Here is a 121,220-nt window from a genome sequence, read left to right as displayed (position 1 = left end):
TTAATAATAGTTATAAATTTTACTAAAGACGAATAATCAATATTAATATTAAAAATAACTTGTGAAACATAATCCATACTAATATTATAAATGCGAAAGTAACTCTGTCTGTCTGTCTGTCTGTTACTCAATCACGCCTAAACTACTGAACCAATTTGACTGAGATATTTTGATACCCGAGAAAGGACATAGGCTACCTTTTATTGCGAAATATGTACCACGGGCGAAGCCGGGGCGGACCTCTAGTGAAATATAAATTATCGAATACGATCGTGGTAAAAGACGAAAATATAAGAAGGAACATTGACAAATTAGGTGCAGATAAGGATTTTAGTAATAAACTAGCTTCCGCCCGCGACTCCGTCCGCGCGGATGTCGGTCTTCGCGTGGATGGTTATTTCTCCATTTTGAGTACCTCTGTCAATAACATCTTATAAATATCTATTGGACCCAATTCCCAAATACGGCTAGGCCTATAATAATACGCAACGTGTGTTCGCGGTTCTACGGAACAACGTCTATGGATAAAACTGAAAAATTAAGATTAATTTTTTTCTACGTATTTTTCCAGGATAAAAAGTATCCTATTTTACGCCCAGGATAATAAGGTATAATTATACCAAGTTTCATCGAAATCGAACCGCTAGTTTTCACGTGATGCCTTCACATACAGACAGACAGACAGACAGACAGACAGACAAAAATTTTTTTAATCACATATTTGGGTTTGGTATCGATCCAGTAACACCCCCTGCTATTTATTTTTTCAATATTTTCAATGTACAGAATTGACCCTTCTACAGATTTATTATATGTATAGATAAGATAGTGATCATTTAATTGCAAACGTGAAGCTGATTTTGAACAAAAATTCTCATAACTTGATAAATCGTTACTACTTGTAGATTTTTTTTAGATTTAATTCGCAATAGTTCAAAATCATCTCTTATACTTCAAGCTTCTGCATTTTTATTCTTTGCTTGTCCTTTTAAGGATGCTTTTTGCTTGGAAATAGTTCCAAGAAATGACTTGAGTTACCTTCTATCTGTCTTAATCTATTACTGACTTTCACACAGTTTCAATATTATTTATTTATTAAAAATCATGCTGAGCTCATTTAAATCTATAACATTTAGCTTCACTCTTCAGCGAATGACTTTGCGTGGTAACTGGATAAAAATTAGCTTACATATTTGCCAAAATACCATCCATCTTAGTTTATTAGTTACCCCATTATTCTTAGTAGTGTTTTTTCAGTAAGTACCAACAAAATGTATATCTTTATTATCTAAAAAAACTACCGGAATGATAACATTAACAGTATCAATTACGGTACTTTAAAATTTCACTCAATTAAAAACAAAAGTACCTTTGAATTTTATTATGGTACCATTATCAGCTACCGTTGTATTTATTATTTTATTTTAGTGAATAATTCAATAAATGTTTTGCTAAAGATTGCACGTCATATGATATTGTACTCGCGATATCAACTCATCATTTATCGATAAAAATAATATTATTACTGATAATCGATATATTTTCACATTCAGGAAAATTCAATACACAATTATTGTTGGTTTTTTATTTGATCGATTCATTCTTTCGATAAATATAATAGATCTAGAGATTCAAATCTAGAGATTGATAGCTTATATTAAGTGCGAATCTTACATAATTACTTTTTATCCAGTTTAGTTATTTGTATCCAGTTTCTACATTAAATTCCTACTCACCTGTACAGTTTGTGATTGTCTGGTAGAGACAGCTCAATAGCGATAAGGTCACGTATTGTATCTTAATCAAAAATGTATTCTTATTGCTTTCAAACATACAGTAAATAATTCTCACTTTTATTTAAGCCAATATTGTTACATCAAGTTGAAAACGCACATGTACATGCACGCTACAGACTACATGCATAAAGCCATAAAATGTAACCATAAACTAGGTACAAAGCCTATTTAACCCTCCTTTTAGACGTTGCAAACAATTTTTCATAACTTATTGTGTCACTAAAGCCATTTTAACATGCGGTTGTTTTAGAATTTACTAACAATTTATCTTAAACTAGTGGTCCGCCCCGGCTTCGCCCGTGGTATATATTTCGCAATAAAAGGTAGCCTATGTCCTTTCTCGGGTATCAAAATATCTCCTTATCAAATTTCATGCAAATTGGTTCAGTAGTTTAGGCGTGATTGAGTAACAGACAGACAGACAGAGTTACTTTCGCATTTATAATATTAGTATGGATTAACTTAATTCCACAAAAGTGTGGTACACGGATCTATTCTAGGTCCGTATAGCTTTAGAATATTTTTGTTTGTTTTAATCAGAAACTTTAATTGATAAGTTTCTAATAAAAAAATGTGAATCATGTAGTAACAGGACATAACTCATAATCATTATAATGACTCTGTACATATTCACCTCATTCTGAGATTTTAAATATTATTGCGCGTATTGTTTCTTCAAAGTTTCTGTGTGAACGAGAAAAAGATCTGATTATTATTATTGTGAATTGGTTTTTCATTCAATAGTTACCTACTACTCCGATATTTTAGTTTTTTAGCATTCCAATGCCTTAAAAAAATAACTTTTTTAATAAAATGAAAAATTCCGCTCACGAGGCGGTATCGAATATATTAATCATTAAAATAAAATAATGTAGTAGCGGTTGAGATGGTTGTTTAATTGAGAGAAAATAAAGAGTACATTAAACTCGATAGCTCTTGGGCTATAACGGGTAATCTCCCCGAAATGGCAAAAGACGCAGGTTCAAACGCGCCAACTTTTTCTTATCCCTAAGTTTCACTTCTTACGTGTGTACTCTAGTACACGCACACATTTTTTTTTTATATAATTTAAAAAATTACTAATATCACTTTTCTTTGCAGAGACAGTTCTCTTCCTGGGGGTCGTAGGTCTTGCCTACGGTCAACCTCAGGCCGAATGCCCTAAAGATGGCCACCATTATCTGATTCCTGACGAGTCTGACTGTTCTAAATACTACCCTTGCGTGAATGGCAGGAAATTTACCGATGCATTCCAGTGCCCTGAAAACACACTCTTTTCGTTTGAAATTCAGGTAAGTTTATTTTATTTTAAAGTCTATTAGTAACCACGCTCGCTGTAAAATATTCGAGACTTCAGGATAATATCATTAAATAATCGATTTTAAACAGTGATAAAATGTGCAAGACTTCCTAATTATGTTCTGGCGTAAAATCAAACAAAAGAAATAACTTTAAAGTTTAATAGGTACTTAAACAGAATTTCAAAATTGTCAAAACTTCCTAATTCAAAACCTTCACGTCTGTAAAACAATACCTATTATCAGCGTGTAACATGGTTTGGTATTTATTTAATTGATAAATGGAATAGTATTTACAACTACAATATAACTAATGTTCGTATCTGATAAAATGTATTGGGACTATTGTATTGAATACAAAGATTTATAATGACCGCGCCTGTAAGAAATAACCTAAAAGTTCACTTATCAGTCATAAAATTCTATCGGTTTAATAATAATTAAAAAACAAACAATTGATACAAAGTTTTCTTTAAATACCTACTTTGGAATATTTTGTCTGTCTTCTTCTCTATTCATGATTTATCTATAATAATATCCCTAATATTATAATATTTACTTTTACATGGCGATTATGAGAAAACATTAACAATGACGACCCATCATAGAAATTTAGGCCCTACACTATCGTTATTGCCTCTACTCGCCCGACCCTGCCCATATTGTCAAGACGTATTGGTCCACATATTATTTTACGTTTTATTACATCTTTTAATTATTGTAAAACTAATCATTAATCCTTGAAGGATAACATGATGATAAAGGTAATCTCGCAAAAAGCAATTAAATAATACACGAAATACAGTTTCAGGAAATCAGTAATTGTTATTGTAAATGACTGATAAAGTACACCTTTGAACATGGAAAGTCAATTAGTTTTAAGATTAACTATTGCCCGCGGTTTTACCCGCATTGTTCCGCTCCTGTTGGTCTTAGCTTGATGATATATTATAGCCAAGGTACTAGGTAGCCTTTCTAGATAAATCTATCTAACAGTGAAATAATATTTTTAATCGGACCTGTGGTTTCTGAGATTATCGCGTTGAAGCAAACAAACAAACTCAGCTTTATAATTTTAGTATAATCAATTACATTTTTGTAAATTAGTCTCTGCAGCTTATTTATAACACGTTATAAAAAATCAAATGATTAATATAATTACTAATCAAAAACTTAGTCATAAAATAGTTATACAAATGAATCAGTTACACCAATAAAACAATTGACTAATTCACTTAGAATTTTAATCAGAAATAAGCCGTGTAATAAAATAATTCGGACACAGATAAAAAAACTTATATTTCAATCTTTTGATATAGGGAGTTTATTAATCATAATTAAGAGTTAATTTTAAGCCATTTAACATTGATTTAAGTATTTATCTTATTATTAAAACGAAAATATTTGTATTCGTTCTGATAAATCGTGAAAACGCAAAAAGACTTCGATAAGACTAGTTTAGAGTCATTTGATAGGCTTAAAGCAAAATTTAATGAAATCAGGAATGTTATTTGAATTTGAATTTGAATTTGAAAGTTCTGGATAATATATACTTACCTATTTTGAACACTAAAACAAAATCGTCAACATTAAAGCCGTTCCAAAAAATCGCATAAGTAATATATGAAATGCAAAAAGGGCCAGGACAACATGAACGAAATAAAATGTAAAATTAAAAAGATAAAGGTCTGGTTTCACTTACCAATATTGTTCGTGATACCTAGTATATTATTATTTGTCTGTGGTGATACATTATTTGCCATTTAAACTTGAAGATATTCTGAACACAATATACCTAATATCTAGAAGTAATGAAACTGGTTATTATAAAAATAAATATGATTTACGGCCGGTTTCTGAGTATTAGATTTAAGAACGTCATAAAGCACTCTTAAGTGCTGCCTAAATATTTGTATTCTTTAGAAACAATAAAAATGTATGTATTTTGTTTTTTTTTTTTTTTTGTATACGTGTATTTTGTGTAAATTCCGCAGGCCTGCGCGCACGCCTCTCAAGTAAAATGCCAAGTCGGTCCAATCGCGATCGAAGCATTTAGTTGCTGCAACAGTAAAAGCGGTAAATGCGTGTGCAGACCACCAGTAGAAGAGAGCGAAGAGATTGAAGAAGAAATTGACGAGGGAGAAGTAGTATGGCTTCCCAATGGTTGTCCAGACCCTAGGAACAGGACGGTGGACAAACTTCTGCCCCATCCAGACTGCTCGAAGTACTACCAGTGTGTGGATGGCGATCTGGTTGAGAGGCCTTGTGCTGATGATACCTATTTCAGCTATGAACATCAGGTAATTCAATAAATTCATTTGACTATAGCAACAAATTTGTAATGGGAAAACTTTCCGCTTGGCATTGGTTGTTTAGATGAAATTGTTATTCAGCAATTAAGCCGCCAATTGTTATATGTGTGTAATAAAGAATATATTAATAAATATAGTAAAGCAAGCACAGAGTGCATTGTTCAGGCATGTCACCTGATGCGCGTCACTTTGTCAAAACATTCTTATTTGATTATTGTGATAAATACTACTTTACTTGATTATTTGGGTGTTAGAATGTTTAAAATTTTAAAATAAATACATACATAGGTCATAGAGTTAAATTAAATTACGTATTTATTATTCATTTCAAACATGTACTATTAATTAATATACCCTAAAAAGATCACAAACTTTCTTTCAACTTATTTTATTTTATTTTATTTATTTAATTTAGACATACCAACAGAGTACACATGAAAATTATCACAATTAAAACTAAACAACTATCGAATATTAATATGATGTATACACCAATTACAGGTATGCACAAGAAAACTTATAATATAATTACGTTACTGTTGTTTTAAGTGCTTAAATAAATTTAATTACAAGAATAGAAAAAATAAATCGTTCAACATAATTTCTTCTACTGAATTTTTGTGCCAAACAAGAAATTTGTAATTTTTTTTGCGAAAAACTATAATTGAATCAAAATTTATGTCTATTATACCACCCAGCGACTTACATAGGTCATTAAAAGTACTACATATGCGAGTTACTGGAGAGTTTCTACCAACATTATTACGACAATTTGGAAGGTCAAAAACTTTGAAAACAGGATAACGTGGTAAATTAACTTATAACGCAAGCTTTTAACTCGTCAGGCACTCAATCATATTCCTAATAAAAAAGAGCTTATAACCTTCTTCTGTCTTCCAGCGTTGTGAATGGGCACATATAGCAAACTGCACACCTGGTGAGATACCCCCTGGTGTACCAACACCAGCACCATCCCCAGGAGACAATGGTAACAACAATTGCAACGGTGGTCTTTGCCCTGAAGGGGAAATCGATTTACTGCCAAATGGATGCCCTAAGAACTACTCGTATGAAATGCTGTTACCCCATCCCAATTGTGAGAAATACTACCAATGCGTCCACGGTGATATTGTGGCGAGGCCATGTGCCAAAGGCACACACTTCAGTTTTGAATTACAGGTATTTACCTCGTAAAAAGTTTCTATAAAAAAACATTTTGAAATTCTGCTCATAACTGTCTATCGTCACAAAGATCACAGTTAATTAGGGAAACATAAGACACAAATATAGTTAATTAATTTAAAGTTTAATAATAATATTTCTATCATAAAAAATAACCTTAACTATTTTAACAAAAATATATGCCGCAGTTTTTATTATCCTATTTACTTGATAAAAAAGTTATAAGTAAACTGTAACCTTATATACATTCGACACGATCAAGATTACCTGATTGTAATTATCAATAAAGAAAAATAAACATGAAATCATCATTTCAGCGTTGTGACTGGCCCGAAATAGCAAAATGCGTGCCCGGAGAGATTCCAGATGAAGATTGCGACTGCGAATGTGACAGCAGCGAAGAGACTGGCAGCGGTGGTGATAGTGACGATTGTCACTGTGAAAACACACCAGCACCTGGTGACAACAACACTCCCGCTCCCGGTGACAACAACACTCCCGCTCCCGGTGACAACAACACTCCCGCTCCCGGTGACAATAACACTCCCGCTCCCGGTGACAACAACACTCCCGCTCCCGGTGACAACAACACTCCTGCTCCTGGAGATAACGGCAATTGCAACGGAGGCGCCTGCCCGCCCGGAGAAATTGAACTATTACCAAATGGTTGTCCCAAGAACTACTCATATGAAATGCTCTTACCTCATCCAGACTGTGAAAAGTTCTACCAATGCGTGCACGGTGATATCGTCGAGATGCCCTGCGCTCCAGGCACTCACTTCAGTTTTGAACTACAGGTAATTTACTCAATACTAACAATTACCCTAACCTAAGGGTGTTTTTCCACCAATAATTTGTGTGTGTAGGGAGGAATGTGTTTTTAAATAACCAATCATATCGCTTCATTTAATTTGAAGTTTGAAGCATTTATTGTTTGAAGCGATACTATTGGTTATTTACAAACATTCCTCACTACACATCCTCGCACATTATTGGTGGAAAAGCACCCTTATCAACCCCATTGATACGAAATCTATATTTTTAGCTCATAAATGAAGCCTAAACACTATTACAGCAAACATAATTTTTAATATGGTGGTAATTAAATTTTTTAAATAAATATATTTTCATTTTTTTTCATTTTCAAATACATGTAACGAACAGTATTTTCCATTTGCAAGATCGTTATTTATAAATAATTATTAGATAGCATTTTGAGCTAGCGCGCAAGAGCAACTTTTGTCTCCGCAACTATTTTGTCTCTCCACCTATGGGATAGTACCTATGAAAGTGCGCGCACGTAGCGACGCAACTAACTCCCCATACAATTGATGCACTTTCTTACTAGCCCATAGAGTTGATGGGAGTGACAAAATAGTTGCACAGACAAAAGTTGCTCTTGCGCGCTAGCTCTAAATGCTATGTAATAATTATTGCAAATTCTAAATTCTACGAGATTAGTATTGCTTTTTATTATACGTCAATTCTATCAGTAATCGATATCGAAATTATGCGTTATCATTGAATGATTTCTGTAAATGTAATAGCTATTAAAATATACATTTTTGATGAGTTTCAACAATTTCTATAATTGTAAACGTATCCTACAAGTATTATAAATGCGCAAGTTTGTATATATGTATTTCGTAAAAAGTACGGAACCGATTTTCATAAAATTTGGCACACACATAGAGGATAACTTGGATTAACAGCTATAAAGTACCTAGTTTATATCCCAAAAATCACACGGGAACGGGAACTATGCTGGTTTTCCTCAGACTACGCGAGCGACGCGGGTTGTTATAACTTGGGTAGTTATAAATTTGTTTTTAATTCCAGCGCTGCGAATGGCCAGAAATAGCAAATTGCAAACCCGGAAACGGAAACGAAGATGGTGACAAGCCTGGCGGTGGTGGTGGTGGTGATGGTGATGACAGTTGCGAGTGCGAAAACCCAGGTGGTGACTGTAATCCCGGTGAAGATGGTAGCTGTGAATGCGACAATGAACCCGAAGGCCCTGGTGACGGACCTGGTGAGGGACCCGGTGAAGGCCCTGGTGAAGGACCTGGTGACGGACCTGGTGAGGGACCTGGTGATGGCCCCGGCGACTGCGACTGTGGACCCTCTGAACCAGTAGACAACGACAAAAAATGCAAAGAAGACTGCCACGTGCCCTTCTGGAAACACGAAACGGACTGTGACAAGTTCTGGAGATGTGAAGGCGAGAAAGCAGTCATCGGTGTATGCTCTGAAGGTCTATTTTTCAATGAGGAGAAACAGTCTTGTGATTTCATGTGCAATGTAGATTGCGTGAGGACGGAAGTACAGTCGACACCACAAGTTGACGGGCTCAAGATCTTCCTTCCTTGGAACAAGGTGGACAACCTTGTGGAATTGGCGCATAGACCAAATCAACATATTATAACTAAACACATAGCACATGCTAAACACACTTATAACAAGAAGTGAAGAAACATATTTTTGGTTACGTCCAGAAATGATACCTGTGTTATTTATTGATATTAATGAAATAAACTGATTTTGTTGCACTATTTTTGTATATTAATTGCAAAGAAACATTCACTTAATTTTAAGTTATATTTTAAAGTTAAATCACTAAAATTCTGCTTTATTTTTTTGGAAAGAGATGCTTTTAACACAAACATAATTATGCCAAGGTACAATTCAAACTGATAGTTATTTAGATATAAGAAATAATAATATTATAAAGAGGAAAGGTTTGTAATTATGTATGTATGTATGGTTTTCACGCATAAACTACTGGACCGATTTTGATGAAGGCACAGACAATCTTAAGACCCTGAGAAAGAACATAGGCTACCTTTTATTGCGAAATATGTACCACGGGCGAAGTCGGGACGGACCGTAAGAAATATTTTAATTAATAAAAGTATGAGTAAGCGAACGAAGCCATATACAGAAAACTAGTTATGACAAATAAAAAACCGTTTAGGATACAAATATTTATTACAAAGTAAATTATAATTTGTAAAATATCTTAATTAATCTTATATTTATCATACAGTTAATAAAATACATTTATTACTTATGTAATAATTTAAATAATATACAAAAGTTATTTTTTCATGAAAAAGTTTATTGTTGACTGTCAGCTATTTCGCTGGCTTCCATCACCTGAAAAAAAAATAACGAATTAATAGCAGCGCCATCTATTTTCAAACTAAGTGAATCTATTGTAATATTATAAAGCTGAAAAGAGTGTTTGTTTGTTTTGTACGCGATAATCTCAGGAATCACGGGTGTGATTTGAAAAATTATTTCACTGTTAGATAATCCATATATCTAGGAAATATTATATACTTTAATATAGGCTATAATATATTATCATCACGCTAAGAGCAAGAGCAACTTTTGTCTCTGCAACTATTTTGTCTCTCCCATCAACTCTATGGGGAGTTCGCGTCGCTACGTGCGCGCACTTTCTTACTAGCCCATAGAGTTGATGGGAGAGACTAAATAGTTGCCGAGACAAAAGTTGTTCTTGCGCGCTAGCTCTTAGACTATTCAGGTATAGAACCGCAGGCACAGCTTGATAAAGGACATTTTTTTTTGTTGCAAATAACGTAAAAAAATTACGTGAAATTATATAAAATTCATGTATGCAGTTTTAACTTCTTAACTTTGGGATCAAAGTAATCATCAAAAAAAAAAAAATTTTGTAGTTACCAGTTAGTTTTGTAAATGTTGTAGTTATAATACACGCCGCTAAATTTTTAATAGTTATTTAAAGGTATTATGGTACATATTTTGAATCTTGCGAAAGAAGTTTCACTTCTGACACGTGTGCTTGGAACACACGATGTTTTTTTTATCCCATAAATGTAAACTTACCCGTTTAATCTTCTTCCCAAACATGGACCAGAACGTAACTTTAACTTCCGTGGGTTTGCCTGTCCGTGCGTCGAACACTCTGCAACTGTCGAACGGTGGACAATACAAATGTAGCGACACGGCTCCGTCTACGTGGGAGGGGTTCTCCATTCTGTGCAGGCCGAGGGCATCTGAAAAGAGATATTTCCAAATCAAACTTAAACTCAAACTCAAACTCAATATTAAAATCCAAGAAAATATATTATTCAACAAGACTTTGTTCAAAAGCGCTTTTAAATCGTCAAAATACAGAAAAAGGTCAGTTAGAAAATGAATCTCATATTAAATTAAATCAACTACAGTCTTCATAAATGGACAAAAATGAATCGAAATCGATGTAATTATTTCAGAAGTTAAAGATTTTAACGGATTTTAAATGCGATTTATTCATTTTATTATTATGCGAATGTCGAACACGATATATAACACAATAACGAACGACACACTTTGTGCGTGTGCAAAAAATCTTTATATATAAGTACAATACTCACTTTAAATCAAACACAACAAAATACTATTTCAGAAGTATCAAGATAATCTTTAAATTATTTAACACTAGCTTACCGCCCGCGGCTTCGCCCGCTCTGTTTAAAACCTAATAAATTATATATTAAAACCTTCCTCTTGAATCACTCTATCTATTAAAAAAACCGCATCAAAATCCGTTGCGTAGTTTTAAAGATTTAAGCATACAAAGGGACATAGGGACAGAGAAAGCGACTTTGTTTTATAGTATGTAGTGATACATACAAACAATACAAAGAAGACGGAAACATTAACATACCATTAATATAACAAACGTCGTTAACTTCCAATCTCGTACGCCCTGTCTCCTTCATACTCTGAACATCATAACCATCAGCGTATTCATCATTCGTCTGATCAATTTTCCCGCCATTCTGACAGCTGTCACTGTCACTGTTTCCATTCTGACAGCTGTCAAAATTCGCGCTGTCAGTTTGACAGCTGTCGTTGACGTTGCTCTGACAGTTGCCGTTTGGACACTTGACGCCCATTCTACGCATTTCTTCGGTTAGGTCTTCGCTTTCTGAACAGCAACGTCTTGTCGGTTTCCTTTTTAGTTTCTTCATCACTTCCGGTTCGATGTTTTCCGGCCAGTCATATCTAAAATTGATTAAAAAACAATTAATGTCTGGCAAGTTTCTAAATTTAAATTTGAATAGAATAAATGTGTTTGCTACGACAAAACGGAAATATTCTGAAATAATCTTAGATCATTAAGTTACTTAATTAATGATCTAAGGAAATAATACATGAGGAAGAACTTAAAATGTAAAAAATGCATTTTTGACAGTCTGTCTGTTTCCCATGCTCTGAAACGTTAAATAATGAGTAACTTTATTGTCTTAAACTATAAAAATATTATGTTCAAATGTTGGAAAATCACTACATAAAAAAAGTCGCTTTCTTTGTCCCTACTCCCTATGTCCCTTTGTATGCTTCAATCTTTAAAACGACGCAACGGATTTTGATGCAGATTTTTTTAATAAATTGAGTCAAGAGGAAGGTTTTAGTATATAATTTATTAGGTTTTAGACAAAGCGGGCGAAGCCGCGGGCGGTAAGCTAGTGATAAAATATTTACAAAAAAATTATGGATACCATAGGTATTTACGGACACGTTTACCTGTGTAGTATTATATTATACTAGCTTTCCGCCCGCGGCTTCGCCCGCGCAGTCAAAGAAAAACCCGCATAGTTCCCGTTCCCGAGGGATTTCCGGGATAAAACCTACCCTATGTGTTAATCCAAGTTATGTGTGCTAAATTTCATTGTAATCGGTTCAGTAGTATTTGCGTGAAAGAGTAACAAACACACACACACACATCCTCACAAACTTTCGCATTTATAATATTATTAGTAGGATAAATTATATTATATGTGGTTTAACAACAGAATAATATATTTAATACACAAGAGAAATTTCAAGGGGAATCCCTTGAAATGTATTATTATTGATAACAGGCTTTTCTTGACATAATCCCTCATTCAATATTTGATGGCAAATATTATATATGATACCTGGTATTTATTATCATAGTTTATATTATTTAACCGACTGCGGCAAAATTAATTTGTTATTGTTTACAAATAGATATTGTGTTTGGCAATTGTGATATGAACACGGTTTTACCGACATTACTCCGCTTCTTCTAGTTTTAGCGTGATTATATTTAGCCTATAACCTCCCTCGATAAAATATGGGCTATCTAACACCGAAAGAATTTTTCAAATCGGACCAGTAGTTCCCGAGATTAGCGCGTTCAAACAAACAAACAAACTCTTCAGCTTTTTATTATTAGTATCGATAATAGATATAGAGGGTAACTTGGATTAACAAATTATAGGAAAGGTTTTATCCAGGAAATCGCACGGGAACGGGAACAATGCGGATATTTCTTTGAAAACGCGAGCGAAGCCGCGGGCGGAAAGCTAGCATAGATATAGTTACCTGACTTCATCCAAATTCCCGCTCAATAACTTCATAAAGCAGTGCGAATCTGCGTGGTCGTGTATCGCGGACGCGTGCCCGGGGCCCCAACATAGTACCATGATGTTAAAGGCCCCGTTCCCCGCGTCTACTAGGTTACGGGTATACCTGGAAACAAACATTATAACATATATATTATATTGAAAACAAAAAGACGATGAAATTAATAATATAAAATTAGATAGGAATTTAGATTCACATTAAATCAGATACTTTTTTTTATTGATATATTCAAGAGGAAGGTAAGGTAAGGTTCTTAGTTTCTTAGTCCTATCCTACGAATATTATAAATGCGAAAGTTTGTGAGGATGTGTGTGTGTGTGTGTGTTTGTGTTACTCTTTCACGCAAATACCTACTACTGAACCGATTACAATGAAATTTAGCACACATATAGAGGGTAACTTGGATTAACACATAGGATAGGTTTCATCCCGGAAATCCCACGGGAACGAGAACTATGCAGGTTTTTCTTTCAAAACGCAGGCGAAGCCGCGGGCGAAAAGCTAGTAAGTATTTATTTTGTTAAGTTTAAGACAACGTGGGCGGAAAGCTAGTTAAACATAAAAAGACGACGAAAGTAATAGACATGAATTCGTTAAAAAAATTAAAAAAACACGCTCAACGATAGACTCAAACTCAAACATTTATTTATTCAATTAGACTACTATTTAGTAGCACTTTCGAATCGTCATTACATAAGTATTTTTAACATTTACCACCGATTCGGAAAGCAGTATCTATGGAGAAGAATCGGCAAGAAACTCCATAGTTGCTCTTTTAAAATCATGTCAATATTACATAATATGTAACTTATATCTAACTTATACATAATATATCATAATATGCCAAAGAACTGTCCTGTGGTTTTTACGCGACAACCCTCCATGGGTCTTTATCGTCCATATATTCCTGAATACTGTAGTAGTAGAATAAATTGATTTTAAAAATTGCGCAAAAAGTAGAGAATAGAGCTAGAACGTCTGAAAAATCTGTTCAATGGAACCCTGTAAAAAAGAAATTCCCGCATCATTGCCCAGAAAATTACATTTTTTTTTCATTCTATATAGGGAAGCGCTTGACCACAATCTCGCCTAATGGAAAGCTAAGATGTGGTCTAAGTTGGTACGCGCTTCCCTAGTAGGTACCGGTTAACTCTTCGCTTGAAGACCCCCTTATTGTACTCGTAAAAAACTTGTATACAGGAAGTATCTATATATTTATTTTAAGTACCTAGACTTAATTCTTTTTTAATATTAAGACGAACCGCAATCGCCGGTACAGCCTGAAAATCAGCGCTGCTTTTGTGCAGCATTTTGCTGAGGCTGTCTGTATCCGTTTGCCTAATTGTAAGATAAATTTTAAAATGTTTTAAAATGTTGGCTGTGTTTTTTTTTTGGCAATAAATTTCTTTTCTTTCTTTCTTTTCTTTCTTTCGTCGGGGAACACAGATTCAGGAAGCGCGTTCCAGTCCTTTGCGGTTCGGATGAAGAATGTGGAATCGAACCGCTTAGTCCGGGTACATGGAACGTCCACCATATGGCGATGCCTAGAATCTGTGCGCCTCGACGGCGACGATATGTGAGAAATACGTAGGCAGATTTTTTGGCGGCGAACCTCAATCCTGAAGGCCAGACTGAAAATCAGCGCTGTTGCACTCTTTCGAGTCAATCAGCATAGCTGAGTCTGGACCTTTTGCCACAAAACTATTTCTTTTTTCTTTTCTCATTGTTTTATTTATTATTATTTTATTGTGTTCTTTAGGTTATGTAGATTTAAATGTATGTATCAAACTTGTTATGGCAATAAACGTTTCATTCATTCATTCATTCATATTATCCTACTTATTTCACACGCAGAATCCAACTACGTAATATATTTACCCGAAAACATTATGATAAGACTATTAATAACTAAGACGTTCCAGTAAGGCGATATTTATTATATCTTATCTATCACGTATTATGTGCAAACATGTTTTTGCAGATTGTGTATCCTTGACTAGCTACATAGCCTGTTTTTCTCTGGACTCTATCAGATTTTAATTTATGAAGAGCTGTATTTCAATGGTTAATGGTTTAGGGGTTTTTAAGTAACCTATTTTTGACTACGTCGTTAATGGATTCAATAATTAAAAAATTAGAAGTGCGGTTTTTTAATAGATAGAGTGATTCAAGAGAAAGGTTTTAGTATATAATTTATTAGGTTTTAGACAAAGCGGGCGAAGCCGCGGGCGGTAAGCTAGTAATAATATAATATGTAGAACAGTCCTTTGATGGCATAGCAAGCCCATTGTAACCGACTAAAACCCCACTGTGTTCCGTCGAGCCGCTTTAATAATAGGGCCGTGGGTGTTGGTTCGAATTCTTCCGCAACTGCCTTCTTATGCACAGCCTAGTACAGTTTTTAAAGTCGATTTTAGTACATTTTATTAAAATTTCATACCAGTATGATTAACACTGATGATTGATTGCTTACCCCCGTGATATTATGATAAATTCATAAAATTATAAAGATTAAACAAATAGGTTTAAAAATACATCTCTCACATTTTAACACAAGGCATTACTGACCTTATTAATACGAAATTAAGGTATAATTCGGATTGATAAATAAAAAATAGTTTTAAGTAAAGAAAAAGAGGCAAATAACACTGTGCGTCATTAGGTATGTTATTTATTAAAATGTGCTCTTAGCAACGTCTCTTATCAATGTTTGTTTTATTTTTAATCTTAAAATATTTACGTTGTCAATGCCCGCCCCTCTTTAAAATTAAAACATGGAACAGAATTATTCTTCCTTGTACTTCAAGAGGCAATTAAAACAAGCTATTTTCAAAAAACAGAAAACAATAATTATCACATGATTATTTCCTTATTCTAATGTAACACAGACAGACAGACATGAAGACTATTTATTTACACGTCTAGAATTTTTTTATTAAAAATTAACCTATAGGTATTTGTAGTTACATATTAAATAGAACAATATATTTTTAAGATGAAAATTTGTAACTATTAAGCCTACGGATCAAAAGTGGATGAAATTCTGCAGAGGGATATATCTATACTAATATTATAAAGCTGAAGAGTTTGTTTGTTTGAACGCACTAATCTCGGGAACTACTGGTCCAATTTGAAAAATTTTTTCGGTGTTAGATAGCCCATTTATCCAACAAGGTTATAGGCTTTATATCATCACCCTAAGACCACTGACCAAAAGGAGCGGAGCACTGCGGGTAAAACCGCGGGGCACAGCTAGTTACTTATAAAATAACCCGCCCTCGCTCGTTCAACATTTACGTCATACAAAGACATTTAAAATAACAATTAACATCAGCAAATAACTGATATCTCTGTTGATAATAAGAACAATTCTGTATTTATCAAATGTGTCAAGCCGTTCATTGACTATTTTCTCCCTCATCATGTACCTACTAATTTAAGTTTGAGTTTGAGTTCGAAACTTATTTTGTTAATTAACTTTAAATATTGGAAATTAGAAATCTACATTAGTTAGCTACGCATAACGCAATATACAGGGTGTCCCACTATTGGTATACTAAGCGCGAAGGGACTTGTAGTTTTGCATACAATCTGATCGCTTAACAAGTGATAACTGCGTTAAAAACAACCGACTTCAAACTTGCACTTGCAAAATTTACAAATACCTACAGACAAAAATGCTCATAAAATAAAAACTACTGGGCCTATCCGACTAAAATTTTTATGGGACCAATTCGACACCATCCCGCATCGAACAAAAAAAGAATCACGTAAATCGGTTCAGAAACCTCGGAGTAATCGGTGCACATACATAAAAAAAAAATATACCGGCCGAATTGATAACCTCCTCCTTTTTTTTGAAGTCGGTTAAAAACTTACTTAAATAACACAATTACGTCAAAAAATGTTTGCTAAATTTTTCCTGAAAATCCATGTTTTCTTCCCTAGCTTCGCGCAGCCGGCATATACCGCTTCTCTAATGTGAGCATTTTGTCTATGAAAACACAATTTCGAACGATAGCTCACGTGCTGGTGGCAAAGTTGGGCGGGTTGCTTGTTATGGGTGTACAGTGTACACATAGTTTTAAGAATTCATCTATTTGAAAAAAAGTTCGTCTGGAATTTTATAAGTATTTTTTACGTACTCAGCATATGCAAAACTATAACCTCCTTTGAGTTTAGTATACCAACAGTGGGACACCCGGTAGGTATTTTCTAGTATAGATGAAAAATAAACGAAATCTTCAGCCGATTTATGCACTCTCAAAAAATATTGAAAAGAAGGAAGATTAGATCTTTTGTGTCTTTGCATTGGATAAGACAATAAATACTTTACGATTTTTTGACTTTTGACACATCTTTATCCATTAAAAAGCTACATTATTCCCTATTTAATTAGCCTATATTTATTTTTCTTCACTACATATTATAAAACAAAGTCCCCCACAACGTCTGTCTGTTCGTAATTAACTCAAAAACTACTGCACCGATTTTCATTCTGTTTTCACCAATGGATAGTATTTATTAAGTTTTAGTAAGCTAGTAATTAATAAAAATACATACCTAAAACGATCATATTTAGCGTATTTCCTCCAATCTTTAGGATCGGATTTGTAGCTTAGCATTAATTTCTGAACCTCCTGTATATTGACGTGGTTCTTTGAGAACACCCTGTGCAGCTCTTCTACCAATCTCTCGAGTCCTGTGATTTGTCTGAAATATAAATTTAGCTATTGATTGAGAGGTATTTTTTCATCCTACTAATCACTACATAGTATAAAACAAAGTCGCTTTTACTGTCCCAATATCCTTATGTATGCTTAAATCTGAAGCAGTGGTGGCTCAGTGGTGAGACCTCGGACTTCGAATCGATAAGTCCGTGGTTCGAGACCAGGCGAGCGCGCAGGAAATAAATTGATTTTTCAATTTATCTGCGCATGTTGTAACATCACCACTGCTCGAACGGTGAAGGAAAACATCGTGAGGAAACCGACATGTCGAAGAATTAAAAAAAAAAAAAAAAGTTCGACGACATGTGTCATCCGCCAACCCGCACTTGGCCAGCGTGGTGGATTATGGCCTGTACCCTCATAGGAGGCCCGTGTCCCAGCAGTGGGAACGTATATGGGCTGATGATGATGATGATGATGATGATGCTTAAATCTTTAAAACTACGCAACGGATTTTGATGCGTTTTTTTTAATAGATAGAGTGATAGAAGGTTCTTATATAATTTATTATTTAGACAAAGCAAGCGAAGCTGCGGAAAGCTAGTAGAGAATATACTTACACATCAACTTTTATCGGCCTTTCTATGCACATCTGATCCAGATCAAAATTGTGTACACATTCCGATAGCTTCGCTTTGCAATTCGCATTTTCGATGTCCATTTTTCTGCAACAAAATAAATAATCAATTATTTATATAGCTTTATAGTTAACTAGGTCTCTGCCCGCGGCTTCGCCCGCGCAGTCAAAGAAAAATCCGCATAGTATCCCCGTTCCCGTAGGATTTCCGGGATTGCGTCATTTTCCCGGGATAAAAAGTAGCCTATGTCCTTTCTCCGGTATCAAAATATCTCCATACCAAATTTCATGAAAATTGGTTCAGTAGTTAAGGCGTGATTGAGTAACAGACAGACAGACAGAGTTACTTTCGCATTTATAATATTAGTATGGATCTGGTAATAAAGCTACAACATTGCCAAGTTTTATCAAAATTCGTTCAGTGGTTTTTCCGTAAAGAGTGAAAAACATCCATACATCCAACAAACTTTGGCATTCATTTATCTTTACTTTAAATATTATAAAGCTGAAGAGTTTGTTTGTTTGTTGGTTTGAACGCGCTTATCTCAGGAATTACTGGTCCGAAAAATTCATTCGGTGTTAATAGCCCATTTATCGAGGAAGGCTATAGGCTATATATCATTACGCTAAGACCAACAGGAGCGGAGCCACGCGGGTGAAACCGCAAAACGCAGCTTTATAAGATGTTATTGTAGTAAAGTTTCTAAGAATAATCTATACATATAATAAATCTGTTACATATAATAAATCTGTAGAAGGGTCAATTCTGTACATTGAAAATATTGAAAAAATAAATAGCAGGGGGTGTTACTGGATCGATACCAAACCCAAATATGTGATTAAAAAAATTTTTGTCTGTCTGTCTGTCTGTATGTATGTATGTTCAGGCATCACGTGAAAACTAACGGTTCGATTTCGATGAAACTTGGTATAATTATACCTTATTATCCTGGGCATAAAATAGGATACTTTTTATCCCGGAAAAATACGTAGAAAAAAAATAAATCGTAATTTTTCTTAATTTTTCCGCGCGGAAGGAGTCGCGGGCGGAAGCTAGTACGTAAATAAATTTAATTGAGTGTTCTTGTGAATAACAGTATGATTAATGTATTTACAATTATGTAATAATATAAAATAAGATAGAAAAGTCCCAGTTCTATCTGGTTTTAATTTGTTTTCATAGAAACTTGTACAAACATAATACTTTGTAGATAAAGTATTTACCAAATAAGTAACGTTATCAGTAATCATAGAAATATTATATTATATATTTTTTTTAATCTACAATTAATGTTCCAAAAACGAAAGAGGTTATCGTATTTTTTTTTCTTTTTTGCATAATAAAAAAGAAACAGCTACACACACTTAAAAAATTGAGTAGGTGTATTGGAGTAAGCTTATAAATTAGTGACTATAAGATAAGACCAGTGTGAAATGTTTTTAGTGAAATTGTGTAACATTTTTTCGTTACGCGTGACATTTTTCCGTTACGCGCCATCTTTTTCTTATCCCTACCACGCGTGATCGACGTATTTCTGTAAAGTTGCATAAAGTAAATTGTTATTGAAGTGAAACTTCTATATCGGGGTTAGAAAAAAATTTAGTGTAACATTTTTTCGTTACGCGTGACATTTTTCCGATACGCGCCATCTTTTTCTTACCCCTACATGTAAAGCTGCATATAGGTAGTAAATTATTTTTTTAAAAATAAGGTCATATAGAAGTTTCACTTCTTACGTGTGTACACTAGTAGGTACATGCACACATTTTTTTAAGCTATTGCATAGCGGCTAAGCTATCGCGGTCCTAGAGCGCGGGGACCGAATCCAGAAATTGCGTACTCGACTCCGACTGGCGGAGGTGTGGCTTGAAGGCATAGCATGCAATTTAGCTTTACCGCGGCAGTCCCCGAGTGCCACACGTCTTTTTATTTTGAAAAATAAGGTCGTAAAGAAGTTTCACTTCTTACGTGTGTACACTAGTACACGCACACATTTTTTTTTTGTTTACGATACTCGATAACTCTGTGGGTTTTCAACCGATTGACGTAATATTTTTTTTGTTTCATAGGAAATTGTTTTCATATTTTGGGTCCATTGTAGAATCTGGTAGGTATAGTACCTACCTTCTAGGAATAAAAAGAAATTGGTTGTCCCTAAAGTCGGTTTACTGACGATAGTTGAACGTGACAACGTCCGATTGTGCTTCTTTGTCGCTCGTTCCGCGCTCTCGCTCGCACTTCAAGCCTTACTACATGGAACGCCTCAGATGAGTCAGAGCGAGGTAACGCCGCATGAGTCATGTTTTTTCGTGCGTGCAGCCGGCTTTATCGAATTATAAGACGTTGTCACGTCAAAAATTAGGTATTAAACTTTTTTTTAAAACTTACATTAATTTATGAATAATTGATCCATAATAATTTATGATTAAAACAATAAATTACCTTAGGGATAACAGCGTGTTTTTTTTAGTTCTTATAAAAAGAAAAGTTTGCGACCTCGATGTTGGATTAAGATAAAAGGAGAATGACCACGGGTGGTATCGGTAAAATTTTAGTTGTGCCACGTATTCGTGATATTGTTAATTCCTATTTGTATTTATAATGGTCATATGTATCAATATTAAGTCTTAATTATACCGGATAAATTGAAATAATAGTAAAAGTTATTCTTTTGAAACATGTATGACCACGTATGGAATCGGTAAAATAATAGTTGTGTCACGTGTTCGTGATATTGTTAATTCCTATTTGTATTTATAATGATCATATTTATCACTATTAAGTCGTAATTATACCGAATAAATAGAAATAAAAGTAAAAGTTTTTGTTTTGACACATATATCTATCTCTCTTGCAAGCGTCCTGCGTCGTATGTCATAGTTGAATGAATGTGTTCGACGCATTGTTCGACGTTATTTATTTTGAAATAATGTTTATTACGATTTACTTTTCACATTTATCTTGTAAATTAAAATATTACCTATGTAATCAATGTAAAACCTAACGTTCATCGTTAGTTTAAACTCGATAAAGTATTTTTTTAAGCGTTGAATAAAACTTTTGTTTTATTTTTATTGTCGTGAACTGCGGCTTATTTACATAAAAACTTTAATCGTTTCTAAAAGTACTAACATCAAGCTTCAAATTGAGCTATATTTCATCTTGACACAATAAGTTTGATTGCGATACCAAGTGCCATAGTCACTTGGGCAATCTCCTTTAAATGCAAAAGTTTAAAATTTTTGATCTGTTCGATCTTTTTTTTTAATAACAGGAGATATTATTTTATTTTAAATATAACAAAAACTATATGGCACTTTTGAATTATTTCTTTAATATAAACCTACTTTAAGCTGGCTACTCAATTACTTGCCGCAGGGGCAATATTGGATCAATCTCGGTTGTACAGCGCGCGGTTGGAGCAATTTCAGCTGTTCTCTAAATTGCCCCTGCTTGCCTACACGTCACAATTAAGGAGCCAATTAAGGGTGCAATTCCAATATTGCCCCTGCGGTAGGTACGTGAATAACCGGCTTTATTCTAACGTAACATAGGCACATTAAAGAATTTATATATTTTCAACTTAAATCTGGTTAAACCAGAGATATATAATTGAATCCGGTTTATTTTGCGTAATTTTGGTTACATCGACTCATTAAAGTAATTACTGTGTATCTAGTCAAGTAAATAATAAACTAGCTTTCCGCACGCGGCCTCGTCTGCTATAAAACTTTGAAAATTATTTACTAAAATCTCAAGAACTACGTCTATTAAAAAACAGCTTCAAAATATGTTGACTGAGTTTGTTGGTTTGTTTGAACGCGCTAATCTCAGGAACTTCTGGTCCGATTTTAAAAATTCTTTCGGTGTTAGATATGGCCTATCTAACACCGAAAGAATTTTTAAAATCGAGATTTATCGATGAAGGGTATAGGCTATATAATTTCATTACGCTAAGACCAAAAGGAGCGGAGCCACGCGGGTGAAACCGCGAAGCACAGCTAGTAAAATATAGGGAGAGACAGCGGGAAGCGACTTTGTTATTATGTAGTGATAATTATATAGAAGTATCTATTTACTAATAATCATGCGATGCGTAGGCCTAGTCTTATAATCAAATAATGCGTAATTATTTACGTCAATTATTGTCATCTGATGGATAGATGTTTACTGCTCACACATAAACAGCTGATCCGATCTGCATAGAATTTGGTACAGAGATGGTTTATTATAGACTAGATATAGCACATAGACTCTTTTTCTGGGTACTATAAGAGTCAAGCGAGTTTCTAGTAATGTATTATGGGCTCTCTTCACAATGGGCAGAGTAGAGTAGAGTACGATAGAGTATAATAGACTAGAGTATAATAGAGTAGAGTAGAAATGTAGAGGGCGTAGCTTTTCACCAGAGATGTGCGAGAATGCGTAGCGATGGATGTGTTTGTAAATAACCAATAGTATCGATTCAAACGCTAAATGAAGCGATACGATTGGTTCTTTACAAACACATCTCTTCATTATCCTCGCACTTCTCTAATGGAAAAGCACCCTAAATATGATCGGCCTTCATTGTAGATGTTTATTCATAATCGCCGTAATGCCGACAAATATTTTGTATTTACCTCGCAATACAAATAGCCTTAAAATTAGCCAATCAATTCATTAAATATAAACAATACGGCTGAATATCATTCTGACTGTTAAACGCCGTTTAACAAACAGCCTAGGCACTCAATGAAACGGCAGATTTAAAAATATGACTGCGACATTAAGATTGTTTGACGCAACGACTAAATGATAAACATCACAATTGTTTACAAAGCTTTATACAATTAAGTATATTATGTAGATAATGTTATTTTAATGATAGGTACCTACTGCTGTTTACCTTTTAATACCTATGTAATTCTATAATATAAAAAAAAAATGAATCGCAAAATGTGTTGGTAAGCGCATAATTCGAGAACAACTGAACCGATTTCGATAATTCTTTTTTATTATATTCCTTGAAGTACGAGGATGGTTCTTATGGAGAGAAAACGTAAACATGTACCACTGGCGAAGCAGGGGCGGACCGCTAGTAACTTGTAATATTATGTTGTTTTAGGAGTAAAACCATATAACTGACCATACTCACAAAGTTAAATAAAATTTATTTTCAGACTTTTTATGTTTGTAATAACTAGCTACATATCCCTTACGTATAGTATAAAGCAAAGTCGCTGTCTGTCCGTCCCTATGTATGCTTAAATCTTAAAAACTACGCAACGGATTTTGATGCAGATTTTTTTAATAGATAGAGTGATTCTCGAAAAATGTTTTAGCATCTAATTTATTAGATTTTAAACAAAGCAGGCAAAGCCGCGGGCGAAAAGCTATTCCTATCCTATCCTAATATCCTATCCTATCCTACTAATATTATAAATGCGAAAGTTTTTGAGGATGGACGTATATGTATGTATGTTTGTTCCTCTTTCACGCAAATACTACTGAACCGATTACTATAAAATTTTGCACACATATAGAGGATAACTTGGATTAACACGTAGGATAAGTTTTATCCCGGAAATCCCACGGGAACGGGAACTATGCGAGTTTTTCTTTGAAAGAGCGAGCGGAAAACTAGTAAAATATAATCTCTTGTGTCTAACCTCTTTTTATTAATTTATTCGTATATAGAATAACTTTATTTATCTAAGAGATGATAATTATTCCATTGACGCTATAGAATGTAAATAAAACGTTATATTTATTACCTATTTCTAGTTACTATAAAAGCTTATATTTCTTCATACCTTCCGTAAGATCTAGGTCGTCTACTTAGTGACTAACAGTATTATATTATGTACTAGCTTCCGCCTACGACTCCGTCCGCGCGGAAAAATTAAGAAAAATTACGATTTATTTTTTTTCTACGTATTTTTCCGGGATAAAAAGTATCCTATTTTATGCCCAGGATAATAAGGTATAATTATACCAAGTTTCATCGAAATCGAACCGTTAGTTTTCACGTGATGCCTGAACATACAGACAGACAGACAGACAGACAGACAGACAGACAGACAGACAGACAGACAGACAGACAAAAAAAATTTTAATCACATATTTGGGCTTGGTATCGATCCAGTAACACCCCCTGCTATTTATTTTTTCAATATTTTCAATGTACAGAATTGACCCTTCTACAGATTTATTATATGTATAGATAAATGAATTAAAATTAAATTAAATAAATGTTTTTTTTTTTTATAATGGCAATTTATGCGGTTTATAACAACACAGATAAGAAATAATACCTAACTGTAATAGTACGCTTAATTGAATATTTTGAAAAAGGAAACTGTACAGGAAAAAATGTTTTATTTTTAGTTTTTTTATACTAAACTAGCTTACCGCCCGCGGCTTCGCCCGCTTTGTCTAAAACCTAATAAATAATATACTAAAACCTTCCTCTTGAATCACTCTATCTATTAAAAAAACCGCATCAAAGTCCGTTGCGTAGTTTTAAAAATTTAAGCATACAAAGGGACATAGGGACATAGGGACAGAGAAAGCGACTTTGTTTTATACTATGTAGTGACTAGCAAACCGGGCGTCCGTTTTACCACCAGAGACACCTTTTCTTTGCTATAAACCTCACGGAGCCCGAGACCTTTCAAACAAATGCATAACCGTGGAAATCGGTTCGTGCCTTCTGGATTTATAGTGTCAGGAAGGAAAACCCGACTTACTTTTATATATAATACTAGTGGTGCGCCCCGGCTTTGCCCGTGGTACATTTTTACGTTTTCTCTCCATAAGAAACGTACTTCAAGAAATGTAATAAAAAAAGAATTAACGAAATCGGTTTAGTTTTACATTTTGCGATTCATTTTTAGATTAGGTACTTATAGTCTATAGATGTAGTATGTCTTGTTGATGTCTTGTTATATTTAATCACGAGCTTTTATTTACTTTTTAAGGCAGATACTATTATATATTTCAAAAGTTACAACAATTTATTTAAAAAGTTATTAAAATATATAATATTACCATTAGAAAGCTTGACGTTTCCTCTTTTTTTGGGGTAGGTCAAAACAACGTTTAATTGTATAAACATTCAATTTTATCAATAAAATCGTATTTATTAACATTAATATTATATTATACTAAGTTGAAATTATAATTATTGTTAATTTAAATAAATATGTTGATAAGAATTAATTAAATAAACAGGGTGTAATCGTTAAGTGTGCACAAGCGATTATTCCGTAACTATTGCAGATATCAAAAAACTTTAAACTGTTATCTAAAGTACTTAACCTAATGAGTAAAATGGCCATAATATTTTTTTTAAGTTAAACGAGAATTATCCAAAAATGTTACATTAAACGCTCCCATACATTTGATTTCCCATACATTTTGTATTCATAGCAGATTTTCGAAATGACGTCCTCATTGTGAAATACAATGAGGAGCTCTATTTAAAGTTTCTAAATGAACTTCCCTTCAAATTTGCGAAGTAATGGCAGAAAACCAAAAAAAGAAAGAGAAAGCTAAAATCTTTCATAAAATGTACATGGGATATTCATATCTCATACTAAATGTATGATAGATATTTTTTTTGATATTTCCTGTTTTATTTTTAAAAAATTATTACGGCCATTTTACTCATTAGGTAAAGTACTTTCGATATCAGTTTAAAGTTTTTTGTTATCTGTAATAATTACGGAAAAATCACCTGTGCACACTTAACGATTACACCCTGTATAAATTATATTATTTATTACCTAACGAGTGATTTGACCCGATGCAAAGTGGTAAATGGCTTTGATAATTGCGTCAAGGTGCAGATTCAATCCCGACTAATCTATACTAAATACTAATATTATAAAGCTGAAGAATTTGTTTGTTTGAACGCGTTAATCTCGGGAACTACTGGTCCGATTTGAAAAATTCTTTCAGTGTTAGACAGCCCATTTATAGAGGAAGGTTATAGGCTATATATCATCACGCTACGACCAACAGGGGTGGAGCCACGGGGGTGAAACCGCAGGGAGCAGCTAGTTATATTATAAATGCGAAAGTAACTCTATCTGTCTGTCTGTCTGTTACGCTTTCCCGCTTAAACCTCTCAACCGATTTTGATGAAATTTGACAAAGACAATCCTTACACCCTGAGGAAGAACATAGGCTACCTTTTATTGCGAAATATGTACCACGGGCGAAGCCGGGGCGTACCGCTAGTATCTAGGTACGTAATAACTAAATTCTTATAGTTGACTTAAATTTGTCAATTCTTGTCAATTGGCCTACATTGTAAGTGATAACTTAGTTGACTTAAGTTATTCTCAACACAGAATTCGGTTCAAAGTAGTTATTACTACAATAAGGGCCGATTTTTCAATACCGAGATAAACAGTCTAATAACTACCCCTCGAATAGATTTATTCAATTGCTTATCTAACTCATAACGGCTCGCCTATTTTTCAATCGTGATTTATTTGATGAATAACTATCTGACCAAATATTTCCATATTGGCAGCTCTGCTCTCGGAGTGGCGAAACAAACATATTAAATTAGTCAGGTTAGAGCGGGATAGAGTCAACTCTTGCAATTTGTCAACAACCGTCATTATGACTCACGTCAGGAGTGCATTTTAAGTTTATCTTGTGTTCTATGATTGTTGATTATTGTTTTGATTCGAGTAAAGAGTTTTGATTAAATTTGTGTTTAAATTTATATATTTTACGATGGAAACGACATAAAGGCAGCGTCCGGCAAATTTTCAATGGCATGATCATCAGTACTATCAAAAACATCAATTTCAATATGATTTTAATAATTTTATAGAAAGAGGCTTTATTGTAAAAATTCTACGCTCTATGTTATTACATACGAAAATTTTCCAAATTTGACGCGTCAGTTGTCAACTCAAACGTCTAATCGTCGAATAGCACGCTATCTGGCCGTTGGAGCGGCAGATAGATTTATTCTCAAGAGCGGGCGCGCACGAGCAACTTAGTTGCCCGGCAACTATTTTGTCTCTGTCGCTGTCTCCTCGCAAAGTTTTGAACGATGCGCTCACGAAAGCGACAGCAACGCAACTTTTTCTTTAAAATTTTCTGCATTTATCAACATGGATTTCGAAGAGACGGTTGTGGTCTGTGCTCTTGTCCTTAGAAACCGAAGACGGCAGCGAAAAAGGCAATATTGGGTGCACCCATTATGGAGTGAGAGACTGACATTGGGGAAATTCCATACAATGTTTTTAAAATTGAGAACATTTCCAAAAAAAATTTTTCGCTACTTCAGAATGAGTATAGAAAATTTTGATGAACTGTGCAGAATTTTACGACCTGGTATCGCTCATCAAGATACAAATATGAGATTTGCTGTCTCACCTGAGGAAAGACTGGCTTATCCGAATAAATTTTATGGGACCAATCCCACACCATTCTGCATCAAACAAAAAAAGAGTCACGTAAATCGGTTCAGAAACCTCGGAGTAATCGGTGTACATACATAAAAAAAATATACCGGCCGAATTGATAACCTCCTCCTTTTTTTTGAAGTCGGTTAAAACTACTGTGTACTAGAATAAATACGTTGACATAAATACGTATTATCGCTACGCCGGTTACGCGGCAACTGGCCGGCGGCCGCCTACAGGCAACATTTTTGTCGCCGTGCGCGCACTTGCATTGAAACCAATAGATAGGGCGACAGTTGCGTCGCGGGCTTGTCTCCGAACCCGCGGACAAAAAAGTCTCCCGGGAGTTGCGTCGCTACGTACGCGCACTTTCATACTAGCCCATGGCTGGAGAGACAAAATAGTTGCGGAGACAAAATAGTTGCGGAGACAAAGTTGCTCGTGCGCGCTAGCTCTTAGATTACAAAATAAAAGACAGATGGAGCGTTGCCGAACTAAACCGAATAATTTATCGTCATTTTCAATAAAGCTATGTGTGCTGTCATTTTGCCACTGCACTGTACGTACACGGTGCTTCTGTGTGCGTGTAATGTTGCCAGATATTGAAAAATTTCCCAAATTTTTCCCCGACTACGGAAAAAAGAGGGTTATGTTTTTCGAGTTTATGTATGTATGTATAATATTTCTTTGACACGCCCTGCAGTATAAACCGTTGGACCGATTTTGAGTTGTGAGGTTTCATTGCAATGATCTGAATTATTATGTTAGTGGCGGTAGTGACGTAGGCTATATATACATAAATGAGAAGTCAAGTTTTAATTTTTATTTAAATTCTTTTATTACATAAAGTACCTGCCTACTAAAGTTATATATGGACAAAATAATTGTATTCAATTTTTTATTAAATAAATTACATAAAAAAAGTTTCAATATTAACTATAATAATTATATTATTTTTTTATTTTTCATAATATATGAATGCGAATAGCGGTAGTTTTTAGTCGAGAATACGGGACATTTTATTTTCATCATATCCATCATGGAGTTCACATAAATTAAATCGCTAGCGAAAACGACTATGACGTTTTTAAGCTTTATAAAAGTAACAAAATAATGTATTATGCTTATTAAAATAATCTAATAATTACCATGAACCTTTAATGCACTATACAAATAATCACATTCACGATCGAAAAATCCAACAGCATTACCCTGAAGATCTTTTAACCATTTTACCGTTTTACCAATAAAAATGGCAAATTCATTTTCAAAATACTGGCAACATACGTTGAAGTTTTGTATTCCTTCATATCTGTAAAATTATTATTCGTATTAAAGAAATAAATCAGCCAAATAATCTACAGAAAACCTGTGAAGCGATGTTTTATCTTTTTTTTTTGTTTTCGGGAACAAATTTTACAGCGTTTTATTATCACAAGACGGCATTTTTTACTAAAATTGCAAACCCTTTTTGACGTATTGCATGACACTATATGCGCTATAGCCAATATAGCACTGGTGCAGCGACCAAGAAGCTTATATCTAATACACTGGAGATTTCGGTATGAACATTGACGTGTAACAAGATAATATTGCCCAGTTCATGTTTTTTATCACTTTCACACCTAACTTGGTATTGCCATTGTTAATACGAAGTTTTCCCAAGGCTACTATGTATGCTGTAATATTCTGTGCAAAAGGTTAGTTTTTGTACATGAGTTTGTTGATAAATTGCCAACAACGTCATTCAGAAGCATTGTTGGATGAGACAATTATTATTTATGCTAAATAAACTAAGTATCTGAACCAATTATTAAAAAGCGATACTCCCTGATTATGGGTAGTCACCATAATAAAATTGTAGCAACTCTCACTTTGTCAATATGGCATGTGTGTCAAAAAAATTGCGTCACTTCGAATATTTAAGTTAATATTGTTGCTTATTTAATGAATATTTTCCGAATATAAAGAATGCATTGTATTGTGCAAAATTGCAGAAGTGTTTGGACACCAAATTCTGGCATAGAATTTCACAGGCAAGTGTATATTTACGTTATTTACAATATTCCTCAATACTCCTGCATTTACCTGTTTAGAATCATTTCAATGGCAAAAATTGTCTAATTTAGCATCATTTTAGTAAGCAGTCATGTTAAATTTGTTATTTCCCTAATATTTTATCATTTTTCAACAAGTTTTCAATAAACAGATTTAACAAGTAAGGTAACCATGATGACGAGTTTTTATGGATAGCGAAGAGAATATATTGTAATAACTAATAACAATATTATGATGAAAATTTAGAACACCATTTTAAAGATTGTTACTAGTAATGAAACAACACATGACATCGGTATTGCACTCACATGTAGTTATAAGATTGTTCGTTTTTACATTGAAATTTATACTTTTTTAACTTACCTCATATTTTTTTGTTTTACGTATTTCAGCTTTCCAAAAAGTAAAATAAAAAGAAATATATGTGCCCATCAAGGTTACTGAGGATTACGACCCAGAAAAAAATACCTTTTTAAAAATAAACTTTGTAAAGTTAGCTGAAATTTGTGCAAGGCTGCTATAAACAGTTTTTCTTTGATGATTCTGGCTTGAAATTGACCCGTCGAAGCAACGCGTTTAAAAAGAAGATCTGAGTAGCTAACAATTTGGTAAACAGCATCTGATGCAAAACACAACTTTCCTCTATTTACAAAGGATGTTAATGCTATATATCGGTTCATATCCAAGCTTTGTAGCCAAAAATTATTTATAACTATCATTCTATACCAATTAAAATTGTATGTACCTACCTATAAAGTATGACCATAATATTATAATATAAATACTGTTAAAAATATATGTCGTTATTATTTATAGACCATGATTTTTAGTTTTTTCTATTTTGAAAAATCCTGAATTTACAAACCAGCGTGGTCACTCGACAGAAAGAGACAAAAAACATGACTGACGTCATTGAATGTCATAGTTTCTTGTTTCAAGTTAATGGTCATAGTGCAATCTCCAGTGTATTAGAGGATATAAGCTTCTTGGCAGCGACGTATTTGTTTTTGATTTCGTATTTTCTTTGACAAGGGCGACGGGCGGTTGTCATGCTCCATCTGTACTTTATTTTGTAATCTAAGGATTTATTCCTCAAATAACGTAGTTATTCGATAGATAAGTCCTATTCGTCTATTGAAAAATTGAATATTTTGTTAACTGAAGAATAAAGTCTATCTAGCTGTTTATCTGGGCATTGAAAAATCGGCCCTAATTCGAATATTATTGAATTTATGCGTTATCTTACTAATATTACAAATTCGAAAGCTTGTGAGGATGGATGTAGGTGTGTGTAATATGTTTGTTACTCTTTCACGCAAATACTACCGAACCGATTGCAATGAAATTTAGCATGCTTATAGAGGGCAACTTGTATTATTATATAGGATAGATTTTATCCCGGAAATCCCACGGGCACGGGAACTATGCGAGTTTTCCTTTGAAGACGCGGGCGAAGCCGCGGGCGGAGAGCTAGTAAGATATATAATGCAGATTAAATTTTTTTTTTAAACTATGTGTTGCTAAGCGTAAATCTCGAATATTATCCTACTAATATTATTAATGCGAAAGTTTGTGAGGATGTGTGTGTGTGTTTGTCACTCTCTCACGCAAATTCTACTGAACCGATTACAATGAAATTTAGCACAAATATAGAGGGTAACTTGGATTAACACATATAATAGGTTATATCTCGGAAATCCCACGGGAACGGGAACTATGCGGGTTTTTCTTTGAAAACGCGGGCGAAGCCGCGGGCGGAAATCTAGTAAATATTATATAAATTTTATTTTGGGTTTGTTACCTCAAAAGTTTCGATAGGGTGAACCGAATTTGATTATTATTTTTTAATTTAAAAGCCGGTGCCTTCCCGATACTCCTATTTAATAAAACTTAAGTTTTGTCATACATCGCAAATACAGTCGCGGGATACAACTAGTATTATTACGTATGTATTCATCTTAACGTCATGACGTATCAATAAAACAGTTTAAGTATATTATTATCAATCAATGAGTTCCATTGACATCTATTGACTCGTTCTGTAGGTACAAACGAATGAACATAATTTATTTTTTCCACTAATTGTAAGACCTGACTTTGCTTATGTTATACCTATAGGTTCGTAACGAAGACCTAAATATATATTATAATAATATGTATATAGCTTAAAATCGATGATAGATATTATTCAATTGTATTTAGAAGGTAGTGTAAAACGCGAAAGTTTGTGACTATGTTTGTTAGTCTTTAACGTGAAAACTGCTAATCGGATTTAGATGAAATTTGACATAGAGATAGATTATAGTCTGGTTTAGAATTGGGCTACGTTTTGCGGGTATCAGGAGATAAAAAATAAAAAATATTTACGATTATAGTAATTATTTTTTTTATATAAATTAGTTACCTATGTCATTCACAATATTTAATATTTCTTTATTATTATTGGAAATAAAATTTTTAACTTTAAAAATTAACCTAAATAATTATTTTAAAAAGCTGCAGCTTGCAAAAGCTTCAATTAGCTATTAAAAAAGCTTACTTCGTGCGAGTTTGTTTGCATAAAATAAATACACTGGCTTTTATTAGCTTCACAATTCTAAAAAAAAATCCTAGTTTTTAATTTACGCAGTTTCATGAATTAATGCATAAAAAACGATTTTTTTTAAGAATTTTTAAACAAACAGCAATAATTTTCTTAAAACATTTAAATTGGTAACAATTCTTTGTAACACTAAACTCAACATTTTCGAAGAAAGTAAATTAGTATCTACCTATATTATAATTAGTTATGTCAATAGTGTCGAACCTTTTAATGTTTTTTTTTTTTTTTATTGAATGTGTTTTGAAAGAAACGTATCGATAATATTATATTCGAGACATATTACAAAGGTATTTCTTTTTAAATTTGCATTTTTATTCTCTGTTTCTTTTTTTTTTTGAAAAATGTTTTTTTTTTCTCCCTATCTCTAAATCTAAAACTAGGCAACATAATATACATTTTCCTTTAGAAACATACAAACTAACAGACTGCACAATATTACAGGTTCTACATTCCTGTTACGTGCACTATTAAAGAACCAGTTGTTTTTATAACAACAAAATAAACAAAACGCGCGCAAGGCCTGACTTTCAACCTTAGCTTTAAAACTTTAAAAATCACTTTTCAACGACTAAAACTAAAGCTTTTTCATTAAATTAACTTAACAAGAACATGCATAACATAATAATAAAATTTACCTTGCTTTATCTACACTTCAAGTAACAAAACAACTCTCAACTGGTTGCACATTCACTTGAATAACACAGAACATAAATTATATGTACAACCTTTTTGCAAAACCGTTAGCGCAACCTCGTTCGCGCGCTGTCAATTGGCGAATGACAGATAATTTTCCCGCGCGTAAACTTTTATTTGACAGTTCTGGAAAGTTATCGTCTATATATAAAGTATCCCTACTATCCCGGTGCGCGGTAAAAGTGTGTTTGCAATAGATTGCTGGCTCTGTAAGCGATGTTGCGTATATGACATGCGCGGAGGGCAATGTATTGATTACTTATCTATATGGTACAAAATGTCAACCTTAGTGCAAATTATTGCTAAAATGATTCTGAATATTGTAAATATTTACATATTATTTATTATAAGAAAATATGATCACGTGTTTTATAATATGGCTATGTCGTATTCATTGTTTTTCATGTTTTATTTTCCGTTTCCTTACATGTGTATTTTAAGTAGGTTTCTAAATAAAGGCTAGTAGGAAAAATCATAGACAACTTTAAATAGGTACTACAAAAATGAATTATGCTTACATCTCACTTAATTTAAAGTATACGTACCTACAATTTTTTTTGGATTTTGACGCTAGAACCAAAACCTTAATATCCTGTTGGCTGTTAACGGCTGTACTTCTAATTTAAATACGAAATTAAACTAAAACATAGTACCTACCTAGAAATGGTTATTATAAACAAAATTTATACCTATATAAGTGTAATAAAAAAATTGGTTGTCTGTAAAGTCGGTTTACTGACGATAATAATTGAACGTGACAACGTCCGATTGTGCTTCTTTGTCGTTCGTTCCGCGCTCTCGCTCGCACTTCAAGCCTTACGGAACGCCTCAGAGCGAGGTAACGCCGCATGAGTCACGTTTTTTCGTGCGTGGCGGCTCTATCGAATTATAAGACGTTGTCACGTCAAAAAAACTGCAGCTATCACTATCCTGTTTGAAAGGTTAAAGAATGTAATACTTCATGTAATACCAACCTTACTGTGCTTATAACCTGAGAATCACAATAAATAATAATTTTGAATTAAATATAATTTATAAATAATTTTGAATTTTGAATTTTTTTAAGAACTGCTCCTATAACCTATTACAGTATTATTAGTCCTAATTACCTACATACAAATTTATAAAAAAAAACTTATAAAATTAAATTTTTAAACGTCAATTATTCCGAAAAGAATAAAAGCGAAGTGTGAGAAATTTAAACAAAGAATCACTTTACAATACATTGCTTGTTTTGAAAGTCAAATATGAAAGTTACGCTTGTTCACGGGGCAATGTAAAACAAACATTGAATTTCACTTCGTGACATTGACAAACGAAAACAAAGATGGCGTCCATTTTCTTTGGCGCTAAAATATTATATTATCATACTAACGTCATTTGTTAACAAATTTGTTTTTTGTATTGTTATGATTTCCATGTGATTGTCTGACGTAACGATTGTTTGTTTTATTGTTTCTATCATTCGGTAAAGTATTTTAAAGTTAAACAATGATGATTTATTACTAACTAGTTTTCCGCTCGCAGCTTCACCCGCGTAGTCAAAGGAAAACCTGCATAGTTCCGGGATAAAAACTATAGGTATTATAGATTACCAAATTTTATAAAACCTATGCTAAAGCTTTCGAACGGTGAAGGAAAACATCGTGAGGAAACCGACATGTCGAAGAATTAAAAAGTTCGACGACATGTGTCATCCGCCAACCCGCACTTGGCCAGCGTGGTGGATTATGGCCTGTACCCTCATAGGAGGCCCGTGTCCCGGCAGTGGGAACGTATATGGGCTGATGATGATGATGATGATGATGATGATGAAAGCTTTAGGCACCATTTAATCCAAAATGGTTAATTATTATAAGTGTATTAGGCTGTAGCTGTAAGCGTGAAGAATTGACGACAGAGTTACTTTTGCATATAAAATATTTAGTAGGTACCTACCTAGGGATTTAGGGAAGTATTATAGACTAGCTTTCCACCCGCGGCTCCGCCCGCGTTTTCAAAGAAAAACCCGCATAGATCCCGTTCCCGTGGGATTTCCGGGATAAAACCTAGCCTATGTTACTCGTGGATAATGTAGCTTTCGAATGGTGAAAGAATTTGTAAAATCGGTCCAGTAGTTTATGAGCCTATTCATTACAATCAAACAAACAAACAAAGTTTTCCTCTTTATAATATTAGTGTAGACTAGCGGTCCGCCCCGGCTTCGCCCGTGGTACATATTTCGCAATAAAAAGTAGCCTATGTCCTTTCTCGGGTATCAAAATATCTCCATACCAAATTTCATGCAAATTGGTTCAGTAGTTTAGGCGTGATTGAGTAACAGACAGACAGATAGAGTTACTGTCGCATTAATATTAATTAGTATGGATGTTGTTATTAGAAGTTAGATGTTAGAAGTAAGAATGTTAGAATATCATGACATTTTTTTTATTTGTTTTTATTGTTGGTAAATTATACGTCTGCACGCAAATAAACTGCGAAGCGTTTTCAAAAATTATTTCACTACTAGCTTTCCACCCGCGGCATCGCCCGCGCAGTCAAAGAAAAACCCGCATAGTTACCGTTCCCGTGGGATTTCCGGGATAAAACCCATCCTATTTCCCGGGATAAAAAGTAGCCTATATCCTTTCTCGGGTATCAAAACATCTAATTTCATGCAAATTGCTAATTGGTTCAGTAGTTATGGCGTGATTGAGTAACAGACAGACAGACAGAGTTACTTTCGCATTTATAATATTAAGTATGGATTATAAAATTAATAACACAAATAACATTTCTGCACAAAGACAGAGTGGCATGTGTACTCTAACATATAAATTTCCTTTATTTGTTTATGATAACCTCCAGAACTATTGCTCTGTTGACAGTGAAGTCTTTTACTTTTAAAAATAAATTCATAATAATTAAATATATTGATTTAAGTACATATTAATTTTATGGCAGGAGATTTTCAACCAAAATCGGTCTAGTAGTTTTAGCGTGAACTTAATTTTATGTTACAAAAAAATCGAATTGTTCTTGAAATCTCATATTTTTATAATGTCATCTGAATATAATATTATATAACTCAACTAGCTTACCGCCCGCGGCTTCGCCCGCGGCTTCGCCCGCTTTGGTTAAAACCTAATAAATTATATACTAAAACCTTCCTCTTGAATCACTCTATCTGCCTATTAAAAAAACCGCATCAAAATCCGTTGCGTAGTTTAGACATAGGGACAGAGAAAGCAACTTTGTTTTATACTATGTAGTGATGATGATTAGGGTGACTGACTGACTGACATAGTGAATAGTGATCCATCAACGCACAGCCCAAACCACTGAGATCGGTCTAAAAAGCATGCATGTAGGTAGCTGGTAGATGTTAGGACGCAGGTGAAACTGCGGGCAACAGCTAGTAAATGATAAAATGTTTTTTTTCCGCAGCGTTACCATAATGTTTTAAAGCAGTATTACTTCAAGCGTGAGAAAGAGATGGCACTAGACGATCTATATAGCGCTGTCATGTTTCCACTCTGGAAACAATACTGCAGTAATAATGACTGGTTACCCCAAGTCTTAGTAAATATTATGTATCATTGTGTGATTTTCTTATCAGCGCTACATTTTATATAGTTCAGGATACATCGCCCATTTTTGCAAGTGACTACTATCAAGCTAATTTTCCGTTTGTAGCTTTATTTTGATGAGACGCCCAATAATTTCGTGTACGAAAGTCTCGATTGTGGTAGCTAACAGAGATAACAAGGATAAAAATTTTTGATTTGATGGTTCTTAAATATTTATTACGCCATTTGTAGGACAATATGTCTGTTGAATTATATAAACATTAACTAAGTGAAAACAAAAAAATCAGCTTGTTAGTAATCATTTATGATGACCTCGTTATCGATACACTTTGGAAAGGGGGACTCTTTGAACCAACCATAGATTTTGCAAGACAAATATTTTTTAGAATAATTTAGGTAATTATCTTGAGATTGAACAAAAAAAAATTCAATTAGTAATAAATATTTAAGAACCATCAAATCAAAAAATTTTATCCTTGTTATCTCTGTTAGCTACCACAATCGAGACTTTCGTACACGAAATTATTGGGCGTCTCATCAAAATAAAGCTACAAACGGAAAATTAGCTTGATAGTAGTCACTTGCAAAAATGGGCGATGTATCCTGAACTATAATGAAAAAAAAATGAAAAATGTAAAAAAAGTCCATATAATAAAAATTACTAGATACGCTAACCTTCAGTTATGTTTCATCGCACTAAGCGATGCTAAAATTAATAATTATGATTAGGAATTCACGATTTTTCTCAGATTACTAAGCTTATTCATAATATATTTATTATTGATAACGCATCTAGAAATTAATCAAAAAATGCTATGTCAAAGCCCAAACTTGAATTGTAGTGGTTTTTCTGTAATGTGTAGGTACCAGAGATATAGAGTGTGGAAAAGTGTTTCATCCAGATTATGAAACTGAAGAGTTTGTATGTTTGTTTGGTTAAAATGCGCTAATCTGAGGTACTGGACCGATATCAAAAAGTATTTTACCGTTCGAAATGTTAGAACGTGATTCTTAATAGTCCATTATATTCTAGATCTCTATATCCGTGTGGACGTTTAGCACCTATAAGAACGATAATTATTAATAAACTAGTGGTCCGCCCCGGCTTCGCCTGTGGTACATATTTCGCAATAAAAGGTAGCCTATGTCCTTTCTCGGGTATCAAAATATCTCCATACCAAATTTCATGCAAATTGGTTCACTAGTTTAGGCGTGATTGAGTAACAGACAGACAGACAGAGTTACTTTCGCATATTTTATAATATTAGTTAATGGATAAAAAAAGGCGTGTGGCACTCGGGGACTGCCGCGGTAAAGCTATTGCATGCTATGCCTTCAAGTCATACCTACGCCCGTCGGAGTGGGCACCGTGAGGTTTTTTCGTTACGGAATTTCTCGATTCAGTCCCCGCGCTCAAGATAGAAGCTATGCAATAATTAAAAATAATTTTCCTTAAATACTTGCTTAATATTTTATTAAAGATGAGGAAAAAACTATCTTCGGAGCGATTTGTATATTTTGTCTACCACAATCGATGTAGAACTTCTTGAGGATGTAAATTGTAAATTATGTTAAGATTTTAATAATTGTTTTCCTGTTTTAATGAGCATTTCTTAAGAAAACTACTATTTCACATTACTACTAGATTATTTTTTTATTTTAATTAGCTGTCCCGATATGCACACAAAATTTCATGAAAATCGGTCCAGCCGTTTTGGAGGAGTATGTACATTGTGGCAGGGGAATTTTATATATTAGAAGAAGATGTAGGTACCTAAAAGATTATAAGTACATTTAAACTGAGAGGGACTCAGTCAAGACAAGTAAATACATACCTAGGTAGATATTAGTAATTATATGAATTACTAGATTTCCGCCCGCGGCTTCGCCCGCGTTTGCAAAGGAAAACCCGCATAGTTCCCGTTCCCGTGGGATTTCCGGGATAAAAACTATCCTATGTGTTAATCCAAGTTACCCTCTATATGTGTGCTAATAAAATTTCATTGTAATCGGTTCAGTAGTTTTTACGTGAAAGAGTAACAAACATCCATACATCCATACATCCATACATCCATACAAACTTTCGCATTTATAATATTAGTAGGATTATACAAGTGTTTATTTAATTGTAATGCTACCTTATCTAAACATTCTACAAGGTGTATACACTGGCCTATGTTTTCGCTATTTTACGAAAAATATTTGTTTTATCAATGTAAACATTTATGTATATCTCATACTAAGCCGTTGAACTGATTTTAACAAAACCTTCGCTTTACTGCGTCTATAGAATGTTGCTTTTTTAATCGTTCAAAAATCATTCATATCAAAAACTATCCATAATGCTTTTTATTAGTTTTAAAGTAATATAGAAATCCATGTTAAATTAAAAATTGAATACTCGTATAAGAAAGTGATACGCTTTCCAAATAATGGCAAATTTTAAAAACACAGATTCGGCCGCCAGTGTTGCTAGCTCATACGTCATTTTGGCACCGAGTACGTCAATTTTAAAAGTGGTATACTATTTTTAAACGAGAACAAATCCTATTAATCTTGAAATGGTCATATCCTTACCGTTTTTTAAATATAACATAAGCCATTTTGGTTCTGAATCAAATCACACGCAAAAGTAGTATACTATTTTTTGAACGCAGCCTCAAAATGTCGTAAAAGCCGTCAATTCTGTACAACTTACGTCGTTTTTGAAGTGAGTTGCTTTTTATTATTGTAAAATTACGAATTCAAAGCGAGTGTTTCTATATAGGTGAACATGGTTTTGTTACGTGATATGAGATTATTAGTGTTTATGTGAGATGCTCTTATATCTACCTTAAAAATATTTAGCATTCCGACCCTAAGTTCCGACCTTAGACATCTTCTATCACTACAATGGGAATTTATCATAATTATTATGGAAATAATGGTCATATTAATAGTGTCACCTAAGCATTCCACAGGACCGGGTATCTTCCTTCTGGTGCAAACAGACTGGTGGTACGTCCGTGTATTATGGAGAGAGATGTAATATTACACGGAACTGAAATACATAATATAATATTAATTTTAAAATAGATATTGATGAGGATAATTGGTAACTCAATCATAGCCCATGGGGGTAGCAATTACCACAACAATTACCATGACGTCTTAAAGCCGTTCTGTCTCCAGTATGGGAAAGTGATGGCGCTACGCGCTATCTCTGACATTTTTCCAAACTGGAATTAATATTGCTTTATAATTACACCTAGCAGTTAATAAACTAATTTATAAGAGTTAATCGGATCATTTGATTGACGGCACTTTATTTTCATATAGAGAATGCTATTTTAAAATTTTCAATCGTAAATATAAAGTAGGTACTAGCTTTCCGCCCGCGGCTTCGCCCGCGTTTTCAAAGGAAAACCCGCATAGTTCCCGTTCCCGTGGGATTTCCGGGATTGCGTCATTTTCCCAGGATAAAAAGTAGCCTAGGTATGTCCTTTCTCGGGTATCAAAATATCTCCATACCAAATTTCATGTAAATTGGTTCAGTAGTTTAGGCGTGATTGAGTAACAGACAGACAGACAGAGTTACTTGCGCATTTATAATATTAGTAACTATGGATGTATTAATTTTATAAACATATTCAAGTGAATAAATAAGATTCGAAGTAATGAATTCTACGACTGAAATAAAATGTCGGAGCCAGTAGTCGTATTTACAAACGACATAAATAGCTATAGGATAAAAAATTTAGTATCGACATTTTCATCACTAGAGATATTGTTATATTTTTAGAGATATCTACTCTTGGTTTGGTTTGTAACTACCTAGGTAAATTGACATTTTATTTTATTTCCTTACAATTTTCTTATGATTACAATAACAGCTAGGTATCATAAATTAATTTATACCTTGCTTATTTTATGACCGCCTGGTACAGTGGTTGACGCGTGAGCGTAGAACCGAGGGGTCCTGGGTTCGATTCCCGGTGGAGACGAAGAAAAAAAAATGTCTCGGTCTGGTAGGACACAGAAGGCTGATCACCTACTTGTCCCTAAAGAAAAATCGATCAGTGAAACAGATGTATGCATAATGCATCTGCCCCTTACCCCACTACGGGGACAATGGACATGGGACTTCACTTTTGTAAGTACTCACTTCACTATGTAGTACCTAGAAATGCAATACCATTACCTACTGACGAAAAAGTTTGTGAAATACCCTTTTTTATGTAGCGAAATCTTCCAAAGATACCCACGGCCCCCCGGGAAGGAGCTGTGGGTTATATCGGATTCTTACCGACTAAAACCCCACTGTGCTCCGTCAAACCGCTATGATGGGACCGCGGGTTGGAATTCTTCCGCGACTTGTGAAATACCCAGCAGGAAGGATATAAATGACATAACAAATACGTTATATTTGTTTTGTTACAAGAAAATCCCGATATTTGAGTGCACTTACGACCTTATAGGGTCAACACCTAAAATATTGATAAAAAAACAACGATCGGAAAAACCTTTTTATCAAAGAAATGTTATTCAAGTTTGTATTATATTGCCTTATTACTAATATTATAATTCTAATAATTATTATGTGTATCTCAATTCTAATAATTATTATTATGTTTAAAAAATAATACGTAACTATAATAGAGGCATACAATCGTAGAATCGAAGGCTTTTAGGTATATCAATTAAAAAAATGAGAAAGTTTGAATACCTACGTATAGGTATTTTTTGTGTAAGTTCTACGATATTCAATATATTATATTATATTCAAAAACTGCGAATCAATTTTTATAATATTTTTTTTATTACGTTAGTGGTCCCAATGTGATTAAGTCAAATCTGATGATGAAATTAAAGAAAATCAAGGAAAAACATGGTGAAAACAAAACAAATTAACATTTTATTAGTATCTTACAAGTCAATTTTGCCCCATTAGCCAGTTTCCGTTTGAGTTAGAGAAGTATAAACATAAAATTATTATATACTAGCTGCTCCGCGCGGTTTCACCCCAGTGGCTCCACCCCTGTTGGTCGTAGCGTGATGATATTATATAGCCTAACCTTCCTCGATAAATGGGCTACCTATCTAACACCGAAAGAATTTTTCAAATCGGACCAGTAGTTCCCGAGATTAGCGCGTTCAAACAAACAAACAAACTCTTCAGTTTTTTTTTATTATAGATTTTCTTCTTCTGCTTCTTTTTTCAAGTGGCAACTCCCCATATAATATTTGACAATTGACAGTTCTTGACACATGACAACTTTGAAGTTTTGAACTAACCTCAAATTCAAAATTTAAAAAGTCAAAACAAAAGTGACGTGCAAACGTAAACTTAAACAAATGCCTTGAGTGCCTAATTAACAGCAAAATATAGTAATTTTATTTATATTTAACTTAATTCCCAATATATTCAAGTTTATTTAAGTGGTAATAATAATAAATCCTTACCATTACATACTAAAATGTCAGACGTAGAAGTCGAAGTGCCTTCTACATTTAAAAAAAGGAATTTAAAGAATAGAGGCGGCAGGAAGAGGAAACCGTCTAGTTCTGAAGGTAATTAAACAATTAACATACCTACCTAACTTATAGAACCTTAATCACTGTAAACTCCATACTCCAATACAAAAGGCGGGAAAACGGAAGAACCTATTTCTTATTTACATATAATTAATAACAAACTTGGTTATTATCCGTGTTTGTCGCGTTTTATTCTGATATATTTATAACTATAAGGATATTAAATGCCCTACACTGTAGTATTTATTGGTATATTATGGAATGTGTGAAAAATTACTTAAAATTAAATATATTTGCACATTTTAGGTACATACAAATACAATCTCAATTGGTTTATGTTTAGAATATAACAAAAGAGAAACCTTCAAATCTTAAATCTCTTCTTACTTACATTCAATTATGTTATGGTTTCAAAACTCAAAACAACTGTTTTGTGATTTTGATGGGGTTTTTTCTAATAGATAGATTGATTCCAGAATCAGCTAGCAAGAGCAAAAAGCTAGTAAATATATAATATAATAACTTTCTGCCCGCGGCTTCACCCGCATTTTCAAAGAAAAACCCGCATAGTTCCCGTTCCCGTGGGATTCTCAGGATAAAACCTATCCTATGTGTTAATCCAAGTGTATGTGTGCTAAATTTCATTGTAATTGATTCAGTACTATTTTCATGAATGAGTAACAAACATAAACACACACATATCCTCACAAACTTTCGCATTTATAATATAAGTAGGATACTCAACAAATCTTATATATTTACAGAAAAAAACAGTTCAGACTCAGATGAGCCAGCAGTAGTGATACCATCAAAACGGCCACAGAAACTAAATCCGAACATACAGTCCACAGGCGGTGAGAGGAAACGAGTGGTGATTGAAAAGAGTGATGAGAGCAGTGATGATGATACAGTAAGTATATTTTGAATTTGATACTTTTGGTTTTATGGCATTCTAATCACTACATAGTATAAAGTCACTTTCTCTGTCCCTATCTCGCTTTGTATGCTTAAATCTTTCAAACTACATAACTCATTTTGATGCGGTTTTTTTAGTAGATAGAGTTATTCCAGAGGAAGGTTTTAGCATATAATTTATTATGTTGATTATTATTACTGTAATGTGTAATGTATTACTATCATTAATACTACTCATTTTTCTGAACAAATATTTCTGGACGATTTTCACACACGGCACAATCTGACCCCATACTAAGCTTTCGCTTGTGTCATGGAAACCAGATGGCTGATAAACATACATATAAAATTTTACGTAACACTAATATAGATAATTAACACCCAGACACAGAGCAAACATCTATGTTCATAACAAATATTTGCCCCGGGTGGAAATCGAACCCACAACCTCTGGCTTGGAAGGCAGGGCCACTACCAACCTCTCTCTAATCATCTAAAAAATCTCATCCCAAACATAATGCTCCAAAATCCTTAAAAAAGTTTTTTTATCTACATTTTTTATATAATTTTACTCATTTTTCCACAGCCAAAAACAACAACACTATCGGTACAACAACAGAGAGAGAATGCGACAGCAACATACGAACTCGATACAGAGAGGGATAAAGATGCACAGGCTATATTCGAGAAAGCACAGAAAATCAATGAGGAACTAGAAGGACAGGCTGATGATAAGGTAAATATTTATTTCATATATCATACTAATCCATACTAATATTATAAATGCGAAAGTCACTCTGTCTGTCTGTTTGTCATCACGCCTAAACTACTTTACCAATTTGCATGAAATTTGGTATGGAGATATTTTGATACCCGAGAAAGGACATAGGCTACTTTTTATTGCGAAATATGTACCACGGGCGAAGCCGGGGTAGACCGCTAGTATTATATAAATGTGAAAGTTTGTACCTATGTTTGTTTGTTTGTTAATCCTTTACGCAAACACTGCTGAACCGATTTTAATGAAATTTGTCACACACATAGAGGGTAAGTTGGGTTTTTCTGTGATTACGCGGGCGAAGCTGCGGGCGAAAACCTATTAAATTATATGTATATCTATACCAAAAAAAGAATTGGAGTGTCTGTTTGTAATATGAAAGCAACAGATTTTTACTAAATGCCAATACCATTTTTTGTACCATTTTTAAGATTTTAAAAACATTATTATGCAAAATTTTGCTTGTTATCTATACTTAATATTATAAAACTGAGTTTGTGTGTTTGTTTGTTTGAACGCGCTAATCTCGGGAACTACTGGTCTGATTTGAAAAATTATTTTGGTGTTAGATAGCATATTTATCAAGGAAGGCTATAGGGTATATATCATCACGCTAAGACCAACAGGAGCGGAGTCACGCGGGTGAAACCGCAGAGTACAGTTAGTATTTAATATGAAATGCAGGGATTTCTTTTATTAAAAAACAAGAATGAAATTGTAGGATAATTTTTACTATTTATTGTTCTATTTTATTATTATTTCATTAACATTTTGGTAATGTTACGGTTTATTATCCCTACTTCCCTACTAATATAATATTATATATGCGAAAGTAACTCTGTCTGTCTGTCTGTCTGTTACGCTTTCCCGCTTAAACCTCTCAACCGATTTTGATGAAATTTGGCACAGACAATCTTTAGACCCTGAGCAAGAACATAGGCTACCTTTTGTCAAAACACCACGCGGGAGAAGCCGCGGGCGGAAGCTATAGTATCCTTATATATGCATACAAGTGATAACTGCATTAAAAACAACCGACTTCAAACTTGCACTTGCAACATTTACAAATACAGACAAAAATGCTCATAAAATAAAAACTACTGGGCCTATCCGAATAAAATTTTTATGGGACCAATTCGACACCATCCCGCATCGAACAAAAAAAGAATCACGTAAATCGGTTCAGAAACCTCGGAGTAATCGGTGTACATACATAAAAAAAATATACCGGCCAAATTAATAACCTTTTTTTTGAAGTCGGTTAATAAACTTAGCAATAGTACTTTGTTATTAAAAATTATCTGTATTACCACAAAAAACTTTAGACAGGGTTTAACTTTAAGCGCGGGTTCTCTTTAATCTGGTTTTGTCGTTCACATAGAAAACTATTAAAGTGACAGATACCTGGTTTAAAGTTAGACTGTGTTTAAATTGTTTTGTGGTAATACCATATTTATTTAATTTATATAAATTTTAAAAATAAACACATTTTAAAATCTAATCGTTTTCCTTACAGCTATACCGCGGTATAAATAATTACGCCCAGTACTACAAAAAGAGGGACACAGCCGCGGGAAACGCTAGTTCAGGGTTCGTTAGAAAGGGCCCTATACGAGCACCTGCTAATTTAAGGGCTACAGTACGGTAAGTTTAATTATTTTATATTTTTCTTAAATATATTTACTACCTGCGGTCCGCCCCGGCTTCGCCCGTGGTACATGTTTACGTTTTCTCTACATAAGATACATCGTACTTCAAGAAATATAATAAAAAAAGTATTATCGAAATCGGTTCAGCCGTTCTCGAGTTATGCGCTTACCAACACATTTTGCGATTCATTTTTATATATAAGATTAATAATACAAATAAAATTGCATTTAAAACGTTTTTATAACTTTCGTTTTCCCTAAGAATTCGGTAAATCTAATACTTATTACATAAATATTATAAAGCTGAAGAGTTTGTTTGTTTGTTTGAACGCGCTAATCTCAGGAACTACTGGTCCGATATGAAAAATTATTTCGGTGTTAGATAGCCCGTTTATCGAGGAAGGCTATATATTTATTTATTATAGATGCACCAACAGTAGCTCAATTTGTAACAATAAATAAGTATTCGTACATAAAATCCTATTCTAAATTGGCTACTAATTATAGGTACATACAGCATTACATGAACATTGGATTGATTTTAGTATTAATCTAAATTATACACAGAAAAAAAAATGTCAGAATTAAATAGAGTAATGTAAAAACAATATTGTCAAAAAAAAACTTAGAGGAATTCAATAACAGTGTCACTTACAGATAATTCCAATAATTTTATTCTTAAAAGACCAAAACGAGTCGTGAAAAATGTCAACATTATTATTTGTAATAATCTTATTGCATTAGTCTGTTCATGGGGCTATATATCATCATGCTAAGACCAATTGGAGCGGAGCAATGTGGGTAAAACGCGGAACACAGCTAGTGTATAATAATATTTAGTATGCATTAATATTATTAACTAGTGGTCCGCCCCGGCTTCGCCCGTGGTACATATTTCGCAATAAAAGGTAGCCTATGTCCTTTCTCGGGTATCAAAATATCTCCATACCAAATTTCATGCAAATTGGTTCAGTAGTTTAGGCGTGATTGAGTAGCAGACAGACAGACAGACAGAGTTACTTTCGCATTTATAATATTAGTATGGATTAATGACAAATTTTATTATATTTTCAGATGGGACTATCAACCGGATATTTGCAAAGACTACAAAGAAACAGGATTCTGCGGTTTTGGAGGTAAGGTATTAGTAAAAACAGACAAAAAAAAATGAAATAAATGTAAAAATAATATTTTAAAGATCATAAAGACAGAATAGTGATGACTGATGAGCGACTTAGTACATAATAAGTGTTGTGCCAATCAATAATTTATAAGTTTTTTTTTGTCTTCATATTTTTTACTAGCTGTACCACGCGGTTTTATTCGCATTGCTCCGCTCCTGTTGGTCTTAGCGTGATGATATATAGCCTATAGCCTTCCTCGATAAATGGGCTATCTAACACCGAAAGAATTTTTCAAATCGGACCAGTCGTTCCTGAGATTAGCGCGTTCAAACAAATAAACTCTTCATCTTTATAATATTAGTATAGATTAAATTGTTTCTTTTTTCCACAGATTCATGCAAATTCCTCCACGACCGTTCGGACTACAAGCACGGTTGGCAGCTTGAGAGGGAAGAGGTACAGACAGACAAACACGGGGACTCCGACTATGAGATACACAGTGATGATGAGCTGCCCTTCAAGTGCTTTATATGTAGGAACAGTTTTAGGGACCCCGTTGTTACTAGGTGAGGGTTTTTTAAAATCTATACTAATACTAGCTTACCGCCCGCGGCTTCGCCCGCTTTCTCTAAAACGATTTGAGATTTAAACTATCCTATCTCTCAAGTTGGATCACTATCCTATCTCTCAAGTTGGATCGAACTGCACATGGTGTGCGAATTTTATTATAATCGGTTAAGTGGTTTAGGCGTCCATTGAGAACAAACATTGTGACACGAGATTTATATGTATAAAGATTATAAAGCTGATGAGTTTGTTTGTTTGTTTGAACGCGCTAACCTCGGGAACTACTGGTCCGATTTGAAAAATTTATCCGGTGTTTATAGCCCATATATCGAGGAAGGCTATAGGCTATATATCATCACGCTAAGACCAACAGGAGCGAAGCAATGCAGGTGAAACCGCGGAGCGCAGCTAGTGCGATATATTAGTTTTTCCTTAAACCTAATAAATCAAATAATTCACTTCGCCATAAATAAAAATCTCATCGTAATCGGCGATAGGTGAAAAATTGAAAAAAATGTCATAACTCCGAAAATACGAAAAATCGCATAAAATGAAATGAAATGAAATGAATGTATTTATTGCTACAATAATTTGGATACAAAGAAACTTAAAATCTACTTAATATAATAACAAAATTGAAAAAAAAATAAAAAAAAACAAGAAAATAATAAAAACGTGTTTTTGTGGCAAAAGGCCCAGACTCAGCTATGCTGTTTGACTCGAGAGTACTACAGCGCTGATTTTCAGTCTGGCCTTGAGTTGAGGTTCGCCGCCAACAATCTGCCTACGTAATTATCTACTATATATTTATATCTATACATATAATAAATCTGTAGAAGGGTCAATTCTGTACATTGAAAATATTGAAAAAATAACTAGCAGGGGGTGTTACTGGATCGATACCAAACCCAAATATGTGATTAAAAAAATTTTTGTCTGTCTGTCTGTCTGTCTGTCTGTCTGTCTGTATGTGAAGACATCACGTGAAAACTACCGGTTCGATTTCGATGAAACTTGGTATAATTATACCTTATTATCCTGGGCGTAAAATAGGATACTTTTTATCCTGGAAAAATACGTAGAAAAAAAATTAATCTCAATTTTTCAGTTATCCATAGACGTTGTTCTGTAGTAGGTACCGCGAACACACGTTGCGTATTATTATAGGCCTAGCCGTATTTGGGTCCATAGATATTTATAAGATGTCATTGTCCGAGTTACTCAAAATGGAGAAATAAACCATCCACGCAAAGACCGACATCCGCGCGGACGGAGTCGCGGGCGGAAGCTAGTATATATTATATCTATACTAGACTAAGTAACTCTTAAAAAATAACAACCACAATAATTGAAACAACGGAAAAACATAACATAACATACATGGGGGTGATTCGGAAAGCCCTCTAGGTCCTCTACCTCCCAGCTTCATTATATCATAACTTTTTGGGACACCCTGTATATAGATTACTAGCGGTCCGCCCCGGCTTCGCCCGTGGTACATATTTTGCAATAAAAAGTAGCCTATGTTCGTTCTCAGGGTCTAAAGATTGTCTATGCCAAATTTCATCAAAATCGGTCCAGTAGTTTATGAACCTATTCATTACAATCAAACAAACAAACAAAGTTTTCCTCTTTATAATATTAGTGTATATAGGGTCTTTCATTGAGCACGGATAGATGTTTCCGGCCTGTGGTAGCCTCCTCCTGTGAGCGACATCTATCAAATATATATTTTGACTAGCTTTCCACCCGCGGCTTCGCCCGCGCAGTCAAAGAAAAACCCACACAATTCCCGTTCCCGTGGGATTTCCGGGATAAAACCTATCCTATGTCCCGCGGTAAAAAGTAGTATGTTCTTTCTCGGGTAACAAAATATCTCTATACATGCAAATTGGTTCAGTAGTTAAGGCGTGATTGTGTAACAGACAGACAGACAGAGTTACTTTCGCATTTATCTTATAATATAAAAATGAATCCCAAAATATGTTGGTAAGCGCATAACTTGAGAACGGCTTAACCGATTTCGTATATCTTTTTTATAATATTCCTTGAAGTTCGGGGATGGTTCTTATGTAAAGAAAACGTGAAAAACCACGGGCGAAGCCGGGGCGGACCGCTAGTAATATTATATTAAGTATATTAAATACTAGTGGTCCGCCCCGACTTCGCCCGCGGTACATATTTCGCAATAAAAAGTAGCATATGTCCTTTCTCGGGTATCAAAATATCTCCATACCAAATTTCATGCAAATTGCTTCAGTAGTTTAGGCGTGATTGAGTAACAGAAAGACAGACAGAGTTACTTTCGCATTTATAATATTAGTATGGCTTTAGTAGTTTAGGCGTGATTGAGTAACAGGCAGACAGACAGACAGAGGTTACTTTCGCATTTATAATATTAGTATGGATAAAGAGAAATGAAAATTCCCGGTCACAATTTTCCGATCCGAAAACTCCCAATAGATGACGCTACGGTGTCCTTAAAACGCGCTATGATTATTTTTTCCCTTACACGTATAAGACTCTGTGGAAAAGCCATTTTCTAACGATAGCTTTAAATTTGTGATCAACAAAATTACATCTATTAATATCACAGTTAAACGTTTTTATCACTTTTTGGATAGTCACACTGTAACGTAAAACGTAACAGTGGGCTGTGTTTAACTAGCTTTGCACCCCGGCTTCGTCCGCTTTGTTGAACTTAATAAATCTATATAAGTTTAGATTTATTAGGTTTAAGGAATAACTAATCTACACTAATATTATAAAGAGGAAAACTTTGTTTGTTTGTTTGATTGTAATGAATAGGCTCATAAACTACTGGACCGATTTTAAAAATTCTCTCACCATTCGAAAGCTTCATTATACACGAGTAATATAGGCTAGGTTTTATCCACGAAATCCCACGGGAACGGGAATTATGCGGATTTTTCTTTGAAAACGCGGGCGAAGCCGCGGGCGGAAAGCTAGTACTTAATATATGGCACTAGCTGCGCTCCGCGGTTTCACCCGTATTACTCCGCTCCTGTTGATCTTAGCGTGATGATATATAGCCTATAGCCTTCCTCGATAAATTGGCTATTTAACACCGAAAGAATTTTTCAAATCGTACCAGTAGTTCTTGAGATTGGCGCGTTCAAACAAACAAACTCTTCAGCTTTATAATATTACTAGTTTACCGCCCGCGGCTTCGCCCGCTTTGTCTAAAACCTAATAAATTATATATTAAAACCTTCCTCTTGAATCACTCTATCTATTAAAAACAACCGCATCAAAATCTGTTGCGTAGTTTTAAAGATTTAAGCATACATAGGGACAGAGAAAGCGACTTTGTTTTATACTATGTAGTGAATAGATACTACTAATACACTATGCCATGCCAAAAATAGATGGGAACAATCAAAGGGGACCACGGAAAGGGTTGCAACCCTCTATTTTATACCCTTCTCGCATAATTAGTGAAACCCGTACATCTTAATTTGAGACTCGGTTGGACTCTAACTATACTATCTAATATTATAAAGCTGAAGAGTTTGTTTGTTTGAACGCGCTAATCTCGGGAACTACTGGTCCGTTTTGAAAAATCTTTCGGTGTTAGATAGCCCATTTATCGAGGAAGGCTATAGGCTATATATCATCACGATAAGACCAGCAGGAGCGGAGCACTGCGGGTAAAAGCGCGGAGCACAACTAGTATTAAATATATGTAGGTATTTTCCTCCAAGGCTCATACAAACTTTCCATCGTGTTTATAGTTAAACTAGCGCTCCGCCCCGGCTTCGCCCGTGGTACATATTTCGCAATAAAAGGTAGCCTATGTTCTTTCTCAGGGTCTAAAGATTATCTGTGCCAAATTTCATCAAAATCTGTCTAGTAGTTTATGCGTGAAAACCATACGTACATACATACAAACCTTTCCTCTTTATAATATTACTAGATTTCCGCCCGCGGCTTCGCCCGCGTTTGCAAAGGAAAACCCGCATGGTTCCCGTTCCCGTGGGATTTCCGGGATAAAAACTATCCTATGTGTTAATCCAAGTTACCCTCTATATGTGTGCTAAATTTCATTGTAATCGGTTCAGTAGTTTTTACGTGAAAGAGTAACAAACATCCATACATCCATACAAACTTTCGCATTTATAATATTAGTAGGATTATAGAAAAACGGCTATTATAATATGATATTACTAGCTTCCGCCCGCGACTCCGTCCGCGCGGATGTCGGTCTTCGCGTGGATGGTTTATTTATCCATTTTGAGTACCTCTGACAATAATATCTTATAAATATCTATTGGACCCAAATACGGCTAGGCCTATAATAATACGCAACGTGTGTTCGCGGTTCTACGGAACAACGTCTATGGATAAAACTGAAAAATTAAGATTATTTTTTTTCTACGTATTTTTCCAGGATAAAAAGTATCCTATTTTACGCCCAGGATAATAAGGTATAATACCAAGTCTCATCGAAATCGAACCGCTAGTTTTCACGTGATGCCTTCACATACAGACAGACAGACAGACAGACAGACAGACAGACAAAAATTTTTTTAATCACATATTTGGGTTTGGTATCGATCCAGTAACACCCCCTGCTATTTATTTTTTCAATATTTTCAATGTACAGAATTGACCCTTCTACAGATTTATTATATGTATAGATATGTATATATTTTTTTTGTTTCAGATGTAAACATTATTTCTGTGAAAAATGTGCTCTTGAGAATTATAAGAAAACAACAAGGTGTTTTATTTGTAACGCACAAACGAGCGGCGTGTTTAACCCGGCGATGGAAATTGAAGCTAAAATAAAAGCTGGTAGTGATGATGATGATGATGGTGGTGGTGATGATGAATAAATATATTTAATTTTATTGTTGTTTTATTTTTTAAGTTAAACTTCTTTGTCGCGTTGAGAGTAAAATTTCAAGGTCATGGCAATACCGTCACGTCATGGAGTGAGGCGACGTTTTTGGCGAAGTTTCACTTCTGACACGTGTGCTGGGCACACACGCTCTTTATTAACCTCTGAATCCAAATCCAAGGTTATCAATAAATAATTTAATGTTTTTATTGTTTTAATTTATTATCGTTAAATAAGCAATAAGCATATATTTTGGCTAAAATATGAATGAAAATTGGATTTTGATCATAATGATTAATAAATATCTATACTGAAGAGTTTGTTTGTACGCGCTAATCTCGGGAACTACTGGGCCGATTTGAAAAATTCTTTCAGTGTTAGATAGCCTATTTATCGAGGAAAGCTACAGGCTATATTATATCATCACGCTAAGAACAACAGGAGTGGAGCAATGCGGGTAAAACCGCGGTGCGCAGCTAGTTTACAATATCTCAATGATTCAGAGAAATATTTTCTAATTATATGCACATAATATAGTTAATTATTTACCAATGACATTGATTTTTTCAAAATAAAAATATTTAAAAAGGTAATAATCCATACTATAATATTATAAATGCGAAAGTAACTCTGTCTGTCTGTCTGTTACTCAATCACGCCTAAACTACTGAACCAATTTCCATGAAGTTTGGTATGGAGATATTCTGATACCCGAGAAAGGACATTTTACTTGACTACTTGACTACTTTTTATCCCGGGAAAATGACGCAGTCCCGGAAATCCCACGGGAACGGGAACTATGTGGGTTTTTCTATGACAACGCGGGCGAAGCCGCGGGCGGAAACCTAGTCCTAATTATAAATAAACATATACATAACCGTAAAATCGATTTCTGTTAATAATGCGTATCAAATATGTAATTATATGAGTTATAATAAACCAATTTGCCTTTTCCTTTGAAGTAATTGTGTAGAGAATACATAATTATGGGTAAGTATTTTGTTATATTTTATTTATTACATCACCATTATATTTTTATTAAGTACCTAAGTTCGTAGTTCAAATGGTCTGTAAGAATTGAATCAATAATATGCTAAAATGAATATTTTATTTGTTTCAAAATTATTAAGTACCTAAGTTCGTAGTTCAAATGGTCTGTAAGAATTGAATCAATAATATGCTAAAATGAATATTTTATTTGTTTCAAAATTAACATTCATAATATTGCTGTAACTAACTACCTACTACTGTAACTATAGTTTCATCAAAATTAGTTGAGTGAAAAATTTATAATGTAAAAGCTTGGCCTTGGGGTTTGGGTATATCTAATTTTGATAATCAATTACTTTTAATCAATTACAATTATTAGCCAAAAGTGCTTTGTGAGGGCTCGTCAAGTATTCCGTGAAAATTTTATTTAGTAAATTTTCTTTGGTATTTAACACGTCTTAAGCAATGTCTTAGGATGAATAAAAAAGTAATTCCTACTAAATTTGACAATTTGTATGTTTGTTACACTTTCACGCAAAATCTTCATGAAATTTGGCACACACATAGAGGGCACATATTATATAGGTAACATGTGATAGTTTTTATCCTGAAAATCCCACAGGAACGGGAACTATACGGGATTTCCTTTGACTACGCGGGCGAAGGTGCGGGCAAAAAGCTAAATAAGTACAGGGTTACTTGTAAAACACCAGCAACCTCGCAGGACAAGATAGCTAACATCATAATTCATAAGTAACAACATTTGTTCTACGACTATTGGCATAACGCAATAAATTATTTTTAAATGATTTTTTAAGCTTTTATTGTACTCTTCTAACATTTGTAAGTCTATGTTCTATTCATTATCGAAAGGACCGCGACGCCCCCTTCCCCCTCTCGTTCGCTTCTTGTTTACGTAATTTTTTGTGATGCGCGTAGAGTTTATAATATTCAGATGGAAAATGAAATGAATATTTATTTTTGTATGAAAATAAAATCTAACAAATTATCAAAAGTCGTAGAACAAATGTTGTTACTTATTATGTTAGCTATCTTGTCCTGCGAGGTTGCTGATGTTTTACAAGTAACCCTGTATATATTCAGTTTACAACTCTTATTACAATTCAAATAGTAATATTTTTTTCTATTTATAAATTTATATTTACTTACACCTAAAGCATTTGAATGACATAAAAACCAAAAATATCAAATTGAAATACTGTTTTACAGCTTCATTGCGCCTCCTTCTCTTACTTACTATAGTGGTCCAAATAGTATTGGCTCGTAGAATAAACCTCTGCCGTGGTTCGACTCACAATGCCATCTCACATCCTACAGACTGCAGGAGATACATAATGTGCTATAAGTTCCGACCCTATGTGTTTATTTGTCCTTTTAAATTGTACTTCGATCCGGATACCAATGTAAGTAAATAAACACGGTTGTTATTATAATTATCACTTCATAGTATCTACATAAAATAAAGTCTCTTTCTGCCGTATGTACCTATGTATGTATGCTAAGATCTTAAAAATAACACAACAGATTTTGATAGGTTTTTTTAAATAGATAGAAACAATAGGAGGATGGTTTTAGTATATTATTTTGTAAAGTACGCGGCTAGGCTCGTTTTGCAGGACAGTTACGAGCGAAGCCGCGCGCGAAATGCTAACTCAAGAACTGTATCATCGATTTTTACTTCTTGTAAACTTGAATTTAAATAATAAACAGTTTGTTTATATATTTTATCAGTATTTTGATAAATTTCTTCTAAGATATAAAACTTTTTGTGTGTGTGTTTTATGATTATGATAATCTTCTTCTTTATATTATATAAAAAATAAAAATGAATCGCAAAATGTGTTGGTAAGCGCATAACTCGAGAACGGTTGAACCGATTTCGATAATTCTTTTTTTATTATATTTCTTGAAGTACGAGGATGGATCTTATGTAGAGAAAACGTAAACATGTACCACGGGCGAAGCCGGGGCGGACCGCTAGTATCATAATATAATTATGCTATGTTTCCGTCCCTTATATTTACCTATTCTTCAATTAAAATAAAACCTAACTATATCATTTAAGCATATCCAATTATTCTTATATCAATTTTGTTTCAGAATTGTCAACCATGGAAATCACCCAAATGCCACAAACCGAAACCGCCAATAATACCCAAACCCTCAACACTTCCCTGTAAACAAACAACACCTCCTCCAACAACAACAACTTTACCAACAACAACAACTGACTCTACAACAACAACAACAAAACCACAAATTGAATTCAGAATTGCTGCAGAAGAATCTTCATTAGAATCTACGAAAACCAAACATATTTTTTCCTCTACACATCCTTCAAAATCAACATTACAACGCATAGCTCCAACACCTAAAACAACAACAAAACAACATTCTGGATCAACAACAGAAAACATATTCTTAAAATCTGTACATCATGACGCATTAAAACAATCAACATCATCTATGAAAACAGAAAATCTACCAGAGCTATCAAAATCTGCATCTAAATATTCAACATCATCAAAGATACCAGTTTTGTCAAAACATCCAAATAATTTACTTTCAACCGCTTCACCGCGATCATCACATAATAGTAACCATCTTCATTTGATACCAGTCTCAGTTGATACTAATTTACCATCACAAGAAACATTAAGAACAGGCTCTGAATCTAAACAACTTACTAAAGATACATCGGAAGAAGATGATATACCGCTTGAAAATAGCCCATCATTACGCTTTGCGCTGCCGAGAAAAAGAACTAAGTCTGTTAAAAAATATATGCCAACGACAACACCGCCGCCAACAACAACTACACAAGCGCCAACAACAACAACCACACGAGCGTCAACAACAACAACAACTACACAAGCGCCCACAACAACTACAACAACAACAACACCACCCACAACAACAACCACTACAACAACACCTCCAACAACAACACAAGCACCAAAACCAACAACAACTACACCACCTCCAACAACACCAGCACCTACAACAACAACAACACAATCTCCCATATTTGTCCACGACATACCAAAATGTTTCGAAAACGATCACTTCCGAACTCTCAATCGACCATATTGCAACATTTATTACTATTGTAACCACGGAAGAATGTCACGGTACAAATGCCCGGAAGGTTATAAATTCCATCAAGGAAATCAGGTAAGCATATTTATTAAAAAACAAGCTGTGGCTCGCGGTTTCACACGCGAGTAAAATCTAGTATTTCTAGATCTATTATTGTAAAGTTTCATACAAATCCGTCCAGTAGTTGTTTCGCAGTAGTTTTTACTCACAAACTTTCGCTTTTATAAAATTAGTACAAAATCGTGTAGTGAGGACTGTGTCTGTGTACACGGCGGCTTGAAACATCTATATCAATGAATGGCTTTTAGTGTTAAAGATGGAAAGAAAAGTAGATTGCCTTCGTCCTAAATAATTTAATAGCAGTGAGCTGACTGAGTTAAATAATGACACTAATTGCATGTTTCGATTAATAGTTTTAGATATTAACATCAGAAGATATAGACGGTCTGATTTTATGACGTGATGCGATGTGACATGTGTGTACTGATTTTTTAATATGTTTCACAAAAATATGATAACGATATTTGTAGAACTATCTAGGTATATATTTGTTGGGCTGCTGGTACGAATGAATAATCAATGAATGAATTGCAAAAACTTAACTATAGATAGACCACAGTAGTCAATTTTATGTCTTTTCCATATAAACATATGCTTACAAAACTATCAACATCGGCGTGTAAAGATAGACCTAAATATTTTTGTATTAATATTATTTTTTATATTTCAGGCTTGTCAACACGCTAATACTGTCGACTGCGTTTAACTTATTGCATCGAATGAAGCATTATATTCCAACTTATTGAAAATTGCATAAATTGTGGGATGTTAGTAATAAATAAAAAACAAATTTAAAACCAATCTTTTATTTCGATAAACACTTCGATTATTCGTTCGTAAACAAGTAAAATAAATTATTTATAAACAGTTATAACAGCCTTTTATCCCTGTAACAATCTAGGTATTAATAGCACCTTTTTTTTGGTATTTTTAATTTTATTTTTGGCGCCATTTTGTATATAACAGCTGTCAAAGTTGGCAGAAGGCCGTTCGATCGTTTCATTTTAGAAATCGCAGTCGTATTCTTCAAGGATCTATGAGGTAGTGTCAAATATTATTATTTCGTCTTCATAGCCGTGCATCCGTTGTCAGATATGCGGGTACATTGCTGAAAAATAAAATTGTATTAACATTATGTGATCGAATATTACATGCATAAAATTAGAGTAAAGGTGGACTGAGATTGGGTCTTTAAATTAAGAAGATATAATATAAAAGAAGTACATTTGTCATTTAGAGTTGGTCAGACAAATAATTTTATAGCTCATTTTAATGTAGAATTTATTCAAATGAAAATTTCGAAAAATTATCCTTCTAACATTAGAAACTTTTAATTCTTATTTTACCTACGAGATTAAAAAATATAATTCCAAGCTTGATTTAGCGCTTTTTTTTTAATAAGTAATAGTTATTTTTTATTATAGAATAAAAATTATCTTTACCATTAACACAGCGTCATATTCAAAACCAGAACTACAGAACAGTTCTATCGCATTACCAGCCGCACACAAATAGAAAGCGTCACATCGTTCTGGGTGTGGCATGTTGCCGAAAGCGTCTGGCGCACAGATAGCGTCTTGAGAGTCTGGTTGTGAGTCTGGCTGTATGATTGTGTCTGTTGATGTTTTTCGGTCTGGTAAAAGTGAAGGTTCGGGTTAGTACTATATTATTGTAATTTAACTATGGTAGATCGAATAAAATAAAATAATAAATATTATTATATTGTATTTATAAACAACTTAGAATATCATATTATTATATTAGCTTACCTTTCATGGCTGTACAGCCGCTGTCTGATATGGCCACGCACGTCTGAAAAAAAAGTAATTTTGATTATAAAAATTGCATGGACCTCCTGCGTTTTACGTTTTTTTTGAAAGTGAAACTTCTTATCTTTGAATCTTGCCAAAGAAGTTTTACTTCTGACACGTGTGCTTCACACGCTCTTTTTTAATATTTTAACTTACCCCAGCAATTTGATCGTATTCGAAGCCAGCACTACAATGCAGTTGCATAGCCGTACCGGCTGCGCACAAATAGAACGAATCGCACAATTCCGAATGAGCTATATTCCCGAAATATCCCGGTTGGCACAATGGAGTTGTCGCTTCTACTCTAGGAGTGGTCATTTCAGCTTTAGGAGTTGATTGTCGTTCAGAAGTAGGATTTACGGGAATGAGCCCTTTTTTGGCAAAACAACCGTTGTTTGATATTGGTGCGCAGAACTGAAAGAATACAGATAAATATTATAAGGATTCATATTTAATAGTTTAATAATAGATAGTTAGTGATTCAGATCATAATTCGTTTTCTAACACAATATTATGTTTAAAGTTATGTTATTCAAATGTTTTTCTATTTTCCTTTTTTATCCATCGATATTTATTAAGATAGATATATTTAAATTACAAGTTAAAAAATATATTTTTAAGAGTTAGCGCGCAAGAGCAACTTTTGTCTCCTTCACTATTTACTATTTAGTCTCTCCCATCAACTGTATGGGGAGTTCCGTCGCTACGTGCGCGCACTTCCTTACTAACCCAAAGAGTTGATGGGAGAGACTAAATAGTGAAGGAGACAAAAGTTTCTCTTGCACGCTAGCTCGTTTATTTCTTGTCTAAAGAAAAAGAAAACCGTCAATAATTACTCCTAAAAATTAAGTAAAATTTTAAATAAAAAAAAATACAATTTCAATTCACTACTCCTAAAAAATTATTAAAATTTCCTCTATAACAATTAACTCCTAAAAATTTATGAAATTTTAAATAAACTTACCTGTATATCAGGATCGTATTCGTGTCCCTCCTGACAGTTGAGCAATATGGCAACACCGGCGATACAGTTGTAGAACTGGTCACACCGGGTGGGGTGGGCAACATTACCGCCGCCGAAGGGGGGACAGATTACTGGAAATATGTATATATTAAATAGAATAACCGCCCCCTCGGTACAGTGGTTGACGCGTGAGCGTAACACCGAGGGGTCCTGGGTTCGATTCCCGGTGGAGACGAAGAAAAAAAATGTCTCGGTCTGGTAGGACAGAGAAGGCTGATCACCTACTTGTCCCTAAAGAAAATCGATCAGTGAAACAGATGTATAATGCATCTGCCCCTTACCCCACTAGGGGACATGGGACTTCACTTACAATTACTTACTTTAAATAGAAAGCGTTTTATTTGCCACCGTGTAAAAAAAATCTTAATAATCTAAAACACAGAACGGAAAAAAAGATAGCAATGATGGCAAAAAGGACTCCCCGTCAGCAAAGCAGCAACCACTAAATATGTAAGGGGTAAAATGTTTGTTTGTTTGTCTTTCACTTCGAAATGATGAATTAGATTTTTATAATTGATGATTTTGTTTGTGTGTTATAGGGAGGCTAAAGAGTCATTAAGGCTTAAAAAATACTTTTTACTAGTAGACAAGTGGAATTAATAATAATATCAGTAAACTTTTTACTTGTTGTGTATGTATCCTGGCTAAGTCGAACAGCTGAACTGATTTTGATGGGACTTTGATTATGAATAAGGTTAATGGAATTAAAAAATGCAAGAATCAGCATATGTTAGACGAAGCAAAAACGACTAACTAGTCTAAAGTATTTACATTTTTACAACTTCTTTAATAATACATTATAATAATTACAACTACATAATATGACTCACCTGTTTTCTCTGTTGTAGTAGTAGTTGTTGATTTATCAGTTGGTACAACCGCATCAACTTTTGTGCTGCTTTTTGCGAAACATCCATTTTCGGATATCTCCACACATTGCTAAAAGAAAAATAAAATTTTATGAATATATTATCTTCGTATAAAGCCTTTAATTATCACTACTGAATCAATTTTAATAAAAATTTCATACCCCAATAGAGATTATGTTACGAAAGAATAGTTTTAGTGTGGGTTGAAATTAGGAATTAAAAATGTTTACATTAGCGAGCAAAGCCGCGGGCGGAAAGTTAGTAATTAATAAATATTTTTCGTTATATTCATTATTTAATTTAAATTACTTACCCCAACAGCCTGATCATATTCGAAGCCATTCGAACAATTCATGAACATAGAAACACCGCCCATACAAATGTAGAACGAATCACATTTAGTCGGATGTGGCATGTTCCCAAACACGTGTGGAGGACATGCCTCCTCCATGTCCGTTGTTGTTTCTACATCCTTGGTGTTTTGTGTTGTTTCTGTTTGTAAAATAAAATGCATTGTACAAACTCAGACATTTATTTATTATTATTTATTAAATATAGACTTCTAGGAACACTTTTGAATCGTGATAACATATTATTACCATTTATTTTTAGAAAAATAAACATAATCTACCTGATATTTACAATAAGAAATTTTCAAGTGTTGACATATTTCATCTCTCCCGTAACAGTTTTAAAAAAGCAGTAACAGACATCACCAATTCAATAATTTCTTAGTTTACTTTTACACATTCTCACCACACTACACCATTATACACTACACACACAGTACACACATTCACACATCCATACCAAACATTCTATAATGGGTAGGTACGTTTTCCTCTTTTTTGTATATCATGTCCAAAAACATATATGTATAAATTAATTTTTTCCACTTTATCATTGTTATAATTAAGTAATGTAAAACTACTGTCACATTAATTGTCTTATTATTGGTATTCCTTTTTATTGGCGTATTGTTTTGTTAAAGTTAAATAAAAATATTGTAATACAAATAGCTGTAAGGAATCTATGTATGTAAAAAATAAATAAATAAAATACAAGTGATAACTGCGTTAAAAACAACCGACTTCAAACTTGCACTTGCAAAATTTACAAATACCTACAGACAAAAATGCTCATAAAATAAAAACTACTGGGCCTATCCGAATAAAATTTTTATGGGACCAATTCGACACCATCCCGCATCGAACAAAAAAAGAATCACGTAAATCGGTTCAGAAACCTCGGAGTAATCGGTGTACATACATAAAAAAAAAAAAAAAAAATATACCGGCCGAATTGATAACCTCCTCCTTTTTTTTGAAGTCGGTTAAAAATAAATATCTAAATATTTTCATACATGACTACAAGTAACTAACTTGTTCATAATTAAATTTTTAAGATATTGTCTTACCTAAATTAAAGTGAAATTGACTTAACATTTCTACTCAAAGTATAATTCTAATGTTTTTTTTACCCAAATTTTATTTTACAAAATTATAAAGAATAGAGCGGGTTCGAATACCGCCTTGTGATTGAATTTTTGATTGAAGCGTCTGCTATAAAACTAAATTTGGAAAATCCAAAAGTGCACGCCTCATAATCTCATCCTTTTTTTTTTTTTGTTTATTTAATAACAATTAAACCACATCGAATCAGACCCTGAAAAATGAAAGGGTTCTATTTCTGAGCATACTCAAGCGTAAGAGAAAAAAAAAGACTCGATTAGTAAAGTATTTCGGTCGCTATCGTGTTAACAAGAAAAAGGATCCGCACATACAGACACACGGACGTCCAAGACAGAACTTTTTTAAACTGTTTTTTAACTAGTTTAAATAACAAAAATGACATCAAAAATATCATGAACGTTAAAAATAGTGTTTTTTCTTAATATGTGTGTGTATGTATTATCTTACAAGTGCAATGTATGATACATAAAGACATTTTAAGTTTGAAAAATCAGATGTTTTGCGCGAAGTGACAGTAGTACCCACCTCAACGCTTCGCTTATGAGGCGTGCAATATCAAATTTTATTTTATCCATGGTTTTTCTGTATTTTACTTACCGACAATTTTAGAAGTGGAAAATGGCTTTTCCGTCATCACAACGGGTATAGATGTAGCGGCCGAGCTGTTCCTAGCGAAGCATCCAGTATCAGATATGGCTACGCATTTCTGAAAATATACAAAATATTTATCATATTAAGGTGGCTTCCAGAAGCTTAAAAAAGGAAAATAACAATAAAATTTGCTCAATGTTTTAGACGACGTAAAATCTCGAACGAGCTAAATAAACTACTAAAACTTTTTATCTGTTAACAATTTGGCAGGAATTTATCAAAGTAATTGAATTGATTAACGAAACAAGCTTTTCTCAATATTATAACGGTTTTTCCTAATAAAATTATATCGACTATCAATACGTACGAACCTGAACCGTATTATACGGAATAACAATTATTAGACCTCTTATTATGTTACTTTTTATTTACCTGTACACTCTCATCATATTCAAATCCAGAGGAACAGTTCACATACAGAGGAAAACCAGAAACACAGATGTAGAAAGAATCACAACGAGTTGGATGCGGTATGTTGCCAGAGAATAATGGCGGGCATATTGTTTCTTCGTTCTTATGTGTCGTTACATCAGCATCTTTATCATTATGTGTTGTTGCTTCGGCGTCTTTTACGTTGTGTGTTGTTATTTCGTCATCTTTGAGTTTATATGTTGTTAGTTCGGCATCTTTGACGTTGTGTGTTGTTGTTGTGTTCTGTTGTTTTGCGTAACAACCGCTATCGCTTATTGTTACACATGTCTGGAAATTGGAAATAATTATAAAAATATTAATAACATTTTTAAATTTACATTTGTGTGAAGCTATCTTTTTTTCTCTCATTAATGTCCTATAAACAAATTAAAAAAGGTAATTATCACAGAAAACTCGATGTTATTTTAGTATTAATGGCTGCAGATAAAATCAAAAGAGTTTTTATCGCCAAATACCAGAATGTAACTGGTATTTTTGACCACACTAAAATTCAATCCTTATCAAAATCAAGACATTTTAATAAAATTGGCAAAACTATCAGCAAAAATCACTCACCTGACGATCATGGTCGTATTCAAAACCTTCCGAACATGTCAACAGAAAATGACTTCCAGCTATGCAATTATAGTACTTATTGCAATATACCGGATGGGGTATATTCCCGTAAATTTCAGGAGGACATATTGGTGCTGTCGTTGTAACTTTAGGAGTAAGAACAGTACTAGACTGAATCGTCGTTAGTTCTATATTAGTATTGCCTAACGTCGATGGTTCTTCTGTTACTTTAAATCTGGTTGCGAAACAACCATTTTCTGTTATTGTTACGCATTCCTAGAATGGGAAATTTGGTCGTTTTATACAAGTAATAGGGTGACCTTTATGTCTTACAGAAGTATTAATTCCGTCAAAATAAGTATGTAATAAAATAAACAAAAAATTTCTAAGGTCATAAAAAAACATTTCACTAACCTGAAGAACGTGATCGTATTCAAATCCCTCCGAACATGTTCGCAGAAAATGATTTCCAGCTATGCAATTATAGTACTTATTGCAATATACCGGATGGGGTATATTTCCTACAACTTCAATAGGACATATTGGTGGTGTTGTTTCTTCGTTTTTATGTGTTGTTACGTCGGCGTCTTTGTCATTGTGTGTTGTTACATCGTCATCTTTGACGATATACGTTGTTACTTCAACGTCTTTGATATTGTGTGTTGTTGTTGTATTCTGTCGTTTTGCGTAACAACCGCTATCGCTTATTGTAACACAAGCCTGGAATTATAAGTTTATAGTATATTGTTAATTATGGCCTTAACGAGTGGATAATATTCAAATATATTTGGGATAATATTGGGGATTTTTTATTTCCATCTTTAAATGATGGAAAATATTAATAAAATTTCGGGCGGGTTCGAAACCCGCCTTGTGATCGATTTTTCCTAATATTTAAAAAATTATAAAACTATACAATTTTGAAGCTAAAAAAAACATTTCACTAACCCGAACATCTTGATCGTACTCGAAACCTTCCGGACACGTCAACAGAAAATGACTTCCAGCTATGCAATTATAGTACTTATTGCAATATACCGGATGGGGGACATTCCCTATCACATTAATAGGACATATTGGTGGTGTTGTTTCTTCATTTTTATGTGTTGTTACATCGGCGTCTTTATCGTTGTGTGTTGTCATTTCGTCATCTTTGACTTTATGTGTTGTTATTTCATCGTCTTTGATGTTGAGTGTTGTTACTTCGACGTCTATGGCGTTTTGTGTTGTTATTGTGCTGTTTCGTTTAGCGTAACAACCGCTATCGCTTATTGTGACACAAGTCTGTAATTATAAGTTTATAATCTAGTTTTAGTATGACATAAATGAACGGCATAGTGTAAAGACAAAAAATTGTGCAATTTAAAAATAATTATTATGAAAATATTACGATTTGATTTCTATTCTCAAATTATAACAAAGATTAATAAAATTATGGTTCCATCTAATATATTAATTAAATAAGACAGCAATAAAAGTTCCACTTCAAAAAAAGTTCACTAACCTGAATATCATGATCGTATTCAAAGCCCTCCGAACAGGTTCGCAGAAAATGATTTCCAGCTATGCAATTATAGTACATATTGCAATATACCGGATGGGGGACATTCCCTACCACTTCAATAGGACATATTGGTGCTGTGGTTGATACTTCAGGAGTTAGAATAGTACTAGATTGACTAGTAGTTAGTTCGATATTATCATTGCCTGATGTTGTTGGTACCTCTGTTATATTATACCTGGTTGCGAAACAACCATTTTCTGATATTGCTACGCATTCCTGGAAGTGGAAATTTAATTTTGAAAGTTTCCTAGGTATTTAAGAATCTTCTCCTAATTGTAACACACGTAATAAGCTAACGAAAAGGGTATGTATTGTACATATCAATAGATACTACTTTTTTCCCTTTAATTGTAAGTTAAAATTATAAAGAGTAGCTAAATTTGATAGTGATATATAAAAATTTAAAGTAGAGCCTGATACTGTTTTCGAAATTTCAGAGCTTGATATGTTAACTGCAGCTAAAGAAAGACCTATTACAAATACTGATGACATGATAGAAACAAACGTATCACAAATCGAAAAACACGTTATAATTTAAGAATTATGTAGCCTCTTACCTTAGTAACGTTGTCAAATTCGAAGCCTTGTGAACAATTCAAGAGAAAAGCGATTCCAGCTATACAAGATATGTATTTATCACAATAATGGGGGTGTGGAAGAACTGCTATAGAATTTGGTGGACAAACAACAGACACAGTAGTTACTTCAGGCGATGAGCCTGTAGTACTTTCTATTGGATTATTTGTTGTATCTATATTTGTTGTTTTTTCACCCTCTGTTGTTCCATCTATATCATCAAGTGTTGTCTGTTTGACTGTCTTAACCTCCAAATCGGGTACGTCTGTCGGTTCTTTTGTTTCAGTTTGTGTAGTTATCTCTACATCGTTTGTTACAGTTGATGTTGTTACGTTGTTGTATCGTGTTGCGAAACAACCGTTTTTGGATATTGGTACACAAGTCTGTAATAAAAAATTTGTATGCAGTTTTAGTTTTAGAAATATTTGTATCGCTCATATCTCGTTCTCGAAGGACTTCGAAAGGTACAAATTTGAATTTCAACTAATGTGCTTTCAAAAAAAGTAATAAATTCAAAAGTTTTCGATGTTGTTGAAATTGTTTAACATTTAGAAATTAAAGACTTAATGTATTTTAATCGTGATTTAGTTAATAATTTAGGCGAATACAAGAAAATACTGTTTCAACCGACTTATTGTACATTGTAAATATAAAACGTACATTATTGCCAACGATATAGAGGTGGGCAAAAAAATATCAATATTACAAGCCTAAATAAAGATATTAATACAATAAAAAAGAACTCACCGCAGTGACTTCATCAAATTCGAAGCCGCTAGAACAATTCAACAGGAAAGCCACGCCAGCGATGCAAGAATAATATTTATCACAATAATATGGATGCGGTAGTGAAGCAATCGAATTAGGTGGACAAATAACGGATGCGGTAGTTGCTTCCGGTGCTACTGACATTGTAGTAGTTTCTACTGATATGGGTGGATAGTTAGTTATAGTATCATCTGCACTACTGTCTGTTGTTGGAACAAATGTTGAGATGTCAACAGTATCTGTTGTTACTGTTGTGTCTTCACCGATTGTTGTTTGTCGTATTGTCTTCACTTCCAAATCTGGTACTTCTGTTGTTGTGTGTTCCGTTTTTGTTGTTTGTTCCACGTCTGATTTGGTTGTACTGAATCGTGTTGCGAAACAACCGTCTTCGGATATTGGTACACAAGTCTGTAATAAAAGTTTTGTTGCAGTTAAAACGTGTCATTATTGTATTATGTGTCATCAAAGAACTTTGAAAGGTAAAAATTTCAACTTCAACTAACGTGCCTTCAAAAAAGTAATAAATTCTACGCAATATAAAAACAATATATGTATATATTAAGGGCTGATTTTTCAATCTTTGGTGAAAACTTATTCATCGAATAACTTATTAAACTACCATTTCAAAAATGTATTCTAATTGTCCGTATATGACAGTTTACAGGTGACATTTTAAAATGTTCGTGTAATAGGTACTTTATTAAACGGATAAATTTAAACCAAGGATTGAACAAGTAAATTATTAAAAAAACAAAATACCCGACTGCACACTAAAAAAAGAGTGATTGAAATGAATCTAATGATACCGCATACATATTTTTTTAAAGGGAAATTTAGAAAAAATATTATTATGTCTTTATCCCGTGGGACTTTTAGGATAAAATGTATCCTATGACACTCCCGTAATCAAGACAAATCTAACGATACCTCATACATCAAAATCCATCAAGCCGTTTACGCTACAGGTGGTCACAAAGGAAAAGACATACATACATACTTACATACACTCGAAAAACATTACCCTCCTTCTTTGGCAGTCGGGTAAAAATCGGCCCCAAATGTACCAGCGTTAATACTAAACGAATTAAGCCTACTTCATCACAATAACCAACTTTGTTTTACACTTTCATAACTGAACTGCTTTCAGAACAAATGCAAAAAAAAAACTTACCAGCGTAACTTCATTGAACTCAAAACCACTCGAGCAATTCAGTAGAAACTCTACACCCGCGAAACAGGAGATATATTTATCGCAATAATTCGGATGCGGTAGTATTGCTATCGAATTTGGCGGACAGAGAGCGGGCGCTGGCGTGCTCTGCGTTGTTGATATTGTTGTACTGTAGTGTTGCGTTGTTGTAAACACTTCTGTGGTTGTATAACTATCAGTCGTTGTTGCATCAGTTGTTGTTGCATCTGTTGTGGTTGCATCTGTTGTTGTTGCATCTGTTGTTGTATAGCTATCCGTCGTCGTTGCATCAGTTGTTGTATAACTATCTGTTGTTATAGCATCAGTTGTTATTCCATCAGGAGTTGTTGCATCTGTTGTAGTATAGCTATCAGTTGTTGTTGCATCAGTTGTGGTGGCATCAGTTGTTGTTGCATCTGTTGTAGTATAGCTATCCGTCGTTGTTGGATCAGTTGTGGTTGGATCAGTTGTGGTTGCATCAGTTGTTGTTGCATCTGTTGTGGTTGCATCTGTTATTGTTGCATCTGTTGTTGTATAGCTATCCGTCGTCGTTGCATCAGTTGTTGTATAACTATCTGTTGTTAAAGCATCAGTTGTTGTTCCATCAGTAGTTGTTGGATCAGTTATGGTAGCATCAGTTGTTGTTGCATCAGTTGTGGTGGCATCAGTTGTTGTTGCATCTGTTGTAGTATAGCTATCCGTCGTTGTTGGATCAGTTGTGGTTGGATCAGTTGTAGTTGCATCAGTTGTTGTTGCATCTGTTGTGGTTGCATCTGTTATTGTTGCATCTGTTGTTGTATAGCTATCCGTCGTCGTTGCATCAGTTGTTGTATAACTATCTGTTGTTATAGCATCAGTTGTTGTTCCATCAGTAGTTGTTGGATCAGTTATGGTAGCATCAGTTGTTGTGGCATCAGTTGTTGTTGCATCAGTTGTTGTTGCATCTGTTGTTGTTGCATCTGTTGTTGTTGCATCAGTTGTTGTTGCATCTGTTATGGTTGCATCTCTTGTTGTTGCATCTGTTGTTGTATAGCTATCCGTCGTCGTTGCATCAGTTGTTGTATAACTATCTGTTGTTATAGGATCAGTTGTTATTCCATCAGGAGTTGTTGCATCTGTTGTAGTATAGCTATCGGTTGTTGTTGCATCAGTTGTGGTGGCATCAGTTGTTGTTGCATCTGTTGTAGTATAGCTATCCGTCGTTGTTGGATCAGTTGTTGTTGCATCTGTTGTTGTGACATCAGTATACCCATCGGTCGTTGGTGGAACACGTGTTGTTGATGCTTCATCATTGACTGTTGTTGTTGGAACGCGTGTTGTTGATACTTCATCATTGACTGTTGTTGTAACGTAGTCTGTTGTTGTTGGAACACGCGTTGTTGGGTCTCCACCATTCACTGTTGTTGTAATATAATCAGTTGTTGTTGGAATGCGTGTTGTTGATGCATCATCATTGATTGTTGTTGTAACGTAGTCTGTTGTTGTTGGAACACGCGTTGTTGGGTCTCCACCATTCACTGTTGTTGTAATATAATCAGTTGTTATCGGAACGCGTGTTGTTGATGCTTCATCATTGACTGTTGTTGTAACGAACTCTGTTGTTGTTGGAACGCGTGTTGTTGATACTTCATCATTGTCTGTTGTTGTAACGAATTCTGTTGTTGTTGGAACACGCGTTGTTGGGTCTCCACCATTCACTGTTGTTGTAATATAATCAGTTGTTGATGGAACGCGTGTTGTTGATGCTTCATCATTGACTGTTGTTGTAACGTAGTCTGTTGTTGTTGGAACGCGTGTTGTTGATACTTCATCATTGACTGTTGTTGTAACGAACTCTGTTGTTGTTGGAACACGCGTTGTTGGGTCTCCACCATTCACTGTTGTGGTAATATAATCAGTTGTTGTCGGAACGCGTGTTGTTGATGCTTCATCATTGATTGTTGTTGTAATATAATCAGTTGTTATTGGAACGCGTGTTGTTGATGCTTCATCATTGACTGTTGTTGTAACGAACTCTGTTGTTGTTGGAACGCGTGTTGTTGATGCTTCATCATTGACTGTTGTTGTAACGTAGTCTGTTGTTGTTGGAACACGCGTTGTTGGGTCTCCACCATTCACTGTTGTTGTAATATAATCAGTTGTTGTTGGAACGCGTGTTGTTGATACTTCATCATTGACTGTTGTTGTAACGAACTCTGTTGTTGTTGGAACACGCGTTGTTGGGTCTCCACCATTCACTGTTGTTGTAATATAATCAGTTGTTGTTGGAATGCGTGTTGTTGATACTTCATCATTGACTGTTGTTGTAACGTAGTCTGTTGTTGTTGAAACACGCGTTGTTGGGTCTCCACCATTCACTGTTGTTGTAATATAATCAGTTGTTGTTGGAATGCGTGTTGTTGATGCATCATCATTGATTGTTGTTGTAACGTAGTCTGTTGTTGTTGGAACACGCGTTGTTGGGTCTCCACCATTCACTGTTGTTGTAATATAATCAGTTGTTGTCGGAACGCGTGTTGTTGATGCTTCATCATTGACTGTTGTTGTAACGAACTCTGTTGTTGTTGGAACGCGTGTTGTTGATACTTCATCATTGTCTGTTGTTGTAACGAATTCTGTTGTTGTTGGAACACGCGTTGTTGGGTCTCCACCATTCACTGTTGTTGTAATATAATCAGTTGTTGTTGGAATGCGTGTTGTTGATGCATCATCATTGATTGTTGTTGTAACGTAGTCTGTTGTTGTTGGAACACGCGTTGTTGGGTCTCCACCATTCACTGTTGTTGTAATATAATCAGTTGTTGTCGGAACGCGTGTTGTTGATACTTCATCATTGACTGTTGTTGTAACGAACTCTGTTGTTGTTGGAACACGCGTTGTTGGGTCTCCACCATTCACTGTTGTTGTAATATAATCAGTTGTTGTTGGAACGCGTGTTGTTGATACTTCATCATTGACTGTTGTTGTAACGTAGTCTGTTGTTGTTGGAACACGCGTTGTTGGGTCTCCACCATTCACTGTTGTTGTAATATAATCAGTTGTTGTTGGAATGCGTGTTGTTGATGCTTCATCATTGATTGTTGTTGTAACGTAGTCTGTTGTTGTTGGAACACGCGTTGTTGGGTCTCCACCATTCACTGTTGTTGTAATATAATCAGTTGTTGTCGGAACGCGTGTTGTTGATGCTTCATCATTGACTGTTGTTGTAACGAACTCTGTTGTTGTTGGAACGCGTGTTGTTGATACTTCATCATTGTCTGTTGTTGTAACGAATTCTGTTGTTGTTGGAACACGCGTTGTTGGGTCTCCACCATTCACTGTTGTTGTAATATAATCAGTTGTTGATGGAACGCGTGTTGTTGATGCTTCATCATTGACTGTTGTTGTAACGTAGTCTGTTGTTGTTGGAACACGCGTTGTTGGGTCTCCACCATTCACTGTTGTTGTAATATAATCAGTTGTTGTTGGAACGCGTGTTGTTGATACTTCATCATTGACTGTTGTTGTAACGAACTCTGTTGTTGTTGGAACACGCGTTGTTGGGTCTCCACCATTCACTGTTGTTGTAATATAATCAGTTGTTGTTGGAACGCGTGTTGTTGATACTTCATCATTGTCTGTTGTTGTAACGTAGTCTGTTGTTGTTGGAACACGCGTTGTTGGGTCTCCACCATTCACTGTTGTTGTAATATAATCAGTTGTTGTTGGAATGCGTGTTGTTGATGCATCATCATTGATTGTTGTTGTAACGTAGTCTGTTGTTGTTGGAACACGCGTTGTTGGGTCTCCACCATTCACTGTTGTTGTAATATAATCAGTTGTTGTCGGAACGCGTGTTGTTGATACTTCATCATTGTCTGTTGTTGTAACGAATTCTGTTGTTGTTGGAACACGCGTTGTTGGGTCTCCACCATTCACTGTTGTTGTAATATAATCAGTTGTTGTTGGAACGCGTGTTGTTGATACTTCATCATTGACTGTTGTTGTAACGTAGTCTGTTGTTGTTGGAACGCGTGTTGTTGATACTTCATCATTGTCTGTTGTTGTAACGAATTCTGTTGTTGTTGGAACGTGGGTTGTTGATACTTCCTCATTGACTGTTGTTGTAACAAAGTCAGTTGTTGTTGGAACGCGAGTTGTTGATACTCCATCATTGACTGTTGTTGTAACGAACTCTGTTGTTATTGGAACGCGAGTTGTTGATGCTGCACTGTCATCTGTAATAATAATAATTTTATAACTTTAGAAACAGTTTCATCATCACACATCATCATCATGATAATCATTTTAAATGACTGAATTCAATTTATTTTTGCATTTATATTTTATTAACATGAGAATATTTCGTTACAAATTAAGAGTTCGTTTTGATAGTTTTGTTTGTATTACAAGATTCAATGAATCAAGACTTTAAGTGTAGCCTTTTTTAAAAGTGATGTAATCCCTAGAAAGTAATGCATGTCAAGCGTTACGTGGTGTCAACTCATGCATGGACGATCGTTTAACTTAAGATTTAGGATCGAAAGGAATGACATAAAAACTACGTGCAAGTAGCAAATTCAAGAAACTTCCTATTTTCTATCTTGCAAGTATGACATGAAAAATTTGGTTACAATTTTGATGCGTGTTTTTTGTCTTTAAATTATTTATATTTTCGTTTGTAAAACGTATTCTGTGTAATTATGCGCAATTTAGTGATTTTGATTTGATTTTTTTCGTTGAAAATGGTGACACAAAATATTTCGTAACTTTTACTAGTATCCTTCGTTCAGAAAACTGTGGCGACACACATGATTGCATTTTATCGAAGCGACAAAATAGTTTTATACGTCTTAATACAAATCACTATAGCTTGACCGCGACCATTGTACCGCGCCCTAGGTATGGCCCAATAGACTAGGCAGTAACATAATATGATTATGTGCAAAAAGAAAATGGTTGATACCATCAAATATGTCAGATAAATAACAAGTGTCTAAAGGATTTGTACAAAAGAATTCTTGATTACTCCTAATTCTTTTTCTCTTCATTACCGTTTGTTATAATTGTAATTATTGATCCCAGTTTAGTTAAAAAACAATTCAGCGCATCATTAGTTTTACTTGTTCGAACATTATTTTAATAAAATTTAAGGAATTTATTAGTGAAAATACTGTCTGCTTACCATCTTCTGTTGTTGTTATGTAGTCTGTTGTTGTTGGATAACGTGTTGTTGATGCAATATCATCGATAGGTGTTGTAACGTATTCAGTTGTTGTTGGAACGCGTGTTGTGGAAGCAACATCATCGACTGTTGTTGTAACGAAGTCAGTTGTTGGAACGCGTGTAGTCGTTGCAACATCGTCGACTGTTGTTTTTGTGTATTCAGTTGTTGTTGAAACTCGTGTTGTTGAAGCAATATCATCTACTGTTGTCGTACTATAGTCAGTTGTTGTTGGAACCCGAGTTGTAGATGCTCCATCGTGTACAGTTGTTGAAACGTATTCAGTTGTTGTTGGAATGCGTGTTGTTGCTTCTCCACCATCAATTGTTGTTGAAACGAAGTCAGTTGTTGTTGGAACACGTGTGGTTGAAGCAACATCATCTACTGTTGTTGTTACGTATTCTGTTGTTGTTGGAACGCGTGTTGTTGAAGCCAAATCATCTACTGTTGTTGAAACGTAGTCAGTTGTTGTAGGAACGCGTGTTGTTGCTTCTTCACCATCCACTGTTGTTGTAACGTAGTCAGTTGTTGTTGGAACGCGTGTTGTTGCTTCTCCAACATCCACTGTTGTTGAAACGTAGTCTGTTGTTGTTGGAATACGTGTGGTTGAAGCAACATCATTTTCTGTTGTTGTTACGTATTCAGTTGTTGTTGGAAGGCGTGTTGTTGCTTCTCCACCATCCACTGTTGTTGAAACGTAGTCTGTTGTTGTTGGAATGCGTGTTGTTGCTTCTCCACTATCCACTGTTGTTGTAACGTATTCAGTTGTTGTTGGAACGCGTGTTGTTGAAGCAACATCATCTACTGTTGTTGAAGCAACATCATCTACTGTTGTTGGAACGCGTGTTGTTGAAGCCACATCGTCTACTGTTGTTGTAACGTAGTCTGTTGTTGTTGGAATGCGTGTGGTTGAAGCCACATCGTCTACTGTTGTTGTTGGAATACGTGTGGTTGAAGCAACATCATCTACTGTTGTTGTTACGTATTCTGTTGTTGTTGGAACGCGTGTTGTTGAAGCCAAATCATCTACTGTTGTTGAAACGTAGTCAGTTGTTGTAGGAACGCGTGTTGTTGCTTCTTCACCATCCACTGTTGTTGTAACGTAGTCAGTTGTTGTTGGAACGCGTGTTGTTGCTTCTCCAACATCCATTGTTGTTGAAACGTAGTCTGTTGTTGTTGGAATGCGTGTTGTTGAAGCAACATCATTTTCTGTTGTTGTTACGTATTCAGTTGTTGTTGGAAGGCGTGTTGTTGCTTCTCCACCATCCACTGTTGTTGTAACGTAGTCAGTTGAGGTTGGAATACGTGTTGTTGCAGTCACATAATCTACTGTTGTTGTAACGTATTCAGTTGTTGTTGGAAGGCGTGTGGTTGAAGCAACATCATCTACTGTTGTTGTTTCGTATTGAGTTGTTGTTGGAATGCGTGTTGTTGCTTCTCCACCATCCACTGTTGTTGAAACGTAGTCTGTTGTTGTTGGAATGCGTGTTGTCGAAGCCACATCGTCTACTGTTGTTGTAACGTAGTCTGTTGTTGTTGGAATACGTGTGGTTGAAGCAACATCATTTTCTGTTGTTGTAACGTATTCAGTTGTTGTTGGAATACGTGTGGTTGAAGCAACATCATCTACTGTTGTTGAAACGTAGTCAGTTGTTGTTGGAATACGTGTTGTTGAAGCCACATCATCTACTGTTGTTGTTTCGTATTGAGTTGTTGTTGGAACGCGTGTTGTTGCTTCTTCACCATCCACTGTTGTTGAAACGTAGTCTTTTGTTGTTGGAATGCGTGTTGTCGAAGCCACATCGTCTACTGTTGTTGTAACGTAGTCTGTTGTTGTTGGAATGCGTGTTGTCGAAGCCACATCGTCTACTGTTGTTGTAACGTAGTCTGTTGTTGTTGGAACACGTGTGGTTGAAGCAACATCATCTACTGTTGTTGAAACGTAGTCAGTTGTTGTTGGAATGCGTGTTGTTGAAGCAACATCATCTACTGCTGTTGTTACGTATTCAGTTGTTGTTGGAACGCGTGTTGTTGCTTCTCCACCATCCACTGTTGTTGTAACGTAGTCAGTTGTGGCTGGAATACGTGTTGTTGAAGCCACATCATCTACTGTTGTTGAAACGTAGTCTGTTGTTGTTGGAATGCGTGTTGTTGAAGCAACATCATCTACTGTTGTTGAAACGTAGTCAGTTGTTGTTGGAATGCGTGTTGTTGAAGCAACATCATCTACTGTTGTTGTTACGTATTCAGTTGTTGTTGGAACGCGTGTTGTTGCTTCTCCACCATCCACTGTTGTTGTAACGTAGTCTGTTGTTGTTGGAATGCGTGTTGTCGAAGCCACATCGTCTACTGTTGTTGTAACGTAGTCTGTTGTTGTTGGAACACGTGTGGTTGAAGCAACATCATCTACTGTTGTTGAAACGTAGTCAGTTGTTGTTGGAATGCGTGTTGTTGAAGCAACATCATCTACTGCTGTTGTTACGTATTCAGTTGTTGTTGGAACGCGTGTTGTTGCTTCTCCACCATCCACTGTTGTTGTAACGTAGTCAGTTGTGGCTGGAATACGTGTTGTTGAAGCCACATCATCTACTGTTGTTGAAACGTAGTCTGTTGTTGTTGGAATGCGTGTTGTTGAAGCAACATCATTTACTGTTGTTGAAACGTAGTCAGTTGTTGTTGGAATGCGTGTTGTTGAAGCAACATCATCTACTGTTGTTGTTACGTATTCAGTTGTTGTTGGAACGCGTGTTGTTGCTTCTCCACCATCCACTGTTGTTGAAACGTAGTCTGTTGTTGTTGGAATACGTGTGGTTGAAGCAACATCATCTACTGTTGTTGTTACGTATTCAGTTGTTGTTGGAAAGTGTGTTGTTGCTTCTCCACCATCCACTGTTGTTGTAACGTATTCAGTTGTTGTTGGAATGCGTGTTGTTGAAGCCACATCGTCTACTGTTGTTGTAACGTAGTCTGTTGTTGTTGGAACACGTGTGGTTGAAGCAACATCATCTACTGTTGTTGTAACGTATTCAGTTGTTGTTGGAACGCGTGTTGTTGCTTCTCCACCATCCACTGTTGTTGTAACGTAGTCAGTTGTGGCTGGAATACGTGTTGTTGAAGCCACATCATCTACTGTTGTTGAAACGTAGTCTGTTGTTGTTGGAATGCGTGTTGTTGAAGCAACATCATTTACTGTTGTTGAAACGTAGTCAGTTGTTGTTGGAATGCGTGTTGTTGAAGCAACATCATCTACTGTTGTTGTTACGTATTCAGTTGTTGTTGGAAAGTGTGTTGTTGCTTCTCCACCATCCACTGTTGTTGTAACGTATTCAGTTGTTGTTGGAATGCGTGTTGTTGAAGCCACATCGTCTACTGTTGTTGTAACGTAGTCTGTTGTTGTTGGAATGCGTGTTGTTGAAGCAACATCATTTACTATTGTTGAAACGTAGTCAGTTGTTGTTGGAATGCGTGTTGTTGAAGCAACATCATCTACTGTTGTTGTTACGTATTCAGTTGTTGTTGGAACGCGTGTTGTTGCTTCTCCACCATCCACTGTTGTTGAAACGTAGTCTGTTGTTGTTGGAATACGTGTTGTTGAAGCCACATCATCTACTGTTGTTGTTACGTATTCAGTTGTTGTTGGAACGCGTGTTGTTGCTTCTCCACCGTCCACTGTTGTTGTAACGTATTCAGTTGTTGTTGGAATACGTGTGGTTGAAGCAACATCATCTACTGTTGTTGAAACGTAGTCTGTTGTTGTTGGAATGCGTGTTGTTGAAGCAACATCATTTACTGTTGTTGTAACGTATTCAGTTGTTGTTGGAATGCGTGTTGTTGAAGCAACATCATCTACTGTTGTTGTTACGTATTCAGTTGTTGTTGGAACGCGTGTTGTTGCTTCTCCACCATCCACTGTTGTTGAAACGTAGTCTGTTGTTGTTGGAATACGTGTGGTTGAAGCAACATCATCTTCTGTTGTTGTTACGTATTCAGTTGTTGTTGGAACGCGTGTTGTTGCTTCTCCACCATCCACTGTTGTTGAAACGTAGTCTGTTGTTGTTGGAATGCGTGTTGTTGAAGCAACATCATCTACTGTTGTTGTTACGTATTCAGTTGTTGTTGGAACGCGTGTTGTTGCTTCTCCACCATCCACTGTTGTTGAAACGTAGTCTGTTGTTGTTGGAATACGTGTGGTTGAAGCAACATCATCTACTGTTGTTGTTACGTATTCAGTTGTTGTTGGAAAGTGTGTTGTTGCTTCTCCACCATCCACTGTTGTTGTAACGTAGTCAGTTGTGGCTGGAATACGTGTTGTTGAAGCCACATCATCTACTGTTGTTGAAACGTAGTCTGTTGTTGTTGGAATGCGTGTTGTTGAAGCAACATCATTTACTGTTGTTGAAACGTAGTCAGTTGTTGTTGGAATGCGTGTTGTTGAAGCAACATCATCTACTGTTGTTGTTACGTATTCAGTTGTTGTTGGAAAGTGTGTTGTTGCTTCTCCACCATCCACTGTTGTTGTAACGTATTCAGTTGTTGTTGGAATGCGTGTTGTTGAAGCCACATCGTCTACTGTTGTTGTAACGTAGTCTGTTGTTGTTGGAATGCGTGTTGTTGAAGCAACATCATTTACTATTGTTGAAACGTAGTCAGTTGTTGTTGGAATGCGTGTTGTTGAAGCAACATCATCTACTGTTGTTGTTACGTATTCAGTTGTTGTTGGAAAGTGTGTTGTTGCTTCTCCACCATCCACTGTTGTTGAAACGTAGTCTGTTGTTGTTGGAATACGTGTTGTTGAAGCCACATCATCTACTGTTGTTGTTACGTATTCAGTTGTTGTTGGAACGCGTGTTGTTGCTTCTCCACCGTCCACTGTTGTTGTAACGTATTCAGTTGTTGTTGGAATACGTGTGGTTGAAGCAACATCATCTACTGTTGTTGAAACGTAGTCTGTTGTTGTTGGAATGCGTGTTGTTGAAGCAACATCATTTACTGTTGTTGTAACGTATTCAGTTGTTGTTGGAATGCGTGTTGTTGAAGCAACATCATCTACTGTTGTTGTTACGTATTCAGTTGTTGTTGGAACGCGTGTTGTTGCTTCTCCACCATCCACTGTTGTTGAAACGTAGTCTGTTGTTGTTGGAATACGTGTGGTTGAAGCAACATCATCTTCTGTTGTTGTTACGTATTCAGTTGTTGTTGGAACGCGTGTTGTTGCTTCTCCACCATCCACTGTTGTTGAAACGTAGTCTGTTGTTGTTGGAATACGTGTGGTTGAAGCAACATCATCTTCTGTTGTTGTTACGTATTCAGTTGTTGTTGGAACGCGTGTTGTTGCTTCTCCACCATCCACTGTTGTTGAAACGTAGTCTGTTGTTGTTGGAATACGTGTGGTTGAAGCAACATCATTTACTGTTGTTGTAACGTATTCAGTTGTTGTTGGAATGCGTGTTGTTGAAGCAACATCATCTACTGTTGATGTTACGTATTCAGTTGTTGTTGGAACGCGTGTTGTTGCTTCTCCACCATCCACTGTTGTTGTAACGTAGTCAGTTGTGGTTGGAATGCGTGTTGTTGAAGCCACATCATCTACTGTTGTTGTTACGTAGTCAGTTGTTGTTGGAATGCGTGTTGTTGAAGCCACATCATCTACTGTTGTCATAGTGTACTCAGTTGTTGTTGGAATGCGTGTTGTTGAAACAATATCATCAACAGTTGTGGCAGTGTATTCTGTTGTAGTGGGAATGCGTGTTGTTGATGCTTCTCCATCAGTTATTGTTGTTATGTAGCCTGTTGTTGTAGGAACACGTGTTGTTGATTGCTCACCGTCCAGTGTTGTTGTAATGTAGTCTGTTGTTGTAGGGACTTGAGTTGTCAACTGCTCATCATCAATTGTTGTTGTAATTGAGTCAGTTGTCGGAATTCTTGTTGTAGACGATCCACCATCGACTGAAACAATTAAAAATTTATTTGTAGAAATTATTTTCAATTTTGTACATAAAATAGGATGTTTAAATTTTCTTAGTAAATTTAGTTTAAATCCACAGTCACACGGAATTGTAGGATTATTTTATTTTCCGCCTACATTGAATATTATGTCTTTAAATTTATTAGCAACTAGGTTTCCGCCCGTGGCTTCGCCGGCGCAGTCAAAGAAAAACCAGCATAGTTCCTGTTCCGGTAGGATTTCCGGGATTGCGTCATTTTCCCGGGATAAAAAGTAGCCTCCTTCTCGGGTATCAAAATATCTCCATACCAAATTTTATGAGAATTGGTTCAGTAGTTTAGGCGTGATTGAGTAACAGACAGACAGACAGAGTTACTTTCGCATTTATAATATTAGTATGGATTTTAGTATTACTGTGTGTTATAGTATGGATATACTGCCTCCAACAAATGGCAGAAGCACTAATAAATTAGTATCCAATATCGATAGATCTGACGTTTTGTTACTGGATAGTCATTGGTCACATTAGATGAAATCTCCCATCCAACTGGAAATTTGAAATTTTTTTGAAAAAATATCATTCGAAATCAGAGGTAAAAAAAATGTCCTTGCGCTTTTGACTTTTCATGATTAACTTACCGTCTCGGCGAAAATCGCAAAAAAAAACCTATTTTTAATAATTACTTAACCTTGATTTTTTTTCCGAGTACCAGTATGACGGGAAATTTTATATTTTATTTTGAACAAATTTTGTCTGGATGGGAAATTTTGGTCGTGGTCGTCGTCCTCGCTAGTAGTGTGACCGACGCATTACTAAAATGTCATGAGATTATGTCATTATTTAGCGATAGCAGATTAAATTCCTAAGCGTTATTTTATTCTCTGACATTTGTCTCGGCCTGCCTAGACGGTGTTTAAAGCATGACATGCGTTTACGTTGTCATGTTACATGAGTAACCAATACTATCAAATCATGCATTTGATACAGTATGCGTCCAGCCTGAGTATTTTTCTTTTGCATGACATGCACTGACCTAAACGAACATCTGGAGTCAGTCATAATTGCGCATAAAAAAAGTAAGCTTCATCAATCAGCTACCAGCACATTTATAGTAGTATAATTAATGTCATCTAATATATAAAAATCAATGCCACTTTTCGTTGTAATTCCATAACTCGAGAACGGCTGAACCGATTTCGATAATTCTTTTTTTATTATATTCCTTGAAGTACGAGGATGGTTCTTATGTAGAGAAAACGTTAATATGTACCACGGGCGAAGCCGGGGCGGACCGCTAGTTCATTTTAATTATTACCGATCCAAACGATCAATCATACATTACACCGAGTCACCGAGTAACGCATGTCATGCTGCATTTGCGTCTAGGGACTACATCATAGTGCTATTAAAGTATGCATTGACGTTTATTATATCCTCTCAAAAAAATAAAAACTGCCTATCAACTATTGTTTATCTAATTTATCTTGACACCGCGACAAATAATTTATCTTATCATTTTCAAAATAATTTTTCAACAGTATAATTAAGGGATTTAAATAGTGTGTTCATCCTGTTCATGTTTTTTTTTGCAAACTTTGATTGCAAAATACTCCAAGAAAGGAACTTAGGAATTAATTAACAAAATAACTGTTTGCTTACCGTCATCTGTAGTTGTAACGTATTCAGTTGTTGTTGGAATGCGTGTTGTTGAAGCAACATCATCTACTGTTGTTGAAACGTAGTCAGTTGTTGTTGGAATGCGTGTTGTTGAAGCAACATCATCTACTGTTGTTGTTACGTATTCAGTTGTTGTTGGAACGCGTGTTGTTTCTTCTCCACCATCCACTGTTGTTGTAACGTAGTCTGTTGTTGTTGGAATACGTGTGGTTGTAGCAACATCATCTACTGTTGTTGTAACGTATTCAGTTGTTGTTGGAACGCGTGTTGTTGAAGCAACATTATCTTCTGTTGTTGTAACGTAGTCAGTTGTTGTTGGAATGCGTGTTGTTGAAGCCACATCATCTACTGTTGTTGTAACGAAGTCTGTTGTTGTTGGAATACGTGTGGTTGAAGCAACATCATTTACTGTTGTTGTAACGTATCCAGTTGTTGTTGGAACGCGTGTTGTTGAAGGAACATCATCTTCTGTCGTTGTTACGTATTCAGTTGTTGTTGGAACGCGTGTTGTTGCTTCTCCACTATCCACTGTTGTTGTAACGTATTCAGTTGTTGTTGGAACGCGTGTTGTTGAAGCAACATCATCTACTGTTGTTGAAGCAACATCATCTACTGTTGTTGGAACGCGTGTTGTTGAAGCGACATCATCTACTGTTGTTGAAACGTAGTCAGTTGTTGTTGGAAGGCGTGTGGTTGAAGCAACATCATCTACTGTTGTTGTAACGTACTCAGTTGTTGTTGGAACGCGTGTTGTTGAAGCAACATCATCTTCTGTCGTTGTTACGTATTCAGTTGTTGTTGGAACGCGTGTTGTTGCTTCTTCACTATCCACTGTTGTTGTAACGTATTCAGTTGTTGTTGAAACGAGTATTGTTGAAGCAACATCATCTACTGTTGTTGAAGCAACATCATCAACTGTTGTTGGAACGCGTGTTGTTGAAGCCACATCGTCTACTGTTGTTGTAACGTAGTCTGTTGTTGTTGGAATACGTGTGGTTGAAGCCACATCGTCTACTGTTGTTGTAACGTAATCTGTTGTTGTTGGAATACGTGTGGTTGAAGCAACATCATCTACTGTTGTTGTTACGTATTCTGTTGTTGTTGGAACGCGTGTTGTTGAAGCCAAATCATCTACTGTTGTTGAAACGTAGTCAGTTGTTGTAGGAACGCGTGTTGTTGCTTCTTCACCATCCACTGTTGTTGTAACGTAGTCAGTTGTTGTTGGAACGCGTGTTGTTGCTTCTCCACCATCCACTGTTGTTGAAACGTAGTCTGTTGTTGTTGGAATACGTGTGGTTGAAGCAACATCATCTACTGTTGTTGTTACGTATTCTGTTGTTGTTGGAACGCGTGTTGTTGAAGCCAAATCATCTACTGTTGTTGAAACGTAGTCAGTTGTTGTAGGAACGCGTGTTGTTGCTTCTTCACCATCCACTGTTGTTGTAACGTAGTCAGTTGTTGTTGGAACGCGTGTTGTTGCTTCTCCACCATCCACTGTTGTTGAAACGTAGTCTGTTGTTGTTGGAATAAGTGTGGTTGAAGCAACATCATCTACTGTTGTTGTTACGTATTCAGTTGTTGTTGGAACTCGTGTTGTTGCTTCTCCGCCATCCACTGTTGTTGAAACGTAGTCTGTTGTTGTTGGAACGCGTGTTGTTGAAGCAACATCATCTTCTGTTGTTGTTACGTATTCAGTTGTTGTTGGAACGCGTGTTGTTGCTTCTCCACTATCCACTGTTGTTGTAACGTAGTCTGTTGTTGTTGGAATACGTGTGGTTGAAGCAAGATCATCTTCTGTTGTTGTAACGTATTCAGTTGTTGTTGGAATGCGTGTTGTTGAAGCAACATCATCTACTGTTGTTGTAACGTAGTCTGTTGTTGTTGGAATACGTGTGGTTGAAGCAACATCATCTACTGTTGTTGTTACGTATTCAGTTGTTGTTGGATTGCGTGTTGTTTCTTCTCCACCATCCACTGTTGTTGTAACGTATTCAGTTGTTGTTGGAATACGTGTGGTTGAAGTCACATAGTCTACTGTTGTTGTAACGTATTCAGTTGTTGTTGGAACGCGTGTTGTTGAAGCAACATCATCTACTGTTGTTGAAACGTATTCAGTTGTTGTTGGAATGCGTGTTGTTGAAGCAACATCATTTTCTGTTGTTGAGACGTAGTCTGTTGTTGTTGGAATGCGTGTTGTTGAAGCAACATCATTTTCTGTTGTTGTTACGTATTGAGTTGTTGTTGGAAGGCGTGTTGTTGCTTCTCCACCATCCACTGTTGTTGAAACGTAGTCTGTTGTTGTTGGAATGCGTGTTGTTGAAGCAACATCATCTACTGTTGTTGTTACGTATTCAGTTGTTGTTGGAACGCGTGTTGTTGCTTCTCCACCATCCACTGTTGTTGTAACGTAGTCAGTTGTGGTTGGAATGCGTGTTGTTGAAGCCACATCATCTACTGTTGTTGAAACGTAGTCTGTTGTTGTTGGAATGCGTGTTGTTGCTTCTCCATCATCCACTGTTGTTATAACGTAGTCAGTTGTAGTTGGAACGCGTGTTGTTGTTATTGGTTTTTGCGTACTGGTTTCACCATCATTTTCAGTAGTTGATGTTGTTGTTGTTGTTTGTGCAACAGTAGTCGTTGTTGTTGTTTTTCCACCACCGGGAACACATTCTGATATGTGTGGCCAATCACAACGCTGAAATAGAAATAATAATAGTTTATCTTATGTGATTTAGATTATCGTACGTATAAGTTATATTTTTTTCACTTTTTAAAAAGGTCTTCAAAGGTATTAATAATATGATGCACAATGCACATTCAATTCAAATTAACTTAAATCATAATATTTTAAAATTATATTCAATTCAAAGCTCTTTAATTCTGACTAAAAATAGATATACTGTCTTGCAATGAGTAAAATTAACTTTTTAAATAATTTTTTGAAGTGAAACTTCTTTATCGTGGTTGGAAAAAAAATTAGTGTAACATTTTTTCGTTACGCGTGTCATTTTACCGTTACGCGCCATCTTTTTCTTATCCCTACTACGCTCTAAGCTACCACGCGTGATTCGACAAATTTCTGTAAAGTTGCATATAGTAAATTATAATATTTTGAAAAATAAGGTCATAAAGAAGTTTCACTTCTTACGTGTGTACACTTACACATTTTTTTAAATTAAAATTCGTACAAAATCTCCTAGCAGTGAATGCAATACTGATATTAAAATGCAATAATTGTGATATTACCTGTAACTTGTAACTGAAGTACGTTCCCGGAACACACGGCATCAACACTTTGTTACCGTGAACGCATTGATAGTATCTATCACACTCTGTTTCGTGCGGTAACAGTTTATCAATTGTGAAATCTTTTGGACACCCATTTGGTAATGTTTCTATGTCACCGTCGCCGTCTTTTTGTGTTGTTGTTGTGATTGGTGTTGTTTCAGGGACTGAAGTTGTTGTTGGCAAAGTTGTTGAACTAGTTGTTGTATCTGGCCGTGAAGTAGTTGAAGATGTAGTTGTTTGCGCTGTTGTTGTTGTTTCAGGATGCGCAGTTGTTGAACTAGTTGTTGTTTCAGGATAAGCTGTTGTTGTTGAACCAGTTGTTGTTTCAGGAAGTGCTGTTGTTGTTGAACTAGTGGTTGTTTCTGGATGCGTGGTTATTGTTGAACTAGTTGTTGTTTCTGGATCCGCGGTTGTTGTTGTTGAACCAGTTGTTGTTTCTGGATGCGCTGTTGTTGTTGTTTCAGGATATGCTGTTGTTGTTGAACTAGTTGTTGTTTCTGGATGTGCTGTTGTTGTTGAACTAGTAGTCGTATCGGGGTGCGCTGTTGTTGTTGTTTCAGGATGCGCAGTTGTTGAACTAGTTGTTGTTTCAGGATAAGCTGTTGTTGTTGAACCAGTTGTTGTTTCAGGAAGTGCTGTTGTTGTTGAACTAGTGGTTGTTTCTGGATGCGCGGTTGTTGCTGAACTAGTTGTTGTTTCTGGATGCGCAGTTGTTGTTGTTGTTGAACCAGTTGTTGTTTCTGGATGCGCGGTTGTTGTTGAACTAGTTGTTGTATCTGGATGGGCTGTTGTTGTTGAACTAGTTGTTGTATCTGGGCGCGTTGTTGTTGTTGTTTCTGGATGTGCTGTTGTTGTTGAACTAGTAGTCGTATCGGGATGTGCTGTTGTTGTTGTTTCAGGATGCGCAGTTGTTGTTGTATCTGGATGAGCTGTTGTTGTTGAACTAGTTGTTGTTTCAGGATGCGCTGTTGTCGTTGAACCAGTTGTTGTTTCTGGATGCGTGGTTGTTGTTGAACCAGTTGTTGTATCTGGGTGCGCTGTTGTTGTGTAACTAGTTGTTGTTTCTGGATGCGCGGTTGTTGTTGTACTAGTAGTTGTTTCTGGATGCGCGGTTGTTGTTGAACTAGTTGTTGTATCTGGGCGCGCTGTTGTTGTTGAACTTGTTGTTGTTTCAGGATGCGATGTCGTTGTTGTACTAGTAGTTGTAGTATCTGGCCGGGATGTTGTTGTTGTAGTAGTTGTTGTTTCTGGATGCGCTGTTGTTGTTGAACTAGTTGTTGTATCCGGGCGAGTTGATGTAGTTGATCCACCGCCAGTAACACATTCGGAGATGTGTGGCCAATCACATTTCTGAAAATTGGAATTTGAAAAGATAAGTCATAATTTATTACCAACATAATTGTAAGTTAAAAAAAATCAAACTATCCAAATTATTTTTTGTATTATTTGCATGTTCTATGTTTATATAAAAGATTACAAAATTTATTTGTTAGCAGTTTTAGATATATAAAATAATACATTATGCTTTAAAAATATAATATTAAGAAAAATAGACATTAAAATTGATAAAATGATAAATTGATTATAATGTTTATATTGATTTAATGATTTTACCTGTAATCTGTAACTAAAGTGTGTTCCCGGAGCACACGGCATTAACACTTTGTTCCCGTGAACACATTGGTAGAATCTATCACACTGAGTTTCATGTGGTAGGAGTTTCTCTATTCTATAATCTTTGGGACAACCATTCGGGAACGTTTCTATCTTATCTTTCTCTGTTGTTGTAATGGGTCGAGTTGTTGTTGTTGTATCGGGCCGAGAGGTTATTGTTGTTGTTGTATCGGGACGGGATGTTGTTGTTGTTGTTGTATCGGGTCGGGATGTTGTTGTTGTTGTTGTGCTAGTTGTTGTTGATCCACCGGGCACACATTCTGATAAGTGTGGCCAATCACACCTCTGTAATATAAAATATATGACAAATATAATATGGTGACAAATATTGTAAATTTATTTATTTGCTAGAATATATACAGAGTGGATCGAATATGATGTACTAAATAAATTATGTATTTAATGATTTACCTGTAACTTATAACTAAAGTGTGTTCCCGGAGCACACGGCATCAACACTTTGTTCCCGTGAACACATTGGTAGAATCTATCACATTGCGTTTCATGTGGCAACAATTTCTCTATCCTATAATCTTTGGGACAACCGTTCGGGAACGTTTCAATATTATTAATGTCTGTTGTTGTTATTGTTGAACTTGGTGTTGTAGGCCGAGGTGTTGTTGTTGTTGTGGTTGTTGTTGATGATTGCAAACATTCCGATAAATGTGGCCAGTCACACCTCTGCAATTTTTTAAGGCAGTATTAATATCACGTTTTGTAGAATATCTATCTATACTAATATTATAAAGCTGAAGAGTTTGTTTGTTTGTTTGAACGCGCTAATCTCGGGCACTACTGGTCCGATTTGAAAAATTATTTCGGTGTTAGATAGCCCATTTATCGAGGAAGGCTATAGGCAATATATCATCTCGCTAAGACCAACAGGAGCGGAGCACTGCGGGTAAAACCGCGGAGCACAGCTAGTATGAAATAAAATAGGCACAGTAAGTTTACAAATCGAAGACAACTATAAAAAAGTTTCAATAAAATGATAACTAATGACAAAATCTATCACTATATTTCAAATTTATAATTCTGTGTTAACCCTAGAAAAAATATAACATGTAAATTATAATTAGACAAAATTTTGTTCAAAATTTAATCAATAAAATGTATATTTACCTGTAACTTGTAACTAAAGTGTGTTCCCGGAGCACACGGCATCAACACTTTGTTCCCGTGAACGCATTGATAGAATCTATCACATTGTGTTTCATGAGGTAAAAGTCTTTCTATTCTATAATCTTTGGGACAACCGTTCGGGAACGTTTCAACACTACTATCTTGAGTGGTTGTTGTTGTACTGGGTGTTGTAACTGGTCGTGTTGTTGTTGTTGTTGTTGAACCACCAGGTACACATTCTGATGCGTGTGGCCAATCACATCGCTACAAAATATTTAATTTTTAGGTATTGGTATCATATTTACTTATGTCATAGAAAAAAAAAGGTGAATTAAAGAGGAATTTCTATTATGTTACGTTTTTACCAAACAAAAACACAGAAAAAATACAAAAAAAAATATTTCGATGTCAGCATTTTACGCGGACACGCGACATTTTAGTACATATTACATCAGTTCGTATTCGATCACCGTAGAAATCGCACGTACTCATTACCAATAACCAAACCATATAGAATTATAGAATTAAGGCAATAAAGGCATTATTGTAAAAAAAGGACCACGATGTACGGGGTTGTAGAGCCCGTACAGAGTAAATAACAGAATTAAGTACAGTACATACCAATACAATGTACTAAAATGTCGCATGTTCGCGTAATAGTTAGTAAAAAATTGTATAATTAGCAAATAGACACTACAAATTTACCTGTAACTTATAACTAAAGTGCGTTCCCGGAGCACAAGGCATCAACACTTTGTTCCCGTGAACACATTGGTAGTACCTATCACATTCCGTTTCATGTGGCAATAGTTTCGTTGCTGAACCGATTGGACAGCCGTTCGGAAACGTCTGGACGTTTCTCGATTTTCTCGATTTTATTAAACATCCAGCGTTTTGGATGGTGTCACAATCCTGGAAATATAATTTATTTTCAATATATAAATTGTTTAATTCTTTATCTTCATTTTCTATCATATTTATACTCTTTAATAGTTATTTCAGTACGTGCAAAAAGCGGAGCTTTTCTTAAGTTGTACGAAAAAAAATATGTCGAAATATAGATCTATCCACGTCGAAAAATTATAATACTTTACTATACTTTCACAATAATCAACAAATTCTAATCCTCAACAGAGACCAACAAATTTTATTACTTTCATCAAAAAGCACACTAAAAATTATACCTTAATTAAAAAATAATTAACAAAACTACCATGATTGCCAAGCATTCACACAGTTTACAAGTTTTACTATAAAAAAGTTTATACATTTATTTCAGTGAAAACAACATGTCTAATTACAAAATATATATTAAGCTTTTATTTATAAATAAAACCTATTCTTACCCGTATATCCTCGTTATAATGAGTACCAGGGGTACATGATTTCAAAACAATTTGACCACTCTCACATTGGTAATATTTATCACAGTCAGAGTGGGGATACGTCTCATTACCACTACAGTTTGTCCCCCCACTGTCTATATAGTTGTGATCGTTTTCTACACAATCTATTTTATCCTTGAAGACACATTCCTGAAAAATAATATTAGAATTTATTATACGGGGTGGTTTTAGGAGTGTCTAAAATGGAGTGTAATCAGTGGTATGATCGATTGATGAAATTAGAAATAGGGTCTTATTTTCTATTGTATTGGTTTTTAACTATTTTATGCCATAAAGCTCAAGTTATACTGACTAAAGCTATGAAAGTTGGAATGAAGACATTATTTTCATTGGTAGACATTATAAAGCAATTGATATTACAGTTCTGGAATCCATTTTATGAACATTATGAGCAATAACTTTTCGAGAGCTTTCTAAAAAAATTAAAGCTTTAGGAAAGCTTTTTAAAGTTACTACAACACTTATCATCGACTCCGCTGCTATAGTAGTGTAGTCACTACTTTAGAAGCGGAGTCGATTATACTAAAAGTTTTACAAGTCAATCATAATAATATAATATGAAAACTTTTGTCAAAAAGCATCAAATACGCTATATAGAGCATTATTATCAGTATCAGTAACAAAGCCTGTAAAGTATTACCTATAAATAAATAAATAAAAACCTATATTATGCTCTGTCAGTTATTGGAATTAAAAAAAGCTGTCAGACTAGTTTTTTTTTTTACCATACATAAGGGTAGAGACGCAAATATTCGTGAGTGAAACATTAATAAGAAAGCAATTTTTTATTTTTTCCTTCTTTATCGGTGATAAACGGTAAATATAATATGTATTGACGATTCAAAAGTCCTTCTAGAAGAAGGCTAATTGAATAAATAAATGTTTGAGTTTGAAAAGTCCCAAACTTGACGTTTTTAAAACAATGTTGCAAACGTTTTAAACGTCAGAGCCTCTGGCGGCAAATTTAAAAGATTCAAAGTTCAAAGCAATATCCAGGCAATATCGTTATCAGAACAGTCGGCATTTCAATGCTGCGGATTATTTGACGAAATATCTAATTTGCGAAAATACCTAATCAATTTTAGATTTCGATAAACTGATTTGTATCACAGCCAATTTGCCGAAACGATAATGAATTTTTTTGTGCAATCGCCATTTTTTTCAGAACCACAGATTATAAAATAAATAAGGTAACAAAGAAGTTGAAGTAGATTTTACATGTTGTGTTCATCTATTAGATATTATTAATTTTAATTAATAATAATTAGTAGGCATTCATTTGACTTTTAATAATATTATGTTATTAAAAATTCTATAAACGTTTTATAATTTCCAGGGTCTAGAATCTACATTGCAATATTATATCAATCAATTAATTTTATCTGCGGAATTTATTATAAAAATTCTGTCTCTGTTTTTAATCTGTGGTACAAATAATTGGTTACATTGACGAAATCTAGATCTACGCTATAAAAGCTTTTAATATCAATCCAAAATTGAGATATCTATAAATACATAATTAGCATTACAAAGTCTGCTCAGTTCAGTCAGCTCAGTTTTTTGACATAAACATCAATTGTTTTATTTATAACAATCTTTTTCTGTCTGAAGAAATGATACATTGTAAATATAATATACATTTATGTTAATATGAAAAAAATACTGTAGAATAAAATACTAAGTGTACATTCTTCTTAATATATTTTATTTATACAATAAATACATATTTTATGGCTCAATACAATTGTGAATTCGTCGTATTTCTTTAGATTATTTCCTTTTTAATGCGAATTTTTCTTCTCGTGTTTTGTATTGCTATAATCAACATTCAGAGAGTAATTAAAATTATTGCTTTTTACAGGACAATTAAGTATTAATTTTATTTTATCCGTGCAGTGTTTGAATTTGTCACAGTCATTATCTTCTGAATGGTCTAAGTTGACATTATATGGGCAAGACGAAGGAGATACTGTTGTTGGTGTTTCTGTTGTTGTAGAACTCAAAGTTGTAGAGGGCGCAGGAGTTGTTGTTATTGTAACTGGACTAGTTGTTGTAACTGGACTTGTTGTTGTAACTGGGCTAGTTGTTGTAACTGGACTTGTTGTTGTTACAGGAGTAGTTGTTATTGGAACACTGGTTGTTGTTGTTGTTGCTGGCGTCGTTGATATTGATGGTGGTGTCATTTTTGTTGTTGTTGAACAATCAACTTGATTTGCCCAATTACATCCCTATAATGAGCTCATAATTAGCTAATAAATAACAAAAAAGAATACAATATACGATACATAACATAATAGAATAGTATAATAAGTCCTAGATGATATTGCATTGAGATCTTTCCAAACATTTGCAGTTCCTATAAATGATGGTACGAATAGGAACATCGTTCTGAAGCTATCTCAACTCCTTCATACAAAATGTGTTAACATACAAAATATCTATGTCTAGAATAAGTTTATACCTGTAGCGCAGCATCGAAAGCGGTACCACTCCCACATGACATCAGGATAGGTCTTCCATTACTACACGAATAGAATTTAGTACAATCTGTTTCGTGTCTCAGTAACAAATGTACATTTGAGTCTCGAGGACAACCATTTGGCAGAACATCTGCCAAACTCGCGCCGAATAATAGAAGAAAAGCTGCTATACGCATGTCTGAAATAAAGTATTAGGATAACTTGTAAAACAGATGTTTCAATTAAATGTCACTATGATATCTTATAGCAGTATTATATCCAGTGCGAGAAGGTGAAGGAGTTAAATGACTGGTATAGTGCTGTCATTCATCCATTCTGGAAATAATACTGCTTTGAGACATCATGATTACTGATAGCTGCACGTAAATTTAAAAAAATATCCAAAATCAAATTAATATATAAAAGTATGTATTAAGATTAAAGAAATAAAATAAACAGGAACTGATTTTATAACATTAGATGTTCAATTGTTCACTCAATAGTAAATCACAATATGTAGCACCATCAATATTATCAAATATTAAAATAATTAAAACCTCTGATTTTTGTCAGCTACTCGTATCAAAGACCGTAGCCGACTAAATATTTCGGTAGGTGCTTTGTAGCGGTTTTATCAAAGGGAATTAATTGTTAATCATATGACACATTATCACTGATTACCAGCCTTAACTAATTATATTATTTTAGATTCGTATCTATGCGTTTTTAGATTTATATCAAATTGAATGGATCGCCGATTAATGACAAATGTTTTTTGTGTTCATGATGAAAAATCCAAATTTTCATGTTCTTTGTCAATGATATAAATATTATATAGTATCAGACCCAGCACAGATCCTTGGGGGACTCATGATTATTTTTTATGCTTTTTGATACGTATGTGTCTTATTTCATATTTTTATTAGTAGAATATAGAATAAAGATATATAAATAAACTCCATATCGATAGTAATACAACGCCATCTAGTTTGAAGTCTATAAAAACTTTAATGTAGATATCATTTTCAACGCGGCGCCGCGTTAAATGTATAATATTTTTTTATTTCAATTACATAATTATTACATATATAATTGTTTAGTTCTATATTTTTTATGTATTGTTACAATTTTTAAACCGAAATAATGTTCTCTAAAACCATAAGTCATTGAAATAACAAAATGTTGAATAATACATTTTTTAAGGAAAGCATGATTACGTGGGCGAAACCGCGGGGCACAGCTAGTATAATTATAAAATAGAATACAGATGGACCTATTAAAGTTTTCACCTGCGGAATATAATGTTACAATGGGTTTAATTCAGAAGATTAAAAGAAATTGTCCGTGTTATGCTGTGTTAAACAGCTCATCTTACACTATCATTTTTGGGTTTCCCTAATTTAAACTCCTTACGAAAATATCAAAGCAAAATAGAAAGGTGCATTTATTCTTTCTAATTACCTACTAAATTTATAATCATCTTATCGCAGCTTAGAAATATGTTTGCTAGACAAAAATATATAGGCGTTAAATATCAACGTCAACAATCTTATATTAATTGAATTATGTTTTTTGCTAAAAAATATTTTTGATAGATATTAGCTAGCCCGGAAAATGTAATTCTTATTATATATATTATGAATACGATCAACATAGAATAAAATTACTCATTTTTGACGTGAAAGAAAGACAATCCAACAGAAAAATACTTTCGCATTTATAATACCTATTATATACTAGCTTTACCCGCAGCTTCAGCTTCGCCCGCGTAGTCAAAGGAAAACCAGCATAGTTCCCGTCCCCGGAGGATTATCGGGATACAAATTAGCCTATGTGTTAATCCAAGTTACCCTCTGTATGTAAATTTCATAAAAATCGGTTCAGCAGTTTTAACGCGAAGGTGAAACAAACTTACAAACTTTCGCATTTATAATATTAATAGTATATTAGTTACTAGATAAGTAAGTAAGGATAACAGGAAACAAAATAGTGTTTTTCCACTAGCTTGAAATAACCTTCTTTGATGTTAATGAAAGTGAAACATATTTTTTGATAACAGATACACAAATATTACATTAGAACATTCGTTTTATCTATGATTGTATAATAGAAAACGGTCTTCCGATATAACATTCATTATCAATCAATCTATACATATATAATAAATCTGTAGAAGGGTCAATTCTGTACATTGAAAATATTGAAAAAATAAATAGCAGGGGGTGTTACTGGATCGATACCAAACCCAAATATGTGATTAAAAAAAATTTTGTCTGTCTGTCTGTCTGTCTGTCTGTATGTTCAGGCATCACGTGAAAACTAACGTTTCGATTTCGATGAAACTTGGTATAATTATACCTTATTATCCTGGGCATAAAATAGGATACTTTTTATCCCGGAAAAATACGTAGAAAAAAAGTAAATCTTAATTTTTCCGCGCGGACGGAGTCGCGGGCGGAAGCTAGTTTATAATATGATGTCATATTATAATCCACGTGTTTTAATTATTACATGCTTATTTTTCTAACATTACCGTGACCTACGGATGAGAATCACTACATAGTATAAAACAAAGTCGCTTTCTCTGTCCCTTTATTATTAATATCCCTATGTATGCTTATTAATTATGATTTTGATGCGGTTTTTTTAATAGATAGAGTGATTCAAGAAGGAAGGTTTTAGTAAATAATTTATTAGGTAGGTAGGATAGATATATACTATATAATAGCTTCCGCCCGCGACTTCGTCCGCGCAGATGTCGGTCTTCGCGTGGATGGTTTATTTCTCCATTTTGAGTAACTCTGACAATGACATCTTATAAATATCTATTGGACCCAAATACGGCTAGGCCTATAATAATACGCAACGTGTGTTCGCGGTTCTACAGAACAACGTTTATGGATAAAACTGAAAAATTAAGATTAATTTTTTTCTGCGTATTTTCCAGGATAAAAAGTATCCTATTTTACGCCCAGGATAATAAAGTATAATTATACCAAGTTTCATCGAAATCGAACCGTTAGTTTTCACGTGATGCCTGAACATACAGACAGACAGACAGACAGACAAAATTTTTTTTTAATTACATATTTAGTTTTGGTATCGATCCAGTAACACCCCCTGCTATTTATTTTTTCAATATTTTCATTGTACAGAATTGACCCTTCTACAGATTTATTATATGTATAGAATAAAGAGATTTTCCTACATTCCTTTACTATCTCTTGAGTACTCTTTACATAGCACTTGACCGATTTCTAATAATGAATGTACTTTTAACGGATTTAATACAACTTCAAAAGTATTTCCCGTCGACTCTTAACATAAAGCCGAAGTTAAACTAAATAATTGAAGTGAGAAAAACTGAAAAGATGTAAACCAAATCTTATCCTTTGTGAATATGCGTTAAAGCTCGGAAAGTTACAAATTAAAAGTTTAATAAAATTGCACTACTCGTGTCCAATTCAATTCTTTTTACACATATTTAATACTACTGTTTCTTGTGAATTTACCCGCATTGCTCCGCAACTATTAGCGTATAACTAATAGCAGTGAAATCGTTTTTCAAGTCGAAGCCGTAGTTCGTGAGATTAGCGCAAATAAACAAACAAACTCTTCAGCTTTATTACATATGTATAGATTAACGGTTCAAAATATTAGTATTTAAATACAATATTCAAGATTATATTCTTACGCCAAATCAATATCCCTGTATTGGGTACTCCCCTTTAATCTTTATTACATATTTTATATTAATGTATTAAATGATAACTACTCTATAAAATTTAATTGTGTAAAACTGGTAGCATGCGACAAAAACTTCCGTATATTATACACAGTAACGTGTTGTTTGGGGAAAATCTATACTAAAAAATAAATCTGAAGAGTTTGTTTGTTTGTTTTAGCGCGCTAATCTCAGGAACTACTGGTCCGATTTGAAAAATTATTTCGGTGTTAGATAGCCCATTTATCGAGGCCCATTTATTGATGGCTCTATATAATATGAATATATAGAGCCATCAAAAACATCCTGTAAAAAAGCCAAGTCTTTCTACCGGAAAAAGTTGTGTCATCCATGTAATACCAAGTTGGTTAACTTATTTCGTCCCTATTTAAGGAACCTTCTAAGTTATTCCGTAAATTATTATCATATCAATATTTAAAATCTTAAACGTTTTAAATAAACAGATCGACTTAAAAACATTGCGCTCTAAGCGATTGAAACTGTTTTCAACAACGAATATATAAACTTTTCCAAGCGGCTCATCGGGAGGTATATATTTGTCAAGTTATGCCGGCTACTCACGTACCTGCAGCAGGGGCAATATTGGAATTGGGCCCTTAATTGGCGCCTTAATTGTGATGTGTATAGGCAAGCAGGGGCAATTTAGAGAACAACTGAAATTGCTCCGACCGCCGACCAACCGAGATTGTACCAATATTGCCCCTGCGGCAGGTACGTGAGTAGCCGGTTTTAGTGTACAGAAATCAAAACGAAACGAACAAACATCATCGTAACGTCATTTAATTATAATGTACTGATAACAACTGATAAGACAATAGAACAACGAAAATTAATGTTGCTACAAGTTATTTATCGTTTGATAAGAAATCGCGATTCGTGGAATTGATAATAATCAATTCATAACAAACAAATTACAATAATCGTGAATTTCGCGAAGGGAAAACGTTTTTTGCAATATTACACTTTTATTTGCACGCTTTTATGGCGAACTGCCAGACTTTGCCAGACAGTTCAATTCACGGCGTAATCTGTCTGGAAATAAGAGGTCATAATACGGCCCCTGTATTATTGTGCATTTGGGCCTTTAAACGGACACATTTTACTCAAACTTTGTACTCTAATCAAGGATAAGTGACAATAAAATAATATCATGAGTTTAGAGCGACTTTTTATTTAATTATTTATATGTTTATTATTTTTTGGTAGAGACACAAAGGTCTTTGAAGAAATCATTATATTATATTATGTTTTGCTAGAAACAAAACCAACAATGTTCAATCCTTCAAATATTTTACCTATTTTCTCAACTTTTACATTTCATTACACTACAAACTTTCATGTTATCATAAATTATCATCTATTGTGAGTTTTTCATAAATCAAATACATAATTATAAATTAATGTATTATGTTAAGCTGGCTGTCGCAGGGGCAATAGGTATCTGAACAATCTCGGTTGCACGGTGATTGAAGCAAATTCAGCTGTTCTCTAAATTGCCCCTGCTTGCCTATACACATCACAATTAAGGGGAGTCCTTTCAGCGAAGCGGAGTAAAATTGGTTTGCAAGATCAAATTTTTCATGTATTTGCAATTATATGACGCTTCTAGAAAAAATAATCAATACACTTCAAGATATTTCCTAAAAAGTGTGCTAATTTGTTACACAACCACGTGTATTTTGTTCGATCATATAAAATCATAAAAATAGGCTAAAATAAAGATCGAAAACGAATTATTTATTAATGAAATTTCTGATTTTGGAAATAATTTTTATATAAGGATATGTATTTTGATGTACTGCAGAAAACGTGCTAAATTTTGGTTTTCTACTGAAGCCCTGTAATTATTAAATACATATTATATCTCAGAACTTAACGTTGCCCAGCGTTTTCTTTACAAACCGCGCTGCCCGCTACCCCGCCAGTCCTGATCAGGCGCTTGCTAACGTAGGACCTGTGTCAAATTATCTCCGCTCGATTTTAAGTTTTGAGTAAAGATAAATTATTGAAAATGGGTAACAAAACAAACAAAATTCGGAAGAAAGCAGTGTCAGTATCACAAAAAAGGACAGGAAAAGAGAACTAGTATGTAAATTGAGTAATATGATAAAAACGTAGTTACTTGATGCCACAGAATAAAAATATCAGTTGGTCATAAAGTTTCACCTCGTATGCTTTTATTTCAAAACGATAAAAGCTGCGTTACTGTGAAATAAGAGTTTAGTTTATAATAATTTGTTTTATATATATAATACTAGTGGTCCGCCCCGGCTTCGCCCGTGGTACATATTTCGCAATAAAAGGTAGCCTATGCCTTTTCTCGGGTATCAAAATATCTCTATACCAAATTTCATGCAAATTGGTTCAGTAGTTTAGGCGTGATTGAGTAACAGACAGACAGACAGAGTTACGTTCGCATTTATAATATTAGTATGGATTATTATTACGTAATTGGTGTATTATTTGCATAATTTTGGGGTATAATTATTAATTACAGTTGTTTATTTTAAGGAAAAAAACAATAATGATTATTTGTTAAAAAATAATTGATAATAGTCAAATAATAATGATTATTGACTAATAATAATTATTAATCACTACAGTAAAAGTTCCTTATTGGCGGGGTATATGTTCCATAAAATATATGCCTCGAATACAGAAACCGTGAATACGGAATGGTAATTATTATATGGGATTATAGGTTCTACGTTATACGTTCCTAGGTGACGATTGAGATTTTTTTCGTGTCTCATTTTTTTTAGTTGACATTATAAATTTATAAACTAGGAAGAGTGCAGTAGACGTTACTCGATCACAATTATTTTTGTAACGAATGTGAAAGACGAAACCTATAAAACACGCAAAGCGGCTTTTACTATAAACGGAACTACATTTAAAAATATACTTTATTTATTGAGTTATAAGGTTGCTTCCATTCTGTTTATTTACATTCTCAAAAACATCAATCGCGGCAAAGGCGGCTTGCGACAAAGGCGGCTTGGGTCAAAGGCCTCGGCGATATCATTAATTAACAACATAATATTATGTATTTTAGGCTAACTTGTAATAAGATCTATTTTACTTTCTTATTAGTCCATTTGACAAGGATATTGTGTTAGATACCTATTGGAATAATTTTATTATTATGTATGTACTTATTAAATCCGCGAATAAAAAAATTTTTAGTCGCGAATATAGAAATTGGGTCGCATTTTTTTAATTCCCGAATAGTGAAAACGCGAATAAAGGAAGCGCGAATAAGGAACTTTTACTGTATAATAGATGATAATAGTTAGTTCATAATCATTGTTATTATAGTTCATTGAAAAGTTACATTTGGGGTTGCGTTTTTTAGGAGGACGCATTTTATTTTTTTGATGTGTAGGGGGGGTTAGTGTGAAGCTATCACCAAGTTTGTGGGGTCGCCACCCTTGTCCCACGGCCGCCATCTTAAAAATAGCGCTTAATATGGTTTTTATGATATATCTCTTAAACTATTAATCTGATAAAAAAAAATTGTCAACATTATTTGTTGCAAATTAAATTTTCTACAATTTTGGTCCAGTAACTTTTTGTCATAGAACTATAAATAAAAATGTTATGAGTGAAAATGTTCAGAAATTAGCGATATTTATATTTTTCAATAAAACTTTTTTTTTTATAATTTTACGAAGAAATAATATCAGACCATTTTTGTAGATTGTTGTAGTATTGTAGTTATATTGTAATACACGCGCTCTATACTATTCTAATATAATACTCTAAGCTTCTACTGGTAGCAGCAAGTAATATTTATTAGTTACACCAAGTACTTCCATAATTATGTTGTGCTAATTAATAAATTCCTAGTACCTACTTATCTCAGTTTATAAAGTTGTAAATGATTTCTTTATTTACTTTTATATTTACAATCTGACACAAACACTTTTACATTGCTTACATAATAAAAATTGATCACAATTTACTTTTGATATAAGTATTTTACACTGTGGCATAGCGCTAACGTTACGAAAAACAAACGACGCGAGGAGCGCGAGGAGCGCGTGTCACGCGAACGGCCCCGCACACCTCACCTCCAATCTTGCCTCGCGTTGAAATACCTCGCGTTAAGGAGCCAATTAAGGGTGCAATTCCAATATTGCCCCTGCTGCAGGTACGTGAGTAGCCTGCTTTATCAAATTGTTAAAATTTACCAAATCCCAAGGGAAAGCAAAAATACTGAACTTGAATATATTTAAATGTATACTAATCAAATAATAATATTATTTTTAAATATAAAGATAACAATAGATTGATAGCTCTGATTTCAGTGTAACATATAAAAACACTTGTAAAACGCCGTCAAGATAAAGATATAGGAAATAAAGAAAAATTACTCGTTTTCAAGGTATTATTTTATAATTAAATGTGACTTAATTAAATTAACATTACGTCATACTTTTCCTTCCTATAAGTAGTGAATATACTTTTGTGTTTGAGAAAGGTTTCTTATTTCCGCTCTCTCTTTGTTGGCTCAAAGCACAGATTTATTATTTAAATGTTTTAATTTTTTCCGACACGATAAATTTTATCTAAAAATCACTTTTGAATAAAATTGTAGACCATAAAATTATCAATACCTTTTCACGTGTGATATTTCAATAACGTAGATTTTCATATCACTCTAGCTCTGCCCACCGGTTTATCCCCTTATTGGTCTTTGCGGGATGATAATATATAACCTTTCTTAATAAATGGGCTGTCTGACACTAAAAGAGTAGGTATTTCAAATGGAGTAGTTCTGGAGATTAGCGCGTTCAAGCAAACAAACTCTTCAGCTTTATAATATTAGTATAGGATTTTCTAAATTATCATATTTTAGAATTAACAGCTCTATTAGCTAATCTGTCTGTTAAACTGTAGATACTTAATATTATATCACTTTGATAATAAAATAATCTTTCATAATTAGGTTTTTCACTAATCCCAATCGACATTATTTGTGTTATACTGGATTAAGAGATTTTTTTCGACATGACGAGTTTTATATTAGCCTTTCTTATGAAATGATTAACTTGACTCACTAGATACGAATACTGACTAAGCTCAAAGGAGTATTAAGTTTTGCTTACGCTGAGTACGTAAAAAATACTTACAAAATTCCATTTTTTTTTTTTCAAATAGATGAATTCTTAAAACTCTATGTACACCCCTAACAAGCAATCCGCCCTATTTTTCCACTCGCACGTGAGCTATCGTGTTTTCATAGACAAAATTCTCACATTAGCGAAGCCGTATTCCGTAACTATTGTAGATGTCAAAAAACTTTGAATTGATATCGAAAGTACTCCTAATGAGTAAAATGGCAATAATAACTTTTTAATTAAAATAAAACGAGAAATATCTAAAAAAATTAACTTTAAACTCTCTCATTGTTTTTTAGGGTAACGTCTCTAGTATTTAAAAATATAAAAGGTTAACTGAAACAACATTGTAGCGACGTCAGTTCTTTAAATCAGAAATTCGATTCAGACGTTTAAAATGGTTTATTAGTGAAATCAAACCTTTAAATTACTCGTATCGGTCATTATTATTATAAAATATGCTATTATAATTGAAAAAAGTTAACCAAATGTGTTCTAACAAAACGAAATACCTATGTAATATACCTACTCGTATTATTCTATGTCGTCGTTACTAGGTTACGTTGTTGAATTTTGTTGAACTGTCAAATCACAGTCAAATGTTGCCTATTAAAATGGCTCTACCAAGGGCTCTAATAATAGTAACACATAATGTAAATACTCTTTTGTTTGTCTTTTTAAAGTGCTTAATTAAAATAAATAAATAGGTGCGGTGTAATAGATGCCATTTTAACTTTATCTCTTATCGCAGCGGCATGATACAATAACATTTTTTCAGTAATTTACATGGCTTCATATAATTTTGTGTAATCGAATAATTTTATCAATGCAGCTTACACACTTATTACTGATTTCATATTTAAATATGATCATAAAATCTATAAATCTACAAATTACAAGAATTACACATATTTATTAATTGTCTATGCGGCTCTTTTTGACGCAAATGTTGACGTCGTTTCAGAAAAAGTAGTTCTTCTCTGTTGAACCGTTTATTTCGTTGTTAATTCGACTGTTTTCAAAGCGCCAAAATTCAAATTCGCTTAAACGTAAAGCTTTTCGCTTAAAGTCGTGGATTCGCTTCTTATCATTTTGTTTTTTAAATCTCAATTCAGCACATTATTTTGGATAGTTTATTATCTGTTTGACGCAAATTTTAAATTTAAAAGTAAATAAATAATATTAAAACAACGTTTGAAAATTCGGGCTACAGTCGCGTCGCAAAATCATTACCTATGCCACTTAGAAAGCTTATTGGAAAATAGATTACCTAAATAAAATTAAGATACACGAATCAAGTTTTACACAGTAAAGATTTTGATCTTTACAATAACTAACTTTTTCCTAAAAAAATTGAACAGCGAGATTTATTTAAATTATTTTTCATTATAAAACTTTATCATGTAACATATAAACTTATAAACTTAAAATTATTAACTTTTTGAAACACCATCATTTTAGACATTAAATTCGAAATTTTAAAGCAAACTACAGAAACATCTAGTATAGCCAAGAATCTGCTATGTTTTACATATTATATATTAATTGTATATTATACACAACAAGCATTCCGTGTGCGGCTTCGCCCACTTTGTCTAAAACCTAATAAATTATGTACTAAAACCTTGCTCTTTAATCACTCTATCTATATAAAAACCGCATCAAAATCCGTTGCGTAGTTTTAAAGATTTAAGCACACATAGGGACAGAGAAAGCGACTTTGTTTTATACTATGTAGTGATATCACTTGTACAATCAAACATAGGTACTTAGATTCGTAGAAATTAGGCTCAAAACTACATCGACGAAAACCCGATTCTTGGAGACTTTTATCTAAGCAATTTTGAATACAAAAGTAATTAATGATTTACATTTCCAACTATTCAAATCAACTATCAGTAATGAATCATCATTTTAATTTTAATAATTACACGTGTGTGAAAAGTTTTGTGAAATCAATCTATACTTTATTAAGGTATTAATATTATATTATAAAGCTGAAGAGTTTGTTTGTTTGAACGCGCTAATCTCAAGAACTGGTCCGATTTGAAAAATTATTTCGGATCACCGAAAGAATTTTTCAAATCGCTATCATAGGGTATATATACCACAGAAATGGCAACTATGCGAGTTCTTCGAAAACGCGAGCGAAGCCGAGGGCGGAAAGTTGTTCATATTATTTTTATTCAGGCAACATAGACCCACAATTATACATTTTACACAAATTTTAATTCCACACAGATTTTATTAGATTAATTATATTAGTTTACCACTACATAGTATAAAACAAAGTCGCTTCTTCTGTCCCTATATATATTCAAGATATTAAGAAAACTTACCTACCTACCATGATAACTTATCTAATGTAACAGGACATCTCTCATCTCTTCTATATTTATATTTTTCTTACAAATATCAAAACATTTTCTTTAACGAGAAAAAAAATCACTCCAATGCGACTGTGATTCGAAGAGCAATCTGTAAATAAACTCGAATATTTACGTATTTGTTACGCATTATTATCAAAATCGATTTTACGGTGACACTAAAGTACTTAATTAGCTGAAATTTGGATTAAAAAACTACACTAATATTATACAGATCATAATTAGGTTGACATTATTAGTGTTGTAGCGACGACAAGCCAATTTAGGAGTTATCGAATTTCAAGTGTAGCCCAAAGAAAGTTCACACGGTAACTCGTATATAAACAGTTCGTGCCCTATGCACGGACAGTCACGGGCTTGTCGGGACGCGGGTGGGTCGCATTAGGTCGAATATTAATTACATACGGATAAATATATGTAGTTAACGAAATATAACCTTTGCGTAGTAATTTCAACTTTCATTACACCCGCACATAACAAGCCCCTACATTGGTGACTCTAACATTGGTGACCCTACCAACAGTGTTATTATGTGACATAATAACAATAATACTAACTATCCTACTAATAGGTATTATAAATGCGAAAGTTTGTATGTTTGTTTATTCGTTACGCATAAACTGCTGAACCGATTTCCATGTAATTTGGCACACACATAGAGGGTACCTACGACATATCAAACTTTTTATCCTGAAAATCCTACGGAAAGTGTAAACTATGCGGGTTTTCCTTTGACTACGCAAGCGAATCTGTGGGCGACAAGCTAGTACCTAGGTAATATTACAAATGCGAAAGAAACTCTGTCTTATTGAATCTTAAGCCACCTTAAGCTTGACATTTATGCGTATAGGAAACATGCCTTAATTTTTATAAAAAACTAGCGGTCCGCCCCGGCTTCGCCCGTGGTACATATTCATGTTTTCTCTACATAAGAACCATCCTCGTACTTCAAGGAATATAATAAAAAAAGAATTAAAGAAATCGGTTCAGCTGTTCTAAAGTTATGCGCTTACCAACACATTTTGAGATTCATTTTTATATTATAGAAGATAGAACTGCGTTTAAAGATTTCGAAAATTCACTTGCAACTGGGAATCGAACTGGCTGCCGTGTATTTCATTATAAATGCAAAAGTTTGTGAGGATGGATGTAAGTGTATGTACCTATATGTATTTTTGTTACTCTATCACGCAAATACTACTGAACCGATTACAATGGAACCATTTTTAACTTGGACACATAATATGATATGTACACACAACTTTAGAAAGACATTTTTATAGCTGTCTCGTTTCCGTATGCTTTTTAAAAGATAATTAAAAGATGGCGTTGCGTATTATAATGATTAAAATATTTAATTAGATATAATTGACGGATTTGCGTACTAAATTACGTTTAGTTCCTTATCATTAATAATTAATTAAAGTATTCTATTCTTGGACATACAGACATACATAATGGTTTGAATAACATTTGGTAATTTTTTAAGAAAGTATCGATCAGTTTTATAATATAACATAGTTAGGTATATAATATTATAAAAATACTTAGTACTAATAATTATTTCATTTGTTAATTTTATTTTATTGCATTAATTGTTCTATGTTAAAACAGGAAAAATAACTGAGGTTTAACTGAAGGTAAGTTATAATAATTGGTTATGACTAATTCAAACGTATTTGAAAAAGCTTTTTCTATGTATATCAAATAATTATCTAATTATTCAAATTACCTACCTTGTAAATTGCTTGTAAATTTCCGTTCAGTGATGAAAACAAAACGATAATTATATTAAATTAACAAAACCTTTAAGATATGAGATACCTATGTAAAGAACTTTCCTTTTACAGCAAAATTCTATTTTCAAAATTTAAAAAAAAAGTTATCTTTTTTTCTTCGCAAAAAAAACTCAAGAACAGCTTTCTTGGTGACCGAAATTTGGGTCTCACAGAAGTCTCCGATTTTGTTTTTGGTTGAAAACTATAAAAACTACAGAAAATTATAAAAAAAAAAGACTCACCGAGACCAATCACATAATTAACACAAAACACTTGTCACTATTTAGTCCGTTTAATTAATAATCAGTGTCCAACGAAAACGTTGATAATTATATGTTGATGCATCTACGATAATGATAAGAACACATGTTATAAGTACGATTAAATAATTATATTTTAATTCTGAATGTGTCATACAGCCCTATCGTGGAAAAAATTAAAAAACATTGTGTAAACCCTTATGTAAACTCATAAATATTTTTTTTTTTCAATGTAAATGTTTTATTGTGGTTTTATTGATAGAATTTTACTTGAACCTGTGACTTGAACAATATTAAACAGTCAAAATGTCAGTTAACCTATTTTTTTTTGTTCAATTATTAGATTCGCAGCTGGTCCGTTCCGGCTATGTGTTGCTGTCAGAGAGTGCTAGCTTTTTTAGTTCATCTGAATCTAACTGAAATATTTTGTCAAATAAAAAATACTCTGATAATAAACTGAAAAATAAAGCATTCCTCGCGTGGTTTCGCACGCTTTGTTCAAAACTTAACAAATTATATAACTAGGTACTAGTTAAAACATTTTTCGAGAACCTCTCTATCTCTATCTATTATAAAAACGACGTGTGGCACTCGGGGACTGCCGCGGTAAAGCTATTGCATGCTATGCCTTCAAGTTCCACACATCCGCCCGTCGGAGTGGGGAGCGTGAGGTTTTTTCGTTACGGAATTTCTCGATTCGGTCCCCGCGCTCAAGGCCCGCGATAGAAGCTATGCAATAGCTTAAAAATCTCATCAAAATCCGTTGCATAGTTTTAAGTATACATAGGGATGGCAAACAGCAACAGCAAATTCGTTTTATACTGTAATATAATTTATCTTCTCTTAGATACTGCTTTCCGAATCGGTGGTAAATGTTAAAAAATGTTATGACGATTCAACAGTAAATAAATAAAATAAATAATAAATAAATAAAAGAATAAAGATAACAGTGCTTATAAAAGAAGTCTAATTGAATAGAAAAATGTTTGAGTTTGATTCTTTGTAGTGATGTCGACCTATAATATTTATAATATTAATAATTAAACCGTTGCGATAACATAATTGTGCAGTTACATGAAGAACTTTTGGATTTTTGAATAACTTAAAATTATTTACAATATCTATAATATACATTTACAATATTTTTTTAATCATTGTAGTAGTTTTTTAATCAATGTAGTAGTTTCATTCATTCATTCATAGTTTCATCACCATCATCATCATTATCAGCCCATATTTGTCCACTGCTGAACATAGGCCTCAGTCATGGCACGCCATTGAGCCATTACGCCATTTGTTATTTTATGGGATAAAAAAAAATCAAGTTCTAAAAATATATTTCCAGTTTTCTCTCACACTTCCACATATATGTGACAAATTCGTCAATATGTGTTCAGTAATCCTACCTATTAATACCTATTATAAATTCAAAAGTTGTGAGGGAGGATGTATGTTTGTTGTTATTCTTTCACAACAAAACTACAGGGCGGATTTGGATGAAACTTTACTGTAATATACGTTATGTACCAGAATAACACATAAGATATGAAAATACTTCATTGAGCCCGCGGGTGAAACTGCGCGGTACAGCTAGTTTGAAAATATTAAAGCCAATGTTAACCTTGGTCTAAGGAAGGTCTAAACTTGCGATAATATACAACGAGAACTAAATATTCATAATAACTACATACTCCAAAAATGCAATTAATTTTCCAAGTCAATGTTTCTCGAAATTCATTATCTGTACATCTTTACACGGCATTTACTTTAGTTCTTATGTTATCTGTTGATAATCTAAAATTGGCGCGTATTATGACAATAGCGTCATAGCATATAATAATTATAATTATTAATTATTTTTACATTGTTTTTGAACTACCTATTCTAGGTGATCAATCAAATATCATAGGTAATTACTAATTACAAGAAAATAAACTTTATTCGTATGTTTTGCAGTCTTGATAAAAATTTCCAATTGTTGTTATGTATGTATTTCTTCTTTTGATAAATACTTGCGTTGCGTTGCCAACATTTAAAACCATACAATTAAAAAAAGCATACATATTAACTCAATGTAAAAAAGGAGTAGATATAGATTACCAACACAACATTCGATCTTCAAAAACGGCACACTTTGCACAGCTTCTTGCTTTGCACACATTAACGTCAAAGTAAGATGGCATATTAATCACTACATAGTATAAAACAAAGTCGCTTTCTCTGTCCCTATGTCCCTATGTCCCTTTGTACGCTTAAATCTTTGAAACTACGCAACGGATTTTGATGCGGTTTTTTTTAATAGATAGAGTGATTCAAGAGGAAGGTTTATATGTATAATAATATCCATTAAATAGTGGAGAAGTACTGTTATTTTTGAGGTTTCTAATGTGATGTCGTAAATAATTACATTTTTTCCGCTTACATTGCAAACGCAGGCTGAACCCTACGAGTTTGATCAAAATAATGTACTAAGTATTGTACACATTGAAAAGGTATACAGAAAAGTCCGCGATGGTATATGTCTATCTCTTATGGATAATCCACAATAACTTTTTATTTGTCATTTACTTTTAACGACAAATAATGGCTAATTTTCGAAGCGATTTTAACCAATACAGCATTAATCCTTAACCAATTAAATACCTTGAATACATTGTTCATTTAATATAGATCTATATGGCCCTTTACACCGTATGATTTAAGTGAATATTTTCGAAGATATAACAGATTTAAAAATTGCGGGAACGCTACGTTTGCGGCGGTACCGGCCGGCCGCCCGGCTATACAGGGTGTAATCGTTGAGTGTGCACAGGCTATTTTTTCGTAACTATTACAGATAACAAAAAACTTTAAACCGATATCGAAAGTACTTTACCTAATGAGTAATAAATTTTTAAAAATAAAACGGGAAATTTTCATTTTCCGGATATTTTCCGGGAATTTTCCGGGAATTTTCCGGGAATTTTCCGGTCATTTTCCAGGCATTTTCCGGGGATTTTCCAGGCATTTTCCGGGCATTTTCCGGGCATTTTCCGGGCATCTCCAGGCATTTTCTGGACATTACCCAGACATTTTCCGGATATTTTCCGGGAATTTTCTGGGAATTTTCCGGTCACTTTCCGGGCATTTCCCAGGCATTTTCCGGGGATTTTCCAGGCATTTTCCGGGCATCTCCAGGCATATTCCGGACATTCCCCACTAAGTGCTGGAACAACCTTCCACCACCCCTGTCTGAAGTAAAAAGTATTACAAACTTTCGATTTAAATATAAAAAACATTTATTAAATACTCTGTACCAGCCTTAGTGCCGTTGATGTGTCCCGCTGTATGTGTATAGGTATCTCTATTCTCTACATATATAATAACATACTTCTTATTGTAGTTATTTATTATTCTTAATTTATTATTTTTTCTATACATATATTTTTATTACATATATATTTCTTATATTATATAAGTAGTAAGTACAAATATTTTATAAATATATATCTCACACTTATCACTATTTCATCATATATAGTTAGTTATATATTATTATCTATTTAAAAAAAAAAAGCTGTAACTCCAACCGTCGCAACCGATAGGGGCTCCTGAAAATCAGTGCTGTTAGTGTTCCTATGGGGCACTACAGCTTATAACTGAGTAGTCCCTTTTGATGATGGACATTACCACACAGTTCTTTGTTGTTGTTTTTAGTTATATTTTTTAAGTTTAGTTATAAGGTTTTTTATATTATTTTATTTGTTATGTTTTAAGTAAGTTTTATTAGTTTTTAAGTTCTATTGGTTTTTTGTTTTCTCTTTTAATTATGTTTGTTTTTTGTATCTGTGTGGTGTGTTTTGTGGTCAATAAATGTTTTTATTATTATTATTATTTATTACATTACCCAGACATTTTCCGGATATTTTCCGGGAATTTTCCGGGCATTTTCCGGGCATCTCCAGGCATTTTCCGGACATTACCCAGACATTTTCCGGATATTTTCCGGGAATTTTCTGGGAATTTTCCGGTCACTTTCCGGGCATTTCCCAGGCATTTTCCGGGGATTTTCCAGGCATTTTCCGGGCATCTCCAGGCATATTCCGGACATTACCCAGACATTTTCCGGGAATTTTCCGGGCATTTTCCGGGCATTTCCCAAGCATTTTCCGGGGATTTTCCAGGCATTTTTCGGATATTTTCCAGACATTTTCCTAGCATTTTCCGGGAATTTCCCAGGCATTTTCCGGGAATTTCCCAGGCATTTTCCGGGAATTTTCCAGGCATTTCCCAGACATTTTCCGGACATTTCCCAAGCATTTTCCGGGGATTTTGCGGATATTTCCCAGACATTTTCCGGGCATTTTCCGGGCATTTTGCAGGCATTTTCCAGACATTTACCAGGCATTTTCCGGATATTTTCCGGGAATTTTCCGGTCATTACCCAGGCATTTTTCCGGACATTTCCCAAGGATTTTCCAGGAATTTTCCGGATATCTTCCAGGCATTTTCCACGCTTTTCCCGGACAATTGCACGCATTTTCTGGGAATTTTCCGGGCATTTTCCAGTCATTTTCCGGGCATTTCCAGACATTTTCCGGAAATTTCCAGGCAAATTCCGGGGATTTTCCGGACATTTTCCAAGCATTTTCCGGATATTTTCCGGGAATTTCCCAGGCATTAATTACGTTATTACGTTACTCATTACGTTTATTTAAATTAACGTAATGAGTAAAATGGCCATAATAAATTTTTAAAAATAAAACGAAAAATGTCAAAAAAATTAACTTTAAACCCTCTCATACATTTAGTATGAGATATGAATATCCCATGTACTGTATATAATATGAAAGATTGTAGCTTTTTCTTTCTTTTTTTGATTTTCTTCACGTCATTTCGAAAATCTGCTATGAATACAAAAGTATGGGAAATAAATTGTATGGGAGCGTTTAATGCAACATTTTTGGATATTTCTCGTTTTATTTTTAAAAAAATATTCTGGCCATTTTACTCATTAGGTTAAGTACTATCGATATCAGTTTAAAGTTTTTTGATATCTGCAATATTTACGGAATAATCGCTTGTGCACACTTAACGATTACACCCTGTATATTTTATAACCGTGCGAAGCCGGAGCGGGCCGCTATGTTTTTATAACAACGTTCACAGTTTTTCTGTACCTAGTGTATTTAGTATCAGCATTGCACCCGTGCGAAGCCGGGGCGGGTCGCTAGTTAATAATAAATAAATAATAAATATTTCAGGACAATTTTCACACACGGCACAATCTGATCCCATACTAAGCTTTCGCTTGTGTTATGGAAACCAGATGGTTGATAAACATACTACTAATATAATTTTAAATAAATACTTATATAGATAATTAACACCCAGACACAGATGACAGAGCAAACATCTATGTTTATCACACAAATATTTGCCCCGGGTGGGAATCAAACCCACGGGCTTGGAAGGCATATTGGCATGATTCAATTCAACCATAGTAAGCAGTGACAACCTATGTAAAATGTGGCAAATTAGCCACATTACCTTTTTACTAATAATATATAATTTTAAACCGTATAGTTAGTGAGTCCATAGACTATATACTTATGAGGTACAGAGAAGTGAGTCCACATGGCAAAAACTTATGCAAACTAAAGTCCAAACAAACCCCAAACAGCATAAGTAAATCATTTGAACGGCAGCCGTGTAGTTTTTAATAAAGCTGAAGATTAATTTGTTTGCTTGAATGCGTTCATCTCTAGAAATACTGGTTAGATTTGGAATTCTTTCAGTGTTAGATAGCTCATTTGTCGAGGAAGGCTATAATATAAAATCATCACGATAAGACTGCTGCTTAGCAATGCGGGAAATAGCTTGTTGTAGATAATTAATCCTACTAATACAATATTAATACGAAAGTTTGTTTTTTTTTTTTTTTTTTTTATTGGTAATAGGGAAGCGCTTGACCACAATCTCGCCTGATGTTAAGCTGAGATGCGGTCTAAGATGGAACGCGCTTCCCTAGAAGGTACCTGTTCACTCTACGCTTGAAGACCCCCATATTGTACTCGTCGGGGAACACAGACTCAGGAAGCATGTTCCAGTCCCTCGCGGTTCGGATAAAGAATGTGGAACCGAACCGCTTAGTCCGGGTACATGGAACGTCCACCATATGGCGATGCCTAGAATCTGTGCGCCTCGACGATCGATGGAAGAACGGGGATGGCGGAACGAGATCGTGCAGTTCCGCAGCGCACTCTCCAAAGTGTATCCGATAGAAGACCGATAAGCTGGCCACTCTGCGGCGGTGACCGAGGCTCTGGAGCTTTTTGCCTACTAGGTCATTGTCGTTTATGAGCCTCTTGGCACGCCTCTCTATCGCCTCAAGCGCCTCCAGCTGGTACTTGGCGGAACCGTCCCAGAGGTGAGAACAGTATTCCATGCACGATCGGACTTGTGCTTGATAAAGGTTGAGCAACTGTCCCGGGCTGAAATATTGTCTCACCTTCGCCAGAATTCCAAGCTTTTTTGAGGCTACTTGGGCTTTAGATTCAATGAAGGAACCAAAGTTCAGAGTAGGCGTTAAGGTGATACCAAGAAGCTCGAGGTGGTTAGTTATCGGCACGGACACACCTTGGAAATTCGGAGTCAGGTGGAATGGACTCCGTTTAGCGGAGAACAGACACGCCTGGGTCTTAGACGCATTGAACTTGACCAGATTGGCATCGCCCCAGTCGGAGACCGCCTGTAAGGACAAGTTCATGCGATCGACCACGATTGTGAGGATCGATCACGGATGGATGTATGTTTGTTACTTTTTCAAGCAAATACTACTGAACCGATTACAATAACAATTTGGTATGTAGGCAGGTAGCTGAAGACCCAGAATAAAACATAGACTTTATGCTTTTTATCCCGAAAATCCCACAGGAACGGGAATAATATTATTAAGTCGGGTTGAACGAAATATCGTTAACCGACTCTTCAAAAATTCAATAGCTATTTTTTTATTAATTGTTTACTAGAAATATAGTAACTACAAGAGGAATTTTGTTTATATCGTCCACGGAAAAAATATATAAATCGCGATCTAAGTAACGTGTGGCGTCATCTATTAGCAATGTTCGGAATGGAAAACGGCGCGAATTTACAAGTAAAGGCATTATAGTTGAATTTTTAATCTTTATGAAGCTATTGCATAGCTTCTATCGCGGGCCTTGAGCGCGGGGACCGAATCGAGAAATTCCGTAACGAAAAAACTTCACGCTCCCCACTCCGACGGGCTCGGAGGTATGGCTTGAAGGCATAGCATGCAATAGCTTTACCGCGGCAGTCCCCGAGCGCCACACGTCTTTTTTATTATTAACACGCTTATACCAATATACTCAAGAGGACTGACAATTGCCATACTAGAGATCGTAGTAGGTAGGTATTGAATCGCGAACAACTGTTCTCATATTCGTCTTCCTTTTGACCTGGGAAAACTGTCTTTAACAGGAAAACGCGACTATTTTCATGTGCATTTTATTTGCCTCGCTATCGAAAGAATGTGTAAATGCACCACTTTTTCATCTGTCTTTTTGTTCCGACTAATCTCGGGAACGACTGGACCGATTTTGACTAATAGATTTCAATTATTAAGATTTACCTTAAGCTATATTTTATAATAAATAAATAAATAAATAAATAAATATTATAGGACATTATTACACAAATCGACCTAGTCCCACAGTAAGCTCAATTAAGGCTTGTGTTGTGGGTACTAGGCGACGATAAATATAATATTTAATAATAAATACATATATAGATAATACACCCAGACCCAAGAACAAATAATTGAGTTCATCACACAAATATTTGCCCTGACCGGGGATCGAACCCGGGACCGTCGGCTCAGTAGGCAGTTACTTTACCACTGCGCCTTTTAAACTGTTCCCGACATTAAGTTAAGGCAACCTCATTTACGCGGGTGAAACCGCGGGACTCCACTAAATAATATAGGATAAATAAAACCAAGTAAATTTCTTCAATCTTTATTTATGAAAACATGGCAACAATCTTACTACTACTAATTACAATTAGGCTGTCTAGTGACGTCATAGATTCTAGTTTTTAATTTTTTTACAGAGCATTACAACATCTGATGTATGCAGCAAATAAAAATACAGATAAAATATACCATTTACAGATCTATTCATACAATATATCCTATTTGCATAATTACATTGAGACATTACTGATTAAAAGTTATCTTTAAATAATGAGCAACGTTGGGCGAGTAGAGGCAATCACGATAGTGTAGAACCTATTGGTCTTACCACAAAACAATTTAAACACAGTCTAACTTTAAACCAGTGATCTGTCACTTTAACAGATGTCTATGTAAAATACGACAAAACCAGATTATAGAGAACCTGCGCTTAAAGTTAAACCCTGTCTAAAGCTTTGTGTGGTAAGACAGTAAATTTCTATGATCGGCCAGCATTGTAGATGTATAATATTCATAATTGCCATAATGGCGGCAAACATCGACCATCATTTGTTGGGCCAACGCTGTCCATTGTGAAGAGGGCACATTATAAACTATTTTTTTCGTAAACTGTTTAAAAGTGACCGTCATTAAATAAACACGCCAATATAATAGTTTGAATTACATATTAAAACAACAAAGAAATTAATTTTGTAACGCGCTGTACTTGACGTTCAATCGTAACCCGGGGTGGGCCCCTTCTCCGTCCCCCCCGCCTCGGGACCGCGCACCCCGCTCGCCCTAGCAGCGGCGCGGGCCGCAACAGTCGGCCATGATTCGTGCTAACGGTTACCTATGCGTCGCGCAGCAGCGCGTACGCCGTTAATTGTATTTTGATAATGTGTAAATGTAAGAAAATGTTATAATTTTATGTGTTAATGTATCTTAATAACATGTGTGTTAAAGTAAATAAAGTACTTTCAACCTTCAATGTTATAAGTGGCGCTCCAACTCGCGGCCGCGAACCAGTTTAAACAAGTTCGTGCCGGTCGACCGTTACGGTTTTCTTTGTTCCTGTGTTCCCGTTCTCTGGTACTAATACGTAAAGAGTGAAGATGCCTCCACGTAAAGTACGAACGGACACCAAGGCAAGTGACGCTGACGCGCAGTCCAGCTCGGATGAAGATACCAACAGACCTTCGCCAGTGCTCATGTCTGGTGACCAGCTGACTTCATTTCTTACCGCCTTCGCGAAGACTCAGGCGGAAGCAAATCGGCAGCTCGTCGAATCCCTCATGGCATCGCACGCGGCAGGTGGGTTTTCCGCGCCGACGCCCTCACCGACACCGTCGTCGACTAACAAAACAGGGAACATGTCCAAGTGTACGGCACGCTTCGATGGTTCTAACCGTGACCCGGAAGTCGTAGAAGCCTTCATCGACTCCGTCGAGATGTACAAAGAGTGTGCAATGGTTACCGATGACCTTGCGCTTCGTGGTCTCCCGATGCTGCTCCATGGTGAGGCTGCAGTATGGTGGAGAGGGATCCGGACGGAAGTGTCCTCGTGGTCCGAAGCCGTCAGACGATTACGAAGTATGTATGGTACTCCGTGTCCGGCTCATAAGCTAGGGTAATTGCGCCAGTTCGCGTCCACTTAGTGCAGTTGGAAAGTTTGAAGGAGAAAATAAAAATGTTCCAGAACAAATTTCAACGCAAAATTTATGTAACGTGTTTATTACATAGTCTATTATAAGATTTACTTTCAATTGTGTTGGAAATATCATGTGGTTTTTATTTATCTAGATAAATAGCAGAATTAGGCGTTTTACCCAGTTCGCGTCCAAAAATTCCAGTTTGCGTCCACCCGTGGACCAGTTCGCGTCCACCAGCTTAGAAAAAGAATTAAGAGTGTTTTGGGTGATATTTTATCAGATTAATGCAAATAAAAATTAGATTTTAATAAATTATTTATTTACGAATATAGTTATTTAATAAAAACCGGCCAAATTCGAGTGGAACTCGCACAACGAGGGTTCCGTATTATCCTGTTTTTTTTTTATATGTTTTAACTGTAAATGATTATTTTTTCAATATCTCCCTTATTCGTGCTATAAGACGTTGCTTCGTACCAAACTTCAAGTGTCTGTGTTCATGTAAAGTACCCTGTAGGTTTTGATTCCCTTGCGAATGTCGAAATTTGCGAAAATTTGCAGCATAAACGGCTGTATCTTTTGAATTCTTTGGCTTATAAGTTTGATTTTTTCACTGCTTCAAGGGACCGTAGACTTGAGTATTCAATATAAATTTCAGCTTTATACCTGAACGCGTTACTGAGAAAAAGCGTCTTGTCAGAAAGACAGACCGGCAGACGGACATACAGACGGACGGATATCAAAGTGATCGTACAAGGATTCCGGTTTTTCCTTTTGAGGTTCGGAACCCTAAACTCAACATTATTATAAATATAATACACTGTAAGGAAACTGGAAAAACTTATTTATATTTATCTTTTCATCATAAATAGAACTAAAAAGTAACAAAAAACAACGTTACGTTATGTAAATAAATAATAATCAGTTCTATTAAGATTACCTACACCTCTACCCTATTTTTTAGTATCTAATGAATTAAATTTCTTTTTTGTTTATATTATTTTCTTAACCACAAACTTATTGACTCTCATTCTCAAAGATACTATAAGTCTCATTCTTGGAATACCTACCCATTTTAAAATGAAAAAATAGCATAAAAATTTGCTAATTTGAATGAAAATTTAAATTATCAACTTGTGGTCTTAGTAAAAAATTTACAATCTATTATAATTTACATATTTTAACAAACAATTCATTGCTACGTAATGAAAAACAATGTGGACGCAATATGTTCTATTGTTATGCACTATAGGTATAGTTTGCGCCCACCGTGGACGCAAAATGGAAGTTGTACAAATTCGGTGTAGTAATTCGCGTCCACCTTATTTTAGCTATTAATTGTAAAAGAAATAAGCTGATTTATAATCCATACTATTCCATGTTTTGTTAGCAAAGTAAAGAAACAGTTACATATTCAAAAATTCACATTTAACAATAAGATACTTACCGTCAAACGCGACGCTGCGCACTATTTATTTTTTCAAAATCCCGCGCGTTTTAGCTCTCTCGTTTAATAGCCAAAATTAAATATTTTTTTTTAATAGGATAGGCGGTGCGCAGGCATATTTTGAATAAGTGTGCATGTCTCTTATACATTGAGGTATTATCGGAAATTTTTCTTATAACAATTTTACATAAAGTATACTTATTTTCGTGAATTTTCTAAAAGATATCCGCAAAATGGACGCGAATAGGCAGGTGGACGCGAACAGGCGCAATGACCCTATATCGGAAGATATTCGCTAACGAACAAAGTGAAGAACTCGCGGACTCCTTCATCATACGTATACGAGGCATGATTGCTAAGTTTCCTTACGTATTACCCGAAGAAGCTAAGATAGATATGATATACGGATTATTACATAAACGTATTCGCAAGCGATTACCTCGAGGTATGGTTAGCAGTATTGAGTCGCTAATCGACAAAGCCCGAGATATAGAAGAATCCATTACGGAAAGTTCCAGTGCAAGTACTTCATCGCAGCCGGCGCCGGCGGGGACGACGCGCGAGCGGCACGTGCGGGAGGCCGGTACGCGGCCGCCGCGCGCCGCCGCCGCCGCCGCCGCTCCGTGCGTCAATTTGGCGGGAAACGGTGTGACGTCCCCGTCGCTCAGTGGTACTCAGCAGTCGATCGCGCGTTCGCAGGTTCAATCCGTACGTAATAATATGTGTAACGAAGTGCAAAGTGTCGCTAAAAATAATACCGCGAGTGAAACAAAGTTATTCTGTGCGTATTGCAAAGGTCGAGGTCATACGCGTGATTTGTGTCCAAAGAAAGACTATAAAGTATCGTCTTCTAATAATAATAAGTCTAGCCTTGTTTGTTATGGTTGTGGTGAAAAAGGGTATGTACGAACAAATTGTCCAACATGTAAAAATAACGTATCGAGTTTAAATTGTAATGTTCACAGTTGTAATGTAAACAGTTGTTGTAATGTTAATAGTTCAAATGAACCACAACCTTTACGTAATGTATTTTATTCAATAACTACGACACAAGATTGTTTTAATGTTTGTAGTACGTCGAATAATACCATCGCGCAAGACCGCCCTATTTTAAATATTGAGATTTTAGGTTATTGTGGTTCAGCGCTTATAGATACTGCCGCCCGGCGTAGTATCGCGGGTTCATCGCTATATGCATTATTGTTACGTTTAAATGTTAAATTTAAATCACAGACTATGTCAATTAGATTGGCCGATGGTAGTATTCGTACGAAAACTGTATTGTTAACATGTGTTAATGTGAATTGTATGTCTTTGTGTATTCCTGTTGAATTTGTTGTGTTTCCCGATGCGTCAAACAATGAAACGCTATTAGGGATAGATTTCATTAGTAAATCTAAGTTAGTTTTGAATTTTGATTCCATGACATGGTATACAGCTGATCGGCCTCAGTTCGTTCACCCCCTACTGACGGAGAGTTCTCGTGAGGTGGTGGATTGCGCCTCTCTCAACCTACTGAGGGAAGATGAGGGCGCGCTGTTGACTGAGGAGGAGCGTGGGGGTTTGCAGAATCTCTTATGTGAGTACTCAGATATTTTCGATATAGTCGGAGAGCCGACTCCATTTGCGGAACATCACATCGATACCGGCGACCATCCTCCTATTGCTTCGCCCCCGTATCGCGTTACGCCTGCCAAGAAGGAGGTCATGCGCGCCGAGTTAGACAAGATGTTGGCGGAGGACGTGATCGAGGAATGTGAATCCGCCTGGGCAGCACCATGTGTCTTGGTACCAAAACGTAATGGTACGTATAGGTTTTGTGTCGATTACCGAAAGTTGAACGCGGTCACTAAGACGGATGCATACCCCATGCCGCGTATTGACGAGCTCTTACAGTCGACCAAGAAGGGTTGTGTAATGAGTTCCCTGGATCTTCGCAGTGGTTACTGGCAGGTGAGTACCGCCGATCGTGACAAAACGGCGTTCGTCACGCCTTTCGGTATGTACCGCTTCAAACGTATGCCGTTTGGCCTTAAGAATTCGCCAGCGACGTTTCAGAGGCTTATAGATCGTTTCCGATCAGGGTCTACTCTTGGCGGTAAGACTATTTTAGGTTATTTGGATGATCTTTTGGTGATTTCGGAAGACCTGGAGTCCCACCTATCAGATCTGCGTGCTGTATTTGAGCGTCTCCGTGTGTTCAAGCTTCGAGCCAACCGAGAGAAGTGTGTGTTTGCCAGAGACCGACTCAAATACCTTGGGCACGTGATATCTCATGATGGTATATCACCAGACCAAGAGAAGGTAAGTGCTGTTATAGAAATGAAGGAACCGACAAACCTGCAGCAACTTCGCACCTTTCTCCAAACCTGCTCATGGTTCCGCAAGTTTATCCCAGAGTTCGCCAAGGTGGCTGAACCACTTACTCGCTTAACAAAAAAGTCTCAGGCGTGGGTATGGAGTTTGGAACAAGGTAAGTCTTTTGAAACTCTTAAGAAACTCCTGACCACGGCCCCTATTCTTGTTCAAGCGGATTATACGAAACCATTCGTATTGCGGACTGACGCCAGTAATTATGCACTCGGCGCAGCCTTACTCCAGGGGGAGTCACCGAATCAGGAACATCCAATTGAATATGCCAGCCGTCTGCTCACTCCGGCCGAGCAGAATTATTCCACCACGGAGAGGGAGGCTCTCGCAGTGGTGTGGGCAGTAGAACGATTCCGAGGTTACATCGATGGTCACCAGGTTAACGTGATAACAGATCACCAACCTTTGAAATGGCTCTTCACTCTCAAGTCCCCAAGTGGCAGATTAGTGCGTTGGGCCTTGAAGTTGCAATCTTTCGACCTGCGTATCGACTATGCCCCAGGTAAGGTTAATGTACTTGCCGATACGCTCAGCCGTCCCGTGACATCAGATGGTCCTGCATCTGAATCGGCTATCTGTCCTGTTGTTGTTGATGTACCGCGCTGGAATGCAACCTCCACCCGTGATGCGCAGTTAGCCGATCCGGAAGTTGCAAAAATCATCCAAGACCTTGAAGGTAAGGATGAACTTAATATAAATCGCTGGTCTGAGAGAGGTTATCTCCTGAATCAAGGTGTTCTGTATCGGTATGTACCTGATACTGATTCCGAGGAGCCTCAACTCGTCGTACCGGAGAGCCTGCGGAAAGAAGTCATGATAGAATGTCATGACTCACCTACCGCCGCTCATGGTGGTATTGATAGAACAATACACCGTATCTCGCAACGTTTCTATTTTCCTGGGATGAGACGGTTTGTAACCGAGTACCTGAAGACCTGCACCGAGTGTCAACGCTACAAGCCATCAACACTCAAACCAGCCGGTTTGCTTCAAACTCCTGTCCCGTCTCAAAGGTTTGAAACTATCGCAACTGATCTTTTTGGTCCGTTGCCTAAAGGACCCCAAGGTGAGAGATGGATCCTCATAGTGGAGGACACCGCTAGTAAGTGGGTGGAAGTCTTTGCTCTCACCGAAGCCACAGCAGAGATGTGTGCTAAAACTCTGGTCAATGAGGTATTTATGAGATTTGGTCTTCCTAGACGGATGATTTCTGATAACGGAGTGCAATTTGTGGCAGATGTTATGCAGAAGGCGATGTTTATTCTAGGTGTCAAACAAAGTCTGGTGCCACTGTATCATCCCGAGGCGAATCCCGTTGAGCGGAAAAATAGGGATCTAAAGGCTCAGCTCGCCATCTTAGTGGAAGGTCGTCATCAAACTTGGCCAGAGGTACTACCGTTTGTACGGTTTGCTTTCAATAGTTCAGTTACTAAGTCTACAGATCATACTCCAGCTTACCTGACTTTCGGTCGTGAGCTACGGTCACCCATTACGGCTCAGGCAGACCTAAGAGCAGTGGTGGAATCCGAGAACTTTGTTCCCCAAATTACGCCTTACCTGCTCAAGCTCGCAGATAGCGTCTCGGCAGCCAAGGAGACTATAGAGCGGCAACAAGATGTCCGTAAGACATATGCCGATAAGGGTCGGATGTCTATCCATGAATACCTGGAAGGAGACTTAGTCCTAATGCGGACCCACACGCTTAGTAACGCCGCAAAGGGAGTCACTTCGAAGTTTAATCCAAAGCGAGATGGACCGTACGTCGTCTCTAAAAAGGTGAGTCCCACTACCTACCTCCTAGCTCATGATAAGACAGGAGAAATCGTCGGTAAGTATCATGTGTCAGATTTGCGTCCTTACCATGCTAGGGAGGGTGAATGTCCTGAGCCGATTATTCCTAAACGTAATAGAGGTCGTCCACGGAAGGTGACTTAACTGCAGCGCGCTTGTCCTTTTTGTTTGACCTCTCGGGAGACCCTTCCCTGGTCAAAAGGGGGAGTGTGTAACGCGCTGTACTTGACGTTCAATCGTAACCCGGGGTGGGCCCCTTCTCCGTCCCCCCCGCCTCGGGACCGCGCACCCCGCTCGCCCTAGCAGCGGCGCGGGCCGCAACAGTCGGCCATGATTCGTGCTAACGGTTACCTATGCGTCGCGCAGCAGCGCGTACGCCGTTAATTGTATTTTGATAATGTGTAAATGTAAGAAAATGTTATAATTTTATGTGTTAATGTATCTTAATAACATGTGTGTTAAAGTAAATAAAGTACTTTCAACCTTCAATGTTATAATTTTTATTTGTTAAGTCTTATTTTGAGAGAATAATAAATAAATTTTACATTTTTAGAAGGAATACACAATCATGATATTTATTTTGCAATATTACGAATATCAATCAATTGAAAATACTTCGTAATTTGGTAAGTTACAATTTCAGAGATTTTCATAGATTTTAGAAAATTCGTTTTTATTACAAGAGTAAAAATTGATCTATTACATGTATAGTACAAAGCGCTTGAAGTATTTGGCGCCATTTTTACTAAATTAAAAAAAGAGACTGTCAAAATTATAATATAATATGTATATGTTTTTCACGAACATTTTTTTTTTGCAACAAATAAACTTCGTCCATTTATTACACGTCAAAATAACAAAAAAAAAAATACCTTAAAACTATAAATAAAGTGTCATTGAAAAAAATTATAACAGAAACAATAAAAATTTGTACGATTTATTTTTTGAACAGAAACACAGTCGACTATTTTATAGATAACGGAAAATAGGAATGTTAAATACATTAATTAATTTATTTATATAGTAAAATTTTATTACAATAAAGCTTAATATTAATAGTTTAAAAATAATAATTTTTGCAATCATTCATATTATTTATTACATTTCTGAGCTAAAAAAGCACACCCATAATTAATCTAGAATCACATATTTTAAATGGCAACGGTTTAAGCAAATAATATAGTAAAAGAGATGATTCAAAGTAATGAATCTGTAAAATACATTATCTTCACTACTTAGTATAAAACAAAGTCGCTTTCTCTGTCCCTATGTCCCCTTGTATGCTTAAATCTTTAAAACTACGAAACGGATTTTGATGCGGTTTTGTAATAGATAGAGTGATTCAAGAGGAAGGTTATAGTATATAATTTATTATGTTTTAGACAAAGCGGGCGAAGCCGCGGGCGTAAAGCTAGTTACAGTATATTCAAACTCAAACATTTATTTATAACTAGGTTTTCGCCCGCGGCTCCGCCTGCGCAATCATAGAAAAACCGCATAGTTCTCGTTCCCGTGGGATTTCCGGGATTGCGTCATTTTCCCGGGATAAAAAGTAGCCTATGTCCTTTATATCAAATCGGATCGGATATCAAAATATCTCCATACCAAATGTCATGAAAATTGGTTCAGTAGTTTAGGCGTGATTGAGTAACAGACAGACAGACAGAGTTACTTTCGCATTTATAATATTAGTATGGATGGAACTTGCCGGTTCTTCTCCGACCGTTTCCTTAGATACTGCTTTCCGAATCGGTGGTAAATGTTAAAAATATGTAATGACGATTCAAAAGTGCTTCTAGAAGAAGTCTAACTGAATAAATTCACAGTCATTACATATTTTTAACATTTACCACTATTTTGTTAATAATTATTGGAATGACTAAAATAGCAGATTGATAATGATGCAATTATGCAAGTATTAAATTCATCACACTTCACACGATATTAATAGGGATAAAAAGCCAACTTTATTTTTTTTTTTTAATTATAAATAGAATATATTTACTGTTAAAAGAAGAAACTAATACATATTATAAATGCGAAAGTAACTCTGTCTGTCTGTCTGTTACTCAATCACGCCTAAACTACTGAACCAATTTGCATGAAATTTGGTATGGAGATATTTTGATACCCTAGAAAGGACATAGGCTACCTTTTATTGCGAAATATGTACCACGGGCGAAGCCGGGGCGGACCGCTAGTATATCATAAAAGCTGTCGTAACGATAGTTATTTTCTATAGTTAATTTTTATTATATTCTAAGAAATTACACGCAAGGCCGGGTTAAATATTTATTTGAATGTAATAAGAATGTACTGCGATTCTACACAGCTACCCAATTGATATAGGTAGTTGATAACAAATCGCAGCAAGTCAACGACTATTAGCAAAGTGAAGGTAGTTGGGTCGAACGTCGTATAAACAACGTCCGAGCCCCCCCCCCCCCCGGCACGACTCATACGAATGCGCCACGAGACAAAGGAAAGCGGCAATTTATAGTATTCGACAGCTGATCTGACAGACAGGTGACAGTGACAGCTATGTTGACAACTATTTATCCACAAAAGTATTAAATCAAAAGTTACGTCTAACAATATTTTAATACATATAATTGACATTTTCTCATTCCAAAATGTTCCCTCTTCAATTTTTTACCTTTTTTTTAAGAATCATCTCCTTTACCTAAGCTGTGTATTATTAATAAGTCACTTTTAATCGCAAAAATATATTTTTTGCAATACTGACATACCCCTCTAACTTTCACGGTTTAAAATTATTAAAATATGACC

The 121,220-nt window shown here is 34.9% G+C and overlaps 6 protein-coding genes across 6 annotated transcripts; 3 read left to right on the top strand and 3 right to left on the bottom strand.

Moving 5' to 3' along the window:
- The first annotated feature begins 2,760 nt into the window (after window positions 1-2,760).
- On the top strand, window positions 2,761-7,279 carry LOC123703955 (probable chitinase 10). Its single transcript, XM_045652169.1, has 6 exons — window positions 2,761-2,776; window positions 2,898-3,088; window positions 5,089-5,394; window positions 6,307-6,585; window positions 6,906-7,200; window positions 7,266-7,279. The coding sequence occupies exons 1-6, from the start codon at window positions 2,761-2,763 to the stop codon at window positions 7,277-7,279; spliced, it is 1,101 nt and encodes a 366-aa protein (XP_045508125.1).
- A 2,324-nt stretch (window positions 7,280-9,603) lies between these two features.
- On the bottom strand, window positions 9,604-33,143 carry LOC123704118 (cysteine dioxygenase type 1-like). Its single transcript, XM_045652409.1, has 7 exons — window positions 33,031-33,143; window positions 18,305-18,409; window positions 17,578-17,727; window positions 12,973-13,119; window positions 11,285-11,625; window positions 10,462-10,631; window positions 9,604-9,744 (listed from the first exon to the last, which is right to left on the bottom strand). Exons 2-7 carry the CDS (start codon window positions 18,403-18,405, stop codon window positions 9,706-9,708), a joined length of 948 nt encoding a protein of 315 aa, XP_045508365.1. The 5' UTR covers window positions 18,406-18,409; window positions 33,031-33,143; the 3' UTR covers window positions 9,604-9,705.
- Window positions 33,144-41,942: 8,799 nt separating this feature from the next.
- Window positions 41,943-52,078, top strand: LOC123704120 (E3 ubiquitin-protein ligase RNF113A-like). The gene is made up of 7 exons (XM_045652412.1): window positions 41,943-42,207; window positions 42,936-43,081; window positions 43,673-43,822; window positions 45,381-45,508; window positions 46,588-46,649; window positions 47,029-47,203; window positions 51,892-52,078. The coding sequence occupies exons 1-7, from the start codon at window positions 42,114-42,116 to the stop codon at window positions 52,061-52,063; spliced, it is 927 nt and encodes a 308-aa protein (XP_045508368.1). The 5' UTR covers window positions 41,943-42,113; the 3' UTR covers window positions 52,064-52,078.
- A 931-nt stretch (window positions 52,079-53,009) lies between these two features.
- LOC123703954 (cell wall protein DAN4-like) lies at window positions 53,010-55,847 on the top strand. The gene is made up of 4 exons (XM_045652168.1): window positions 53,010-53,058; window positions 54,289-54,482; window positions 55,180-55,704; window positions 55,809-55,847. Exons 1-4 carry the CDS (start codon window positions 53,055-53,057, stop codon window positions 55,845-55,847), a joined length of 762 nt encoding a protein of 253 aa, XP_045508124.1. The 5' UTR covers window positions 53,010-53,054.
- A 1,448-nt stretch (window positions 55,848-57,295) lies between these two features.
- Window positions 57,296-101,167, bottom strand: LOC123703953 (mucin-17-like). Its single transcript, XM_045652167.1, has 28 exons — window positions 101,135-101,167; window positions 89,926-90,122; window positions 89,253-89,692; window positions 87,825-87,828; window positions 87,405-87,593; window positions 86,764-86,970; window positions 86,059-86,322; window positions 85,348-85,617; window positions 84,877-85,221; window positions 83,221-84,612; window positions 79,957-82,669; window positions 72,314-78,298; window positions 67,132-71,366; window positions 65,940-66,368; window positions 65,174-65,575; window positions 64,557-64,832; window positions 64,001-64,336; window positions 63,467-63,772; window positions 63,053-63,328; window positions 62,438-62,764; window positions 62,012-62,120; window positions 60,256-60,434; window positions 59,904-60,012; window positions 59,014-59,144; window positions 58,206-58,463; window positions 58,008-58,050; window positions 57,681-57,871; window positions 57,296-57,346 (listed from the first exon to the last, which is right to left on the bottom strand). Exons 1-28 carry the CDS (start codon window positions 101,139-101,141, stop codon window positions 57,296-57,298), a joined length of 19,671 nt encoding a protein of 6,556 aa, XP_045508123.1. The 5' UTR covers window positions 101,142-101,167.
- A 2,414-nt stretch (window positions 101,168-103,581) lies between these two features.
- On the bottom strand, window positions 103,582-109,964 carry LOC123703952. Its single transcript, XM_045652165.1, has 2 exons — window positions 109,434-109,964; window positions 103,582-103,632 (listed from the first exon to the last, which is right to left on the bottom strand). The coding sequence occupies exons 1-2, from the start codon at window positions 109,962-109,964 to the stop codon at window positions 103,582-103,584; spliced, it is 582 nt and encodes a 193-aa protein (XP_045508121.1).
- Window positions 109,965-121,220: the final 11,256 nt, after the last annotated feature.

The sequence above is a fragment of the Colias croceus genome, chromosome 28 (assembly GCF_905220415.1).
Source record: "Colias croceus chromosome 28, ilColCroc2.1".
NCBI lineage: Eukaryota > Metazoa > Arthropoda > Insecta > Lepidoptera > Pieridae > Colias > Colias croceus.
The sequence above is the reverse complement of the archived record's forward strand: the minus strand, read 5'-3'. Positions and strand labels throughout refer to the sequence as shown.

Coding starts and splice junctions, on each gene's coding strand:
- LOC123703953 (XM_045652167.1), bottom strand. Junction 78,299..79,956: donor CGTTACAACTACAGATGACG/GTAAGCAAACAG, acceptor TAATTGTTTCAG/TCGATGGTGGATCGTCTACA. Junction 62,765..63,052: donor AATACGACCATGATCGTCAG/GTGAGTGATTTT, acceptor TCCAATTTCCAG/ACATGTGTAACAATAAGCGA.
- LOC123704118 (XM_045652409.1), bottom strand. CDS start 18,405: ATGGACATCGAAAATGCGAATTGCAAAGCGAAGCTATCGGAATGTGTA. Junction 10,632..11,284: donor CGACGTTTGTTATATTAATG/GTATGTTAATGT, acceptor ATCTCTTTTCAG/ATGCCCTCGGCCTGCACAGA. Junction 9,745..10,461: donor TTGGGAAGAAGATTAAACGG/GTAAGTTTACAT, acceptor TTTTTTTTTCAG/GTGATGGAAGCCAGCGAAAT.
- LOC123703954 (XM_045652168.1), top strand. Junction 54,483..55,179: donor ACTTCGATCCGGATACCAAT/GTAAGTAAATAA, acceptor ATTTTGTTTCAG/AATTGTCAACCATGGAAATC. Junction 55,705..55,808: donor TTCATTTGATACCAGTCTCA/GTTGATACTAAT, acceptor GCTTGAAAATAG/CCCATCATTACGCTTTGCGC.
- LOC123704120 (XM_045652412.1), top strand. CDS start 42,114: ATGTCAGACGTAGAAGTCGAAGTGCCTTCTACATTTAAAAAAAGGAAT. Junction 43,082..43,672: donor AGAGCAGTGATGATGATACA/GTAAGTATATTT, acceptor ATTTTTCCACAG/CCAAAAACAACAACACTATC. Junction 45,509..46,587: donor AATTTAAGGGCTACAGTACG/GTAAGTTTAATT, acceptor TTATATTTTCAG/ATGGGACTATCAACCGGATA.
- LOC123703955 (XM_045652169.1), top strand. Junction 3,089..5,088: donor TCTTTTCGTTTGAAATTCAG/GTAAGTTTATTT, acceptor TAAATTCCGCAG/GCCTGCGCGCACGCCTCTCA. Junction 6,586..6,905: donor ACTTCAGTTTTGAATTACAG/GTATTTACCTCG, acceptor TCATCATTTCAG/CGTTGTGACTGGCCCGAAAT.
- LOC123703952 (XM_045652165.1), bottom strand. CDS start 109,964: ATGAACTTGTCCTTACAGGCGGTCTCCGACTGGGGCGATGCCAATCTG. Junction 103,633..109,433: donor CTGCGGAACTGCACGATCTC/GTTCCGCCATCC, acceptor AAAATATTTCAG/TTAGATTCAGATGAACTAAA.